The sequence below is a fragment of the Colias philodice genome, chromosome 2 (genome assembly GCF_061535455.1).
Source record: "Colias philodice isolate Cphi_HAF_F1 chromosome 2, ilColPhil1 Martin Lab GWU primary, whole genome shotgun sequence".
In the NCBI taxonomy this organism is placed as follows: domain Eukaryota; kingdom Metazoa; phylum Arthropoda; class Insecta; order Lepidoptera; family Pieridae; genus Colias; species Colias philodice.
In genome coordinates, this window is record NC_143087.1 from 10734487 (window position 1) to 10856382 (window position 121896).

Genomic DNA, 121896 nt, shown 5'->3' on the forward strand with positions numbered 1-121896 from the left:
TTTACTTTTTACTTTTTCGTATCTTGAAATTTCTGTAGACTGTGTGAAAGTAAATTCTATTGATTGTAGAATAAAATATGTTGGTTAACTAAACCTAAAGGTTTATACATAAGAAACACACATAAAAGGTATTGGAAAGATAAATTATTGTTGCACATATATGTACTTGGTCAAAGACAAGTAGTGCAACAAAAACCCCTTTTGTTCAATATGTGCTGTAATTGAAATTATTCACAAATACAAGTCCAAAAGTGCATTTCGTTATTTTTTCATTTATTGAATATACAAATACATTGAACATTACACAATTGTAGAATGACCTCATTGCATAAAAACATTTTTGATCCATATGCATGTTCCTTTAATTTAAATTTACAAACAAACTCATTATTAGTAACATTGTAACTCTATGACAACATATCCATATATACAGTTCTTCAAGTAAATGTACTATAAACACACAGTTATTTTTATTTTATTAAGGGCCGATTTTTCAATGCTTGGATAAAACTTATTCGTCGAATAATGTATAAAACTACCACTTTAAAAACGTAGGTATTCTAATTGCCCATATTTGACAGTTTACGTGACATTATAAAATTATTGTGTAATACTTTATTGGACGGATGAGTTTTATCCAAGCATTGAAAAATCGGCCCTAACTTACATATAAGATTTATACAATTTTCAGAGTAATAGATGTGGGGTCTGAATGGCGTACATTTAGCAACGAAAAGTCTGGCGTAGACCCGTCTCGTGTTGGTGGACCAGAAAACCCACTGCTATCTGGTGGTGACCTTTCCACGATCATCGGACCTGGTCGAGGAGATGCCTCCTTCGACAGTTTCGGGGTTTCCAAGTATCAGAACAGAAGGAACATCAGCAGCACGGACAGAGCACTTATTAATGCATTTAGAGAAATCAACACAATGGCAGATAGAATTAATCTGCCGAAGACTATTGTAGACAGAGCTAATAATTTGTTTAAACAGGTATTATATTACTTTTTGTTACTTGGAGTATTTATATCTTTGCATCATTTGTTTGTTAATCTCACATGATGTAACAATTTGGTGTGGGAAAATATGAATGTGAGTGCACTGTGCATTGTTTATTTTGAAAATAATTTTTTAATTTACTGAGATTATTATAGTGTTCACTTTCTTTATTTTAAAAATTGTGAAAATTTTGTTACATTCTTAGTAGCCTTCAATAGTTGTGCCATAATAATTGACAAAACTAAATTTATTCCTATCAGTTTTACTATTTTTTTTGTAACATATTACATTTAATTCGTATTTTATATTATTCAAATGCACGGCTAAAAGACAGAAGAGTAGATCACATGAAAATTATAACACACTTTTACATATTTCTAAGTAATACATTTAATTTCAGGTACATGACGGCAAAAATCTAAAAGGCAGAGCGAATGACGCTATAGCCTCCGCGTGTCTCTATATAGCGTGTCGACAAGAAGGTGTACCTCGTACCTTCAAAGAGATCTGCGCAGTTAGCAAAATCAGCAAAAAAGAAATCGGCAGATGCTTCAAATTAATCCTTAAAGCGCTTGAAACGTCTGTGGATCTCATCACAACGGCAGATTTCATGTCTCGATTCTGTTCGAACCTTGGTCTGCCAAACTCTGTGCAAAGAGCAGCGACACATATTGCGAGGAAAGCCGGGGAATTGGATATTGTATCGGGCAGGAGTCCTATATCAGTGGCTGCGGCTGCTATTTATATGGCGTCACAAGTAAGTAAATGCACACTTATTGTTTTCATAAGATTTAAGAGAAGTTAATAGTAATGGGCACTCGGATTTGCATACTTTAGTTGACTTGCTACAGAATCTATTAATCAAATTTTTTCATTGATGTATTATAAGTTTGTGAAGTTTAAACTCTATCTAATATTTTTCACTTGCTTTACTTTCACAAAAGTAATGCTCTTATCAAAGATACATAGATAAACATGCGTAAAAATAAACAATCAAGAAAATAAAGCCTTTATTTACATTACTTACACATGAAATTGTATTTGAAATTAATTTATTATCTTTCTAGATTACTGGCCCGGCCCGGCTTTGTCTAAAACCTAATAAATTATATACTTAAACCCTCCTGCTGAATCACTCTATCTATTAAAAAAAAAGCGCATCAAAATCGGTTGTGCAGTTTTAAAGATTTAAGCACACATAGGGACAGAGAAAGCGAAGCTTTGTTTTATAAGTGAAGTCCCATGTCCCCTAGTGGGGTAAGGGGCAGATGCATCTGTTTCACTGATCGGTTTTCTTTAGGGACAAGTAGGTGATCAGCCTTCTGTGTCCTACCAGACCGAGACATTTTTTTTTCTTCGTCTCCACCGGGAATCGAACCCAGGACCCGCCGGTTCTACGCTCACGCGTCAACTACTGTACCAAGGAGGCGGTCTGCTTTGTTTTATACTATGTAGTAATTCCTATTTATTACTTCCAGGCATCCGAAGACAAGCGCAGTCAAAAGGAAATCGGTGACATAGCGGGTGTGGCCGATGTGACAATCAGACAGTCGTACAAACTGATGTATCCGTTCGCGTCTAAACTGTTCCCAGAGGACTTCAAGTTCGCTACACCTATTGAATTCCTACCACAAATGTAATTTTGAGTGTTTATTCTTTATATTTACAGTTGGTTAGATAATGCTGGTTTTGTTTGAAGATTTAAATTAAAAATAAATAAATAAATATTTCAGGGCAATTTTCACAAAACGATCTGATCCCATACTAAGCTCTCGCTTGTGTTATGGAAACCAGATGGCTGATAAACATACATATATAATTTTAAATAAATACTTATATAGATATTTAACACTCAGACACAGAGCAAACATCTATGTTCATCACACCAATATCTGCTCCGGGTGGGAATCGAACCCCGTCCTCTGACTTAGAAGGCAGGGCTACTACCAACCCAGCCAACCCGTCAGCAGGTCAAAAAGTTTAAAAATATTGTATACTTTTTAGTTCAAATCTTTAATTTTTTACGAACCATGGAGAGGAAAATTTGATATTTCAGATCTCTTATACATAGCTCTAAATGAAACTAGATAGACTCAAACTCAAACATTTATTTATTCAATTAGATTTCTTTCAAAAGTGCATTTGAGAGAAAATATGGTCCTAGATGTAGTTGTCTCATCTGAAAATGAAGATAAACTGTAAAATAATTTTAGATTGTATGAATTGTTTCATTTAGTATGGCACTATTTCTATGATTTCTTAACCCAGAACACAGATATTTAACTGACTGTAAATTTAGAGATTATGTTTAATTTAACATTAAGTTTATTGATAATATGCATAAATTACAAAATGCTTTAATTTAATAAGATTTACTCGTAATTCTTACAGAAGTTCACAATATGTTGAATATTTGTTTGCATTTCACAAAAACTGTATCACATTATCACAAACTTATAAAATATTAAAATAATATCACAAAAAAGCTAATCGATCCCGTTTATTGTTTTTTATTGAATGGCGCGAGAATTAATATTTATTTTTAAATTAATTAAGCATATAAGTTCGTAAACATAGCAACATACACAGATTTTTCATTACATGTAATATATAAATAATAAATATATGATTGTGTGAGAGCTATAGTATTTTGTCGTGTTTATACTTATGATAGAAGCTATATATTCAATATATATTACAATTCTTTAGGGATTCGATTGTTACCGAATAAATACATAAAATACATAAATAAATACAATTACTGGTTATTTAAAAAATATAAATATATCACATAACGACTATAACAAAATGTGGAGATAAATAAACATTCTGTAGATATAAACATAATTTCTGTATCTATTATCAATACGTAACTATGTTTTTAATACGTTATTTGTCGGTATTATAACGTTTCTTTGTCGTTTAATTAATTTTGAGTGTGCTCAACAAGGTTTTTGTCATATTCTTCCAAGCGTTAAATTTGTGTGCGTGCGACGAAACAATTAAAGTAATCGTGGATTATAAAATAATGAGTGAAACAATAATTAGTTCAACAAAAGTCTGACCGAATAGTGATATTATTGTAACTAGCATTTTTTGTGAATTTTTTGTAATAATCGATCAATATGTTACCTACATTTTTATTACACTCGCTTGTACTAAATTAAAGTTATAGCTGTGCGGACGAAATTGTTGTTTTTTATATAGAAATAGTGATAAATAGTGCTTAAACCCAAAAATAAAACATATTGTATATTTATATGTGACAGGTCGTGTTAAGCCATTTAATTTTAAAGTGAAACTTTTATTACATCGTCTCAAACTGTTTGGTCTGTGTAGCGCATGTCGCGTGTATCGCGGCTGCCGAGTATATAGTAGGTATACCTACTCGGCAGCCGACCGCCACGCGACATGCGCTACACAAAGCAGTGTTCGGAACCGTTCGAACAGTTTCACTTTTACCGTGGTTTCATAAAACCACACAACATTTTTTTTATTATAAAGACATTTAAGTGTAATTGGCGGCAAATTTCTTTAGCGCTGGACTGAATCTGCGCAGAAGTAAAAAAAATAAGATATTTGAGTAAATGGTATGCGCAGTTACCCCATCCACATTTCATTCAGCGTTAAAGTTACCTGCCGCCTGTTATAACATATTTTTTATTACACTGTGATCTTAAAACTTTCAACGTATTGAAAAATAGTTCTGAAAACGACCGCTAGATGGCACTGCCTGTAACAGTGCATTTACATCAATCGAACATTGAGCAAGAGCATCCTTTCGTTATCTTATAGTGTGAACGAAAACTCGTATTCAGTGTTGTTTAGTATTAGAACATTGCATAGAATCTGTTCGAACGCACTAAGAACAAAAAGACGTGTGGCACTCGGGGACTGCCGCGGTAAAGCTATTGCATAGCATGCCTTCAAGCCACACATCCGAGCCTGTCGGAGTGGGGAGCGTGAGGTTTTTTCGTTACGGAATTTCTCGATTCGGTCCCCGCGCTCAAGGCCCGCGATAGAAACTATGCAATAGCTTAATACGCCTGTTTACACTATAATAAATTTGACATAGTGGGGTTAGAGTGAGCATTAGTTCGTCTGATGTAAATGCACCCTAAGACCAAACTTGTAAAATGACCTCTATCTTCCTTGATTTTAAAGCTAGATTTTTTCAACATTTTTCTACTAAGTTCTTTGGTTATGGTGATAAGACAATACATAAGGGTCAGAAATTCCAATTTTGCGATATTAAATGCTATGTTATTTAAATTAAAATAATTATTAGTACAATAATTTAAACCATTGTTATTTTTTGTTAGCATAATTTAATTTCTTAGCACACGTAGTTTATGTGATCTTTTTATGGATGACGTAATTTTATTTAAATTGTATATTATGTTAAAGTTTCATCAAACTTGGAATAGTTTTCCTTATTATTGACACAAGGATAGATATTATTTTATAACCCATAAATAATTGAACTTATATAATATCATACAATAAAATGTGTTATCATGTTTACGCAAATATTTTGAAGGACATTTGTTTCGAAATAAATGGTTTTGTGCCAAATTTTGTGTCACTTTGAAGCCGTTAAAATAATGATTTTGAAATATTTTGGTATTACGTTATCATGTATTATGTCTCAAATTATTGCGAATAATTATTATCAATAGAAATAAATAAATAAAACTTCATACTTCATAGTAAAATGTTCACGACCTTAGTATTACTTTATATTATCTTAGCTTGCAATAAGTTGTTTACTTCTGTAACTTGACCACTTTTTTAATTATAAGTTGTATATTAATTTGATAGAATAAGGATGATGAATAAAGATTTAAGAAATATTTATGAGTTTTTCATTGGTTAGTTTTTTCTTGTTTTAGGTCCAAGTTGAAAGACACATAATATGTGTACGGAAAAATTATTTTATTAAATCCTTTCAACTTGGACCTAAAAGTACCGTAACCGTACACATATTTATTTATTTTATTTATTTATTTATAATTCTTTATTGTGCAAAATATGATCAAACAATAGTATACAAAAGGAAGTAGTAATACAAAACATAATTTGCCCAAAAGGCGGCCTTATTGCTAAACAGCAATCTCTACCAGGCAACCTGGCGGGAAAGGAAATGCAAGAAGATTATGGGATAGTGCAAAAATACAAACAAATTATGTGTACGGAAAAATTATTTTATATTATTATTATTTGATATTATCAAGACTAAACGTCAAGTGTTAAAAATGATTTGATACTAATTTAATCATGTCAATTTAATTAAATTTTTCAATTAAATTAAAACTACCTCCAATAAAAAGTTTAACAAAAGAAAAAAATCAATTTTCTGAAAATAATAAGCTCCGGCATTTCCTGCCATAACAATTTCAAAGATGCAGCCGAATTATTTTGATTGAATTGTTATTTGTTATGCATGAGTGCATTCGGAATAAGCATGATAGCTGTTATGGTAATCCCTGAATCAATTTTAAAAATCTTTCGGCATTGGTATTTCAAGAATTCGAGTGATCAACGCGGTATATTTGATAACGCCGACAGTAGCCCGTTCGCAGGACTACGTGTGTGTTTTTTTTAATGTCGGCACTCATCTATGCGTCACAGTTATAATGCGTTTATCGTCTCTATGCCGTAGGTAAGTATGTATTGTATTATCTGTAGCCATACATACACGGAGCGCATCGTGACATAGATCTAATAAACGATGGAGTTTAACTGGGGGGGTTCTCGGTTCTTGTAAATATTTTGAAGTGCCGATTAGAGTTAGATATCTATTAAAGTATTGAAAGAAATTTGTATTTACATCATGCTGTTGACTTACACAAATACAAATAGGGTAATTGAAGGGATGAAATGTTAACATTAAAACTCTACGTATGCTACCTATTAAAAGTAGAGATCGAATGAAATTTTTAAAATTAGCTTTTATTTTTTTCGTTTTTTATTTTGAATCGCCCCATGTAGCTAAAATTACATATAAGCGAGTGAATATGCTATATTTAATTGAGCTATCTAGCTTAATGTGTGTGTTAGAATGCACTATTTAAAGCCCGCTATTTGATCCACTTTAAATTAGTTTCACGGGCAATCCTGTTAATTTTTTTTACCTTTACAGAATCGGTTCAATTTGTTCGGTGTTTTGAAACAACAATGTAAAAAAAATGAAACTTTAAATCAGTGCTGAAAATTAGTAAAATCAATTATTTTCGTGTACAAGATAATTACCCATTTCTGCCTGGAAATGTCCAATCTCTATTAACTCGTTCAAAATGGCACATTGCAATCATTGGCTACATTTAGTACCTACCTAGGGGTCACTGCGGACGTCTAATTGCTTCCTCCTACTGTTTTACAGATGGGTTAATTACGGAGATTGTTATTATAAGAACAAATATTAATTGATTGCTGTAAATGTATCAATTTTACAACAAGTAAAAAAAAAAAGAAAATTGTCGGTTTCAAAATGCGTTGATGAGGTTAATTAAAACTTAAAAGGATAATACAATTATAAAAATCATAAAACTAATGATTTTGTTTTGTAGTCGCCAGTCACGAGTATACGTTCACAACGCAAAAGATTTAGTAAAAGTGTATCGTTCATAATGCATAACTATGCAGCTTTATTGTTTGCACTATTTAACACTATAAAAATTCATAACAATGTTCAGACCACACAAGTCTTGCACACTTACCAGAAATTAGCTGCTTAAAACGATGATTTTAATGCATTCTTTAATGAAAGGCGCGTGTGTGGTCGCACCGTTATGACACAAAATACAACCGTCCTTAATTGATCGACCCTTTAGCCAACTTTGGAAGCGTACGTTGGGGTCAAACCTTTGAGTCCGAAAATTTCAAACGGTTGTCGTGTTCAAATATTTACTGTTATGTTAGGTTTGATGTGAGTTCATTTGTTTTACGAGTGTTGACGTAACGTTTTAATTAATAGAGAAATTAAGTGCATGTTGCGAAGCGCATCGCTATGGACTCTACTTATTAAATTTTATAAGAGTTTTACATGTACTTATTGTATTAACAGAATCTATATTGATTACTAAGTCAAAACTAGCTATTCTAGTATAAATAGATACAGCTTTTTGTGTTACTTTTTTTAAATGATGATTTCTCTAACTTAGTGACTCTACCACAAGCAAGATAATGTATCAAGTCAGTCCAGTGTATAGAAGTAGTGTACTAATTTGATAGTTACCACCAAGTCAATCAAATTACACAATGCATTAATTCAATGAAAATTCCGAAACTGAAAAATTCTTGAAACTACGATCAATGTGTAGCGGAATTTCCAAATGCTACGCGCTACGAGTGTAACTACGACTACGAGGCACGAACTGCGATGAGCGAACTATAAAAATTTCAAATTTAGTATTATTGTGGCGTTCGACGGGGGAGGTTGTGTCGCTGCCGCTCCAAACGGCGCGCGTATTCACGTACGTTACGTAAATCCAATATAAAATGCCAATGACTTAATCCGATCGTGTACTAAGTGTAGTGTTTACAGGAAAATTAAGTGCTGTTGTGTTGAAAATGTCCGTGAAGGATGTTATTTTGGAAAAATGTTGAAGACGCTTCGTTCGCGATGTTTGTTTTGTTTGCTGTGTATGGCTTTATATTTTTGTATAACTGATGGATTGATAGGTAAGTTATATTACTCCACTGTTATTTTATTTTTTCAATACGTTTCATATTTAGTTTTGATATTTCTATAGAAAATATGTTAAAATCTTTTTAGCTCTATGTTGCGTAGCCCGTTCTCCGTAGGCTCTAGCTAATTTTGAGTGCTACGCGCTTGCACTTGTTATCTAGTTAGTACTCTGGTAGGTACTTAAATCTTAAGCGCTTAATGTAATTATGATATGTATTAAGTTATAATCTAAACGGGTCAAGGTTGGTATTAAGAGCTCTATCTTATTTATTTTTTTAAAGGTTACATTCTTATTAAGTGTCATAATTTCATTGATATTGTTTTGTTACCTTTAAGCTTCAACGCAAGCGCATCATCTGAAAACGGATTTTAATATTTAAAGTAATGAAATTAATATTGTGGAATATAGAGCAGAATTCTCTGTTTCCTACCTACCTATAACTAGATATTTTGGGCCGATTTTTCAATCCTTGGATAAAAATTATTCGTCGAATAATGTATAAAACTACCATTTTAAAAACGTATTCTAATTGCCCGTATTTGACAGTTTACGTGACATTTTAATATTATCGTGTAATACTTTATTGGACGGATAAGTTTTAACCAAGCAATGAAAAATCGGCCTTTAATGGAATTATTTGAATGGTTTGCGTATAAAATGGTAATTGACACTTTATTATATTACTTTGTGTAATCGTTTCTTGTATTTAGAACCTGTGATTACCAAACTACAGGCCATTCATCTTCCCTGAAAATATGTTTTGAAAAAACTTGACACTGGGTCAACTGTTTTCATTCCAAATTTCATTCATATCGGTGCTGTAATTTGGCTGTGAAAGCGAAACAGACATAATTAGTCTGGAAAGGGTTGCAAAACTAACGGTCCATAGAAGGGATATTTGGAACAAGGGCTGATGATCTTTTCTACAATTTTCGAGTTTTATTTCCATGGTAACATTGATAGGTTGAGCTTTTTGGATTTGAATTGCTGCTGTATTGTTGGGTACACCTACGAATACATTTGTTCAATAAAATATTATAGAGTTTTTTCATTAACAGCGTTCTGTTAACTTTACAAAAATGTTAAGTACACATTACTATAAAAACATGCTTTTATTAAAGCAATATAGCTTTTTGTATTATGATATCACGTTTCCCCTGTAGTCTAGAATCCATGAACAAACACAACCCATGTCTTTTTTGCTTGCTCTATACCAAGTTTGTGCGGAGTTTATAAGTTTATTATTAGTAGTTTGTATAACATTTTAATTATTTATTTCAGTAACTAACACACATGACACAAATATTTCTCCGTATCATATTATCAAATTTATTCACGCCTGTAGGTACTGATATTTCATGCATACTTGGCCACAGCAGTGCCTACAAAGTTTATACTTTACAATAATTTCATGCGTTTTGCGGTTAGTTTGTTATTACATATGTCAGGCTGTCCACCTCGTGGTGTATTTCGATCGTAGGTTACACAATAGTTATTGTCGCAAGTAAGTTTATATGTATAAATAACTAGCTGATTTTAAACATACAAAGTAACTTGGATAGACACTTTTGTCTAGCTTTAAATTGGGCCGATTTTGCACAGGGGAAGGTACCACGCCTCCACAGAAGATAGGCTTGAAACAGTTCCATGTTATTGTTATTGTGTTTCATACAATGATTGGAAGTAACGAAGGTCCGTATGACGTATCCTTTTACCTACCCAGCTTTTCTTGGACATCCCATAGAACTTGGAACAGAAGTAGCAACGTTTCATCGGTTTCCGAAATAAGGAGATTTCAACACTATTAGCTTCGCAGCTCTATCATAGCTCTATATTAATATATTGTTATTCCTTGTTACATTTACACTTATATGAGTCCAATAATGTTGGCAAGCTCGCTTGTACATAACATAACGAATAAAAAATAATAAATTAATTATGAATATTCCACTCTATTGTGATTATTAACTGAAAAGAAATACTTTAGCAAATAACGTGGACAGTTTCAAAAGTCAAATATAACATTCACTAACTTTATATTAAAAAGTTTCTGCCACGTTCCGTCGTAACAGAATGTTGAGAAACATTCTTGAAGACAATATAAGGAAATTTGGAGAATATTCCTCGAGTTGTATCCAGTTATTTCCAGAACGAATTACGTCATAACTCATAACTCAGGATGCATAGTAATTAAATGGCTTCTAGCTTTGGAGTAACGTAAAACATTGGATTGTATAACGTTGAATTACTCCTGTAGATAGCGCATGCACAAACGTGGTTGGAGGACTTTCCCAGAAATAAGGAGAATATTCTCAAATTGTAGAGTCATTTCTTACTAGAAAATGCTTCAAAACTGGTCCAACTTTTATAAACTTGTATCAGTTTTTCTCTACACTCTCTATTTTTCGTCATCATCAAAATTCTCATGCTATTGACATTGAGATATACATATGGAGACGACACCGCCTACATCACTTATGTTCCGCTCAACATACGCCATAATTATGGCGAAACTGCACGCTCATTTTTTATTTGTTTTAAAGTGAAACGCATCAAATATGCCTTCGTGTGTGTTACGATATTGCACAAATAATACAAATAATACGGAAAATTGCAAAGGAATAACTTTCATCGGTAAGTACCTAAATAGATAATAATTTTTAAAACTTAGTTAGAGCAAAAAAATGGCGCACAGATTTTGTTCGTGGTGTCTCCTCCATACGTAGTAATATTATCTCAATGGCTATTGAAAATGCTATGGATTGTCTATTTTTTATACGATTATGGAAATATCGTTTGACCTTGACTGAAGCCGAGCCTCTAATTTGATAATTCTGATTGCCTTCCATTAATTAATCTCACTGATTGAGGCGTGTATTCCATAGACTCGTAAATTCCGGTGACACTTACGACTCTGTCGTACAAACAACGTCCACAGATAACGTAAATTACTGATGTCTGATATTGGCGCCCTTTTTGCATGAACATAATTCCCTGGCGAATTATTTTTACTTATATATTATATAATATACTTTTGAATTATAATTGTATTATGTATTCAGTAAATTGAATTGAAAAAGGATATTAATATTTTTTTAACTACATACGTTGCAATACACGTATTAAAAATACAATATGAATCAAAGGTTAAATATAATTCAATGCCTGTAATCATATAAACACACTTCAATTGAATATGACTCCACGGTAATTATTGGTTCCTAATATATAATTTTTATACAATAACAATTATATCACATTCTAATGTCATCTCTTCCAACCCCATAATGAAGAATGTTACTAGGTATGCCAAATCCCTTGAAATTGTGTCTCAGTAAAGCCTGTATGTATACAAATACACTAGTTTTTGTCGTAGTCAAAAATACCAAGTAGTTTTGATTTTATACGCATTCAAAGTTTCGAAAAATATCGAGTCCCGCTAATAGTCACGTGACCGCTTGTGACGTCACGTCACAACGCACCGCGCGGCCGCGCCCCCGCACGGTGTGTATAAAGCAAAATTACCAATCTTCTATTAGATGATACGTGTAATATTCAAGACCAAATCTAAAAAATAAAATATATATCAAACTAGATGATAATATGTTCAACGATTCTGTTTAACTTTTGGCGCTCTTTTTTTCTCGAGATAAACGTTTGGTTTTGTCAAGATAAAAGTGGTTTATCGCAGATAAAACCAAAACTAAAAGTAATTACTCAAAATGCTCGGACAAATATCTTGCAAATGTTTTAATATAATTGTTTATGAAAAAAAAAATCATAATAAGTATTACCATGTCAAGTAGAAAACGTAAAAGTGTGAAAATTAGAGCTAACTTGGTGATTTTTTTTTATCGAGTCAATTTTAATATTTTATGTTTTTGATTGAACAGAATCGTTGAACATATCATCTAGTTTGATATATATTTTATTTTTTAGATTTGGTCTTGAATATTACACGTATCATCTAATAGAAGATTGGTAATTTTGCTTTATACGCACCCTAGTATCAAGTCGGCAGCGCTGTAGTAGGTGTTATAGCTTGCGCAGTATTTTGATGGGTTTTCGTCCGCGAATTTCGTTAATAGTCCAATAATAGTAATTATTATTCGTTTAATAAAATAACAGTCATGCCAAAGTTTCATCTTTATTTAATAGTTTCTCAAAATATTCTATACGATTGCGTTTTTGCACTGCTGATCTCTGAGGTTTATCTTCATTTTCCTGTTGACATTTGAATTTGTGTGGAACTATACCCTGTTTTTGTTTAATTCTTCCCCCGACCAACTTATATTTTAGTATAGTTCTCCATATCATTCTCAACTTAAAACAAGAAAAAATCTTACTAGCCATCTACCTATACTTAGCCCATACGAGCAGAGCAGAAGCACAGTCTAGTATAGATTAAAACTTGTATAGAAAACAAAGGATAACGCAAAACAGCTGCAATGTTCTCAAAATATTATACATAATATGTAGCTTACGTCCTTTGCAACTATAAAAAACAACTTATCCGGCGAATTGGTAGTTGTATTTTTACATTTAGGAACAACACATGATTTTCTGGTATTTGGATTGGACATTTTTAAAAGTATTTAATTATAATTTCGACGGCACGGGCGCGCGATCGCTAGCGGACTGAGTGAGCCAGATTGAGCGTGTTGTGGTGTGACGTCACACCATCACCGGGCGTTTACAACTTGTTTTACTTCTAAATCGGAAACTAATTGACGTATCGAAGTAATTTTTTCACTAGTATTATTTATTTTTGACAGAGAATATGGAGTGCTAATAATCAAAATAAGTGAACATTCTCCATTGCACCCTTTGCCATTATAATTTGGAAACTGAATTGATGATTATTTCTCTAGAAAATATAAGGGATATTAAAGGTAGGGGTTTTTTTACGCGTTAGTAGCTCTAGGGTGGTTTCTATTTTGAATTGCATTTCGTCTATGCATTGCGAACGACATCGATTTATTAGATTTGAAGTTTCTAATTGTACTTCCCGAATATTTATTAGAAGGGCAATTATTATGCAATACAATAGCGGTTTAATACAAAAGAAATCATTTGTAAAAAATATTAAATTACTCTACTGAATGCTTCTTTTTTAGTGAAATATTAATTGATTTTCGTTAAACTTAAATTAATAATAATCAACATTTTACAAGAAATAAAATTTTCAACGTGTAGGAATATTTGAGGTCAAAATGCTAACCTATACCTAACTCATGCCTCTATACATTATATACTCTATACTTTCGGTCATAACCTTTTTGTAACTACGTTAAGTTATAGATTATAGCAAGGTATAGCTGCTATTTTGCCCTTACAGCCCTAAACTTTAAATTCCAAGTTTTGACCTGATTCTCTAAATGAATATTTATAACCCTTGACTGGATGCGACGTGGCTTCTCATATTTATACAGTTTAAATGGAAACTTATAAGAAAAGTCATTTTAAAAGTCTTCAGTACTGCCTTACAATGGTTATATGCAAATACTTTCGAACATGTAAAAAACGGCTGAACAGTTTTTATGAACTCTGCTTTATATATAAATTGAAATATAGAAAGAGATTCGTATAGATAAATGAGTCATTATAGTTCACGGCTAATGTACTGTGAAAACAACAAATGAGTTATTTCTTTGTTATTTTACTCTCAACACCTATTTTTATCTATGGGTGCATTTAAAAACAACTGTGGAACGAAGCCAAAATCTGCTTTGCGTGAAAATGAAACTGTTTTCGGAAAAATATTAATAGATATTCAAGTTTTAATATATAAATATATGTTTGTGTTTCCTCATGCGTTTTTCAGTTTGATATACTTTCGTACACACATATTACTTAATAAATGATGTGCTAACTCGTTTTAGTTCAATAGATATAGGTCTACCAGAATCTGATGGCATATTTATATTTAAGAAATAAAAGATTTTCATGTGGCAACTTATTTGACAACTATCAAATTCGTTGTCAAATTATTTGTCTTTTTTATAGTTGATGAATAATTTTTAGGATTTTGTCTAAAAAATCTTCGAAAATGTCGAAAAAGCCGCTGCCATCACAAGCAAGAGGTGTTGTTTATAATGTGTATAGAAAAATATTCGATGAAGAAGGGTCAAAAACATCACAATTTTCAATTTTGAAGATTTTATTGGTAAATTGGACTTACCCGTTTTGATACTTTAAATTAAAAAATATTATATGTAGGTAACTATAATATTGTTTGTTGATTAGAATATAATTTTATGAAAACTTATTACAGGAGTTTCCAATACGGCTATTCGTCAAGTCCAAGCTGTCCAAGTCAATTTTATAATGTGTGTATCTGTTAATACTTACGAAAATAAACATAGTTTTATTTTATTTTTATTTTATTTTATAAAAAATTATAAGCAGTCTAGTTTTGATCTTCATTATCATTATATCGATATTTTCACATGGCATACTGATAATAAACATACAAATATAGGTATGTGTAAATAATAATATGTATTACCTGTATAAAAGTAATAAGTATATTATACATGTAAGTATGTACCTACTACCTACTACATAATATTAAGTGGATATCTCTTTATTAAGTACAGTATTGTCCACTTATGTAATGTGACTAATGATATTGAGGACAAAATAAAAAATAAGCAGTATCAAGATCGTTCAGTCCATTTTCCCTAGTGTTGCACACTCCAAATTTTGATTTCCCTAATTGCCATCAGATTCTGGTTTACCTATAGCTTTTATTACTGAACTAGCTGCGCTCCGCGGTTTCACCTGCGTGTCTCCGCTTCTGTTGGTCTTAGCTAGGGCATGCAGAACCGGATCCGGTTCCAAGTTTTTGAAACCCGGTTCCAAATCGAGCGCAGAACCGGGTAGAACCGGGTTACCCGGTTCTTTTATAATACTTCGGAAAAAATACGAAATTAAACAAAAGTAACTGTAAAAGTACCTGATAGGCCTTTATTTTACGCGGCTTGTGTCTTATTTTATTAAATTAACAAAGAAACAAAATTTCAATACTTCTCTTTATTTATCAGTCTTATAAAAGTACCTTGGCCCTTAGTCAAACGTCAGTATCGCCGAGGAATAGAAATTGCTAACGCTAATTATTGACATAAGCATTAAGCTCATGATATTTTGGTAATGGTTCGGTCACACTACCAACGACGATGAAGACCACGACCAAAATTCAAATCTTGCCAAAATTTATTCAAAATAAAATATTTAAATCTCCCGTCATTACGGTACTCGGAAAAAAATTAATTCGAGGTCAATTAATAAAAAAATAGTTTTTTTTGCGATTTTCGCCGAGACGGTAAGTTTATCATACAATCACCAGGAACCAAAATTGTACATCATAAAATTATCTATAAAAAAGGTTAAATACATTTTTTTCTAGGAGCTACCGTTTCTACGAAAAACCTATTTTTTTTATCCATTGATCTCGAAAAAATTTTTTAATTGTGTTTTGCACAATTTATTTAATTTCGACTGGATGAAAATTTTGTTCGTGGTCGTCGTCGTCGTTGGTAGTGTGACCGAATCCTTAGGCAAAACATCATACGCTTATGTCAATTTGTATCGATAGCGTATTCTATTCCTTAGCGTTTTGACGGTTGTCTCGGCGCTCTTGTTATCATAATATGTTCTTATATATAAAAATGAATCGCAAAATGTGTTGGTAAGCGCATAACTCGAGAACGGCTGAACCGATTTCGATAATTCTTTTTTTATTATATTCCTTGAAGAACGAGGGTGGTTTTTATGTAGAAAAAACGTAAATATGTACCACGGGCGAAGCCGGGGCGGACCGCTAGTATCACATAAAAACATGAAAAGTACCCAGCTGTAGGTTTTGAGTCCCATGCGAATGTCGAAATTTTCGAAAATTTTCAGCATTTACGGCTGTATCTTTTGATGCGTTGGCTTGTGAGTTCGACTTTTTCACATAAAAGGGACCGAAGACTTGAGTATTCGATATAAATTTCAGCTTGATACCAAAAACAAAAACATGACTGGATCATTAAATATGAATCAGTAAAATTAACAGCTTTTCAAATTCACGAGAAATCTAATAAAAATATATCTGTAGCCTAATTTTTGTCATTTTTGAAGCCTATTTTTTTTGGTTATACAATCGTAGGAAACTTATAGCATCTAAGGACCAATCGGAGCCACGTTTGAGGTGTAGCACGAAAATTCGCGATGCACGTGAGTCTGACGTTGCCAGATACAATAAATTAATTGTTAAAATAATGCAGCAAAAAATAAATAATACTTTATATTTTAATATTTTGGTCGGAACCGGGAGAACCGGGTTTCATACTATTCAGACCCGGTTCTCAAGATCATCAAAAAACCCGGGTTTACCCGGGTTTTTCGGAACCGGGTAAACCCGGGTGCATGCCCTAGTCTTAGCGTGATGATAATATTATACAGTTTAAAACCTTCCTCGATAAATGGTCTATCTAACACCGAAATAATTTTTCAAATCGGTCCAGTAGTTCTTGAGATTAGCGCGTTCAAACAAACAAACGCTTCAGCTTTATAATATTATTAGTATAGATTTAACAATCATTAATTTAAATTCGAACTTAAGTTTATAATCTATAGATGTGGTTAAATCGATAGTTTACTAAAACAAGACGAAGCCATCGTCGATATTAATTGATAGGTAAGGCTTATTGGATCTGTTAAATTAATGGATAGAGTTACAAGATGTAATTATTATCAATTAATAATAGTGACATATCTGTCAAAGATAATTAAGTTACGAACCTTAGATTAAGGATTGGTCTCCGCGCGCGCGCTACGACTAGATACCGCCCCACCTAAAAACAATAGCTCTGTGAGTGCGGCAACTCATTTCTGTAGTGTGTGTTAGGCAATTTGTAAAGACGCTAGTGTGTGTGAAGAATTGGGCTGCCAGCTACATAAATTTTGCCTCATAAATGGGAAATCTGCCACCTTGGAAAGAAGTTTGAAAAATATTTTTTTTCATCCTGACCTGGCCGGGAATCGAATCCATGAACGATTTGAGTCGCATGACTCAAATCCACTTGCGACGCTACTATACTATAGTCACAAAGGTTGTTTAAAAGTAAAAAAGCGGAAATAAAAAAATAACATACTATATGAGTCAGTTAAACATGGTTAAACAGAAATAAATTATTGTTATTATACTTTTTTATACATGACCATGTGTTAGTAATAGTATTGAAAAAAAAAGTTCAAATTATTGCTAAAAGATTTCCTCAACCACGTGTATTTTTTTGGATATGCAGTACGGCAACACCGAATGGCGTCGTATTTTCGTAGAAAAAATTTTCGAAGTAAAGGAGAAATTTCGAATAATACGATACTTAGTGATGATACGTGATCCCTGTGTCTTTCTTATTTTTTGTTGTATTATTTTTAAATAGTTTTATGACACAAATAGGCATTTTACTTCAGATTTTGTTCAAAATCTTTATAAACTATCGGTTCGCCCTCTCCACACAATGCTTGTGACACGACTGGCTTGTGCCTGGCTTGGGTACGCCGAATTCGGCGTACTATTAGTTGCCGCATTTTTCAAGTACGCCGGCGGTATCTAGTCGTAGCGCGCGCGCGGAGACCAATCCTTAATCTAAGTTACGAACTATGAATTTGAGGTTATCTTCATTTAATTGTATTTGGCGCCAACCGCCATGTTGGTTTATTGTTTTAATTGAAACAGTTTCGGTTATTGGTGTAGAATTTTTTTATTATTTTTGTACTTATTTGGTTACCAAATCAGAGAAAAAAATAAAACGAGTGGAACTATTCAACAGAATGTTAACAATTTATTTTTCACAGGCCATAAAACGTCTCAGTCACTAAAGTTTGAATACGTTTAAGAGATAAAAGTAACAGCCGTTGTTGACAGACACTTGTATTATAAAATAATTTATCACAAGTCTAATTATCTTATATAAATAACCCGAATTGATTTGTCTATTTGCAGGATAATATATAAAGAAAATAGTAGGATAAGATTACTTAAATAAAAAAATACAATTATAAGGGAAACTTTGTTTTTTATGATAGAGCTAGCAAAATAATATAATATGTGCTACCACCGATTAATCATCTACTTCAAAAGCAAATAAATGATTTATTGTCTAATAGAATTCCAAGCCAGGCGAAGTCGGGGCGATAGTCTTGTCTGTTTTATTTGAATTGATTGTTGTACATCGTGTTGGCGGCTTCTATGAAAAGGATTAAGTCAACTTGTGAACTATTCTTGTCTACACAGTAGTTCTGTGTAACAATTAATCATACGAAATGATATTGGGAATTGGAATAGGGTTGAAACATATGAGAAATTGTTTAGTAGTATAATATTATTATTAATAATATTACTTCATAATTAAGCCTATCTGCATACATATTACATTTTTAATGAACACTTATTCTTAGAGCAATATGTATTTTAAATCTGTTTCTTTCATACATATATATTTTCGTGTCGGTAGTAAAATTCCTGAATAATTAATATTGTTATCCTTAAGTTATCGAGAGCAAACTCTACCATCGACAAAGCAAAGCAAAGCATCTTATAAAACCTCAACACAACCTTGTTAAAAGCCAGGAATATCGGGCATATCAAAATACCAGTAATGGATTACGAAAAGTGGGTTAAATCATTAATCATGTGTAACAGAATGGCGTTGTTAAGCCCCTTCGTAAGTCGGTCAATCCACGCGGCAAATGATTTATTAAAGTTTTACAAATTTTTAATATTAACACGTCACTGTCATGCAATTTGTTTTTTTTTGTCGGTAGCATAGGGTGGGTGCAATACTAAATTCTGTTTTTTTCCTGTTTGATTTGAAATTTGCAATTATATTGATTAGAGTCTGGGTACGAATATGTTCTACTGTTATGTAAAGTAGAGTGAAGAAAGTTTTATAAGTAGAGCAGTAATGAACACAATAATTATGTGCAACAGTAAATGAATAAATTAATTATGTAACTTACTAAATATTATCAAAAGTAACTGAGCATATACCTACACATATAATTGGGATACATTATACATAAGTAAACATAATTTATGCTATCACGAAAGCTAAATATACAATGTTCTTGCTTAACTAAACCTAACCATTACAAGCTCTGTTAAAATATTAATATTACAATTGTTTTCAAGAATTACAGCGTTCACCGAAATTCCCCGACGTTTCTAGAAACGTACATTAAAACGGTTCATCCCTTCGCTATGTTTTTTTAAACCCACCCTCTCCATGAGAGTGCTTATTATATATTAATCGGAATGTTGGCTGTAAATCTGCACCTTCGTAAATTATTAGCAACATCCATACAATTTTATGTTTATTTTTCGTATAACTTGTTGTTTGTTTCGTGAAAAAACAACGCAATAAACAAGTCAACGTTTTTCGGGAAGCACAATAAGTATAAAACAAGGTCATATTTAAATCATAGGTAAAAATACAGAGAACATAGAAGTTTTTATTTTATAAATATATAATGATATTTTTATAGATTGAGCTTTAAAATTATAATGAAACACTATGATATGTACAAGTACGATGTAAAACCACAAACACAAAAACGTTAAGAATTTTTCATGCACTCAGGGAAAGAATGATTTGCACTCATGGAATATTTTCAGCTGTCCTTTGTAATACCAGAGAATATAATACTATACTAGTATTACAATCTTGTTCGTTATCTCAAGTAAAATCAAAGGTTGACCATTGGCAGAAATTAAAGAGAGAACAAGTGAAACCTTGCATCTAAGTTCGTGCTTATCGGCCTTTTGGGAAGAAGTGGGTCGCGTCCTCTGCGCGACTCCGTTGTTTGATACGGCACGATAAATTCAAGTGTCATTATTTTTAAATCTTAAAGAATGGTGTGATTCTTTGAATGAATTGATTTTGGAATGCTATTATATTTTGAAGACATTTATTTTTTACAATATATTCGAAACTTAGGACATTGTAATGACAGAGTACTACCAACAAATAAAAAAACTACTTACTTAAAAAACTTATAATATATTCGGAATGTTGGATATCGTGATGAGTAGTTGAATTTACCAACCAACATATTGCCGCAGCCGTGGCATTTTATATAAATGCTACGGCAATCTAATTAACAGATTATTCAGATATGAATAATGCATTTTTACCTCTTTTAACTTAAAATTTACTTCTTAAAATAATACTATAAATCAATTCTTATATAACTCTTTACTTTATACTCTAAATCCAAAAAAGTTCAATCAAAAGATTAGGACCAATCTAACCAATCTGCTGGCTCTAATTGCTTTTTCTCTCTAATTACACCTCTTTTTTTAAAGCAATTAATCTCTGTAGCGGCTCGGCCAGTTAGCTGTGTTTTAGATGTTTTACAAAATAAATCTTATGCTGAATAGAAATTCTAACTTGTCAATAAATTTCTAGTTAAATAATTCAACTCTGCATTTTGATGTGCATTAAAATGTATATTGTGAAAATAATAGATATAAGTATAACATAATTTGTAGATAAAATTTACTCCTAAACAGTGTTTAAACTTAATGTTATTTTAGAAATAATATTATTGCCACTTTTTGATGGCCTTTACAACTTACATTTTAAAATCTTTGATGTCATATTGATCTTCAATTCTGTCCCTCGAAATTAGAAGAATAAGGCACAGTTACGTATGATGCATAATTAAATACATGAGAAAATGGAGCACATTATAAGCTCGATTTGAGTACTTATTTCTATCAAATAAATAAACACAAGTCTATTATTTCCTAGTTCAAGCAATGGAAACATCAGTGCATCAACCCTCATCCTAGGGTTGCACCCCTCAATACTGTACAGTTGCACGAAGAATTGATTTCGACTCCCTTCGCGAAATTTTGACAATGAAGGTTTTACAAAACAAGTGTTTGTCAAATGTAAAACGTCTTGATGGCGCTTGTGATGGATTGTCGATGCATGTGTGATTTTGCTTCTGCGTCTTGTATTTTTTGTTGGGTAGTGAACGTCATGATGTTATGGAAACAAGTCAATGACAAAAGACAGTTATGGTGTGTGCACTTTTAAATAGTAAATTAAAACGTATGTTGTATACATTTTTTCATACACCAGCAATAAGCAATTACGTGTTATCTCTTTTATTCATTTTTTACACTTACATAGTCAATGATTTGATTATTTTAACATAAATAATAGCTCTTCAAATATACAATAATAGCTCTACAAATATTGCTACGACAACATACGCAAAAGACTACGCTCTAAAACAGGAAAAATAATATTGTTATATTACTTCATTTAATTACTAATAAGTAATAACAAGTTGTAAATAATCATTACTATAACACGTCAAATTCAACTGTAATCCCAACCAAAAGATACCAACTCGGCTCAATCTACAAACAATGTATTGCTATACACATAGGTTGTTTGTATATTTGTGTTGACATTGATTGCACGAACATTTAACCATTCCTACCTCCGACGCCCCTCAAGGGTTGTCTAGTGTCTGGCTCAAACGTGGATTGCTATAAATACAACAGCTATTTTTATTTTTATAATTGTGAGTAGTTGTTTGGAATCGCAATTGGCTGTAATCCTAATTACGAGATGTGGAAATTGTTTTTCCCATGTTTCCATTTTAATAGGCTTTTATTGCGTAAGCTTTTAAGTAATAAAATAGACTAAATTAAACTTTTATCATCAATACAATAATCACGTAGTCTTGTAGCTTGTCTGATGTCATAAGTTCGTACATACGAAACTCTGAAATTCATATAAGTATTCTTTAGTTCGAGCTCTTTCGTCCGTTTTGGCTGTGTGTGATATTGAATACTTTCCTTTTCATGGAATAATAGAGCTATCGAAAATAATTACATTCATAAAACTTTCTTAAATACTGTGTTAGGTTTTCTCTAAAAAAGTTAAATTGATAAGAGCAATAATTCTGCCAGAATTAGATGAGTTTTTAATAAAATTTTCGTTAAAATCCAGGGATTTATGTAATGGATTCCATTAAGGCTGGATATAAAAGATGGCTACGGCAATTTAAATTGAATTAACACCATAGTATTACACTAATCTAACTCATCTGATGACGGTAGTAGACGAAAAAGTTTACTGTAGACATCCTTCATGCTATAGCTAGCAAATTGATGATTTTATTATATACTAGCTATCCGCCCGCGGCTTCACCCGCGTTTTCAAAGAAAAACCCGCATAGTTTCCATTCCCGTGGGATTTCCGGGATAAAACCTATCCTATGTCCCGGGGTAAAAAGTAGCCTATGTCCTTTCTTGGGTATCAAAATATCTCTATACCAAATTTCATGCAAATTGGTTCAGTAGTTAAGGCGTGATTGAGTAACAGACAGACAGACAGAGTTACTTTCGCATTTATAATATTAGTATGGATTGTGACTTGTTACAGTGATGAGCAAAGCTAAATGTACACGTGTGTTTAAATTATAAAATACATTGTAAAATATTAAAATAAGTTCAATGGATTAAAACATTTGCTTATAACATACATTTTATTGAAACTTGGAAGTTCATCTAAACACAACTTTTACTAGGAACTACAGCAAAACAACTCTAAATAATAAACACTTTATTGAAAGTTTAACTTATATTCAACATCATTAGGAACTATTGCAAAACCTTTTACAGTATTTAAAATGCGAGGTCACGTTTCAGTGAGACATCCAAGTCTTGGCACTGGCACTGCTTCCCACAAATTAGGGAGTTAATTTACTGGCAGCACTGGCACTGTTTCACGTTGCATAACATGTGCAAGGTTGTTTGGATCGTTGGAAATTGTTGCACACAATGTAGGAATTAAGTTGCAGTTGTGAACAAGCGAGTAAGAGAAGCTACGTATGCTTAAACTGTAATTATTCAGCTTTTGAAAAAGGAAGCTTAGTATGGTTAAACTTTAATAATAATCAAATAAATAAATAATTAAAATGTATGATAAAATAAACAGTGTGAAGAATTTGTTGCTCTTAGTTATAATTATTAATTACCTAGGTAAATATAAAGCAAACTTAGGTATAGGTATTATATTAATGCAAATGGCAATTGCAAAAATCAAGAGCTTGTTAAAATATTCCCCAAAATTTTCTTTCAATTATTTACAGTCACTTAACTCATACGTTTCATTCATTCAGTAAATATTATAATGCTATGCAAAACTGATTGAAATGTCGGAATACCCCCACAAGATTTCTTGACACCGACTATTAAAGCAAATTATCCCCTAAATCGTTCTTTTAGCCACTATTTTCTATTAATATTCTCTTGTTAATCTGGCCCGAGAGTAATCCAACCACTATTAATAGACCTCTCGAAAACGACTCAGTCCTATAAATTCGAAGGACGCAAGGGACCATTATGTGCTGGTGGTTTGGACAAATAGCGTTGTTTTGGATGGTTGCTATGGCAACGTTTGATCCGAATTGGAAATGCCTGAGGGTGAAGCTTGTGGAAGTGGAATGGAAATAGTGATTTCAGTGGGAGAGACAAGGACGAGATTGGCGAGCAATTTTGCAATGCACACTTGCTACAGCTAAATTGCATTAGTCTGCCATTTGGGTGACTGCTCCCAATCTGTACGATGCCTTACATAATGTGTGGGGTACCCTACCCTGTTATTGTCCACCACCTAATATATTTATTTATGATATGTGTATTTTTCTACATAAAAAATGGACCTCTGTGTCCATCAAAAGAAGAAGAGTTGAGTTTAATGCGTATTTTGTGCGATAGAGTAATTCGAAAATTTGTGATTTGCACTTGTGAAAAATTATAATATTAATTATAATAGTATTCGTGTTTAATACACCATTAACTCGCTAAGTAGAATTTAATATTATTGGAATTATTCCGTCATACGTTTAAAAATATTAAAGACATTTTTATCGTAATTCGTACCACGTAAGCATTAAGAAGGCTTCACTTTTTGGGTAAGGAACCATTACTTCCGTTGAATAATTATATTCTGTTCTACGAACGTTTTATTAATGTTATCTAATATCGAAGCGCGATCATTATAGCTCCTGTTTCGTTTAATTACATTGCTTTGTAGAAGCGGTGTCTGTATTCCAACAAATTCTGTTATAATTGAGTCTAACCTCGTAAGCTTTGTATGACCGAATCTTTTAAGCCCAAGGCCATTTAATTATTTCTTAAATCCGGGATTTGGGTTCATGTTAATGATGCCGAAATGGTTTAAGGATTCGAAAATGTTAGACCGTTAGCTAGACTATTTGTTATGTTGTGATGTAATTACAGTATTATTTTGGTGATAAAGGACAGCTTTTTTAATTTGTTAATAATGTAACTACATGTTGATAATTTTGGTAAAGTACCTACTTATTGTTTTTGGGTAAAAACGGCAGACAAAAAAGTAAATTTTGGATAAATACAAACACACACCTAATATCAATAGAGATGTAATAGTAATCTGTATCATCACTAGGTACATAGTACCTATAAAACAAAGTCGATTTCTTACGAAACAAAGGGATTCCCTTTGTTGATGAGGTTTCTTTTAAATAGTTAGAGTGATTCTCAAGGAAGGTTTTAGTATATAATTTATTAGGTTTTAGACTAAGCGAGCGAAACTGCGGGCGGAAAGCTAGTTACCTATAATTTGCACTTTGAATAATAATGCAGATTTTTTCTTTCATTAATTTATAGACACAATATAAATATCTGTGGATGTGATATACTACAAGAAACAATATTACAGTTCTTAAGTTTTTTCATCAGCTCAATGCTGAGTGCGGTTATTATGACCATTTCCAAGATAAATATTTATCTACGGAATGTTAGACAACATATCATTTCTAATGGTATATGGTTTCATAATATCGAGTTGCAAAGACTAGAGAAAGTAAAGCTAGGAATACAATTTATAATAATTATATTACTTAGGTATTTAATATTTTATAAACTTTCATGCAAGATATTATGTCAGTCATAATATATATTTATTAAAAATAAAAAATATATATAAATAATTGAAATGTAATGATGATGCAGTGCTTTGGACATGTAGAAAACACTTTATTGTACAATGCACACAAAAACAAAATTTACAAAAAACGATATTTAACTTAAAATAAATGTACAATTTGGCGGCCTTATCGCTTAAAAGCGATTTCTTCCAGGCAACCTTGGGGTATAGGAAAAATAAATCAGTAAAAAGGTAGATAGTGCATAAATACGTACATTATACAAGAAACTGTAATTATACATAGATTACATATACTTAAGAATCAAATAATATTATACAAAAACAAATGAGAAATGAGCAGTATAGGAATACAAATATTAGAAGAGAGGAAAATAAATTTACATAAATAGATAACTAAATCAGCAAAGAACATAGACAAACAGCATTAGAGAGATAGATAGTAGTTCTTAACAAGAGTTTTAAAACTATATAAAGATTGGGCTTGCCTGATCGTTGTTGGGAGAGAGTTCCACAATCTTACGGCTTGTACGGTAAAAGAGCAATCGTAGAATTTGGAAGTGTGAACAGGCATACAAAGCGTAAGATTGTCGGAGGAACGGAGATTGAGTTCATGAGAAGACCCCATAAACACAAATCTTTTTTTCAAGTAGGAAGGAGTTCTAGGATCAAAAAGGATGGAGTATAATAAGGAAAGGATATGCATATTCCGGCGAAGACGGATAGGAAGCCATCTGAGCTGTGAGCGGAAATCGGAGATATGGTCGAATTTACGTAAACCAAAGATAAATCTAATTGCAAAATTTTGAAGACGTTCCAATTTGTTAAGGTGCTCCTCAGTAAGGTCTAAATAGCTTGCATCAGCGTAGTCAAGGATAGAAAGAAGCAAAGACTGCGCGAGCAAAATTTTCGTGGGTTTTGGTAGAAAATTGCGCAGTCGTCTTAACATCGAACCAACCCCAAAGATCTTACGGCTTACCTGTTGTACGTGTTCTGTCCACGATAGAGTTTGGTCAAACCATATGCCGAGATTTTTAACCGTTGGACTGTAGTCAACATCAACACCATCGATAGTAATTGCAGGCAGGTCTTCAAAAGAAACCCTAGATATGAAGTGAGGACTGCCTATTACTATTACTTGCGTTTTCGTTGGGTTAATTTTGAGTCCATACTGATGAGCCCATGTCACAATAGCACGCAGATCATTATTGATACACTCAACAGCTTGTTCAAGATGCTCAAGACTTGCATGGGTGTAAATTTGTAAATCGTCTGCATATAGATGGTAGAGAGAAGATAATTTACAAGTTATTGAATTAATAAATACGCTAAAAAGGAGTGGTGACAACACGCCGCCTTGAGGTACACCAGCAGTGATATCGCACCAAGTTGAAAAATTATTATCAACACGAATACACTGCCGGCGACCATGTAGATAGCTACGAAACCAGTCGATCACTGCAGGAGATATATTAAGAGAACTCAGCAATGCCAACAATATATCGAAATCAACGGTGTTGAAAGCATTGGAAAAGTCTATAAGAGTAAGAATTGTTAGCTGTTTATTATCCATTGCCAGACGAATATCATCTGTAACCTTGACAAGCGCAGTGACCGTACTATGACCGGCTCTGAAACCGGATTGTAAAGGATCTAATAAGGAGTTTTTCGTTAGAAAAAGGCACAGCTGTTGCTGTACTAGTTTCTCGAGGATTTTTGAAAGGAAGGGCAGGATTGAAATGGGACGATAATCGGAAAAGCTGGAAGGGTTAATCTTTTTCGGGAGAGGAACTACATGAGCGTCCTTCCAACTATCGGGGAAGCTAGCGGTTGAAATAGAGAAATTGAGGATATGTGATATGATAGGAGTGACTATGTCAAGGATAGGTAGGATCATAGTACGGCCAATGCCATCACAGCCCAGAGCATTCGAAGCAATGGACAATATGTTCTTTTCAATATCACTGTCAGTGAACGATGTGAAATTGAACGGAGGAAAACTAGGGGTCGGCAAAGATGAAAGAAAGTTAATAGTATCGAACTTAGTATTGCTATCTAAAGGAGCAACCGAAGAAGTAAAGTGTTTATTTAATTGGTTTAGGTTGGTATTGAGAGGAATATTAGTATTAGATTTGCCAACTCCAAGGGATTTAAGAAATTTCCAGGTACTACTTGTGTTGCCGTTCTCAACAGATTTATGGAAGTGGCGTCGTTGCGCATCTCTACACATCGTATTGCAGCGATTACGAAGAACTTTATATTTCTCCCGGTTGAAGTCTGAGTTGTTCTGCTTGAACCTTGATTTAGCCAAATTCTTCTTGTGAACTAGCGATTTCAGCTCATCAGTAAGCCAAGGAGCCGGAGCATGTTTCATTCTAATAGCTCTAATGGGTGCATGGACGTCGTACAATTTTACAATAATAGTGTTGAAGACATCAACTTTAGTTGTCACTGTGTCGGCAGAGAAAACGGGAGACCAATCTATTTTTTGTGCATCTTCACATAGACGTTCTAAGTTCATATCACGAAAATTACGCTGCAGCAGAACCTTGTGCTTCTTTTTAGGAGGACGTAGGAGGTATGACAGGAAGATTAGGTCATGAAAGGAAAAGGCGTCGGCGGAACATTGCCCGTGTTTCGAAACATGGCTAGTGGAAGAAACAATAATTAAATCTAGGAAAGAAGGATTACAGCCAGGAGCAGAGTGGGAAGGATTAAGAGGAAGTATGTTTAAATCACAAGAGGAAACAACAGAGGAAAGTTTATGACTACGGGCATCATTTTTCAAGAGACAAGTATTGAAATCACCCATAATCAGTACGTGTTCATAAAGAGGTCGTAGGTTTTCAAGGATAGTTTCAAAGTTATGGAAATAATTGACAAGGAGAGAGGGAACATAGAAAACACCTAAAAGGATTTTTTTATTCGAAATATTTAATTCTAATAGGATATACTCGGCCGCATCATCTGGCGGTGGCTGAGGAGAAGTGCTGACGATAGAAAACGGTATGTCATTGCGTAAGTAAATAGCAACTCCACCCCCTCCACGGCCGGTGCGGTCGTTACGTATCAAATTAAAACCAGGAAGGGAATAGGTAACGGAAGAAAGGCAGGGTTTGAGCCATGTTTCAGAAATAAGAAGGGCATGGATGGGAGCATTGGAAAAAGATGCAAGCAAATCGTTGAAGTGGGCCGGAATACTTTGCGCATTTATATGGATAAGATTAAGGTTGTTAGGAACATTGGAAAAAGTGGAAGCAAGCGTTTTGTCGAGTGGTAAATACTCTGTGCTATGGAAACTATCATTGAAGCTGTTATTTGAGCTGGATAAAGTATGGTAGGAGTCACTGCAATCTGTGTCATTTAATAGAGCAATATTTGTAAATTATATTTAAGTATAATAAAGAAATAAAAGATAGATAAATATATGTATAATATACAGAAAGAGAAAAATATAAACGTAAATTTGAATAAAGAGAAAAAATATATATATATACAAGAGAAAAAAAAAAAATATAAATAATAAATTTTCCTATACCCGCCAGCAGCATTAGAAAGTAATACATAAATCACACAAAACATAATGGAACGTTAAAAAAAAATAAAATAATAATAATTCACAAATGGCAACAATAATTGAGTTGACAACATGGGTTGACAACTACTAACATCTTGTCTATATCTGACAGGTGACAGCTCACAATCACAACATTGAAATGACAATTGACATTTGACAAGTTAGTTTGGATTATGAGAGATACAAAAGTAAACAAAAGTAATTACATATTTATTAGAGGGTAAAAAGCTAAGAGGTAAAATACCACAGATAAAATAATTTTGAAGTGAATGAAATAAACAGATCGTGAACAAAAGAAGCAAGAATGAAATTAAAAGAAATATAATAAGTACCTAATGGGTGGTATAACCTCATAGATTTGAAATTTACTTTTACTTTTTAGGACGCCTCGTTCGAGAGCCGGTTGTCCCCTTGATATCTTTAGTGTTGTTGGATGTTGCAGCAGATAGCTCAGTATTATCACAAGCGATAAGATCAAGGTCCTCGGATGAAACAACTCTGTGGCGAACTCCATCAGAGGTCCGGATGATAATACTCCCCTCAAGCGTCCAACACCTTGGAATACCAAACTTCTTGCGTGCAGCCATAAAAGTGTCATGCCTGGCCTTTGTGAGATACTCAGAGATGGTAATACCCGTGTTCTTGAAGCAAGTTTTAGAGAACCAAACATGATCCCTCATTGGCAGACTTTTAAATTTGACTAAAATAGGCCGGGGCTTATCGGTATTGCCACGACCCAAACGATGACAGCGACTAAAGCTTTCGGGTACAACCTCAGGTTTTTGAAGCTGGTCAGCGAGCACTTTAGCGACCAGTGCAGCAGTATCTTCTTTTCTCTCCTCAGTAACTCCATGCACAAGTAGCATTTTGCGGCGAGATCGAGTTTCCTGCTGGTCGGATATTTTAAAAAGTAACTCAACTTGTGCATGCAAAGTCTTCAGCGAGGTCATCACAAAAGAACGGAATTCATAAAATTCAGAAGACACAACATTTGAATTAGGTGAAGTTGGTGCTGTCCCATGTAGGTTTTTTTCAAACTCTGCCATCTTTGAGGTGAATAATTCAGTCATCTCTGTCAGTGATTGCTTGATAGAGTCCATTGTGACTTAGTGGTTGAATATTTGAAAGTTGTGAATAGTTTATAAACTAAAGGAGATATGTTGCTGGTAGGTACAAGATCTTATTCAGCCATAAATTCACACTTATTAAACACTTTAAATATTAAAAATACAATTATTTTCGAGAGCACAGAAAAATACGTTAATCTAGGCACACACCTACCCTCGAAAAAATGTACTTCTTTATATAAATCGTAATGTGATGTTTTGTATTATGTATTAATTATTTGTATTTGATAATAATAGTCACTTGCACATGCTTACTATAATTACTATAAAAAAGTAGTCTGAAATCAGAATATGCTAAGCTAGTAAAAGCTCAATGTCGTCACTGCCCTATAGACAGCCCACAAAACATATATCTATAAGTCCAAAAATATCTCTCAAATTGGGTCAACTATCACTTACACCAATTATCATAAAAACCGATACAGCACACATTTGTTGGGAAACGTATAAAATAGCCATTAGCTGTTTTCTTTATGTTTAAATAAGTAACAATCGTAAAACGCAACTTGTTTTAGTTTTAAAGACCAGCCACGTACCATGATGTCTTATGCCGGCTACTCATGTACCTGCCGCAGGGGCGATATTAATACAATCTCGGTTGTTCGGCGGTCGGGGCAATTTCAGTTGTTGTCTAAATTGCCCCTGCTTGCCTATACACATCACAATTAAGGAGCCAATTAAGGGTCCAATTCCAATATTGCCCCTGCTGCAGTTACGTGAGTCCAACAGTATTATTTCCAGTGTGGAAAAGTGACAGCGCTATAGTGACAGGTCCACCGTCTAGACTATCACTTCCCTACGAAATAATACTTCTTGTCATCTTGGTAACCTTGCTTATTGTATAGCCTAAATTTTGAAAAAGGTTACAGGTTAACATCACGTCACGACGAAAATAGTCGAGTATAAGTATAGAGAGGGGGGTAAAACCGCGGGGCGAAGTTAATATGTATTAACGCTAATGTTCTGCGAGGGTGTGGTAATCTCCACATTCCGAGTAGCTCAATTTGTGAACGGGCTTCAATCTTATACGCCCTAAAAACTGGTCTTTCGATATATAAGTATATCCGTTTGCGATAAAAATATGATTCCAAATTCGCGGCATAATAAAATATACCGAGTGTTTGTAAACTGACGAAGCAGTTTGTAAACGGAAAAATTGTTTGCCTCTAACATACATATATGATACTATTACAAATATTATAGAGCAGAAACGATTGGTCCAAATTAATAAAATACGTTATATTTGATAAGACTATTTAAAGTGACTTTTTAACAGTAACTGCTATGACGAATCCGTATTCAATAACAAATTGATATAAAACAGACTATGTTCCAACGTCTGCCTGTCTGTCTGACTCTATCTCTGTAATAGACATTTTAAATTTCATTTGTAGATTCAAGTAGCGCTCTACTTTCTATTGCTTTTTAATAACAAATACTTAGTATTAGACAATTTATAAAAGGGCGTATAGTTAGCAAGTTTTTTTAGGTATGATATCATATAGTATATTGTATCTTATAGTATATAGGTAGTATCATTGGAGGATATCGAGTTAAAGTTAAAAAAGAAAGTGTGTGTAACTTTATTTTATACAATCTGATATCATTATTTGGGCATTTTATAGCCCTGTAGCAATACGTGAAGAGTATATTAGTGGGTGATTAATATTCATTAAGCATGTGGGTTACAGCAGGAAAGTCATACTAATCGATACTAAACACACCTTTGTTATCTGTATTATTAATTAATAAATTAAGGTGTATTATTTATATTTCGCTTTTGGAATTTGGATTAATGAAATAGGAGCTAAAAATACTTATTTAATAGTTTGTAGAAATTGTAACTATTTCGAGAATTTGAACAGTTTAATTCATTTGTTGATTAAATTCAGTGTATGGAAAATATGAATGCAAATAATTTACTGTAATTACAAATAGTTATAGCACAAAACAATGTAGAATGAGTGAGCTCAGTGGCATGTTCACTACTAGTTATTCTCGAAAGTGAAAAGAGTAGTAAAAAGTACTAAATAAACATCTAAAAATTTTGTAATGATATTAACATCGGTAATTTCATTTGTTTCAGAAATTGTTGAAGAACAACGATGCAATGATTTCGAGTTCAGACTGACCTGTCGAGACTTAGATTCGCATATAGCAGTACTGGAAGCGTGGTATACATCTACAGACGATTACCATCGCCTCTCTAACGAAACTCACGCCAGCTACACAATTAAAACGCAAAATGACACGGAACTCGACAAAGTGTACGTCTACACTAGTCCGAAACACAACGGCGTGTATGAGCTAACAAACCATTCTTTATATGAAAATTACACGAACATGAACACTTCGTTCGAATTTGATTCGAGACTAAATGATACATTTGTGAACGATACAATGGATAGTGTGGATATGTCAGTGGATTTTATGAATGTGAGTGAAGGGTGTGGTGTAATGCCGTATGCGCGTAGCTACGCAAGTTGGCGGGAAGGTGATAAGCGACGACGGTCGATGTCGAGAGAGTCTTCGATTAACCTGCGGGCTCCAGTGAGTTACAGGTGAGATTCGAACCAATGGTAAAAACAATTGCTTTTTAAATGTGCATGGAATGAATTTACAGTTTTCGGTCGTAATTGTGATTTATATACGATTTGTTTAGAAATTTAACGTATATGTAAAACAAGGTAAATAATTCCGTTTTACGCTGTAGTAACGGGCCCTCGACCGCAATACATGAATAAATAAGGAATCATATGCTGGAATTGTGTTAATAAAATAATTCGTTGTTTATTATCAAGTCTCGTTATTTGTTACGTAGAATTGTGACATTCGAACTTTTAATTGGATACGTTAAATTTTAATAGGAGTGAGATGTGTGTATGTTGTGTATTATTGAAGATACAGGAATAATAATATATTATCTACGTTCTATATATGGTGACTTAATTTTCAATGGCTTAGATTCTAATTATACGTACATAGTGTTAACAGTTATTATTAAATGTCCATATCTATCTTTTCATGATGTACCGATAGCATTAACCCCCAACCTCGAATTACTGGGTATGTCGATTTCTGCAAATCTAAACTTCCGTCAATTCATTGAATCCAAAGCCCAAGTAGCTGCCAAAAAGCTTGGCATATTAGCAAAAGTGAGACATTTCTTCACACCGGCACAGCTCCTTCAACTCTACCAAGCTCAAATTCGGTCGTGTGTGGAGTATTGTAGTCATCTTTGGGCGGGTTCCGCCAAAACTCACCTTGGTGCTTTGGAATCAATGGAGAGACGTGCTTGCAGAATCATTGGCGATCCCTCATTAATTCGTCGTGGCCTCCAAAGTCTAGACCATCGCCGGCAAGTAGCATGCCTATCGGTTTTCTACAGAATTCATTTTGGTGAATGTGCGAATGAACTCCACCACCTGGTTCCATCTTCCCCATTTCTTCACCGCACATCTAGACGGGGAATGGGATTCCATCCCTTCACAGTCGACATTCCTCATGTACGTACGCAGCGTTATGCAAATTCTTTTTTCATCCGAACTGCGAAGGAATGGAATTCTCTTCCATCGTCGGTGTTCCCCCTAGACTACAATATCCAGCTCTTCAAGTCCAGAGTGAATAGGCTTCTTCTGGGTAGACGTGCTCCCAAATAGATCGCATCACTGTTTTACATCAGGCAGGATAGCGGTCAAACGTCTACCTATTTACTATAAAAAAAAAAAAAAAAAAAATCTAAGTATTCGGTATTTTCTGATGTAACTCTATCGATTTAAATATACATTAATTTTGTAAGAAGTATTTTAATGCTGGCAGAAAAATCCTATTTTTGACTATCAATGTCCTTTTTCTCCATTACATTCTCCACTGAATATGATTCGATTCTCCAGGGTTTACCTTGTTAAAGCTCCTTAATGCCAGTTGTCAATTATTGTGAGTGTCGACTTTTGAAATGTATTAAAGGAGACAGAAAATGTTATTCTAAAAGACGTACAGCGATAACACAGTTATTGCAAATTGCACCAGTATTGTACTATCTCCCAGGGGATGGCTAGTAGCCGGCCTGACCTTGTGTCTTCTGACTGACTGTTGCTTTTCTTGAATATTAAAGATTTCGCTTGATTCTGCCTTGAAGTATCTTTGTGGATTTTAATGTTAGTATAAATAAATAAATAAATATAAATGTTTCAGGACAATTTCCACACACGGCACGATCCAATACTAAGCTTTCGTTTGTGTTATGGAAACTGGAACTGGAACTTATAACTAGTCCAGCACAGAAGGCGGCCTTATCACTTAATTTAGTTTGTATCAATATCAATTTATAGCAGTCTTCATTTGTTCCTGTGGGAGAAATATAAATCTTGTTAATCTATTATTTGTCTGTATACCAAGTACGAATTTTTATAAGTTTCTATCATTTTCAAGAAGCAAAAAAATGTAAGAATGCTAAAATCATTTTTCGATAGAGATAGCACCTTTTTGTAACGTAATCTTGTAATTTTGTTTTTAAGCAACAATTGGCAATTTGCTAATATTTTTGATGCGTCTCGATCCGGGCGGACATTGCTAGTTAGTAGTTAGTAAGACTGCAAAATTAGTCAAGTATGCGGATATCCAATTCATGCAGATAGGACGATGATATTGATTATCAAGATTACATTTTTAATGGATTGATGGTTTATAGTGTGTGGTTTATAGTAATATCTATTTTATATAGAGTCTGAATTGCAAGAATAAATTTCTCGTGAAATTTAATTTAAAAAAAATAAATCAAGATTTGTAGAGAATCTGAAGTTAGATTTCAAGTTCGAGAGCATAGAATAATTATTGTGTGGATCTGTTCGGTTTTGCTCTCAAAGAATAGTTGACTCATATTATATAACTAACATCTAAATAAATACCAACATTATTATTGGACCACAAACTTACACAAAATATGAAAACATAAAAACTGCAGTTACATAATGTAAAAAAGAAATGCTTTCTTTATATTGTATCATGAGTTATTCATCATAAATTAGATTAACGTCAAAGGTCCTACCTATTTTCTGATAAGGATATATCAGAAAATAGGTCGAGATAAAACGAACAAGGTGACAAAGACCGCGAAGATGAGTTTCTTGTTTTGACCTGGATTGTTCAATAATTCGAAATTCCCTAGTGTTGATATGACCAAGGAAATAATATGATAAAATAAAAGACAATTTTTATTAAACATCCTAGGTATGTAAGTAGGTAGATAATGTTTATCATCATCATCATAATGTTTACCAATACCACAGAAAATATAATAGTACCTACCTATCGACTATTGTATGTTTATAAGTTATAACTACAAAGTATATAAAAAAATAATAAATAAAATAATAAGTTACAAGTTACCCCCCCCAAGTTACAATATCCAACATAAGTATCTATGTTTTTTTTATATTCATCTTTGAAAAAGTTTGCTTCGCTTTTAATTTTAGCTTTCTGCTTGAAGCTTTTCTCGTATGTTAATGTTTTCTTCGTAATTATTTACTTACCTCCGACATGGTGTATACCGTGTAAGTAAAATAACTTACAGAGTGGTTACGTTGTTAAGAATAAGAATGAACTATAAAACTAACATTCTCATTTCATTTGGATAAATTTTCACATATACTTTGTATTTATCATGAATCTTTGTCAAACAACATTCTTATTTATCAGCAATAAGAAAAGGAGGACATTTAAATACATTTAAAATTATTTAGTTCTTTTCTTATAAAATTCGACTATTAAAGTTTCATCGATATCTTTCAATGGGGAATGTTAACAAGAATCCCTTTGATCTTGGACGATTTACGTTACGGTATGCGAAGCGTTAGTCATTTGTTTAAACCATAGAGAATAGAGATGTTTGGAATTTTATATTATCTGTACTAATTATATGTTCAAAACTGAATTAGTTTGTGATTTTTATTTTTTATAATGTTGGTTGTTCTTCGTTATAACTGGAACTTATCAACTACCTAAGTAAATTAGCAACTAGGTAGATAGGATAGGTTATTGTTGATATTTTTCTTTATTAATAGGTTTGTTTACTGTTTAAATTTTTATTTATGTGAAAAATAGTGTATGTTTTATTAATTTACCAATTTATGGAAAAGAAAAGTCAGGAAATCGGTTTTACAATAAATTAAGCAATTTTCAAATAAAACACATATTATCTTAGCTATGCAATTTAGAAAATTGGTCGAATTGAATAGATTTGTACACAGTAGGTACTCATACTTTTTAAGTATTATAATGAGAATGAACGGTAAAATCTCCTTCCTTCAATACTGATGAATAATAAGCTTCAAGCAAACAGTGGAAGATGGAGAATCAATGCGAAGGAACGTTCGTGCGCAAATATTTGTGCCAATCTGCCCTAATAAGTACCCTCCTCTATTTGAGATCGTGTCTATTTCTGTTCAATGTTTTATGAGAACCGAGTAATTACGTAAATCAAGTTATTCATGTTGCAAAAATATCGTATGTTATCATTCCGAGTAGATATTATTTACAATTGTTGTTAGTATGAAAACAAAATTTGGTTAATATATTGTTCAGAACTTTACAGAGATTTTAGGTCATAAACATGTGTGATTTCTATTATTAAGCTTTTCTTTCTTTGCTCTTGAATTCAAAATATATTGAAGTATTTAACCGTTCTGCAGGAATTTGTCATCTTGATAGATCAGGCATTGTATATGACGCAAACGTGTGTACCAAGTGTGTACGAACGCGAAGCCGCACGCAAAAGCTAGTTCAGTTTTGTTCGAGTAATTTAACATTACCACTAACGAATCGCAGGCTTTGTACTTATCAAACCGCTATTTAGAAAGCAATCATTCATGTATAATATAATACATTTATGCGAAATAACATCAGTCAGAACTCACAACTAACAGGAGCTTTCATACATATACTACAACGTTCACCGTGATTAACTAAACACAGTCTATTCCGTTACATTCTCTAATTAACGACCTAGTAATTGGATTAGAATTTTAGATACGAATCCTGATACCAATTATGTCTGAAACTTTATTAAAGACCGGTTCTCGGAGGGATTACGGACATTACATGTTGGAGAATTAATTGACGTCCATTTAGATCGAGTCCATGAATTTGTCAGTCCACTGGGGATTGAATTGCTTATAAGATTTTCTTAATATGTGCTTGTTAATTGATTCGTTACGAACAGATTTTTAAGGTTTCAGTTGTATATTGTTTGTTCGTATAAAGGCGTAAAAGTAAAATACGGTACATAATGTAAGTATTATGGTCATTAGTTGATACGATTCTGTTTTTAGAACTACGCCTCTATAAGTAACTCAATGTATCTTATTTAGTACAGATAAATCACAGCGCGAAATACAATATAGATTACCTATAACATGTTTTATACATGGTTATATTATACTGTATGTACTTAGTAGTATTTAGTATTATATTATCTGTACTGTACTTTTAGTTTATATACTTGCATTGCCGCAGTTAAACGCACTTCTATAATAATAGAGCGTCTACACGAGAAAGCTTGCTCATTTCGTATCTATTAGTTTGTGTCAAAATAAAGTGTTAAATTAAGGCGGTTCGGAAGCAAAGCCGTTAATCAAACAGGCTATTTATCATTAGTTACGACTTGTTTATGTTGTCATGTTGGCTTAGTATAAATTAAAATGTTATAAACATCAACAAATAACAGTAAAATAAACAGTAAAGTAATGTTGTTATTGAATTCGTAATAAACTAGACAATAAATATATTCTACGATGTATGAAATACATTATTAATTAATTAATTTAGAAGAAATATTTAAAATGTCACAGTCATAAATCATTGCGGGTTCAAAACCACTTTTGACTACAAAAATCAATCAAAAGTAGTTGTACCGAAGCTCGATTTTGTATTATTGAAGTCTTTACTCAGGAAGTCAGGAAGACCAAAGCTCCGTTGGTTGGATGGTGTGGAAAAGGACTTGGAAGCGATAAATGTGAAGAATTGGAGAGCCCGGGCAAGGGATCGAGGGGTCTGGAAGAAAGTACTGGACCAGGCCAGGGCCCACTCGCGGCTGTAGAGCCTCAGATAGGATAAGAAGTCTTTACTACTGTTTAAATCCACAAAGATAACAAGCTTATCTACAGACCGCACTCTTACTTTCAAAAAGGTTATTAAATAATAATGAATGCATTTAATATAAAAGCCTATCATTTGTTCAATTTCGAAACTCCACACGCACTCTGTATAAATTAACAGCATTTTATCGATAAATGCGTTCCGATTATCTACTAAATATGTAGTAGGTTACTGTTTTATAATCTCGTCAGGTAAGTTGTATATAGTTATAGCCGCGGAAGCTGTTGTATAGTTTGTAAACAGTTACACTTTTGTAATAAATACAGGAGCGAATTAACAATGTAAAGACTACCATCCCTTTGAAGCTTACTATCTTTGATTACTTACCTCACAGACTTACCTATATGTTTATTCGCAAATGTGACTTAGACTTTCGGAAATTGAACTTCGTGGACAAGGAATGTGTTAGATTATAACTGGCTATTAGTCCCAAGTCCGACCGGATTGATTGTATAATCGAAAAATAAACCTCTGCTTACATCTTAGCTTATTGTTGAAGTAATTTTTAAAATTGTTTTAAGTAGTGACGGAATTTATTCATTTATTAGGTAACAACAAAGACAAATAAATCCCCGCACTTAATAATTTTAATATGTAAATATAAAATCTAAATATCAATCCACATTTAGTATCTTACGCTAAATTACATGTACATACTAAACTATAACTAAATAGCGACTTGTAAACGCACGAAGTTATTCCAACATCAATCAATCGACGCCCATAACATACGCAATATAAATGTGAATAAAATAGTCCAGACACTCAGGTATAAGTTTTATTTCAAGCGCCGACTAAAATTGGATTAATGCACTCGCAGATGTGAGTACAATGTTCGGAAATGGATCTCTCTAGCCGATTTTCTAGGGCAAGGAATATACGGGTATAGATTGGGAACGTTAAAGATGCGTTTTGGGGAAATCATTTTATGGATAAAGATAGTCGTGTATTTTACAAAATGAGGAGGTTTTCGAACATATTTCTATTTTGAATTGATTCCTCCTTGCGAAACTATTGTGGGATTGGTAATAAATGGCAACGTAGTTACAATTTTCTAATGCCATTTTTCTGAAAACCATTATGTTTGTCGTGAAGTGGGCTTTTCCTGTTTTTTTTCCTTCTTTTCTTCCTTTAATGCCTACTTCAAAGTTTATTTTGGTACAACGCGCAATCAGTAAGTGAACAAATCAACATAGTTGCAAAAAGTGGGAACTATTTTAACTCTACAAAAAAACTATTCCGGAATAATAAACGTATGTTCACAAATATGAGATAAAAAGCTAACTACAAATTTCATTAAACTGTTACGTTCATTGGAGATCCAATTAAAATAGTTTTATTCAATCTAGAACACTTTAATTAGATTTGTTTTGCTTTATGATATTAAAGGATTTTATTGAAAAGAGAGAGTTATGAAAAGGTTTGAAATACTGAGATCAATCTGTACGTTTTATGGACATATTGTTTTTACTTTAAAAATTAAGGTGTCATGAGTTCCTTTTCAAATCGTCTTATTGGAGATTTTACAAGAAATAAAACAAATAAGACTATTTATTTAAATTCACTATAATAATCGAGTAGTTATTTTATAAATTTATATTATGAATTAGACAGTGTTAAGAAAGGTTCGAATATTAATTAAATAAGAACATTTTGTACACAATAATAAACATAAACTTATTTTATCTTAGATGGTATTTACTTGCAAATTATCTTTTATGAGAGCTCGTTAATTAGATAGTTAAGTGCGATGTCTAGTGTCAGACACCTGAGCACTGTCTAGAAACTAACCTTGAACTTTCGTTAGGTCATTTGATAAACATGTAGTGAGATTTTCTTCTCTAGACTCTGATTCATTTAATGGTTGTTGGTTAGATCATTTGATAAATAGAGAGATTTATTGATCTAGACTCTGTTTTATTTAAAGGTATTGATGGGTTCGCAATGAGGTCTATATTATTCAATTTTAGGGCCGATTTTTTAATGCTTGGATAAAATGTATCCGTCTAATAAAGTATTACACGATAATATTAAAATGTCACGTAAACTGTCAAATACGGGCAATCAGAATACGTTTTTAAAATGGTAATTTTATACATCATTCGACGAATTGAAAAATCTGCCCTTACGAGTTTTTAAGGAGACATATTGGTTAATTCAAAACCATACTTGAATTACTGAAACTTTTAGAATATTCTTTACTACATATTCTCTAGCCCCGAGATCAAAATGTAATGTAAAGCAAATAAAACTTATTTCTTTATTTAATTTAAACAGCAACTGTGCCTTTCATAATTAAGAATGACTGATGAAGACTATAAAATGCGTAATAAAGCTGACTTAACTGTGAATAGCGTGTTCTACGATAAATATATTTTTATAATATGTATTTGCTTATATTATACACTAAACAAAACAATTAACAAGAAACATTTTCAGCTGCCTTCGAAAACTCGACGCAATTTCGGAAAATATTATTGATATATTCCAGATAATTTATATGTTTGACTATCATTATTTTTTTATCTGTTTTCAATATGGAGACTTTTGTTTAAAGAAGGAGATCAGTCTCGTCAAACCTTTATTTTTTGGTTAAAATTTTAAGAGAAAGAAAAACTATCCAGTTCAAAACTCCCTCAATATAAATTGAAACACATTATATACATCTGTAATATGTATATACACCATAAAGCATTTCAAAGCAGGTTGTGGACAAGCTAATACACAAATAACTAGCAACTAGCAAGTTTGATTAAGCGCTTACTTAGCTATGCAACTTGTTAAAGTTGTGGATACGTCGTTATACGGTCATCGATGAAGTTATACAGCTTATATGCTTCTTCAATATAATATGGGATTTTAAATAGAGTACCATTTTGTTGCTTTTGTTTAAAATTCCCATATTATAACGTGCTAGGACATCAGCTCTTGCAATAATTTGTAAGGTAGAACAACAGTCAAAATATTTTTATGTATGTAGAAAATATGTTAAAATTAGATATTTTAATGTGATAAAACTTAGTTAAAAAGCATAATAAAAATTGATAATAGTTAAATTAATGACGAGATCATTATATGCCTCTATATGATCAATAATTATTAAGTAATTACAATTTACAATAGTATATATTTAATTCATAATGTAAATTAATTGTTAACCTGTAAAAATATTCTTAATCATTTTCCTGGGGTTAACAAACTGCAGGCATGAAAGGACTAGTCGATAGATGCTTCTTCGTTAATACTTGAGTCTTGAGGTCTCTCTTAAAGCTTGTCGCAGTTTTGACGAGCAAAAGCACTGATATGCACCTAGAATCACAAAATAAACGACATGAACAGCGTAAGTGTAAACTGGTTAAAATTATTATTGAATTATATTATTCAACAGAGCTATAAGAGAAGATTTTATTAAATCATTATTTAATTATTAGATTAACAAATAATTTCAATATTTATTACGATGTTATGATAAAGATTTCAATATTGCACGCCTCATAAGCGAAGCGTTGAGGTGGGTACTACTGTCACTTCGCGCAAAACATCTGATTTTTCAAACTTAAAATGTCTTTATGTATCATACATTGCACTTGTAAGATAATACATACACACACATATTAAGAAAAAACACTATTTTTAACGTTCATGATATTTTTGATGTCATTTTTGTTATTTAAACTAGTTAAAAAACAGTTTAAAAAAGTTCTGTCTTGGACGTCCGTGTGTCTGTATGTGCGGATCCTTTTTCTTGTTAACACGATAGCGACCGAAATACTTTACTAATCGAGTCTTTTTTTTTCTCTTACGCTTGAGTATGCTCAGGAATAGAACCCTTTCATTTTTCAGGGTCTGATTCGATGTGGTTTAATTGTTATTAAATAAACAAAAATAATAATTAATAAATATTTATTAAAAAAAATTATGAGGCATGCACTTTTGGTTTTTCCAAATTATTTTATAAAAACGTATAACAATTATTTAAGTAAACAAAACTCTAATACATATAACATTCTACACTAAATAAAAATTGTCACGTTCAATTCAAAACTGAAGATAGAAATTTCTATACATATTTGAAGACATCTTAAAATATATTCTTTGTCACGACAATGCTCGAATAGAAATCACGAAATATTCTGACAATAGCGTAAAATAAATTCAAGGGAACATTCTATACAGGATTTTTATCACAAGTGAGGTTCTTGTCTCTAGAATGAAGGGACTTTATTTTGACCTAGAACCTATGCCGTCATAGCAGAAAGGGAGCGAAAACAAACATTATTATGTATAGGAAAAAAAGTGCTTTGAAAGGCATATTAGAGAAAGTGTCGTTGCTTTTTTCTTGGTAAACTATACAACCAATTATCTATATAAATATATTTATAAATTTATATTCATAATTTGTTTTTTGTAGAGATATTTACTTAAATAACTATTCATAATATATTGATGAACTGTTTGTTGGATCAAGATAGCCTTGGTGGACGAGAAAGCGCGTATTCTGCATAAGCAATTTAAAAAGTTACAACAACAAACGAGGTAAAAAAGCTATTATTCGTTCAATAAATTTACGATTATTCATGTTTTTTATCGCTTGCTTTGCGAAAACTATCGTCCTTAGGCTTCATTGAGTAAGCTGCTTACAGCGGCTTAGAAGGCTGACGTGTTGGCAAGTATAGTTTTTGTTCCTACGATGTTTATTAATAGGCGTTTTAATCATGCAGAAAGTGGAGTAGGCGCCGTGGAGTTTAAAGCGTTTTCTTTTAAAGTTAAATAAGAATAGTTTATAGTACGGATACTTATACATATATACGTATTATAAATGTAGGTTATTCTGGTCTTTTAGCTGATAATTAAAGGATGCGTAAAAACATTGATTCAAGATCTTCGCTATTGTGGCCAAGTTAGCGAACTGTGCAGGTGATATACATTTCTAAAGTATGCGTTTATTGTATTCAAAGTAATTGCTCTCATAACACTCAAAATATGTTTAACAATTCAACAAACTATTTGTCACAAACTCGAAGGATGAACTTAGGATATGGTTATGGGAAAGGGCTTTATCACAATTTCATAAATAGCACGCTGCAGCAGCACGAGCAACTCTAAATACTTAAAGCTAGTTTCTCATAATTTCCTTCATACTACTATTACGTCTAGATCGATCAATTTTTCTACGATACGGCTATAATAGCTTGGAGTAAGTAATATTAACAATAGCGTCTCTATGGCCGAGCATAATCCGTACTCAATAGCTCCAATTTCATTCAATATGCCGATTCTTTTATTACATTCCATTCAATCCTTTGGTTTGGCTCTCCCGCATTTACTTGTATCTTATTACAAAGACATAGAGCTTAAAACTGCACACTTGTCTTCATTTTTGTCAAGACAAATTACTTTTTAGCCTTTGTACTGTAAAACAAACCTTAATGCAGGGTTCTAAAGTAGTATCTCATTTGCGTTTACAACATGTTTCAGTAAACACTAGTTTCTTATTGCCAGACATAGAAAAAGAACGTTGCTGTATGAATTTCCTTTCAAGTACTGCATATTTATAGTACACTAGCGACCCGCCCCGGCTTCGCACGGGTGCAATGTTGATACTAAATACACTACAGAAAAACTGCGAACGTTGTATATAAAAACATAGCGGCCCGCTCCGGCTTCGCACGGGTATAAAATAGATAGTCGGGCGGCCGGCCGGTACCGCCCCGCCGCAAACGCTATGTCCCGCAATTTTTAAATCTGTAATATCTTCGAAAATATTCACTTAAATCATACGGTGTAAAGGGCCATATAGATTTCTTGGGTGAGCGTTCGCTTCGTGTTGTGATCGATGGTTGTGCGTCTGATCTACTACCCATTAACGCTGGAGTTCCTCAAGGATCAGTACTGTCTGCTACTTTATTTCTGCTTCATATAAATGATCTGTTAGGTCCGAGCATATATGGTTATGCTGATGACAGCACAGTTGTAGACAGTTACATATCCGAAGCGCAGACGAGCAATAATGTTTTGGCGGCACAAAGAGAGGCTATGGTTGAACGGTTGAACCTTACTCTAAAATCAGTGGCCGAATGGGGCGATGCCAACTTGGTTAAGTTTAACTCTTCGAAAACACAGGCCTGCCTGTTTACAGCTAAACGCACCGATTTAAATTTAAATTTAACACCTAGTTTTCAGGATGTGTCCTTGGAATTGTCCAATGAACTGGAGCTTCTAGGCCTAAAGCTCTCCTCTAACCTCAACTTCAAAACCTTCATTGAGTCCAAGGTGCAAGTTGCCGCCAAGAAGCTGGGAATTCTCTCCAAAGTGGCGCAATTCTTCACACCGGAACAGCTTCTAAACCTTTATAAAGCTCAAGTTCGGTCGGGTGTGGAGTATTGTTCTCACCTTTGGGCTGGTGCAGCAAAATACCAACTTAGCGCCTTGGACTCGATTGAAAAACGAGCGATAAGGCTTATCGGGAATGAGGCCCTCACGACCTCGAAATTGCACAGCTTGGAACATCGTCGAAAAGTGGCTAGTTTGGCAGTCTTCTACAGGATCTATCATGGTGAATGTGCTGAAGAACTGCACAACCTGATACCTGCTTCTCCTTTTCACCACCGGTCGAGTCGACGCGGTGCTGGTCTCCACCCCTATGTCATCGACATTCCACCTATACGCACTAAGCGTCACGCTTCTTCCTTTCTCGTGCGTACCAGTAGGGAATGGAACAATCTTCCGGCCTGCGTGTTTCCTGATAATTACAATCTGGACTTATTCAAAAGAAAAGTGAATAGGCATCTATTAGGTCAGCATGCTCCATCCTAGACCATGCTTATCGCTTTCCATCAGGCGAAGCGATGGTCAAATGCTTGCCTAATCTCTAATAAAAAAAAAAAAAAAAAAAAAAAAATATTAAATGAACAATCTATTCAAGGTATTTAATTGGTTAAGGATTAATGCTGTATTGGTTAAAATCGCATCGAAAATCAGCCATTATTTGTCGTAAAAAGTAAATGAAAAAAAAAAAAGTTATTGTGGGTTATCCATAAGAGATAGACATATACCATCGCGGACTTTTCTGTAGACCTTTTCAATGTGTATAATACTTAGTACATTATTTTGATAAAACTCGTAGGGTTCAGCCTGCGTTTGCAATGTAAGCGGAAAAAATGTAATTTTTTACGACATCACATTAGAAACCTCAAAAATAACAGTACTTCTCCACTATTTAATGGATGTTATTATACATATAAACCTTCCTCTTGAATCACTCTATCTATTAAAAAAAACCGCATCAAAATCCGTTGCGTAGTTTCAAAGATTTAAGCGTACAAAGGGACATAGGGACATAAGGACATAGGGACAGGGAAAGCGACTTTGTTTTATACTATGTAGTGAAGATGATTTATGACTGCGGTGACTTTAGTAATTTCTTGAAACCCATAAAAGTATTGAATTTTTTATGTCTTTCTTGTAATAAAAATATTCGGAGTATTTTCTTTTTAATTAGCGTTTAAGTGTATAGTTTTCATTGAAGATTGTTCTTGTTTTTAATTAAACCGAGATTGCTTAAGCCTTTCTGGCTAGGATTAAAGAACACAGCTAAGATTAAACTCGTCAAAAAAAAAATCTAAATTAACCAAAATTAAAATAACAGTATATTATTGTATAATTATTTTACTTTAATACTATTACAAATTGAAATATCTTTGATATCAGTACTTACAAAACAATCATTCGTCATCATTTATCATCATTTAAAATTGAATATTTTATGAATAAAAACAGAGAGGATAAAATAGGAGCTAGGAGCTAACTATATTTAAAAAATCGTTAACAATACAAAAAAAAATCACTTTCAGTTCTTACTATCTTAGGAGCGTGGGTCGCTCGCTCTAATTTGTAAAATATTTTAAGTGGAATAAATGATTTATTAATTTATATTTACTTTATCCTAACGACACCCTAGTCCCTAGACCGCTAGACTACTTACAGCCCCGCCCTAACAATCCAGTATATTCTACACATTCCATTACTATTAGGACATTTCATGATACATATAATTTTTTGCTGTGTACAAAAAATTTCGTAAAAATACTGCATAACTATTATAATACTATTTAAACATAACTAAATAACCACGCAAATGTCGTATATACTGCAACAATTCATAAAAATCGGTCAAGCCGTTTCCGAAGTCTACAAACAAGAAAATGTTTTATTTACTCACAGTTAAATTTCAAAATTTCATATAAACGCTTTAAAAATCCTACAATATTAGTTTACCTTGCAATCGAAACCAGCTAAATCTCAACCAATGACCATCGATTTACTTCATATGGCTTCCACAACTGAAACCAAGTGGTGATTACATTTGAAATTGGCACGGCTTTACCGCATTCTAGCACTTTTATGTAACTTCGTCGAATTGCTAGAGTATGTGTTATTATGAAAGAAATATCGTTATATGGATAATAATCATAGAATAAATACATAAATCGCCCATATGTTCATGATGCATGAATCTGTTTAGGGCGATAGTTTTTAATAAGGATATTATTTTTGAAGAAATTAGCCAAAACAACGCGAGGAAGTTAAATAAAAATATTTTAAGTTATATATACAGTGGTGGACGTTTAATTAGAAACACGTAATACGATGAAGGAGTCATCAAATTCATTTAACATTTATGTATTAACGTATTAGAGATTAAGCATTATTTCATATTATGTAATAGAACACCCGTTTATCTAGTTTTATAAGAAATTGCTTAATTTTAATCAAACGCTACGCAAAATTAATAAAATTCAACAACATTAAGTGAAATCTGATTTCCGAGTATTTTCAGTCTGGACAACAAATTAGAAACAGCATGGTTCGAGTGTTCCAATGTCAAAACCTGTTGAAATGCTGACAATATTTTTTTCTTCTACAAATAATTGCACCGTTTTTTAAACATTGCATCTAAAAGTTTCTGAAAATTAATTTGCTTTGCAGTATAAATGGGTAAAAGTAAGCTTTGTGACCCATCAACAAGAAAAATAATTTTAAGTTTACATTTTGACAAAAACTGGAGTTACAGGAAAATTGCAAATCATTTACAGTGTTCGATAAAAAGATATTCAATGCTACAGTTTATTTAAAAGAGCGTGGTACTTCCGATCAAGTGCCTAGAAAAGCTCGACCATGAAAAACCACTGCACGCGAGGATAGGCAAATGATTCTTTTGGCAAAGATGGATCCATTTAAAAGTTCAAATTCTATTATAAAATTAGTTTTTTCCGAAGATGAACCTCGCAATGTGTCGATCAGATCGGTTCGCAGGCAATAAGTCGAGGCAAAATTTTTTGGGAGAGACGCCAGGAAAGTACAACTTCTTACTAGGCAGTTCAGGGAACAAAGACTTTCATTCCGCCAGTGAAAAAGTTTGATTTTGTGATGAAACTAAAATTAATTTAATCAATTATGATGGCTAAGGATATGCACGTCGTTCAATTAACCAGGCCTTAGATAATAAATAAATAGTTCAGCATGGCGGAGGAAACATTATAGTATGGGCACGTATGGGGTTGTTTTTAGACTGTTATAATCTTTATAGACAACAACGGCTTTACAATTTCGTGGCTTAGATTGTATGAGATTTTAACACGTTTGCAAAAAAATATTTTCTAATAGAATTGGAACCTTTAAATGGATCCATCTTTGCGAAAAGAATTATTTGCCTTTGCTCGCGAGCAGTGGTTTTTCATGGTCGAGCTTTTTTAGGCACTTAATCAGAAGTACCATGCTCTTTTAAATAAACTGTAGCATTGAATATCTTTTTATCGAACACTCTAAATGATTTGCAATTTTCCTGTAACTCCAGTTTTTGTCAAAATGTAAACTTAAAATTATTTTTCTTGTTGATGGGTCACAAAGCTTACTTTTACCCATTTATACTGCAAAGCAAATTAATTTTCAGAAACTTTTAGATGGAATGTTTAAAAAACGGTGCAGTTATTTTTAGAAGAAAAAAATATTGTCAGCATTTCAACAGGTTTTGACATTGGAACACTCGAACCATGCTGTTTCTAATTTGTTGTCCAGACTGAAAATACTCGGAAATCAGATTTCACTTAAAGTTGTTGAATTTTATTAATTTTGCGTAGCGTTTGATTAAAATTAAGCAATCTATACTATAAAAATGAGTCGCAAAATGTGTTGGTAAGCGCATAACTCGAGAACGGGTGGACCGATTTCGATAATTCTTTTTTTATTATATTCCTTGAAGTACCAGGATGGTTCTTATGTAGAGAAAACATAAATATGTACCATGGGCGAAGCCGGGGCGGACTGCTAGTTTCTTATAAAACTAGATAAACGGGTGTTCTATTACATATGAAATAATGCTTAATCTCTAATACGTTAATACACAAAAGTAAAAAAAATTGATGACTACTTCATCCTGTTACGTGTTTCTAATTAAACGTCCACCACTGTATATCAAAGTAAGTTGAAGTATCTTGAAGTGTGTGATAAGAAAAAATATGAAATTAAATTAATTATTGGCGTGATATTGCACCCTAGGTTTATTAAATTTCTAAAAGACCTCATGTTGTTTTTTTTTTTATAAAAATAGCAAACCAAACACAACTACGCATCGTACGTTTTTTTTAATTTTAAACATCGCAAATCATATGAACTTTTTATATGTATTGTCTCGACAGCGTACCAAATATTCAGAACTCTTTAATTAGGAGTACTTTACTCTGTGCGAAATAAAACCACAGCTATAAAGGAAAATCGTGAACTCCTACATAACACTTGAATAAAAATCTCGATTTTCAGAACGGTTGATATTACTATTTTTATTATTGTATTTTGACGGATCACAACAATCACCATTGTAACAAAATATATTTACATAAACTAAATTGGGTTTCTTATTTTGTGTTCGAGTGGCTTGGAATATAAATGTGTTCAGTGTTTGAACAATGCTTCTCTACTCTGATTTAGAATTTACATACTTTATCAGTCTTTGTTTTGTTATATTAGAAAATCTGTATCGGCTGTTCAATGAAAAGCCTAGCGTCTTAATTAAATGGCAACGTACAATTTACCTCAGTTTACTCTCATATAATATAAGAAAGTCTCTGAAAATTATAATTTCAGCTGGCACATAATTTTTATAAACACCTAACATTATTCACAAAGCCTTTTATCAATAAGAAATTGGAACGTAAATAACAGATACCCGAAAAACAAATTGTATTTATTTGTCGAGCATCTGAAACAATAAAGTTTTGTTAATTTCTTTTCCTGCTATAAAACGAGTTTTATGTCATAACTTTTTCTCTAGTGGGCAATTCTTAATTGAAATAGTAAATATCACTTCCATGTAAATACGTCTTGTAATCTTATTACTTCCCGCGATTATTTTCAAAGTCAATAAGTATTACCGAATGTACATTTTCCTAGTTTTACGATGCGTGAACAATTCTTCCACTAAAGATACCATATAACAGTCGGTAGAAAAGTTAGGTCATATACGCATATTTATATAAGTCTTGATTATGCAAGCTTTATGGAGAAGGAATCTATGAATCACTTAGAAAAGTTAGTAATATTATTACACGTTTGAGACAAGCATGTATATTTTTTTTTTTTTTTTTTTTTTTTTTTTTTTTTTATTGGTCTACAAAACTGGTTACAAATGTTTGTGATTTATTCTATTAATTATGTACTATCATGCAGTTGATTCATAACCTTCTGGATGTAGACACAGCATGCAAATTTACAAATTTTGATTGGATACCTTATCTATGTATAACAATAATTATAATAACTATTTATTTGATGAAATTTAATAATTTATTCCTAATTGAGACCAGAGAACCACTAAATATGTCTATTTCTGATCGGATACTATTTGCATAGGTACACATTCGAAACAAAGGTGCATGTTGACCAAGATTAGTTTTACTTGAAGCTGGCAGAAAACATAATCTGTTATGTAAACGAGTAGTGATACGCGGAACTGAAAGACAAATGCGCTCCAAGACATCAGGACAATCTGCTTCCCCATGTAGAACCTTATAAAGAAATAAGATATCTGCTACTTTCCTGCGTGTATGTAAACCACTCAAGTTAAAGTACGATAGACGCTGGTCATAGGAAGTTAAAACCCTACATTTATGGTCTGAGTAACTAAGATAATACAAAAAACGTTTCTGGACTCTTTCAATTCTATCGGAATGGACTTGGTAACTAGGGCTCCAGACAGCTGAACAATACTCTAGTATTCCACGAACGAGGGTGCTATAAATTAAAATGGTAAGTTGAGGTTGTTTCAGGAATCTCATTTGTCTCGTGACGAAGCCGGATAATTGTGAAGCTTTTTTAACAATATGATCGTAATGGTTTCTAAAACTTAAAGAACTATCCATGATCACGCCTAGGTCACGGATAAAGCTCACTTCCGTGAGTGGTAAATTATTGATAAGGTAAGTTACGGGTGTTCGAATTTTCTTTCTAGAGAATGTAATGTGATGGCATTTATTAATATTTAAGCACATCTGATTATTTGTACACCATTTTTGTATATTATTTAAGTCTGATTGAAGTATATTAACATCTGTTTTATCCTTAATCGTTCTATAAACTTTTAAATCATCAGCGTACATTCTATAGTTTGATTGTATTACACGGGGGAGGTCGTTGATAAATATTAAAAAGAAGAGAGGACCGAGATGGGAGCCCTGCGGTATTCCCGATGGAATAGTATAGGGGGTAGATTTAAAACCTCGGATTGAGACAAGCTGGGAGCGGTTGCGTAAATATGACTCGCACCATCTTAATAAGGATCCGTGTATCCCCATATTTGAGAGCTTATGTAATAGAAGATCATGATTTACTAAGTCGAACGCCTTTCTGAAATCGGTGTACACGGCATGCACCTCGAGATTCTTATCAAGTGCTTCAGCTATATCAGATACATAACCTACAAGATTTGTGTTTGTTGATTTACGGGGCAGAAACCCGTGCTGGTTTTGATCAATTTTACATTTAATGTGGGCCAAAAGTTTAGTATTTACTATGTCTTCTAGAACTTTTCCAGGTGTACTTAGAATTGAGATAGGTCGGTACTGGGTAATCTCGTTTAATGAGCCTGCTTTGTGAATCGGAGTTAAGTGTGCGAGTTTCCAAGTAGATGGGAAGACGCTAAATTTTAATGATTCGTTAAAGATTAGAGTAAGTGGTACATATAGGCTTTTGGCACAATTTTTATAGAATATTGGTGGTATTGCATCGGGTCCTGGGCCTTTATTGGCATCTAAAAGTTTTAAGCGATTTAACACTTCTTTTTCAGATATCACCAACGTGCTAAAAGGGGCGACACCACTGTCTGTATCTGCATCATGCATATTTTTGGATAAAGTCGTTGAATTCGATGAATAAAAATATACTGATTGGAAAAAATCAGAGAAAGCATTACATATTTCTTGACCACCTTTAACAACCGTATTATTAAAAACCATTTCATGTGGTAAATTTGTGCAGTTGCTCATTTTATCTTTAAAAAATTTCCAAAAATGCTTAGGACGATGACGTAAATGATCATATCTAGAATATATAGATCGTATATAGAAAGAATGTAAAAGAACTTGGAAAACTAACATCTATTTGAGGCATAGAATTGCAAATACATCGATTATTTATTCGTAGAGTTCCATTTCTAATATTATAAGATCTTTATTTTCATGCTGGTCTAACTTGTATAAGTAAAATTCAAAAGATCGCGAAAAACAGTCAACATGTGGTAATATTTCTTCGGACCTCGGCTGAAACACGTCCACACTGACCGAGCTGCTTCACGCGAGCAATTGCTTCGCGAGGATGCTCGCTCTGTGTCTCTTGAGTTTTGAATAAGTTATGTCAAAATACAAGAGATTTCACCGTTAAATGGAGGTGAATTCACCTTATTACCTGTCTTTCTGAGGTTGACCCACTTCATGTTAAAGTGGCTGGACTAATAAGTCCAACATGTATAGTTTAAGTTATGTAGGTTGCTTTAATTAACACAAGGCTATTTGGTTGTTTGAATGCAGGGTTAATTCGAAAAAAAAACAAGGTGAAAATATAAACAGCTCAATCTTTTCGACTGCTAAATTGAAAATTCTCTATTGCATTCATATCATAAATTTTATTACGAAGTATACGTATTTATAAATATTCTCAATGGAATATTCGAGAAACTAAGGTCAGGTGGGGTAAGAGGGTCACTGGGGGAAGAGGGCCTAGAGACCATAACTAGTAAACCGAAGCGTTTATGACTATGTACTCTCCGTCGATAAAAAAGTGAAGGCGAATTAGTTTGAGCGGTTTTGAGTAGATGTCGCTACGTAGCACAGACATCACAAAAAATGTAAACAAATTTGACAGTTGCGAATTCGGCTAACACCAAGTTGGCTCGTTTTTTTGCGAACCCATATTTTAGTGATAAAAGTGTGCTAGAAATATTTTAAATATACTGATACACGGAGAAAACTGTAAGTATTTCTTTTATTAATCATTTTAGTTAAGAAACAACTAAATATTGTGAGTTTCTTTCGCTTGAAAATCCTTGACTTCAAAAACAATAGCTGGGGTAAGAGGCTCACTATTGACGGTGAAAGAGGAACATATGTTTCTCTTCCCCCGTGTGAGGGGTGACCAACATTTTGATTAATTTATAATTATATGTGGATAAAATGAAAAGAAGTGACTGACTGTTCTGTACCTATTACAATTTTAAATTATAACTAAAAATTTCTCGCTCATGTGTTTTTTTTATATTTTTTTTTATTTAATAGGTGGGCAAACGAGCATACGGATCACCTGATGTTAAGCGATTTCCGCCGCCCATGGACATTCGCAACTCCAGAGGAGTCACAAGTGCGTTGCCGGCCTAAAGGATTATGCCTCCTGAGTCCTGTGCCAGTAATTACTTCAGGGCCTCATCTCACCACCAAACCGGAACACAGTGATGCAAGCACCACTATTCGCCAAGTTTCGCTAAGTTCGCCTGTCTCAAAATTCCAGAAATTCCAAAGAATTTCTTTTGGATCAAGAAGATCATTTATATTTTTAACTGACTTCTTAAAAAGGAGAAGGTTCTTAATAGATGAATTAAAATACTGATTCGCAATATTGATCTCATCACATAGTGCCATTGTTATTTTTAAAGAGTAACTAACTAGGAAAACTAGTTAGGGACAGACTGTTTACCATTACTATGTATGATTAAATAAAAATAGAATTATAACTAGTCGACTTCTTTTTAGTTTGCCACCTCTGATCGAACCTGTATGTCCCTCTTACCCCGAATTGATGTATTCTTGTTTTTTATTCCAAATTATACCTTATTTCATCGACATTAAGATCTAATATTGACCAAAGACATTCTATCTACAAATTAACGAACATTTAGCAACGAATATTTTAATTCAAACTCCAATCTTAGGAAATACAATGACTGTCCCTCTTACCCCTTGTAAGGGGGAAGAGGAACGATTACTCAATCTTGACATTAATGTCAATATCTTCGTAAGAACTGTTATTAGAGTAATGACATTTAGCCTACGGGAAGCTAATACATAAAGGTAAGTTCTGTGTGTTTCAAACATCTTAAAAAGCTATAAATGTTGTTCCTAGCAGTCAAAATATTTTACTGAAAATGAAATATGTTCCTCTTACCCCACCTGACCTTATATCGGAATTATTTCAGCAGTGAGTCAAATAAATCGTTCGATCATGGTCTGTATGTGTTTTTTCTTATTTTTATGACTGTAATTTCAGTCAATAATCGTATATATGTTACAGTTAAATTCAGAACTGGGAATTTTTTAAAGTGCCTAAATCGTCTTAGAAGGACTTATGGATTGATTGTGCGTTGTTTTGGCGTAGGTACGTTTGAACTAATATGTAGGTTAGTCGGGGCAAGCAATCGTACAAGCAGTGTTTCTTTATTTAAGAGCTAATAATATCTTTTATACGGAGAAAAGTGGAAATCATCGATGACTTTTTAAAATATTAGATGGAGCTTTTATAATTCCAACTGGACTTTTACCATCTACTTAGCGTAAATTAGTCTGATTTAACGACTTCCTTATCAATTAATTTATGTTTCCTTACCAGCTAACTGCAATCGCATTTTAATAGGCGAATTGTATTCTGCCTGATTACAAAAAGTCCAGCAACATATATAGTTATGTTGTCTCACGTTGTAAAGATAATACATTGCTGGCATTTTGCCAATAGTCGGGATTTTTGTAGCTATTTGGCGGTCAAATGTTACCATAGCGGGATTAACAATGACCTATAAATACCATTTGTAATGATTTATTTATATCATGCGTTAAGTGCTATTTAAAAGCTTCAAGATTAATAGAGTTAGATCTGTTTTATACACAATGTTCAATTTTAATTTAGCGGGCGAATGGTACTGAAGTAAACATTTAGATGAGATTAATTACCTTGTAAGAGCACACGCTCGTAGAAATAGTTCGAATTTATATAATTACTAGCGGTCCGCCCCGGCTTCGCCCGTGGTACATATGAAAAATAGATGTTGGCCGATTCTCAGACTTACCCGATATGCACAGAAAATTTCATGAGAATCGGTCCACCCGTTTCGGAGGAGTATGCAGACTAACATTGTGACACGAGAATTTTATATATAAGATTTAAGAGTCTATTCCAGGGCTATTTAGAGTTCGTTATAAAATTTAGGCCAACATGGTTATCAATTTCATATATGTATTATATACAATGTTGTATGTATTGCCTTTAAAGTATAAGCTCGAAGAAAATTAATTTCAGTAGACATTTCTTCTTCAGTGCTTTAAGTCAAACAAGTAAGTACCTACTAAATTAAAGAATTGCTGTTGATTTGAGCACTGAAGCGTAACAATATTAAATCGATCTATATTGAAGTGACTTGGGACCGCAATCATGAACTGTATTTTGATCAAATAATATTATTGGACGGAGAAATTAGAAATCTATACGAGTGATTACGTCTTTATCGATGAAACGAAAAAGCATTTTATAAGATTGTTTATTTCTTCTTATGATTCTTTGATTGTGTGGGTTTAAAAGTTGATTGTGACCAAAATACAGTCTTGAAGATTACTATAAAAGTATATAGAGAAACATATACATATGTATGTAACTATATTGTATAATTCTGCGCGGCTTCAGTTAAATGTTTTACTTTATCTTCATCTTCTTTTGTTTTCAATATAATGTGACCTATGCCCTTCTCCGAGGTTCCATTTATAGACGGTTTATCTCAATTTGTAAAGCGGTTTATGTGTGAGCTTTCAAGAAGCTTTTCATGGACCGCTCTTATTTAATTAAAATGGTTACGTGTGTATGTGTTTTTATGGATTTTATTTGGTTCATATTTATTAGGATCGAAACTTTATTTTAATTTTTAGAATCATTAACTACTGGAACTTGCAGTGAATTAACATGCGACCCAACGTTATAAACAAAAATATTTTCAAAGGAGAGCAAGCAAAAACTTTCGTTTAAGTACATTAAAATTTAAAGTAATAAGAATAGCATTAACTGCTATTCTTATTACTTTAAATTTTAATTAACTTACATAAACGTTAAAGCGCAGTCTTGTGAAAAGATAAGAAAATGCAATTGTGTCCTAATTTCGACTTTGGTAACTGATAAAGTTGAATGTTCTAGAATTTTCCTTTGTGTGTGCCGAAAATTGTAATTGAAAATTCTGTACATAGGTAGATAATGTACTTTTTTAAGTTTACCATATATTTGTATGTGAATATGTGTTTTGATAAAGATAAATCAGTTTTACAGTTGATTATTTTGTGTACAAGCTTTCCTCATTTTAATCAGTATTAATAATAATTACTCGCAAACAACAAAAAGTCCTGGGATGGAATAAACAAGAGTGGATCTATTTTCTATCTCTATGATATAACTAAGGTATTTTAGCGGATGATTTTTCTGACATAAATGTAATTTCATACAAACAAAGCTCTCAAAAACCTAGTGACATATTCTGTGCGTCATTATTTTTGCATTAATGAATGACCCGTTTAATTACAATGAAAACCCGAGCTTTTATGATAATGATATTCGACAACAGCAGCGAAATTATGGTCGTAACGAGCGTATTTTCATTTATAAAAAAAATTGTGTTTTAAAATTCATTTTTTTGGGTATTTTGGCTGTTGGCTGTTGTAGGTAATGTAGGGATACGTGGCATATTTCTGTTTATTATTTTTTACCTGGAAAACATGCAGTTAAATGTTTTAAAAAGTTTGAACTTACTAACTGAATAATTGATTAATACCAACGGTAATTCATTTAAGTGTAGACACATACAGTAAGATAAGAATAATTTGTTGCCAGTTATAGTCGACAAACTATACAATATACACGTCATATATATATAAATCTCGTGTCACAATGTTTGTCCTCAATGGACTCCTAAAGTCCTAAACCACTTAACCGATTATAATAAAATTCGCACACCATGTGCAGTTCGATCCAACTTGAGAGATAGGATAGTTTAAAACATGTAGGTACCACAGGCGAAGCCGGGGCGGACCGCTAGTACACATATAATTTTCATACAAAATGCGTATTGAAACGCTGTACAGTGTTACATAGATCGTCTATTATTCTGTAAGCCAATTACTTAGCAGTGGACAGTGAAAGATTATGCGTACAAATCAGGTTTCCCATCGCAGATATTGTGTTGCCTGTAGCAATAATATTTCGTATTTACACCATGTAAGCTTGTTGACTGACCTACACTACTAGTACAGATAATATAACATACTAGCTTTCCATCCGTGACTTCGCCCGTTTTCAAAGAATAACCCGCATAGTTCCCGTTCCCGTGGGATTTCCGGGATAACATATCCTATGTGTTAATCCTAGTTATATATGTGTTCTAAATTTCATTATAATCGGTTCAGTGGTATTTGCGTGAAAAAGTAACACACATACATACATCCATCCTCACAAACTTTTGCGTTTATTAGTAGGATTATATTATCTGTGCCTACACTGACAATTGCATTGTGGAGTGTTTTTTTTTATTTAGGTCATCAAAGGAGGTCCCATAAAACATAACGATGTCTTTGTGGATAACGAGTGTTGTTTGAAGAGGAGACGGGTTTAATTATAGTATGTCTGTCGTCAAATATTGAAGAATTACCGCAGACGTGTTTTCAGTACAAGATTTTTAGGTTAAAATGAGTGTTCTATGGCCTAAAATTGTTATATTTGTCTATCCAATGCTATTATCATCATTAATCACCAATATTTTTCAATCGGTTATTAATGGTTATTGCAAAAGATAATATATAAAGTGTACAAACTTCATCGCTATATATCATTAAAATCACAACGATCGTCTACGAAATTTAATACGGGAAAAATATAGCGACGCTTCGAACAAAGAGTTTTAATGAATAGTACCGACAATGTTTGCGCATCGTATATCATTTTTAAAACCTAGGTAGGTATATTTTTGTGCTTTTTAAAAATGTAAAAATGTATTAATTAATCAGGTTAAATTAATTAAAGTAATGTTAGTAAATAAAAATGAAATAATCAGTATTTAATATTTATTTTAGGGTTTAAAAGCGCTCTCGGCTCTACCTATTAGAAAGTCTCCTACTATCAGGAATAAAAAATTGAGGAATGCGATCAAAAATTAAACCTAGGTACTCTCCTAGCTTAAAAATAACAACAATATACATATTATCACGTACCTACTCAAATAGCTCGAATAATGTTTTCTTCCACTGGAAGCAATAAAATGGTTTCAATAAGACGTATCGACTGCGTGCAATAAATAAAGCTGATCTCAGTGTGGGAACTCGTAGGGCAATGTAGGGCAATGGGACCTTTGTTCCCCAATCCACGTGGCTTTCTACGCAGTTTGGTTTTTACATCATTCGATTTGATGGCAATGTTGGTGACAGATAAAAAAAAGCTTAAAACGTTCTTTGTTCCTTTTTTGAAAAGTTATAATTCTAACCTCCTTGGATAAAAAAAATAAAAAGGAAAGTATTTTTTTTCTTTGGATTATTTGTGGTCTGTGAAGAAAATCTATTGTCTATACTCGAACTTTGATGTTTGTGTTCTTCTCTGATATCGCATTACCACTTCTATATTTGAAATTGGTGTTTTAGGTACAAAACTGACGTTTCGGTATTTTTGGGAACATGTCACTGTTAGTCATTTCCCTGATTGTTTGACAGTCATAATTAGGGTCGGCGATTTTGGCGGCAAGCCAAAGTTAGTGTCAGTTTTGGTCATGTCGTGCTACTTAGTGCATTTCCTGTGCTACAGGTTACCTAAATACCGAGCTACATAAACTGTTTTTATTGGACAACTGAATTTAAAGGTTTACTGCCTCATGCCTGTACTGCGAGGTTTATTATTGCAATATGAGTGTCTGGATTTTTGAAGGAAAGATTAGGAGGCAGATGCGTTGCAAGGAAGAAAATAAACATTTTTGAATTAATACAACTGTAATAATAGTACCTAATTCGTATTCTTCAATATAACGAAGCAAGAGAACTTTATTTTTAAATCTTTGTAAACATAGTTAATGTTATTTTTTTTTGTTAACCAACTTATTATAGCAATTGGGGTCTCTGCAAGAGTTTCTTTTATACTATACTAATTTTCCGAATTTCCGCCCGCGGCTTCGCCCGCTTTGTCTAAAACCTAATAAATTATACACTAAAACCTTCCTCTTAAATCACTCTATCTATTAAAAAAAACCGCATCAAAATCCGTTGCGTAGTTTCAAAGATTTAAGCATACATATGAACATAGAGACAGAGAAAGCGACTTTGTCTTGATACATGTCTGTGGTCTTATACTATGTAGTGATGTTACATATGATTGGGTAAAACTCCATCAAACATATCAAAAACACTAGATCACAAAGGAAATTTTAAAAGGCAAAGATACACATTCGACATTCGCTTTTCAATTGGAATTGCTTTCAAAACTATGTACTACATAATAGCAGCTAGGGTTCGCTTTTATGCATGTCTTTTACAATTTGAAGCTAAACATTTTCAATTTAAGCTAAAAATACTAAAACAAATCGAATTTATTGAGCGTTTAGTATCTATTACATGAAACAAGAAACTTGTTAATAAAAATAATGAAAATGTGTTGTTGACAAATTGAATTACCTATTTTTGTTTATTTTGTTACCGTAACGTTTTTTTATCGACATTTTGTCATTATTTTGAACCTTAATGTTACCGCGCACCCACAAACAGATTTATCCTGTAAAATTAAAACGTCCTGTAATAAACACGTCATACATCATTAGAATAATGATTAAAGGCGCTCCTTAATTTGGTGGGATTATCACGCTCGTAAATCATCATTACTAATTAACACATGACACCACAGATAATAAAAAGGGTTAGAGACAAATTGTCCATGGAATAGAGTATGACTATGATTTAAGGAATAGTTACGTCGTTGAATGTTTAATGTTCTTTTAATGTTAAATCTTTTGATGAATGTTTTATTTAATTGAAATTATTACGTTTTTAAGTTGTTACAATAACTTGCAAAGGCCGGAATTTAAGGATTTTTTGTTATCATTCCGCGATGTTTTCCTATAATAGTTTCTATGTTATTTTCTAACACACGCACAGGTAGACAAAATGAGTATAATTGTTGAAAGTTTCATGATCGTCCAGAATTTCATGAATGCATTTTAGAATTAAAATTTCCATGGTACGTACAGAATTCATCCATACACTTATATAATAGTTAGTATTATATAGGTCAAGAACATGTAACAACATTATAGAAATGCGCGCTCGTTTCTATTCGATTTTTCGATAAACATCATTTTCGCGGCTTATACATTGCCATAAATAAATTTCCATCGAAAAAGCGCTATAAATTGCGGATAAAATATCGTTTGAGTGCTTCATACAAAACACTAATCTATATTTACGTTTCGATGTAGCGCTTGAAACGACAATTTGTTTTATGAATGTATTGCGTTATATTTTTTTTAAATACACTTAACATATTTTACTCTCTAAAATACAGTCTCTAATTGAAGTCTAGATCGCTTTAGTTTAGCATTTTTTTGTTTCATTACATGATAGAGCTGTAGCTTGTCATCAAAATTTTTTAGTAGATATTTTAATTCATTAATTATGCTAAACTATAGAGGAAAGTAAAAAAGCTTAGCCTTTTTTGCATGCGGTTAACTAAATTAAAAATGTAATTTATAATTATTTTAATCAACTTGTTTCCCGGCAGACTGTTGTTCTGCCCCTTTTTTTTCTCTCAATACGTACCTTCCTTGTTCTCGAATTTTACTAAACAACACATTTGGCGATTCATTTAGAAGTATACTTCGTTAGTTTGTTTAAAATAGTAATAATAAAATAATTATTAGTATTAACCATGTAATTAGTTCTTATCAAACGCGAATGAAATGCAAGATATCAGAATAATTGAACAATTTCTTTCACAACGATCGCGTGATATTACTTAATAATCCTATATTTTAGTGCTTTCTGGGCCAAGGCTAGGTGGTAAATATTTAGGGCAAAGGTTACAAGGTACTATGTGCATATTCGAGGTTATATAAGACCTTTTACACTGTTTAAGGTAAGAGTTTCGTAATGAAATAGAAATTAAAGCATTTAGGAATTAAAGGCGAATATATGTGAATACTAAAATTACCGTTTTCACTGAACGATCGTCTGTGATATATGTGTAAAGTCTTTAAATTCCAATAATTATTCCTAATACAAAATAGAAGCGTTATTTACTAATGGCTTATGGATCGATTTCTTATATTAATTAAATTAAGGACTAAAACCTTTGAGAACATCTTCATTTTCATAGAAATTAGAGCAATTATTTATTATAAAGTTATTACCATATCTCTTTAGGGTTAGTGATAAGTATGTAAATGTTATTTCCTTATGCACCCGTTAGGTTTAGGTTTAGATAAATTTATTTCAAAGGCTACCTACGCAATGCGATAACTTCAAATTAGTATAAGATCATCTAATTTCCATTCACATGCAATTCATACCTTAACTTCGCTTTGAATTTGACACCACTAACCTTAAATAACGTAGTAACTAGGTATTTAGTAATCTGTGGTAAACCTTTCAACGACATATCCCCATAGAAATTTGGAACGCGTTACATATTCACAGGTAACCTAGGTATACAAATATACATATAGGTATGCTATCTTGTACTCGACACACTTCGCCAGTGTATACAGACCTTAATGAATTCCGAAGGTTGGAACTTGGGTATGAAAACGGTTGACGTCTTTACAATTTACAAGGCTTTTCTGAAGCGTTTCTTTGTAATTTTTTGAATGACTGTGTTGTTCCACAGATGTATACGTAAAGTTTATGTTGTTTACGGTTCGTTATTGTTACAAAATAATAAAGAAATCAATTACATTTGCGTAATAATTTTTATTTAAAGCATATTTTATATGATAAAATATTATTGAAAATTGTCATTGCGACATTATGTAGAGAAGAAATGTTCGCATTTATTATTAACCTTTCGAATGTTTTACAAGGAACTTTTACAGAGTATTTTGCGGGCTCGTCTCAGTACGAATATTCCGGTAAATATTAAATTATCTATTTCGACGGTTCAAACGTGCTTCTGTAGGAAGTCTTGTTTGTGTTTCAGTTTGCTATAAAGATAGTTTATATGAATATTCGATTCCTTTATGAATTAATTCTAAAGTACAGTAGAACACCGATTATCCGAATTAATTGGAACCGGGGATAAACAGACATAGATACTAGTGTTCTTCCCTCAAGCTTTCCAGCGATTTCCAACTCGTTACAACTAAAGAAAACAAAGATTACATGGGTTTAATTTTTTATATTACGCTAAGGACCGATTTGGATAATTGCCGATTTTGTTGATCGGCGTTCGTATAAACGGCGCTCTACTATATTCAATTAAACATATATCACCAATCTTCAAAAAAATTTACACTACAAAAACAACGGTTAACTAAATACTAACGACCATAGATTATATCACAAAATCCCCCTTATGTTCCCGTCACTTTAAATGCTCGATTAAAGGACAGACAAACAAATCGCGAACCACTTTATACGTCAGCACGCCATTACGCAGGTGGGGTGGGACAGACAGACATTCTGTTGTAATTTTAGATACGGTAAGTTTTCCTTGTTTAAATTTTGTGTTTAACTATTCAACTTAATTTAAGCTGAGATATTCATAGTTATTGTTTTATTTAAAAATAAATAATAAATAAATAAATATTATAGGACATTCTTACACAAATCGACCTAGTCCCACAGTAAGCTCAATTAAGGCTTGTGTTGTGGGTACTTGGCGACGATAAATATAATATTTAATAAATACATATATAGATAATAACACCCAGACTCAAGAACAAATAATTGAGTTCATCTCACAAATATTTGCCCTGACCGGGGATCGAACCCGGGACCGTCGCGTCGGCTCAGTAGGCAGTTACTTTACCACTGCGCCAACCGCGTCGTCATGTACAAAAATGTACTTAATTATAATTCGTTTTGTTTTCATTATCTTTTAGATATCGGATTAATATTAGAGTAGCAATTCGTTTTCCTTGTCTTTTCATATTTTATTATAATATTGTAAACCCTAAATATTGTATAAAAGATGTTTGTTGTTCTTCTACAAATAAACGTTGCTTGTATTCGGTAAATAGATTTACTGAGGCAATAAACGTCAATATTCTTTATCAAACCACTGTCACCTGATTTCATACAAAAACGTAACAAAAAATCACAACAAATAAAAATATACTTTTGTCTTGTGCCTCACTTACCTTACATACCTATTCTCATTTGACTTTGTATGTATGTATGTATGTTGACGATGGATGTACCCAACTTTCAAACAGGATAGACTAACCATTAGAGATAAAAGCTTCCTACTACCGACATCATGATTAATGATCGTAACTCCTAGCTCTTACACTATCTTCCTATTTATTAACAATATGGTTAATGATTCGACTCTTACACTATACTATTGGCTCTAACACACGCTCTTAGACTACAAAACGGCACGATTTTGCTCACCAGAAGCAAATTCTTATTTACTTACACCATGATTAATGATTGGACTCTTACACTTAACCCAAAAGCACTTACTCACAAGCTATTAGACTATAAACTATTTACAGGCACCATACCTATACCGATTCGACTTAACTCCTAGAATCCAAAAAACTCTTACACTATACCCACAAGCTCTTATTCATATATAGTCACACAATGATTAATGATTTGACTCCTATACTATACCCTACAACTTAAAGCTCTTATACTTTACGCCCAAGCTCTTACACTACAAAGCGGCACGATTCCGATCGCCGGAAGCGCCATCATGTCATGTTCCGTTCGTCACGCGCGTGCGCACTTTGATAGCCAATTTATACCTACTATGTAACTATCGATGAATAAACATTAATTTTATGGCCAAATAAATCGATCATTATGCGGTTATAACTATTAAAATTTACTTTTAGCGATGCTTATTTCGTGGTTATTGCAAGTGGTTATGTATTAAGTTTTAAGCGTAGAGTGAACGGATACTTAGTTTTGCTGTTTACTACCTACTAGGGAAGCGCGTACCATCTTCGCAGATTCTCAGACCGCACATCCTTAGCTTTACATCAGGCGAGGTTGTGGTCAAGCGCTTCGCTATCTACAATAAAAAAAATGTTTTAATATACCACGAAAAATCGTCCAAGATGTAAGTAAGTATTAAAAATCGATAAAAATCAAAGCCCTATAAAAGCTCTCAAAAGACACTCCAACTCCAGTTTCCTGCGTAGACGTGCGTAGAATATTACAACTTTGGCCAAAAATCTTTTGCTTATCGCGTAAAAACATTATTGTTTTCACTTTTCATTACTAGTTTGTAGCTTCGGCATCTCTCACTTTTTCGTTGGGCTGTTAATAAGTAGGTACCTAGAGTAACATATGAATACTAACTTTTTAATGTTATCTATGGTAATATTATAAAACTCTAGAGTTTGTTTGTTTGTTTGAACGCGCTAATCTCGGGAACTACTGGTTCGATTTGAAAAATTCTTTCGGTGTTAGTTAGATAGCCCATTTATCGAGGAAGGCTATAGGATATAATATATCATCACGCTAAGACAAACAGGAGCGAAGCACTGCGGGTAAAACCGCGGGGAACAGCTAGTCTGTAATAAAAAGTTGGTACAATTACTTACCCACATAAGTAAAGTGCTTAAATATGATTTAACGCATACAAAATATTTGAGCGAGTCATTTCCTATTTGATGGTTCTACCCTAAGGAAAGAGGAAATTAAAAGATTTTATCTTTTTTCGGTGCATAATGCACTAAAAGTATCCGTTACGATTACTTTTTAATATGATTTATGATGCCTATAATAATCGAAAACGATTAAAAAATTATCATTTTTGATGACCAGTATGTAGTTAGGTATGTAATTTACATACATAGGTAGTTTTTACATTTGAAAATATGTATTTTGATCATAAAATTTATTGTTGAATAAATATTTTTAATTCTTGATAAATTCTATTTCTATTCGTAGTTACAGATTAATGTTTCCTACGTTAAGTTAAGAATTTAATATAATATGAATTTAAGTTAAGAATTAATTTGTAATAATTTTCTAAATAACATCAAAGAGAAAATTCACATTGAGTTATGTTTTCAATTTGTAACTTAAGTATAATTAATCTCCCGGGACTGTTAAAAGCTGTCATTAAATATTTAAGGGAACATTAAACTTTGACGACTAGAGATAAGATTCTAGAGAATAAACGAATACTACATAGACAACAGTTTGATGAACTTAATAATATGTATTACCTACGTATATATATTTACTAGCGGTCCGCCCCGGCTTCGCCCGTGGTACATATGAAAAATAGATGTTGGCCGATTCTCAGACTTACCCGATATGCACAGAAAATTTCATGAGAATCGGTCCACCCGTTTCGGAGGAGTATGCAGACTAACATTGTGACACGAGAATTTTATATATAAGATTAGTTATTATTATTTTATTTTTCGCATAAATATATAATATTCCTACTATTATTATAATAGAAAATCGGTACAGGTACCTTCTAGGGAAGCGCGTACCATCTTAGACCACATCTCAGCTTAACATCAGGCGAGATTGTGGTCAAGCTCTTCCCTATCGACAATAAAAAAAAATCAATCTAAATGTTACTGACATAATGAAAAATATAATAGAAAAAAAATTGTTGTGGTTTGCTTGCGTTGCTTTTAAATTCGTTTGTCATTTTATTCATTGAGAACCTGTGTTGAGAACTGAGTGTTTTTTAATGGATACTTGTATAGTATGTTTCTATATCGTTTATTATGTAAAGTATTTCATTTTCCTCTCCAAACCGTGTTCTGATCTTCCTGTGTAGAGATAGAGTTAAGAGTAGGTCATAAAATTCAACGTAATTAAAGACAAGCCTAATTAACTTAAAAATGCATTAAAATAGCAAAACAACGTAAAATTTTCCCATTTATTCATTTAATCGATATTGTAAGCTTTTCATATCTGTAAACATGCAAGCTGTTCCAAGCCAAATGGCTCACGCGTCAGTTCAGAAGTTGGACGGAACGATTTATCTGGCTTCCAGTGTGAAATAGTTGGAAAACTCATATTGTATTGGACATAAAACGAATCTGTATCTACGTTTACAGAAAGTGGAGCATCGTATATTTTAAATTTCATTTTGAACTGTTATATTACTGAAATTAAATAAGAAAATTATGAACTGCTAAAGGTGCATTGTTTGCAAAGATAAATAATAGAATTCTCTTGAAAATTTCATTTTAAAAATTACTTTATTTAATACTAGCTTTCCGCCCGCGGCTTCGCCCGCGTTTTCAGAGAAAAACCCGTTCCCGTAGGATTTCCGGGATAAAACCTATCCTATGTCCTTTCTCGGGTATCAAAATATATCTATACCAAATTTAATGCAAATTGGTTCAGTAGTTCAGGCGTGATTGAGTAACAGACAGACAGACAAAAGTTACTTTCGCATATACATATAATATTAGTATGGATTATCAGTGTGAATGTAATATTCTTTAATGTTTAACAAAAAAATTCCGAACGAAAAATACACATAATACGTACGATTGTTTCTATTGTTTCGCTGTTTTAAAAAATATACTAAAGAAGACGATGAAGAGAAGGTCATCTGTTTTGATAAAACGAAGAAAATAGTTACATAGCGGTTTCTTGTAAATAAATAAATTAAATAGTTAATACTAGCGGTCCGCCACGGCTTCGCCCGTGGTACATATTTACGTTTTCTTGTAGATATTGATCCATTCTATAATACCGTAGAACATTCTTTTGTTCTATCTTCAATAGATTCCGCAGCGCACGCGATGTCAGAATTTTTATTAAGGAATTTTTTACACATTGGGTTACATTCCTTTTTACACATTGGGTTACTTCCATTTTTGGTAAGGATCTCTAATTTTTTTGAAAATGCAATATAGCCTATGTTGCTCAGTGAAGATGCAGCTTTCTAATGGTGAAAGAATATTTGAAATCAGTCCAGTAGTTTATGCGTGAAAAACATACATACATACATACATAATTACAAACCTTTCCTCTTTATAATATTATATATAGTATTTAGAAGTAAAGATTATATTAATGCTTTGATACTCGATCCCTTGACTATAAACTTGTTAATTATGAACTAAGAAATATTAGTTGAGCGACTAATGTAAAGAGACGATGAAGAAAATGTAGCTTAATTAAGATCTTAGTTTACTTAAACTAAATATAACTTAATTGGAGTTTTAATTAGAACTTGAGTGGGAGCTGTAAGTTTTTGTTTAATGAGGTACAAAAGTAATTTTATGGATATTGACTGAAACATAAATTGTCTCTATCTATTTGCCTGTGACTTTGAAAATTTAGTTTTTGTCTCGAGGTACAACCAGCTTTTTGTTATTTAAGATTAACGAGTCTTAACATATACATATTATCATCACTCTACATTGTTAAAGTTTCAAACGCCTGTTGAAACATTATATCATTTTTGCACTTCTGTCACTAATTAGAGCTCGTCGAATGTGATGACAATGACAGTGTGCAAAGTGATAGTTTTTTTTAATACTCTGTAATTGTGTATTTATTCACTACTAGCGGTCTGCCCCGGCTTCGCCCGTGGTACATATTTCGCAATAAAAAGTAGCCTATATCCTTTCTCGGGTATCAAAATATCACCATACCAAATTTCATGCAAATTGGTTCAGTAGTTTAGGCGTGATTGAGTAACAGACAGACAGACAGAGTTACTTTCGCATTTATAATATTAGTATGGATATAGATATTTATTCGAAATGAAGAGTGCCGATTCTAATACCGGTAAATCTCATTCGTACGAATATGCAAAGCACCTGTATAGGACAACATTTGCATTTCTTTCTGCTTGAGTTTGCAAACATTCGTAGTTTGTACGAATGTTCGATACCGAGTTTGCCAGCATGATTTATCAGCATTTGAATGATTTTTTGTTTCTTTGTCGCGTTTAAAAGATAACTAAAAAAAACAGTAAAAATATGTGTTCTGAGATATCGAACAATGAGGAATAAACTTAATGTTTTTGAATATTTTTTTTATTCAATTATAAAATTATTTGATATTTTGCAGATGTACAGGAGTGAACCACTGCAGCTTCGTGCTGGCAGAAGATTTCCCGCCTTCAAAGAAATGGGCACCAGGTGTCGTGTTCATCAAATACGCTTGTTTTGATGGTAAGACCTTTTGTTTATTGTTTTAAGGGCCGATTTTCAATGCTTGGATAAAACTTATTCGTCGAATAATGTATAAAACTAACCATTTTTAAAACGTATTCTAATTGGCCGTATTTGACAGTTTACGTGACATTTTAATATTATCGTGTAATACTTTATTGGACGGATAAGTTTTGTCCAAGCATTGAAAAATCGGCCCTTAATAGATAATACTTTGGATCAATGCAATGGCGCAATATATAATCGAAAAAAGCTTGTAATTTGATAAAGGATCTTCTCACATTTCCTTTCCTACCAGGTTGCCTGGCAGAGGTTGCTGTGTAGCAATAAGGCTGCGTATTGTTCAAAATTTTTGTACCTTATTAGATTGTACTACATTTCCTTCATTGTTAAAATAAATAAATAAATAATGAGGGGGCCTAGGCTTACATAAAATGCGGTAATAGGAGTTTTATATAAAATGCGGTAACAGGCGTATTTATAATTTTTTTAAGAAATATTTAACGCAACTGTGAAATGAGATTAATAAAGTCTGACGTCTGTCTAGCCGTCAACTGTTGGATATTATAATTTACAGCGAATCTTATAACGAATATATAAAAATGAATCGCAAAATGTGTTGGTAAGCGCATAACTCGAGAACGGCTGAACCGATTTCGATAATTCTTTTTTTATTGTATTCCTTGAAGTACGAGGATGGTTTTTATGTAGAGAAAACGTAAATATTATGTACCACGGGCGAAGCCGGGGCGGACCGCTAGTAACGAATAATAATTATTACACTGTGTAATAAAAGACGCGGGTTGGATTCGCTTTATGATTTAATGTGTTCTAGTTTGTTACATTTTTTAAAATCATTTCGATAGAAATGACTTTTCGACTCTTATCAAGCTGTGGATTTATATTTTGAGTTTCTCATACGCCGAATTATCCATTATAAACAGTCAAGAAGAAAAGAAATCATAATCATATTGCTGCTGTCAATTATTTACTTAACCTGCCCACGCTACCACGGTTCAAGACAAGACATTAGTCTTTGGTTAGATTACATATGATAATAGAATGCAAAACAATAACATAAACAAAAACGTTTTATTAGTTATCAAAAATACATAAATTCACTTGATTACCAATATAATTTGTCACTTTCTATTAAAGTTATAAGCATTCTCTATATTAGAGACTCTCCATACCATGTAGACATTAAAGTACACTTAAAATTTTAGGAGCTTTATAAGCTACGTATCGAAGAAACTACGCTATGTTGTAAAGTAACACGTAGGTACATAATCTTATATATAAAATTCTCGTGTCACAATGTTAGTCTGCATACTCCTCCGAAACGGGTGGACCGATTCTCATGAAATTTTCTGTGCATATCGGGTAAGTCTGAGAATCGGCCAACATCTATTTTTCATATGTACCACGGGCGAAGCCGGGGCGGACCGCTAGTACATATATATTTTACACTATGAACCCTCAAAACCATAACACTACTTTTCGGCTACTCCTATGTCGCTTGGGTCACTAAGATCCGTGGAACTGAAGCGTGAAATCGATTCGTCTATCAATATTAGACAGATGCGATATATTTGTGACGTCACGCCTATCTAAACCGCGCCATGTGTCGGTTATTCGTATAGAAATCAATTGTTGTTTTTAATGGAACACCCCCTATTTATAATGCGTGAAATGCCCTTATTATGTTTATTATCATAGCAAAGTGAACGATGTGAATCATTTAAATTTCGATAATGGCTATGATTATTACGTTCGATCCAGTGTATGCTGTTATTATGGTTTACAGTTATAGAGAAAATTGTTGTGCTGTGAGCGTGGATTCATTTTCATTACTCAGTAATTACAATACACAATGGCTCTTCTATATATTATACCTACATCTATTATGCTCTACATTATCAACGGTTTATTTTCTATTCCAGTGTAGGGAAATATTGACCTTCTTGTTTTTATTGAAAACTAATTGGTACTACAATCGTTGAGCCCAAACGAAAAGTATTACTGAAACGAATCAAAGAAAACTATCGGTCGCATTTATCTGACAATATTTCCTAAAAAGCGGGATCATACAAATTGATTTACCCAGCCTTTGTTCCGAGTTCCTCCTTATCCACTGCGTCACATCCCTGGAGATTTCCTCAATGGGCCGCAAACGGACACGTGTCTGAATCCTTCGTTAGGGGCCAGTTTGAGCCGCGCGCAGTGGAGGGTTAAGACGAGTTTATTCACTCGTTGGCTTACAACGTGTTGTAATTAGGTTAAAACTGATGATTGTTTTTGGATAATAAGGCATTTTATAAATGGACGATAGTTATTACATATAAGAAGAAGTTACGTACCTACGTGCTCTACAATAAAATAATAAAAAATATGTTTTATTTACATTTGACACAGGATTTTATGTAACTGAAATATTATTAATTTTATAGATTTATAGCGTTGTCCTTATATTTTTTATACCTACTGATTTTTCAGGCATTTATTCTTTAGTTAGGCAGGTATTCTTTTATTAAAAATTAAAAATAAATCCCGTTGCTTATCCGGTTCAAAATTATATTTACATAATATGTTGAACAATAGTAATTTAAAATTTTATTTGTCAACACCATTAACACGAACAAATCAATAAACTATTAACAATTACACCCTGAAGAATACTTTTAATTTAATTGTATCTAACATTTTGCACACGTATCGTGTTTCAAGGGAATAAAGGGCACTTTAAAAACAAATGTACAACTGCAGTGGGTCATTGCAATGAAAATAAAAGCTATATTCCTTTGGGAATTGCACGTATCGTTTCAACATCGATCCACCAGCGTAAAGAGAGCTCTCGTATTCAATGCAGTGCGAATTATTTATGGGAGATCTAGATGTTGGTATGAAGAGGGAGGTCAAGTTAAAATGGTTATCGATATATGGTATTTTACCCCAAAATACTTTATTTAGGGTGTTGATGTGACACTATTGTGATCGACACGTGCATGTCGTTACAATGGAAATCACGATTTTGTGTGAAATCGCAAGTTTGGTGCAGTTTTGCTTCAATGGGTAGTGGTCTTTTGTATTTATGTTTGTTTGTTTCTATATTTTTGGATTATCCGGGGCTTATGTCATGGAAGAATATATATTATTGTGCTTTCGTGCTTATGCAATATTAAAAAGAACTATACAGTATGAGTTACATTGTTAAAATGAGTGTAAAAATATTGGTATTGCCATGCTGTTTTATCTTACATTTTAATGCGTTTGTTTTCAGATTTAAGTCGCAATTCGATTTATTTATCATTTAAATATTGGAAGCCCTCATTTATTTACTCCGAGTACTCGATCACACATTCATAATATAATTAACAATAGGTACATTACTCCAGTCACAAATATTATCTCTCTTCACTTGCAGTTTTCCCATAAAACTATCCTATTGCAAGTCGCTATCTAAAATAGGATCTATACAATTGTTATTAACTTTTCGGTATATCTTTAATACTCCGTTGGGAAGCGTTTAGATATCGACGTTTAAGCGGATTAAATTATCTGCGGTTATGTATCGGTATTAGTAAATGGATGTTAGTCAAAGCGAATTTAGCCTTGGATCTAGTTGTGGGGCTTTAAACGACACATTAATTATTATAATAATGTATTCATATTTCGTACTAAAGCGGAACAAGTAAAGGATTATATTCTTCATTGCTTACTAAAAATTTAGTTCACATAATATGTTTATATATGTTAATTTAATAATAATGAATCAAGACAAAACCTCTTCTTCTAAACTATTTAAACATCATCTAAATTTCTATTGAAATGTTATGGATTGAGAATAGTATAAATTTTCCCAATTGTATGATCCCTTCAATGCTGAAACGAAAGAAATTACCTATTTGAAAGCCCAAAGATAAATCCGCACACGATAATAGCCTTTGTAAAACCTTACCTTCATTCATTCAATATTTTCAACAAAAACAATTTTCCTTTTCAATAATCCGAATATTTTTCACAAAGAAATAATTTCACGCTTCACTTTGATAGAATGAAAATTGCTGTTAACTTTCAATTCAGCTGATTCTAACAAGTTCTTAACTCCTTTATCATTCTGCTAAAGGTAAGTGGATATTGCTCTGCGGTCGTTGACCCCGCCTGAAATAATAAAGGCCCTTATTTAAGGGTCAATGTTAGTATAACGCGAATTCGTGTTTGATTTTCAATGTTCCCTTAAGTACCTATCGCGTTTACACAGGTCGTTGAAAGATAACATAAAATATTAATGCTATAATATAGCAAGGTTTTCATATTTTGAATAGTACAGAATCATGTAAAAACAATTAAAGAGTAGGCTTTCTATGTACATTAACACGAAAGTCAGCAATGCCTCCGAGCTTCATTTTCGCGCCAAATCTTAATATATATAAATCTCGTGTTTGTCCTCAATGGACTCCTAAACCACTTAACCGATTATAATAAAATTCGCACACCACGTGCAGTTCGATCCAACTTGAGAGATAGGATAGTTTAAAACATGTAGGTACCACGGGCGAAGCCGGGGCGGACCACTAGTTGTGGTATATATTTTTTTCAACACTAATTTTTCTTTTGCTAAATTTGTTTTTACTCTTCTGTGTTTGCAACTTAGGGCAATCCTGATCTAATAATTTTTGTTTCTATAAATCCTTAGAAATTCTAACACGTTTGGCTGAGCATAATTATTTTATACCTGAAGAGAACGTCTTCAAGAGATAAATACGTAATACCACAGACTAAGTAATACAAAATATTGCAATAAGGCTCAAGTCGGTGAAATATTTTCCCGTGTTTCAGTAACTAGAGATTTATAATCCTAATCCTTCCAAAATTGCATTAGATACGCCGCGTGTGTGTCGTTTAACCTAGAAAACGCGTAAACCCATTTGCCAAATGCGTACCTGAGTTGTAAAGAAAATTGAATGCTGGTTTAAATTCATCGTTTAAAATTTAAATGGTGAAGTTTGTATAAAATTATAGTTTGTTTAGTTTAATTCAATTTGGAACTAATTTGGTTTGATTTCATTTGATTTTGTAACGATGTTGTAAATGCTTTTCTGTGTTTTCTCGTTGGTTTTCTGATGATATTAAATGTAGAGTTTTTTTTTTATAATAATAAATAAAAAATTGCTGCATTGTACATTTTTAACTGTAAAAATAAGCAGACATGAAACCCTTTTACTCTATTACGTTGTTTTTTAAGGAAAGAGTTTTAAGAAAATTTATATACCTACGAAGAAAGTAGTTTTTTTATAAATCCAAGGGCGTTAAAAGGTCACGGTTATTCGGATAATGATATCATGAAATACTTGATTGCGTGGTATGATGAAAACTCGGTGAAAGCTGCGGGAAAACATTTTCGTGTTTCGTTCAAAAAATAAATGGTTGTGTTTAAAACGCAAAAGCTATATTGCAGCTTATTTTTCGTAAGTAATTTTCATATTTTTCAACATCTTTTATTAATTTTCGTTCTAGTTACTTATGTCGAAGATGATATTATAAGTATGTAGGTACTTATGTAGTACCTACTGCTTATGTTTAACTTTTGGTATTTATTCTAACTATTAGTGTATATTGTCAGTGGCTTATTTACATTGTTAAATATTTACTGTAAAATAAGCTGTAAGATACCTTTTAAATATAGGTAAAATAAACAGATCTTATTTTGTACAGAATGAGAAAAATTTAACGTAAACAATCTTGCGACATGCTATTGGTTGAAAACTTAAATAGCTCAAAAATTCGAATCACGCGTGTCTCATAACACACTGTGCATTTTATAAGAACCACGACAAATTTCTTCGGCATTTATAAACAAACACCGACCGATTAATTTGTATTGAAAGGGAGTTTTCTAACATAACTGTGACTTGCATAGATAAGGAGGGCTTTAAAAAGTAATTTAAATTTTGTCTGTTTGTCCGAGCTAAACTCAAAAAGTACTGCATGGATTTACTTCAAATTTTGCATATAATATATTACTAACAGGTCGGGTCATCATAAAGGCTTTACTATACCATCATGCTAAGACCAATAGGAGCAATGCTGGCAAACCGCGGGGCACAGCTAGTATTACTTGGAGGTTACCATTACACGTTGTTGTTACTCACTGAGCTACTTATTTTACAGTATTCTCGCCACGTATCTCTACGATGCATTCGTTGCATTGCCGATTATGTATGTTAGAACACGAAACGTGTAGTGGAATATTAGTGACCACTGGGTGATCCTATTCGATATAAAGATGTTGCATTAGGAATGTTGAATGACGTTCCATTACCTACCTCTAACTAATCAACCAAAATACCTTTAAAACTACGATTTTTTCCTATAAAATAGATCTTATTTCTGATTTTACAGATATCACAGCATAATATAGTGAAACCTTGGTGAAACAAAATAGTTTCCTTGTCATCAATCTGTCTATTATTCCCTTACACATGCATAGATCTTTAAAACATAGCTACGGATTTTTGTTAATAGGTAGGTACGTCTTATTTTAGTTTTAAAAGACGCGGTCAAAGCCTCCGGTAACAAGCTAGTAGTACTAAGTTACTTATGTAGTAATAATTTAAATCCTTTCTTTTCAGATTCGCTCACAGTCCACTACTGCAACCGCGAAGTGTTTGTATCCGAACGGGGTGCAGACAGCGAGGGGTACATCCGCACCCCAGGGTACCCGCACTTCTATGTGGGGGACGAGTGCAGGTGGAGGCTGCGGGTTCATCCGGAGCAGAGGATACGGGTCACTCTGCTGGATGTGAGCTTGAGAAGTATGTATACAGTATAGTATTATTACGGTAGTATATTATCTATCCAATCGCGGTGCAGACAGCGAGGGGTACATCCGGACCCCGGGGACATCCCCCACTTCGTATACATATACAATTTAAAAAAAACGAAACAAAAAAAAATAGAAAAAGAAGAATAAATGTAATGTTCTCTAAAAAGGCTCAGCATAAATTGATTAGTTTGACCTTTAACAAATGAATTAAGTAACGCATCTTAAACCTATTTAATTCTGATCATTTCAATAGAGAATCCAAACGTATTTATTCTTGTCTCGCAGGTGTCGGTCCGTTCGAATCAAACTGCACAGATTACGTAGCTGTAAAAGATTCGAATGGTGACTCTCTATACACCAGCTGTGACCAAGTTGACACACCGCTCCGGCTGCTCTCCACCACAGATACCGTAGAAGTATTAGTTGAAGCTAAGTCTAAAGGCGCCTTTCCTAAAAGAGGCGTGTTGTTACATTATAAAAGTAAGTTGAATTTTCTTATAAACCATTTCAAGAAAAATATATAATGAGTGTATGTAGCGCCATCTATTGTACATATTCGGTCGGTTAAATTTTATTTATACTTTAAAAAGTGACATCTATGAACGTATCCAACAAGAGTTATTTTATTACAGCGCCATCTATGAATATAATAAACAACTATTGTTTTAATACAACGCCATCTATGATCCGTTAAGTAAAACTATTTCTTTTTTTCAGGTATAAATTGTGTTACGTTACAAGCGCCATCTAACGGCTACATCGTGTACAGAAATGAAGACGTAGCCCACTATATGTGCAACGTTAATTATGTTTTTGTTGATACGCGACAGAGGGCGCGGATGTTATGGTGCTATGATGATAATAGATGGAATGATACGGTACCGTCTTGTATTGGTAAGTTTATTTTTTAAAGTTAGTATATCCGATAAAGTTAGGGAATTTATCACAGCGTTTGAACAAAGTATTCATAAAATACGGTTAAACAATTTGTTTACTACAAAAATAATCATGTAGAGTTTAGCTAACTAATTCAACAACAATAAATCCTATTAATATTTTCTTATTTAGTAAATTGAATAATAGGAAGCGCTTTTTCAACTTTAATTATAATTTTTTTCATTTAATTTACATAAAAAGTTCTTTGTGTTTTACTTTCAACGCGTCTCTACGCTCTATTATTCGCTTTTCTATTCAAAGAATGCACATGCGCGAGTCCTGTCTAATCTCTCATTCTTTCTCACTACTGTCCCTATGAATGAATGCAATAGCAATATGTTCCCGTGTTCAATGTGATTATTTACAAATAACCATTCATTAGAGAATTCGGTACTTTGGTACAACGGATTAAGGGCTATTTTCGTAGCGGCTTCGTTATTTTCATGGTTCAGACGGATTGTAGACTGTAGTGTTTCTTCAGACAGTTCGGTAAATACGCGGTATTCACTGTTCAGCGGTTGGACTCGGTAGTGGTCGTATCCCGATATATTGTCAGGAGTGTGTCAACACAACACGTGGTTACAAAAGTGAGTTTATATTTTTTCATAGGTTATTACTTATATTTTGCGTGTATTTCACTGTGATATTTTTCGTTGTGCTTCTACATATTTTCGGGTTTGTCAAAGTGAATATTTTATGAAGTTTACTTCAGTTTTTTCGTGAGCTTTCCATGATATTTTTGTTGCGTGACGAAGTTTGGTTAAGCTTTATTTTTAATACCGAATACGATGGTGTTATATCAAATATAGATAATGTAAAATATTGGGACAAACAGGTATATTAAATTAAGTTATGTTAATGCATTTATAAAATACACTTTTCTTTTGAATTTTAACGGTTGTTGCAACTGCATCTATGCATTAGTCATTTGCATTGTTCTAACAACACAAAAGAGGCACAATTATTTTTAGTACAGAGTTCATTCCTTATCTAAAGCGATACGTAATTGACGAGAATTGTTATCAAATTCTCAATAATGCATTATTATTAAAACCGTGTAAGGACGCATTGAATGATGATAAATATTTTAACTCTATTCCTGCTAATTTATATTTTTGGAGAGCTTGTGAGTTTTGTAAAGGAATGTTTTATAAACCTAATGATACTCTTCTCGGTAAAAGTAAGAAGTTAGAAAAATAAAAGCTCATTAATATTATTATGATCCAGGTAACTAGGTAGGTATTCTGCAAAATATGTTTTTAAACGATAATGACGAACCGTTGTAGAGCTAAGCAAGGTGCTATTATTTTATAATAACAATAATTTAGAGGGTTATTACGTTATTAAATAGAAGTAGGTATTTAATATGTATCTATCTGGAAAAAATAGGTATTAATAGCTGATACATATATGTATTTTAACCTTGTTAAATATGATAAGTATGTTTTATCGGGTTTTGTCTAAGGTCTATCTTCGTACGTTGATCGAAATTTGTTTTTGATGGATAACTACTGTACCTAGTAAATTAAAGAATAGTTTGCTTTTTCTTAATTAATGCCATATAATAATACGGTTTAAAATTGTATACAAAAATTATTTATACAGTTTCACAATGTGTTGAAACAGATTGCTTAAATATTCTCCACAGGTAAACTAAATACAATATTTAGCCAAAAGGGTTCACCATTAATAGAAATTCGTAATGAAATAGCTTTTGTAAATAATTAATAGTTATTTGTGAGTCTCCTGAGTTTAGTTACAATAGAACTCATAGTTTGTGCTGTTATTAGAAACTCGATAATAAATGAAAAATAAATGAAATTATTCAAGTGTTTACGAAATATCCAAATTGTGGTGATTTTATCGTGCTTGCTTATTTAGTTTGGAAGTTTCTGTTTGCTATTCGTTGGTATTTCATTGAAATTAGCTATTGCCAGATTTCTACTGATAAGCAAGGATTCCTTTCAATTTAAAACACAGTATTTATAAGGTAGATTATGCTTTAGTAGTTTTACATATCATGATATACCTATCATTCTAAATAAATATGTTATGCCGATTCAAAAGTGCTTCTATGAAGTCTAATTGAATAAATAAATGTTTTTCATATGAAGATAGGTACATGTAATATGTACATAACCTTTACACGGATCCGTCAAAGCATTAAACATTATCCCCGTACCTGCGTATTTCTGACATCCGACAGATTAACGTAAATCACAGGAAAACACGTTTTATGCTGTCTGTGCTTTATTTCGAACGTAAAAGTCGCATTATTATGTAGTCCCTAGACGATAATGCAGCATGACATGCGTTAGGTGGTGTCATGCATGCATGCTCGTTTAAATCGATGATTGAAATGACATGCAAACTGCGTGCTGGCACCTGATTGGTAGAGCTTTCTATTTCCTATCCTGCAAGTTAGAATGACGTGCAGCATGATCGTCACATCGGTTGCTGTCATGCAAAAGCTTAAAGAGATTCATGTAGGTCATTCATCACTATACTTATGCTGGACGCTAACTATGAAAAAAAGAGCGTGCGTACACGTGTCAGAAGTGAAACTTCTTTGGCAAGATTCAAAATCGTCGTCTTGCTCCATGAAGTGACGGTATTGTCATGACTAGAGAATCCAATCCCGCATCAAAATCGCGATCCCGCAAGCCTGCGGGATTAAGATCATCAATCCCGCGGACCCCGCGGGATTTGCGGGATTGATTTTAATTATTATTATTTTTGTTTCATGTAATTTAAAGAAAGAAAATACACACAAATGTTTTTAATTATTCTTATCAACATGAAGCAAAGTTATCACTTGTATTATAAATTAAATATAATGATGTTTAAGACAATACAATATTCACAATATTTCACGTTTCATATTTAGATTTTTATTTGAAATATGTAGAACATATTCATTGGTTTTAGAGGCATTTAAAATCAGCTTTTTTTTTTTTTAAATACTTTCGAAGAAATGATAAAGAATCTTACGTTTCATCTTTTAGATTTGATCTTATCTTGTTGCATAAATAGCCAGCGGCGGAAATAGCACGCTCGGCTTCCAAGTTCCACACTTGTAGGCGGAATTGACTTTACATAAGTATAAACAGCTTCAAAATACTTCCCCCTATTCCCTCCACATTCAAAAAGTGTCAATATCAAATCAGTTGAATTATCTCGAGTGGGTACACGCACAGCAGCTCTAGACTCTGCCACCCATTCAGTACGCGCAAAGTTAAATCCCCGTGCGCTGTAGGGGAATCCCCAGTCATAGAGTACTGGAACTGACATTGATTACGTTCTGTTCCGTCCGATAATAGTTCCGATCATCGTCTGAGCCTATTTTTCTTACTTTTTTCAAACCCGCGAACGTGCGGGATCCCGCATGAGTAATCCCGCATTTTTGATCCCGCAAAAAAGGTGCGGAATCCTGCATTAGCGGGATCCCGCGTTTGCGGGATTGGATTCCCTAGTCATGACGCGACCTTTAAATGTTACTATCAAAGCTCCTAAAGAATTTCACTTCAAAATGCATGATTTGATATTTTTAGACGCTCATGCAGCATGACAACTCGTGCATGTCATGCTAGCAATACTGTCTAGGGACTACTTTACAATAGACGAGCCAAGACGTCGCTCACCTTGCGTAAGTCATAACTCTGTTACAGATTAATTAAAATTCGCTTCAGTGTTGCCATATGTGTAAAAGCGTTTTGATGTTATGTCTCTGGGGTAATAAAACTCATTTATAATTTCATTACGTTCGGTTTGATTGCAGAATGGCGCGTTTATGTTGGTACCTTTTGTGATGATTTTAGTATGCGCCAGGCAAAGGTTTAGTTTATTTCTTAGTATATTTGAAGGGTTGTAAATTGTCAGTTATAACGCCCAAACGAATACGATTATAGTGCGATTATTAATTCTAATTGAATGTCTTATTTACCAGTTACCACTATATAGGTACTTTATTATGTGTTTATTAAACAGCAAGAGTAACTATAAGGGTGCACTCACACACATCAGTCACCGTCACGGCACGTCACCGGACAGGATTAAAAAAAAATATGTATCAATAGTTCTAGTATGACTCTGTTCCCACACGACAGTCGCCGGCACGAAATCTATCAGTGACGTCACCGGTCAGGCACGTCAAATAATCTTTCCATACATGTATCATACTTTTATCCCCACTCACCCGGTGCCGTCACGTCTCAGTTCAGTCAGCGTCGTGCTACCGTCAATAATTGCTACATGTTCTCTAGCGTGACACGCGTCTAATCACTGACTAACCTGATGTATGTGTTCAATGATTCAGTCAAACCGGCGACGTGACTGACGGACAACATGACGGTGACTGGTGTTTGTGGATACGTACACGAACCGTCACCGATCAGTCATCGGTGACTTGACGGTGACTGATGTGTGTGAGTGCACCCTAACAAGGCTCTTCCGTGTTTTAGAAGGCATGTAATAGTCCCATAATAACAATCATTTAGCATGTCAAAGACTCAATTAACTTTCAAGGAACAAAACCCCTTTCTCACTGTATGTTTTACATATAAAATATATTTGTTGAGGGTTGTCACATGGACCTAGACCTTTGAAGTAATCTAAATGGAATCTCGAATGTAATAACATATTGTGAAGTAGGTTATGACGAAGGCTAAAACTAAAGGGTAATGTGAATATGAATTCAGGTCTTGTCAGTCTTTAAACTTATATTTAAAAAATGTAAACTAATAATATGAAGAGGAAAGATTTAATTAAATTATTTTAGCATTAGACGACACTATTACTCAGTAATTTAGAAGATATGTTTATTATGAATGCCTCAGGGAAATTACCAAAAAAATTGTCAAATTCAATCACTTTGGTACGAGCATCTTAAATCATAACAAGCTATTACATAATACATATATAATTTCAATCTCAAACTAAATAATATTCTATCATACGTTTGCAATAGTCGGTAATATAAAGAATAAATGGTTATTGGCCATATAACGACAATTGCAATAAATTAGAAACTGCAATTTTCTTGATAAATGGCCAAATAAGCGCTGCGATAAGTAATAGAGGTGTGAGGCGGAGAATTAACGGCCATCCACTGTTTTTGCTATCCTCGCAGAACTATCTGATCTCATATAAGATATTAGTATTGTTTTTTTTGGAATAAAAGTGTAATATTCTGGTAATATATGATGTTTTTCTGTATGGAAATGCAGACCTGGCCATGTTGCTTTGGGAAATGTTATTAAATTTACTAAAAAATTGACGGTCATCCACTTTTTTTGCTATCTTAGAACTATCTGATCTAATATAAGATATTAGTACCTACTGTTTTTATGGAAGAATAGTTTATCTAATATTCTGGTTATAATATAATATGGTGTTTTTCTGTATGAAAATGCAGACCTGGGCATGTTGGGATTTGTTATTCTTTTAAGTTATTGAGGTTAAGCTGGACTAAGATAGTTTGTTGTTTATCTCTGTTGCTCTATGAAAGATTTTAATACCGTTAGATTATACACGAAAATAAATTAACATTATTTTATATTTTATTCGGTACTAGTGGTCCGCCCCGGCTTCGCCCGTGGTACATAATTCGCAATAAAAGGTAGCCTATGTCCTTTCTCGGGTATCAAAATATCTCCATATAAAATTTCATGCAAATTGGTTCAGTAGTTTAGGCGTGATTGAGTAACAGACAGACAGACAGACAGAGTTACTTTCGCATTTATAATATAAGTATGGATTTTCGCGAGCATTCAATAAAAATCATATTTTTGAAATTCAACTTTTTTAGGCTCATTGAAAGAAAAATTTCAAGGTCGCGTCATTGCAATACCGTCACGTCATGAAGTAAGGCAACAATTTTGGTATATTTGAATATTGTCAAAGAAGTTTCACTTCTGACACGCATGGTCGGCAGACACGCTATTTTTAATACCAGTTAAGCACTATATGCATAAAGAATATTAGGTAAATGAATCTTGAGCTTTTAGCATATTTCAGTAGTTTATATATAATGAGGAGAATTTCGTTAATTGTTTGTTATTTTTAGCAACTACACAAAAGAACTTTAGAAATGGGCTGTGCCTTTATTTTTCTTGGCAAACGCGAAAATATTTCAAAGTAACTGCCGTCCGTGAACTGGCATCTGAAATTCGTTTTAATTAATAAGGCGAATTAACAAACCGTATAATATTGTCGCTTTTTATAAAATGGGGGCTTTTTGATAATGATCAATTTGTGTAGGTCATGGATGGGAATGCATTGCTTTGACTGGCTGTGCTTTTCTTTTTGGTTGGTTATGAAATTAAGGAAGTTGGATGAAACAGCTTTCAGATTTTCATGGTAGTTACTCAATGAATTTATGAAGGAAAAAAATATGTGAATTGTGGAGGAAAGATATAAATTTTTAAAAGGAAGATAATTCGATCTCTTTGTTCTCACGTCTTTTGGATGTAAATATTTTGTACGTGGTTAAAAAATTCTATTGTAGTTAAACAGCTTTTATTTGCTGTTACGAATTTTTGAAAGTGGTTTTCGATCGATGGTCCGCTATTCCAACCTATTCGCCACTTCAATATGAGGTTGAAAATTTATCAAAAATTTAGCTGAAATTTTACACGAGAAATTCACTAGCTATGGATTTTCTTCCATTTGAAAGTCAATTTTTGTGTGTTAGTTTTTGATGCTTTATCCGTAGATTTGATTTTTTTAATACGTGTGATCTTTGATGACTGTCATCAGGATCTTTTTACCATGCAAACCTTGGAAATAGAGTAGGTAACAATTGTATCGTATCCATCTTTTTTATATGGAAATTATGATAATAATTTATAAATAGGTACTGAGAATGGCTGTGTTGGTATTATATATATAAAACGGCTATCTCCGCATAAAATAAATTGAATCTGAATAAGCAACTATTAAATTTTCATAATCCCAGTCGTAATATAATTGGCCCTAACTTGAACTGAACAATTGTAAAGCACGACTGTAATACTGTGCAATATTTTGTATTCATTGTAAATTAGCTGCGCTGTACAAAACAATACAAATGCGTGGAAATATAGATTATTTGTATTCTTTTATGAATTGTTCTTTTTAATGCTCGTGGTGGTAATTAGTTTTGGATACAATTTATAGCTTCGATAGCATATTTTATAATTAATTTTATAGCTAAGTGCCTACTTAATTAATACTATAGTATTTGTTAATAAGAGTCTTGAGTTTTTGTTCGGTATAGATACTATGTGATGATCGTGGGTTCGTCTTTGTTAATTGAGAATTTTTTGTGGACAGCCCTAATTTTGTTTCAAAGAGTAAAGCAGCCTTAGAAAAGCTCGGCAAGAGGTCACCAGATAGGCGAAAAGACAAACAATTTTTGGTAATGTTATTAGATTGTTTGATATAAATGCTTTTTTTATTGAAAAATAAATCCCAATTATTCGATATTACAAACATCCTCAATTTTATATAATTTGTAAAGCCTATCTTTATCATGAATTGAGCATAATACATAAAGATAACATTAGACTTGTCGGAAGGATGCTTTCATAAACAAGCTTTGCTCTACCTAATAATATTATTCAGTCTATCAAAAATATTTCATTTGTATTATAAATGGTAATTTTCCGTTTCCCTATTTCCTGTGTACAAAGTAGCCTTTACGGTATCTATCCCTTTTCCGATTTAGAAAAGGCTTAGCGGTTTTTACATGAGAAAGTAACAAATATCCGGCTTCAAAAATATTTGCTTTTATTATCGGTTATACCGGTTTATATTTTGTACCTTGAATTTTGGTAAAACGTTTCATTGAGATAAGTTTAATCTTTTTGAGGTTATACTGTATATAGATGTAGTTCTGTGACGGTGCTATTTATTTTATAAATCGCCTGTAGATTGGCAAAAGTGATCTTAAGTTCAGGTATTAGGTAAATTTATTTACGTTCGATTAATGATCAAAGTTATCTGCGAGCAATTAGGTATGTAATTGGTCTTTTGAGTGTTACCAGAGCGATATCTTTAAAATCGTCTCCATCGGGAACAGAACCCGAAATCTCTTTTATCGTAATCTTCATCTGGCTGTTTGATAAATATGATAAAAGTGAAAAACCTACTTCCACCATAAAGCCGGCAATACGATCGCATTGTTCCTACCACCAAGTGAGTCGCCTGCTATAGAGCAGCAAGCCTACCAGTAGCAGCCAACCTAGCAATAGTGCTAGGGTTAGGTATTATAAAAAAATCAGCCCATCAAAAGGTGATTTTTTGTGGTTTGACAAGGAATTTAAATCAACTCATATAATTTTCAGCACATTTTAGTATCTGTTTGTTTATCACATAAATAATAAATCGTAACGTGAAATGAGTTAATCTCTCGGATTCCTCGACTGGATCCTAACATGGCCGGAACCCGACACCTAAAGAGAGTCAAAGAACACATTGAGCTGTCAGACCGTGGAAACGTTATACGTTGAACAATTGAGCGTATTTAAAAGTGGAATAAAATTTTGTACAAATGAGTTAAAAACATTGTGAAAATCACAAACAGCTTGTTGTTTATATTTTATTATTGGGGCAAACAAAGCAGATCTTCAATACCTGTATATTGAATGATTTTAACGGAACTTAGTCCTAAACTAACCAAACCTTTACCCTAAAATGAAAACTTAACAAAAAATACATATCTTTTCCTACAAAAAATACACACACTGACTTGTTATTTTTCCAAGAGACGTTATTTTTCATGTGGTACTTGAAAGAATCGCAAGACCTAACAAAATCTTAGTTTAAATCGATTGTCTTATTTTTATCTGTGTGTATTCGAGTGGTAATTCAGGCTTGATTTAGGGTTGACAGTTAAAAGCTAGCGTGAGGGAATGCTTAATTTTTAGCCCTTTATTAACACGAGATACAGCCCTCGTAGGGTCGGCTTATCTGTAATTGTGACCATGTTTCACGCGGTTTTGCAATATTTTGTTAATTATGAAGCATATTCATTGGGATATCTTTGTCAAGCGAGTTTGGTGCAACTTGTTTGAGTCAATAATATAGAGTTGGGTCATCGCTTTAGCTCATGTTACCTATCCATGTATTATCATTTATCGTACAGCTTTGAACAAATACATTTCCTTGATGTTTCTGTATGTTTCGAAGCTTTCTTAATATTTTAACTATACGTACTGTTTATTTATAGGTTCACAGGCACTTTACAATAATTGTAGGTATTTCTTTATAAGAATGACATAACAACTTATTTATTTACATGTAAAGCAAGCTTACTGTTAACTACATACAATATGAAGAATCAACGCTGCGAATGACATTCTGTTTTAGTACCCTTTGCTTTTTAATGGCGTGCAATTAGACCTAGCACAATGTCTCAATAGAATAGGGCTGACACGAATAATAAATGTTACACTATTGATATACCTAAATTGCCGAAAAACTCGATTATAGTTCTTCATTTGGTACAGTTTTCATAAACGTTACTTATTCAGGCATGAGACAAGTAAAACTAACAAACTATACATTTTCTTGTAAAATGAAGGAATATCCTTCTTTTATATTAATCTAATTATAATACAATAGTTTTCCGTTCGCGTCCGCTTCGCCTAAAACTTTATAAATTAAATAGTAAAGCCTTTCTGGACAACCACTTTATCTATTTAAGAAAACTACATCAAAATCCGTTGCGAATTTTTAAAGAGATATAGGTACAGACAGACAGCGAGAAATCGTACACTCTACACTACCCTTATTAAACCTTACTACCTTACCTTAGAATTGCTAGAAGTTGAGACGCTGTTTAAAATCAGGGTTTATTTTCACACCAGAGCGTGTGGCAACCCTAGAATAGTGGGACGTCTTTTAATTACATCGTAATTATGAGTCGTGTGTAGTCGTGAGGGGAACTTTCTGGAATGATTAAAGGCTTAAAAACTTCACTTTGTCATGTCGAATGTGTGAAGGTGTTATTGTCGCCGAGTTGCAATGTGGACTTGGAGTTAGGAGAATAGATTTTAGAAAATAATTCGAATCTAGTTTTGCAAAATAATGATGGAAATGGAATGGGAAATTCACAGGAAAATAACGAGTCAATGACATGATTCAGTAAAAACTACAAATCATTTCGAATATGGAGGGGTTTAATAAAATGTAACGGCAAACTTCTAAATGGACTTTTAGTTTAAAACGCAACAGACAGTTAGGGCGTTTGTCCACTACAAGGAATTTTACGGTCCGGCATTCCGATTTTTTACGGTCCGGTATGGCACGCCATTAATCTATATATACTAGCTTGTGCACTATACGTAATTTTACTGTCCGACATTTTACTTTTCCCTATTCCGGATGGTTTTTTGTGTCTACGAGTCGCTGTAGGTATAATTGTTTTCGAATGCCCACTTGCTTAGATTTTACTGTTTTTACTGCATATGCCAATTGAAAGCAAGCTCTTGTTTTACTTTCTTTTAGTTGGCAATGAGATTTGAGAAGTCGGTATTGTTATTTTATATACATTGACCAAGCATTGACCTATAATTATTATTATCTAAGTAAGTGTTGGTAAGTTAAAGTTCAAGTGGGAATAGCTTTAGCTCCTCTTCACCGATTAAAATAAATAAGTGAAACACGCATTTTAAATCTCTTACGGAACTTTACTTTTTATTATAACGAAATAATATAATATTTCACCTTCTATATTTTTTACTCGTTTAAACAATCATTTATGATAGCATTATACCGCCAAACTTCCGCACTGATCCGAGTTTTTTTTTTTTTTTGTGTGGTGTCTCTCAATGTTAGCCAGAAGGGCTTCTACATTTTAACGCGGACGCGACTGATCCGAGTAAAGACGGACAGGTGCACAAGCAATTCATCGGTTTTTTCATGCCACACCGGACCGTAAAAAATCGGAATGCCGGACAGTAAAATTCCTTGTAGTGCACAAGCGCCCTTACATTTGAATAAAAATACAGCTAAAGCTAATCATTGGTAAAATATAACGAATGTTCATATTTAAAACACTCTCTACTCGTTTACTTATGATCATTTTAATAGAAGATTATACGTAATTATCTGAAAATAATTCATTAATATACTGGCTAGATGTTGTTACTGAAATTATATCTTCGTGTAATTATTTACGAAGTTACACAGTTTGTGAACAACGATTTTATACGCGTTGGTTAATTTAATAACCTGAAGATGGGAAGGATCCGAAATATATATTGTGTATTACTTGTAAGAAACACGATTTTGTAGGAAATATCTATATAGCTTAGTGTCTACTAGAATATAAGCTGTAGGATTTATCAAGTTGTTTTATAAATGTGTTTATATATTGTTTAATACCAATATCATTATGAAATTAAATGCGTACCAGAGAAGAGGAAAATACAAATAACATAATTGAAATTTTATATTAAGGATATTAATTAAGCAATTATTACTAACTAGCTTTCCACCCGCGGCTTCGTCCGCGCAGTCAAAGAAAAACCCGCATAGTTCCCGTTCCAGTGGGATTTCCGGGATAAAACCTATCCTATGTCCCGGGGTAAAAAGTAGCCTATGTCCTTTCTCGGGTATCAAAATATCTCTATATCAAATTTCATGCAAATTGGTTCAGTAGTTAAGGCGTGATTGAGTAACAGACAGACAGACAGACAGAGTTACTTTCGCATTTATAATATTAGTATCCAGGATTGATGATATTTAAAATGTACCTACTCTGATATTATGAATTGTTTCCGACAAAATGTTAAAGGCAATTAACTCGATTTCACAAAATATCCGCTATTTCCATTAAAAGTTAAAACAGACGAATCATGTATGTAATAATTTATGAGCAAGTGTGATAGTCGATTTTAATACATATTTTTTTCATAAGAAAAATTTTTTTGTTACTATTATATCTATATTATATATTATACTAGCGGTCCGCCCCGGCTTCGCCCGTGGTACATATGAAAAATAGATGTTGGCCGATTCTCAGACTTACCCGATATGCACAGAAAATTTCATGAGAATCGGTCCACCCGTTTCGGAGGAGTATGCAGACTAACATTGTGACACGAGAATTTTATATATAAGAAGAAGAAGAAAGATATTATATCTATTATAGAAAAATATCATGAGGATTGAGTGCTACGATCAGCTTTATCATATAAATTCAAAACTGTAATTATTTGATGAGAATCATTTCCTTTGTATTTATTTCTATAGAGCATTTTTATGAAACCTTTTTCTACTCTACTGCGTTCTGAATTCTGATAAAAATACAATCCGAGAAGGGTATGTGTGAGTATATTTTACAATGCTTCGTAGCGAAACAGCTTGATGGTTTTTAGCTTGAAATATGCTGTTAGATTTTAATTATGAGAGTAATACTGGCTAGATTAAAATAATAAGAAACTATTATATGAAAATCTGTGTCTACTAATATTTTTTCCTTCAAACTTATCGCTTGAGGTATCTAAATTAAGGATTTTAAAAGGTGATAAAAAAAAATTCCGCTCGTCAGATTTTTGTTGATTTTACTTTTTCAAGAATAATTTGTTATTTAAGTATGGCACATGTGAACTTTGTGCTAGTTTTTAAGTTCGAAGGCATGATAAGTGTTTTGACATGTTCCGTATTAGGTCAGCTCTCAGGCACGTTTGTTGGCAAGTGACGTTATTGGTATAGTGGATAGTGTCCTAGCTTGTGGTAGGTGCGGGTTCAATCTGTAGTATTCAAGATTTTGAAATATGTACATAGATATTGTAATTTGTTTGGAGTAAATTGAATGATTGATATGATGTATTTGGAGGTAAATATTTTATTTATTTATTTACCTCCAAACAATTTACATCAAACATGAAATCTATTTCAGTAAGATATAGGTACATAGCAAATATTACAAATAAACATAAGGTACTTCTCTCCGTGCTAGTCGCTGACGCCACTGTGTTACAGCAGGGAAGTTTATTTTATTTTTACACGCTTTATATTAGCTTCACCTGTATGTTTGTAACCGACTTCTTTGGGCGCGATTTTGACCCACTTTAAACGGCCAGATTTCGTTCAAACTTTGTAGATTTATTTAGGACCGATGACAATACCCTAATTTGATAAAATAAATAATAGTTAAAAAATAAATGAAAAACACGAGTTTTATAGAAAACCGAACTAAAAGCGTGTTTTTTAGTTTTTTTAAACTAGGGTTGATGTACCAATAGTTGACCATTTAAGCGGTTTTATCTTTAGCTACATATAAAAAACGGGTTATTTGTTTTACGTTCAATGTTATTTTTGGGACACAGATAATTGAATACTCACTGCAACTATTGTTCTTAATATCAATTTGATAACCTTTAAAGGTTTTATGAAAACTACTCTGAAAGTTACTTCTGCTAAAAACACCATTACTTGACCACTGATCACCAATATCTGACCATCATTGCTCTAAAAGTTGACCATTTTCAAAATGAACAAAATGTCCTTCTTCGAACATTAGTTTTGTTTAATAAATAAATATATTATTTAATAAATAAAAATAGGTTGATGAAATCAAACCACTTGGTCACGGAAATCAAGTGGACAACTCAAGGTTAATAATATTCTCGGCCCCGAAACCTGACCAACTAAGTTCGGTATAAAAATCTTACGGTGGTCAGCTTTTGGAAATATGTAACATAAAGCTATGACTTAACTACGGCTTAAATGGTTTGTTAAATTAGGTAGGTATAAGCACAAAACAAAGCAAGTCTTTCTTAGCAAAATATAAAGAACCAAGAGCTGACCATACTGGTCAACAATAGGCGAAAAATTGTTTTTGTTGCTCCAAAAGATAACCAGGCCGCTAAAAATCATGAAAAACTGTTCATGCCAAAAATGAAGCCGAAAGTCTATAACAGAATGGTTCAACTTTATGCCTATAACAAGACATATAAAGAGTAATCGATTGCATTCAAGATAAATTAAGATTTCTCAATCAACTCCCGATAAAAAACTCTTAGTAAAAAATGTGATTACTTACGGGGCACCTACTTAATGACATCTTCGTGTTGAAAAAATGTCAATATTTCTGACCATTGGCAGCAAGGTTTGTTTTTATTTTATAGATGATGTTGCTTTATAGAAAAAACAATAAACTATCATCTGGGGCTGCCGTATTTTCTTAATTGGCGCGTATATTTGAATTTCGGTCATGCATTGGCGCTTGGTCAGCTAGTGGTACATTGACCCTATTATTATTATTTATTCATTTTTTGCAAAGTTTACACTATGGTTTCAAAATATAAAACTTATGAGGCTAAACATAATTAGGTTTTAGATTTTGGTGAGGTGATAACCATTATCCACAAGCTGCAGATTATGATAACATTGTAAATTGTAATTCATCTGACTGATACGCTATCACGTCTAAAACATAGCACCGATTTGGATAACATTAGGAATGAAAACTAGCCATTGTCAAATATAGCATTTTTTTTATACCACTGGAAGATACTTGTTCCCAAGACACAGGGAATCCTAGTGTGGGAGCAAGGGTTTTCAATTTCTATGCATCTTATATTTTTTGGAAATAAAGTTTATTGTTTATTGTTATTAAATCAAACGATACACGTGGCTTTGTCCTCGGGAGAAACCACGGGACGGAGCCAGTTATTCATATGGCGAATATACTCAGTACAGTATTATGAATGTTTCTCAGTTTAGTTCCACAATAGTTGTTGATTAGTTTGCAACTAATTTGGGTTCCGTGAAATGCGTAGGTGTTTTAATTTCTCTCAATTTTCACCAATTAAATTAAATAGCATTCTAATATCAATACAGATTGAAAAAGCAATAATTCTATAATCCTTAATGAGAAATATCATTACGGACGAATGATAATTAAATCTATTGGAATCGGAATTTGGGGTGGAGACGTAATGAAATTTCTAATCCATGAATTGATTTTAAATTTTTGATGAATTTTCATCCGATTACGTGGAAACATAATAGAGATAATACGACAGTGGAATAATTTTTTATTTTGATTTGTAGTCAAATAATCGAGATACCAATTTGGACGATAATTTTGTAAATTTTCTTTATCTTAAATTATGAAATTCTATATTGAATTCAATTATTTCATATCTCTGTAGAATTTTCTATTATTCTCTGGAGATTTTGAATTGTTTATTTCGGACTCATATTAATTGGACTTAATCAAAACTCCTTAAGGTAGCTTCCAGTAACAATAATAGATAATAATTAAATATTATATGAGCAGTGGTGGCTCAGTGGTGAGACCTCGGACTTCGAATCGATAAGTCCGGGGTTTGAGACCGGGCGAGCGCGCAGGAAATAAATTGATTTTTCAATTTATCTGCGCATGTTGTAACATCACCACTGCTCGAAAGGTGAAGGAAAACATCGTGAGGAAACCGACATGTCGAAGAATCAAAAGTTCGACGACATGTGTCGCGCCAACCCGCACTTGGCCAGCGTGGTGGACTATGGCCTGTACCCTCATAGGAGGCCCGTGTCCCAGCAGTGGAAACGTAGGTATATGGGCTGATGATGATGATGAAATATTATATTAGATATTTTATTTGTTCTACTACTGTTAATGTTTTTATCAATATTAGATAATGCTTTATGACTGAATAAAGTTATTCTTTCTTTAAAGATAAATAAATACAAAAGCTCGATGTAGGATTAATTGATACATCATTTTTATCGGTATTATATTATATTGATATGATATACTCAATAATGAGTACGATTATAATATGTTCGAGTTAATTAGCGTCAGTGAAATGAGCTTATTGGATCGTCAGTTAATCATTTTCATATTTAATTGATAAGTCAGAAGTACCGGATTATATAAAATCTGTACATACGTAAAATTTGCATACATTTCATTTTGTTTTTTAATTATGCTTTGTCTTATTATCTAGATTAACTTAGATGAATGCGTTTTAAAGAAGTATCTGCATATTATATTAAACCCTCTCTTTATGTATGTTTCAACAAAGTAAATCTTGTACAGAGCACACACACCTTACTTGACCCTCATTCAAGGAATAGGGTTGACCGATTTCTGTAATCGGTAATAATACCTACTTATTTAGCCTAACAGTTTTTGTGTTATCAACGCAACTTATAGATATTGAGATTTATCTTCACTTTCTGAAAGAGTACCCTTTCCCTGAAAGAAAATCTATCCATAGCCCATAGTACAAAACCATTCAAGTGGGGAAAAGATATCCAACTAAATACGAAAATTTGTGAGGATGAATGTATGTATGTTTGTTAATCTTTTACGAAAAAATATCTAGTAGGGTAGATGAGAATAACACCTGAGCTATAGAAATAGCTACTTGATTTTATACGCGGGTTAAACATCGGTTGAAACCGCGCGGCATAGCCAGTAATCTTATAAATATATTCATGGTTAGCAACCCTAAACTAGCACGTAAGTCAATAAAGTAAGATTCACTTGTTAAGAACTATTGTTGTAAACTTGCGATCTAATTAACAAAGGGACGCAGTTAATACATAAAGGGTCGAGAATGTTCTAGAAGCATATACAAAGATGGCCGCTCAGCTTGTATTTTGTGTCTATTAATGACATCGCTTCCTTCTTTAAATTGAACTTGTCAATTTTGTTTACGTTATTAATGGCTATGTTCAGAATTTTAATGAGATTTTTAAATGTTTTCGTAAATTAAAGATTTCTATTCACATAAATCATAAGATATATCCATTAACGATTTCAAGTTTCTAGTATATATCTTCCTATTTCTCATGTTTTTTCAAAATTGGTTTCACATAAAGTGTTACATTTCACGAGAAACTGGAAATGTATCAAGATTGCAAATGAAATGGCTAAGTACTATTTATATTTCTAGCTTGAAAGCGTTGAAAAAGAAACACGATGAAGGAAATAAATCTAGATGGATTTGAAATGAAGATTTGATTTGAGCTCTCGTCGGATTTGCTGCAATTTTTCATTTAATGTTTAATTTTTTCGTATTAGGTAGGATCGAGGTTTGACTTAGAATGTCTGGTTAGGATTATTTGCTGCTCACTTTTAACTTGTGTTTTTGAACACTCTATTTTTTATAAAAGTTCTGTCTTTATGTTTTGAAGTCAATAGAAACATTTGGTTTAGTCTCCTATAAAATAATATGTTATCAATTCCTCTTATCTGGAATTTCTTTATTCAATTTTTCCTTCTCCTTGTCCATGTTTCAAAGATTTCTTATAATATTCGAAATATCTCTTCTCAATAGATAACATCAGTTATGAATGGACTCAAGTAGGCAACATTAAGATAGCAAAAATATAGATCCTATAAAGTGCGGGTAAAATATCACCAGTTTACGATCCTGGCTTGACAAGCCAGAGGTTAGTTATGAGTCCCCGGGGCTCACAATGTTCCAAGGAGACCCAAGGTCGATGCCGTTTTCATGTTAATTATAAGTTTGATTAACTTCTTGATGTGCTGTGATTAGTTTTCCAATGTCGTTGTGTGTTTATCTTCAGGAAAAATATATAATACAGAAACAGATTTAAATGTACTGGTATCTAATTGGTAACAGCAGTGTAACTATGTAGTTCTTTCTCAAATTCATAAGGGAATCCTCGGTTATGGATATCTTTATCAGAAAAGAAAGTTGTTTGAAGTTTATGAAGTTTATTAATTGTTATAAACGTGCTTGATACGGATGCTGATCTCTATCTCCTATTGATATTAAGTTGGTAAAAGCCAAATATTTTTTAAACAATAGTCAAGAGACGTATGGTTTTTCTTCTTGTTATCATCATCATTTTTTCTTACAGTTTCAGATATTTAAAATTATATTAATTATTATATTGTCATCACAACTTACAACTGAGAATAATACACAAAGAGCGAAAGACGAACAACATCCCATTAAAATTAATCCAATAAGACTACGGAAACGAATTGATAATAATCATCGTACAATACAATATTTATTAACAATTTATATTATAATAACAGAACGGTATTTCCCCTGGGCTACCCGTAAAATTGTTTCAGAGGTAAACCACGGCAGTGGTCCCTCGAGTGCCAAAATACAAAATGATATTGTCCAAAGTTACTTTTAGTACTCCCCAATGTGTTTTAACTGAGGTATTGATCTTAGGGTCTTATTGGCCGTTGATACCTGTAATGGCTGATGGTAATATATTCAGTGTTTTGGAGCAAATTGCTCATAATTTTATTTCTTGTCTTTCGTTCACGATTCTACGTCTCTTATACCTTCATAGCTACAAAAATTGTTGATAACAAATTGCTTATAAGGTTGTTTCTTCTTTTTTTCATTAGGATTCTGAGTCTATAATACCTTTATAGCTACAAAAGTCGTTGATGGATTGACTTAATTTATTTACACGATTTTGCATTTATATAAAAGAGAATTTTTACGTAATTTTTTACCCAGACGCTCTCGTGGGAGTGAAACTCCAAGAGTTTGGCTTTGTAATTAATATCAGATTGAGTAACCGTGTAATATGGACGGATTTTGCCTGTTAAAAAGTTGTATCGTATTTTGAAATCATGAATTGAGAAATTAAAGATTTTTTAACGGATTTTAAACGGATGTTATAAAGTCTTTAATTTATAAATGTATAATACTCACGTAAAATCAAACACTAGAAAATATCGTGAATTGAATCATTAATTTTTCTAATGAATTTGGGCGACATTGTGATTTCTACATAACAAACACATTCTTATGATTCTAGCAATCAGATTGGTTCCCTTCGACTTTAATAATTAAATATTAAATTTAGGCAGTCTCCGAATCTTTACTTTGCGAATTTAGATATCAATTATAGAAATACTAGCGGTCCACCCCGGCTTCGCCCGTGGTACCTAGGTTTAAACTATCCTATCTCTCAAGTTGGATCGAACTGCACATGGTGTGCGAATTTTATTATAATCGGTTAAGTGGTTTAGGAGTTCGTTGAGGACAAACATTGTGACACGAGATTTAAATATATTAAGATATCAGTTTCATTATCAATAGACGAACAGACAAATAATTATTATTCAGAGCTACCCAATTCTTTATCAATAAATCCAAAACAAAATATGGCATGATTCCAAATTAGTACCAACATCATCAATACACATAGAAACTTAATTTATAATACTGTGTAAGTGCAAAGGTATTCGAAGGCGAAAAGACTATAGCAAACACTTTCACAAAGAACAGGAACTCCAAATGACTTTAAAGCTGTATATAAATTGATTGCATCAATTGTTGCAGAGGAGACGACACCCAGCGTAGTCGTCGCGAACAATTCTTCACAGGAAGCCGTCGATAAAGATACAAAGCTGCCGCACAACGAGGGAAACATGATAGTCGGTGAGTCAATGCCCTTATTGCGTGATTATATTTCATTGTCCAATTTGTTACTACAAAATAAACAGCTACTGTTATGACTGAGACTTAACTCGCGCGTGTAGAGATGAAAATACATAAATTAGTCCAAATAAATTATAGCTTAGCTTACCGAGGAGCAATGGCTCTATAACAAAACAAGTTTCATAGTTTTTGCGTGAAAGTCGGACAACAGATAAAAAATTATTTATTTTAAATTTGTGTTACTTACCCTATAAGCTACGAGGACCTATATTATCGTATTTTATCATATATTTTTTTTAGTTTTCATTCAACGTACAGAATTGAACTCTCCCATTTTATTATAATATATGTTTTGTATGAGTAAACCCCTGTACAGACGGTCGATGCTTGTAAGTATAACCCCTGTTTACACGATCGAAGTGTCGGTAGACGGGTATCATGTTATACAGGAGAGATTTTAAACGCATTGCCTGGTTCTAAGGCAATCCTATTTGCTGGATATATGATACCGTTTGGCCAAAGTGACTGGTGTGAAAGGAATGGGGATTTTAAAAATAAGATGTTATATTATAAGGATTCAGAAATCATCCATGTTAAGCTATGTGTAATATAATTGGCAATTTAAAAAATGCATGGGATGATATAATTGATGACTTTATTAAAGCTGAGAATCCGTTTAATATATTTTTGATCTGAACTAAAATATCATTAGTACAATATTTGATAACGTTTTTTGATGAAGTATTTCATTCCAACCGTTAAATATGAGAGTTAATCAAATGAATAGGAATGGAGAGCTATTGCGCCTGAGATTGAATTTCAAAAAAATCATGCAAGAGCATTTAATAGAGCAATCGAGCTAAAACTCGAATTAAAAAAAAAGAACAAAACAATCTTATACGAGAATTGGTATTTTCCTCCAACGTCCATAAATCCTCTACAAGAAATAATAGCTGTAACAATCCACTTTAAAACTATTTGACGACAAGTTAGAGCTATTTTATACCCAACCGAACACGGTGGATCCACTTAACCATTTTATAGACAATTTACAATTTGAGTCGTAGCATTTAACCGCTTAAGCGTCGATTAACTTTTCCCTTTCTGATATTTGTGCGGTATTTATATTAAATAGCGGGGATTTCAATTTTCAATACAATTGTTTCGATGTTTCTCAGAAACAAACTGTATTTAACTGGCTCATAAGCAATTTGAAAGTTGGCGTGTTATAAATTTGTAACTAACAAATTTGAACAGAACTGTTGAAAGGATTACAGCTTAATTTAGTTTTTAGTTGAAAAATCACATCAACATCATTTTCGGGTAAGTAACTTTCTAATTTTGTGGTAAATTTTACTCTATAATTTATTTCTGGCAATATTGAGCGAACAACGATTCTATTAAGGATTCTATAATTTATTTCTGACATAATGTGCGAACAATTATATTATAGATAGGTTAGTTTTGCATTAAATGTTTCGTACGTAGTCAACAAAAATCTTTTGAGTATCATTTGCTCCATTTGCTTAGTCTAGACACCATTTCAATTCGAACACAATTAACATTATATTGACTGACGCTCCCTCGAAATTCTGTATAGAAATGACGACTAGGCCCAACCACGGGTTGCAATTAGGGAGTTATGCAAATCTAACTGCACCAGACCGCTGAACTAAAGTTGGTAACTTTGGTAACAATTGTCAATGCTCTCAGTGTGATGGACGTTCCAGAGTATCTTATTCAAGAATTGCTCTAGAATGTTCTATTGCATATTTAAACAAGTTTGTAACGTGAGAATGTATCTGATTATGCAGTGTGTTAATTGCAGAAGACATTAGTTTCATAATTTATGTCAATGGTTTCTTAAAGGTGAGGTTATCTTTAATACTTTAGATAAATTAAAAGAACAACTGAAATACTGATTATACATTACCCCACGTTTAATGAGGTTTCTAATATTAGTGTTTACTAACCGCGAACTTTATTATTAGGTACGTTTATTAGTTTCTCTGGTTTCCAGAACTTCTCCGTACCACTACTCACAATAATTAATATAAATTCCTCTATCGGTTTTCACTTCAACAGTTGCATCTCAAACAGTAATATCGTGATAGTTATCAGTCTGTAGAACTTCATCGATTGAGATACGGCTTCTGAACTTTGACCTCCCCTTCTGCGAACTGTTGGTAACTTGTTGCTATGTTTTCTATGACAAATGTATAGTGGAGTGGAGTTTGTCTCGATCGATATTTCGAGAACTTTCGAGAAACTGTAGAACACTATAATAGGGTGTAAGTTCTTCTTCTTCTTTTTTGTCTATGGCCTTCCCAATAGGGTGTAAGTTGAACTGTATAGTAGATAATATTGTGAAGATTATCGTTATTTTTGGTGTGAGGATCGTGGCGCCTTTTTATTCCTAAAAAGATTTGATATCTTTACTTTTATAGAATATCATTTAAATAAAAGTAGATGGATACTAGAGTATGTTTATCTATATCTTTATTGATTCTACGTTAATTTTCTTGACATGAATGCGAAAATATCACTCGTGGATCTGCAAAGAAAACATGACCTATTTCATGTCGTCGATGTTCATAACATCGCAAAGAACACGTTATAAATATGATAATATGAAATGTTTGAAAATGTAGCACAAATTTAAGCCTGTCTACGAGGTCTTTACAAGTAATATATCTTTTGAAAACATTATTAGGCTTATCATTATAAGGGTCGAAGAATATGTTGAAAGCGATGTAAAGGAGAATCATAGGACCGCGAGCTCTGTTGACCAGCTTATTGAAAGATACCATTCAATTACTGCTGTAAACAGGGATGGAGCTATACAAATTGTATCATGCATCCTTGTCTTGTATTGTATAGCATATAATAGGATGTATTAGATGGCCAATACTAGGAAGTCAGCCTTTGGCAGAAGTGAGCACTATAAATAATTTCTGCAATGTGAAATAAATATGTTAGTGGCTCGTTAGTGACAGGAATATCTTTTCTATGTTATATTTCTAAAACTGAATTTATTCTACACACTAGACCTTGTCTCTATCCCGTACGAGAGGCTAGGTGATACGGGATACAAAAAAATACAGCCTGGATAAATTTTGGCAAAACTGTTATAATCTTTAAAGCTGTCAATGTCCCTAATTTATCTTTAGACACAAAACTAATTTACCTTAGAAACTGGTTCAGTCACTTCAGACTAGAGGTGGCAAAGATTTAGTACTCCTGTTAATCTTATTGATTATCCTTTCATAATTTGAGATGTTGCCTTGCTAACCTTTATTTTTATTTTGATGGTAAATTGTTCAGAAAATTATGGATATTTCTGGAATTAATAGATGTTTTTTTTGTTCGCAGACATCGTCATCCCGTCGCTTCTAATAGCTGCGCTATTCATCGGCAACGCATTCATTGTGCTTATAATATACAAATATAGGAAACGGTATGTATTATTATTTATTACTTTTTTATTACAGACTAGCTTGCGGCCCGAGGCTCTGTCCGCGTCTTTAAAGGAAGTTCCTATAGAACGAGATATTTCATAACCTGGTAAAAAGGAACCAATATCCAGAGATGGACTCATTCGCTCCGTAACATTGTAACGTGAAAAACACAGAAACGCAGTTTCGTATTTATAATATACATTGCTGTATTTTTTGGAATTTTCTGACTAGTATTTTACGGAAGTATGTGTCAGTATTTTGAAAACTGTTTACAAACCTACTTAAGATTTAACCACAACCAATAACCCTACCCTTGTTTATTACCATTAAAATTAAGGGGTTTCATCACTTACCGTTGAGTAATGGCGTAAAGCTCATAACATCCATGACGTCAACGTCAAATTTTACTAATTGTTAGCAAAACAAATCGTTTTACAATGTTGGCAGTATGAAATATATAATAAGGATACACAATTACACAGGGTTAACTGCTATTTGTATTTGTAATTTTGTAGTACTATATGAATTTTTAACCGACTTCAAAAAGGTGGAGGTTCTCAATTCGAATGTATTTATTGTGTTCGTTACTTCTAAACTTTCGATTGGGTGAATGGATTCCGACAATTTTTTTTTATTTGAAAGCTAATGTTTGCTAATGCCTTCCAATTTGTTTCCTTTAAAAATTTGTCAAGTTCTGACGATTTGAAGATGGTATAGTTAAAAATAATTATTAATAAAGTTATTTCTATTTTCTACATTCAGAAGTGTATTAGATGCTGTATGACATTAGACTCCACGAACTACTGTTTACTTTCATTTGTAGAGCGTGTTGACTCACACTAGATAAATTGATTTCAGTGCAAGTAATTTATTTATGTCCAGTAACGAACTTCATTAGGATTCTGCGAGTTTTTCTTTCTGTGCAAGTTGAGAATGTTAAATGTGTGTAGCTTTTTTTTAATTATACTCAGTCTTGTTCGTTCATTACATATGTTTATTAAACAATCTGCAGATGGTTATTAAAAAAAGTCGAAGATGACGTTTATTAGTGCTAGAACGAGATGGGGCATAAGGGCTGTTAGAGGTAACCCTTACAGAAGATCGCATGGGTGTTATAGTTAGTGTAATTATAGTATGTAGTTGCTCTGAATGAGCGAGGGGTCTGGACAAACATATTTCTTATGGTATAAGCATAGTTCCCAATTTTCGTAGCGGAATATTTTTTTTAATATAATTAAACGCGGAGTATTCGTTCGCCAAATGTTACCAAATATTTTATTAAATACAATAAAAATGTTACACTCGAAAGTAGCGTATTTAAATATGCATTTTCATCTGCCTTTCGGAAAGAAATAATTATTAAAATTGTGAGGAATTATATTTCATCAAATAATTATTTATCTTTATTTATGTTCTACTGTTATAGCACCATCCTAAATATTCCATTGAATCTTTTATGAAGAGACAATTGAAAAAGAACGAGTATTTCGTGGTTTTCTTTCTATTACTTAAATACCTTATATAACAAACTACTTTAATCTTTAAATAATAGCAGTTAGAGTTCCTTTTTCTGTAATAAAAAGGGCAAATGAAAGCTGATTACCTCAAAGTTCTAACAATTGAATTCCAATTGAGCGTGTTTGAAACGATAACTTTACAAAGGAGACTATTTTTTGTGGGCCCACCAAGACTCGGTAACGTATAGTAATAAAAAAAAACGTGTAAAAATATAAAATTATATTATGAATTTTGAAGCTTCGTTGTTTTACAAACGAAACCGGAATCATGAAATCGAATTAAAAAGCTTTATTTTGATATCATCCCTGCTGTAGTGCTGTCTAGAAACCAAGAACAATGGCCAACATTAAAAATAACTGGAACGAAACGTTTTTATCGATAGAATGAAAATAAAACCAAAAAGCGAAAAAAACTGCCTAAAACAAATCACTTTAGAAACTGTTTTTATTCCTATTTATATGGAAGAATGTGATTGAAAGCGATTTTAAATCCTGTAATTAATCAAATAAAACAATTTGTTTCTACTAAGCTAAAAAAATCCGTGTAATGAAACGTTACATCTATTGGCTGCTTTGATAGACGTCAGATTCTTCCTGTCGTAGTTGTAATGTTTTTAACATAAACAATGTTTTTATTTCATAATTTAAAATGTAATTGCTACAACTTAAGAACGTTTAATATTACAATAGTGAATAGAACATGAATAATAGCATAGCTGTGCAAATGGCTACCTATCCTAATATTATGTATCTACTCCTAGTCATAAATCACGTACCTACCTACCTACTTAACTAATAATTTCTTATTTAATCAGTTTTCCCATTCGCTAAAATTTCATAAGGTCCAGAAACTTGAGGTACACACACTTATATCACTTATTTTCTATACTATTTATAACCAAATCGGGTCTCTGTGTTTGTGGTAACTTCGCTGTTTCCGATTTCCGAGCTTGGAATCGTGACAATGTATGTGATGTTTTCTAATATTTATTTATTCATTCATTTAAATATATTGTACCCAATGATTCGGATGGGTCACACAAGACAAATCGCTCATTATCAGTTAGTTTTTATGTAGTAATGAGGTGAATGTTTGCACATTGTGTTTCTAAAGATTCCGGTTAAAACATGTAAAAGTAATGTCACCTCTGTAATCTGGGGACTTCAAGGAACAAATTAACACAAATTTCATTAATATACGCTAGGAAATTGAGGTGGGCCTATTCTCCAAACAAAAAAAATCGTCTCCTTTCTTATAACCATCTTTCTAAAATGTACTCTGAGAAATTATTATACCTATGTTTATTCATAAAAAAATAATATGTAATGAGGAAATTATTGACTGGCAATTGATTGGATTAAAAAAATGCAATTGAAGAAAACGTCCTCGGAAAAATATACAATTTTAAGAAATAACAATGTCCAAGATTTATTTTATTTTCAGAATACAGCCAAACACGTAACATTTCTCTCAGATGTATTTGATAATATTTTGTGGACTTGGGGAATCATAGTCTCGGTTACGTCTATTATAAGTTATAACTGCACTCTACAGAGTACCTAATGAATGTCTTAATACTGCAAAAGTAACTCAATTATTTAACAAATAAATGCGTGTTAATTATCATTTGATTTCTTAAATTTATTTCTTAACGCAGCTCATCATTGTTTCTGTTTTAAAAACGTTCCAAACTCTTCTAAGATAATCTTCCAAAAATATACACAAAATGCAGGTTTTCATTCCATTTTAACGTTTCATTTGGCCTTTAACATATCACAGTAAAAACGGAATATTTAATACGCGAAGTACTCTTAAGTACCGCACTTCTCAAGTCGCAACAAAATTGGGTTGTCGCTCGAAAGTCGTCCAATTATATGTCAAAGAAGCATTTCTATTCACGAAACGTCTTTGTTTAGTCCAGGCTGTTCCTTGGAAATACCAGGAAATAGTTTCTTGTCCGTCTTTGTCGCTTGTACACTAATTTTCTTTGTCTTGTAGCTACTTTATAGCGTTTATATGGTTATATCTCTTTGTACTTTGACTTGATGAATTGCGCAAAACGAAGCATGTTTTTACGCTTAAAGAAAAGTTTTGTAGGACAGAAAAATTGAGTTACTGTATTGATGTTTGAATGGATGGGTAACTCGGTTAAATATTCTCTGATGTTTATAATAATCAAGTGGTTCTAAATTGAGTTTTTTGACGTAAAATTCGGAATGAAAATGACTAGTTTTTTTTCTTTGTTAGGATTTATGATACTAGATAATCGTTATATTCCTAAGGTTAATAATCTGGTCTACTAAAACGCATTTGGCTTGTTTCAAAAAGCTGAAAGGACAGTTACTCAAAGATTTATGGATACTTAAAATATATAGCATTTATTATAATATTTATGTCATTTCTATGTCCAGAGCTTACCAAGGCGAGCAGAATGGTGGCAAGAAAATATAGAATATGTCATTGCAGCATCTTTATTTGTATGTAATTAAATTACGTTTTTGTACTGCGCTAGATTATTGAGTAAGGGTATTTTGTCGTTTGAAGGTATTTGTAGTAGCTAGAAACAAAATGTATTGGTGCTAAGTTATCGATAGACAGTTGTATTTCGGTATATTTTTGCTTACCTTTTAACATGGAAAAATATAAGCGAAGCCTTTTCCTCTAGCTTGCTAACCGACCTAAAGCATTTTTTCTGTATTTTCGTTTTACTTTAATTTTAATAAATGGGAAGCTCCCAGCAGTCTAAAGAACAAATGGAATATATTTATCACGTCTCTGTCCAGGTTATTTCGAGGTAATAGCGAGGTACATAATTTATCCCGACTTCATCTGGGGTAGTCAGTCTCGGCTTAATTACAACGGTCTTAAAGGATTTTTGGGGATTAACTCAAAGAGATTGTCATTTCATTACGTGGAGATATAATTTGCGTGGGAATATCGTTATTGCGAGTCCCAGAAGATGGCCAGGGTATTAAGAAGAACCAATTTTGAACTATAGTAGTTTAGGCGTGCGGCTTGTAGCACGAAAATTTAGGCAAAATGATAACTTTTTAAAGTTTTGTACTTGTTAAAATAGATAAATTTAGTAATATTGTACTTGAAGTAGAATTACTGAAATATCTATTATATGTATTATGTATACTGTTCCAGACTATAAATAACATTATAGTCTGGAAGTTGGTTTGCAACGTAAACGTATAATAGCTAGAAATATAGAATTTTTACTTGCTGTTGTTAAAATGAAACGCTAGCTAGAGTAGTGTAGTTAAATTAATGTAATAAAGAAGTACGTCACATTTTAAAGGGAACGAGAGTGGACATAAAATGGTTTAGTGAACATAATGCATACTACATTTTAAGGGTACGCAATACTATAGTAATACATAGTAAAATTTTGAAGATTATCGCCATTTAAACATACAATATAAAAAAGCTTTCAAGGTTATATGACTGGATCTGAAGTTGATATCCGTAGAGCATAACAAAACAGTCTTTAGCATAGAACGTTTCTATCTTCTTTACCTTAACTAAATCTAACGAAATAGATTCATCTGTCCCATACTTAATGAGCCCTCTTCACAATCGAAAGCGTTGTCCCAACAAACGATCGTCGATGATTGCCGCCATAACGGCGATTATAAATAAACATCTACAATGACGGTTAATCGATTTAAACTATCGTGATTGCCTCTACTCGCCCAACGCTGTCCATTGTAAAGAGGGCCCATAAGTTTATTGAACTCCTCTCAACATAAAAATGAACTTTCTAACCATACTTTTGTTACAGGAAAACCGATGATTTGGAAGACGAATTCAACACAATACCACTGAACGTGAACGGCAACGTGCACAGCGCGGGCAACGCGGTCTAGTCCTCCTTGCCTACTGGTTACACTCGATAATGCTCAAACCACACGGAGCCAACGAACAACCAAAGATACTTCCACACACAGAGCTTGTTAATGACGCACGGTCTACACGGAGCCAATATACAAATGCAGCAGTATGTTTAAGCAGAGCTGATGAACAAGCAATGGTATGTCCACGCAGAGCTGATGACTCATTAGTCATTGTGTATTCACGCAGGGGTGATGAACGAGTAACGGATAGGATCACAGTGTTACGTTTATACGATGATATCGTCAAGGTTTTAGTGCGTTTTTAGGGTTCCGTAGCCAAAATGGCAAAAACGGAACCCTTATAGTTTCGTCATGTCCGTCTGTCCGTCTGTCCGTCTGTCCGTCTGTCACAGCCGATTTACTCGGAAACTATAAGTACTACAGTGATGAAATTTGATGGGAATATGTGTTGTATGAACCGCTACAAAAATATGACACTAAATAGTAAAAAAAAGAATTGGGGGTGGGGCCCCCCATACATGTAACTGAGGGATGAAATTTTTTTTTTCGATGTACATACCCGTGTGGGGTATCAATGGAAAGGTCTTTTAAAATGATATAAAGTTTTCTAAAAAACATTTTTCTTAAAGTGAACGGTTTTTGAGATATCAGCTCTCAAAGTCGTAAAAAGTATGTCCCCCCCCCTCTATTTTTATAACTACGGGGTATAAAATTCTAAAAAAAATAGAGGTGATGCATGCTAATTAACTCTTTCAACGATTTTTGGTTTGATCAAAGTATCTCTTATAGTTTTTGAGATAGGTTGATTTAACTGTAATTTATTATATTTGCTGCTACGGAACCCTTTGTGCGCGAGCCCGACTCGCACTTGGCCGGTTTTTTATTTTCGTTCAAGTCTCCAAGATCGTGGATCGGTGTGTTACTGTTAGAGCGTATTCGATGCAATAAAAATTCTTCATCACAGTTTAATTTTAAGATATGTCAAATGCGCAGATCTAAATGCTCTTTTCAAGCTCTGTTTGGACGTAGCGTTATGTTTTACTTAAATCTAGCAGTGGTGCCTAAAGCTAAAAGTTTTATTATTTAGCGTCAAATAAGGCTTTTCGAGAACTTCTAAAAATAAAAGTCTTGCTCTAATTAATCTTGTTGGCCTTTGAAAATTGTCCGCTGGGTGAATGTAGATAAAAACGGGCACTTAATATAAATTTCTTTTATTCTGAAAATATATACAACTGCGTTGTTGTTTTTGTGGCAAATCTTCAATAAACGCGTGTCGTCTGTTCAAGAGTTTTGACAATAAATTTCCTGAAACTCCCTGTTTTTGTCTTAATGCAAAAATGTTCGATGAAAAATTGTTTGTAAACGCTGAATTTGTATCCGATTAAATAAACATTATTCTCGTGCTCTGAGGTTTTTGATCTCGATCAAAAATACACCGCTCAGGGTGTATTATGAATTATTGATGTGCCTGAAAACGTGGAAATGCCTACTCGTGAATTGTATTACATTCGAGTGTAACCTTTATCCGAAGTCGGGTAGGCTGTGGAGGATCGATCACGTGGTCGCTCGTGCATAGCCGGCCTTAACTTAGTTACATTATTTATTTATTAGATACCTCATAGTAGATCATCGTCCAATGTTTGATGGGAATCACATTTAGATCTATTTATTTATTTAAAGCCACAAATATGTTTGGTATTCAACAAAGTTGGATCAAAGCGAGGTACGCGAACATCGAAAATTGTTTTAATATTTACCTGAAATAGTTTTGAAACTTTCATACGAATAATTTAGATATACATGTTTGTAATTTTCAGACAGTTACCATTACTTAGTTAGTATTACAATCAAAATGTGATTCACATGAAACGAATCCCTTTAGCATTTAAGTAAGGACTGATATTATTAATACTCAGCTACAAATTGTCTACAGAACGAACCCTTATTGCCTTTCGGTCATAATGCTGTGTAGGTACACACGAAATCAACGAAGGTCAGTGTACACTAGGATAGGTATGATAGGGGTGTTACACACGAAATATCTAGAAATATTGCTTGCCAATAGCTAAAGAAGTTATCACTTAGATAAAAAAGGAAGAAAATACTCTTATGAAGGCGTCTACGATACTTTGTTTACGATCAAATGGCATTGAGACTTGTCGAATTGTATCTTTTAAGTTTATTGAATAAACAAACATACATTTATATCTGTTGATTTTATGGGGGATTGAAAATTATGGGGGACATGTGAGAAAAAATTCAGCTACATTTTTAGTCGGAAAAAGCTCCCATTATCAGTAATGTGAGCTGTGTGAGCTTATTTGCCTTTAAAGAAAATCGATAGGATAGCAACGTTCATAAGAGTGAGACTCTATTGTTTTACGTGACATTGTGATCAGCTAGCTTTAACGCGCAGTTTTGCTTGCGTGATGCTTCGCTAAAACGGCTTTATGACACGCTAGCCAATAACCTATCTACATGTTAATTTTACCAAAATGGATTTCTTTTGTTTTTGCGTTAAACAAACATTATATAAATTAAAACGTCTTAAAATACAAACTCATTATTTCATTACATTTAAAAAATTATATCCAAGTTTTTAAAGCCGAAATAAGTGAAGCACGTCTCTGCAGGCAAAAAATCCAGGAAGAGGCGACTATCTTTGTTATTTTCGCGTATACAAGCCAAAGGGGTTCGTTTTGCTATAAATTTGAAGCCTCAAAGCATGATTCACACTACACCGTGCCGGGGACGAGCCGGGAAACAAATGAAATATCCATACACATTTCAACGCCGTGCCCCGTACGGGTGAGCTGCATGAATCAATTCATACAAAAAGTATTTTTTTTATTGTATAATAGGGAAGCGCTTGACCACGATCTCGCCTGATGGTAAGCTGAGATGTGGCCTAAGATGGAGTGCGCTTCTCTAGAACCTGTTCACTCTTTTCTTGAAGACCTCCATATTGTACTCGTCGAGGAACATAGTATAAAGTATAAATTATGTTTGATAGAGCCACGGACAGGGCACGGCCCGGTCACGACACGGTGTAGCGTCAACGCTCAAAGCTGTTTCTTTGGTTCGCACACTGCCTTTAATTTTCACCGTCAATTATGTATGGCTTCATAGTGATTCATGTTGTACCTTTTTTCTCCAAATTGTTGATGTATTTATATTCGGCGGAGTATGTAAGTATGTGTAATTAATAAAGCACTATCTTTAATTCATTTGTTTTATTGAATACAATCCTTTCTGAATTCCTGAAATGACTAAAAATTATTAATACTTTTTTTCTTCTCTCAATAAAAGTTAGATAAGTTTGTTATATTATAAAGAATGAAAATGTAAATTCTTTTCGTAAAATTTTCGTACGCTTTTATTTCAAAAAATCCTGAATGGAGTTTTAACCACATTTACATTATCACCGAGAATATCTAGATTCTTCGAAACAAAAAGCCACAGAAACAAACATTTTGTCTTGAAATGCCTACAAAAACTTACATTTATAGAAAATTGGACAAGGAACAGTATTTAGAAAAGCTACAGAATAATTTGAAATGGAACATCACCACAGATATATTTAACTATGCCATCCTCACCATTTTCATTCATTCATTTTATAGCATAAATAAACAATTCATGAAATACCCACTTCTAAATTAAACGGTGATATTCCAGCTACATTTGTTGCCAAGCGTCCACTGTCTGCGGACAGAATTAAATATTCAAATACTATGCAGAGAGAACTATTTTCATTTTACGAACAATTTTAGTATAGAAAGAATGAGGAACTGCTGTTAAGTGGATTCACATACTGGATAGCATTTAGGAGTCTTAAATAACGAGAGAGTGCGTTCATATTTCCACTTATCATATTTAATTTTGTACCTAACTAGTATGTTCTGCGCCATTCATTTATTAAGATTAAAAAACCTTTTCTATTGCTAGATAGGCTATATAATATAGCCGATTCTGATGATACAATCCAATTTATGAAAACCTTTTGAACATTGAATGTGGCATCACGGCCTGACATATTAAAATATTCAAACCCTTTTGAAAACATGTAGGATTTAATTAAATAATTCGTCGATTCCATCTTTAAAGGTTAAACCACATTTACGATAGAATAATCCAACTATATTTCTACCCGTAAAGTCAAATTCTAAAATGTCGCAGGATTTAATTTCGTGAAATCGAATCAAGTAACACGTTTTAGCAGCTAGGTTTAAGAACTTCAATATTTGCTCAAAGACGAAAGACGGAATAAAGCGCCAAACATCGATAATCCATTTAAAATTGGATTTTGCCCTTCCGTTAGCACGTAGCTATCCTTTCTTCATATTGATTTCAATTAAAACTTAAGCTCTTTGTTTCAAGATACTCTCAGAACTCTGTCTGTTATTTGTTTCTGTGTAAAAGATTAAGAGAAAAAGTTATGGCGTTTTTTCATTTTAATGTTGCCTGTAAGCATTCAAATCGTTGGTTTAGGCACCTAACTTTGAAAAATCAAAATGATTCAGTGTAAACGTTGGTTGGCGATTATTTGGCAGTATAATTTTATTTATTAGAAGTTCGTCCCGACCTAGAAGAAAGATTAAATCTATAAGTTACAATAAGACCTTTTACTCACGACCTTATCCTAGGTACTGTAAAGAGGGTTTGTTAAGTCTTAAATAAAAATAAATACAGACTTAAGTTGATGAAACTATAAAAGAGATCGTCCTCACGTAAAACAATAGCACAGAGTCCCACTGGACTTGCCGAGACGTATAGAGACGTGTCAATTTCAAAGCCACTTCAATTCCAGTGAAATTTTATTCGAATAAGATTTAAGTATTATGTATCCTTTGAAGTGACAACAGGGTACCAATCTACATGTATGCATAATACTATAGTTTTTTTAAATCATTATTTTAAAGAGCTTATTCACAAAATGACTTTGCGCTCAGGTATACACATACTTATAACTATTATACAAGCTAATACATAAAATACTATAATTTAATACAGGTATCTACAATTTTAAGGAAACTGATGACTGATCCAAGGTGAAAAGTATATTATAAAATATAACGATATGTATATTTCATGCGTATGGGGGTTAGACAAAATAATATTAATATAACTTAATATAGCAGTATTTCCTGTGTCGAAAAGTGATGGCGCTAGATGACCTATATAGCGCTATCATTTTTCCACGCTGGATATAATACTACTATAGACATCATGGTACAGGAGCAGGAGTATCAGATTTGTATTTATTTACAGATTTAAGAAGATTGCCTACAAAACCGCATGCGCGTCAAATGGTGCGTAATGAGACCATCACCGTACGATGTTCTGTCGTTTAGATAGACATCTCACCCTTATTTATATCTCCATTTAGCTCTTACATTATCTTTATGGGCTTTACTAATAGATTTCATTTGTTCGATGTCCCTGTTTACGCGTTTTGGGTCTATTTGTATTGTCTTGTATTCATGGTACGCGTTGTCATGAGCCATGCTATAAGCTATTGTTAAGGAAGTATAGTTTGATGGTAATCTTTGCTAATATTATAAAGCTGCAGAGTATGTTTCTTTGAACGCGTTAATCTCAGGAACTAATGGTCCGATTTCAAAAATTCTTTCGGTGTTAGATAGTCCATTTATCAATGAAGGAATAGACCATCATGCTTAGGTAGACCAACAGGAGCGCGAGCGGAGCAATGCAGCGGAGCATAGCTAGTTAATAAATGGTCTCAATTACATATTGCACATTCCTACAAACCTTTATCACTTAAATGGTAGTTACTCAATTAACGTAGTTCTATTTCTAGGAGATTAGTTTTTATAGAAGTAAAATGGTAAAGAATATTCATACCGTAGCTGTAGGAACGAGATCCCTAATCCGCATTCCATTACGGATTACATTTTTAATTTGCATTATCCGTAGAAACTTTTATTTGTTCTGTCAGATTATGAAGAGCGAGCGTTTCCTATGTCCGTACGTAATAAAAGATCCTGTAAAAAGTAATAAAATATAGTTATCTATTCTAAACTAACATACGTTTACGTGAAGTTTTATAACTCTAAAACATAGGTAATACACAGACAAGTAAAACAACTCGAAGAGAAGTCGTCATTTATCATCAAAATAAACATAAAAAAGCGATATTGACGAACTCCGATAAATAATATTTCGCAATACCTTTCAACCTTTTGAAATAAAACGTCCGAACCGAATTTATGTCCCAAAAGAGGTACGGAATATGACTTGCCATAGTGGAATACGCTGATAAGAGCAACAGAAATACTATTAAGTTCCTTTTATACAGAATTTAATTAATAAAAGCCCTGGACAGGCGTCCGCATTTGTACAGCGAAATTGAATTGATGAATCCATTTCAAAGCAACAGTTGTTATTTTGTTGGAATATTTTCACATCTTTTGTCTTGTGCTATTTGAAACTTGGACTAATTAAATTATATTTTTTGTCTTCTGTTAAAATTATTACTTTTGTCAAAGATGTCTAGCGTAAAATAGAAGAGGCTCAAATTCGTCTTTAAATAAACCTTATGAAGTAAAATTTTTGAATTTATCTTTCACCATTTCGTAAGAAATGGCGGCAGCGTATTATTATATTATAGATTCGATCACTAAAAATGTATATCTATAATACTTCTCTATCGTAATATTATATTAACTTGGTTTCTTTCTTCTTTCTCATATAATAAATGTAAATGTTTATCTGTTTCGATTTTCTGTAACTCAATACCGTCCAAAGTACGACTTTTGAGAAAAATTCGTATTGTTTGAACTCAAATATCAGAATAATACAAGCTGCAGAAATACTAGCATTTGCACTAGGCTTCGTGTCATAAGGTGTAGCTGACAACGTTAAATTCTCCCTTATTTAGTCTCCATACCTACAGCCCTTCAGCCCTTCACATAGACTTACATGAATTTTTCATACTCAAAAATATGAATAAACATTTCCACATACTGACGTCATAAGCTAACACGAGCGTAGTCAGAATCATACATGTTGTTATTAATATTTAATTAACAAAGTTTAATATTACGAAGATGTTTTACAAGATAATTATGCAAACTTATCGTGTAATCTGTTCGCTTTAGTTTAATTACAAACAAATTATTTGTACTATTTTAGTACGGGATTAACCTCGGAAATACGAAGACTTTCATTACGTAGATCCAGAATTTACCTACTTCTTGGATTAGGTAGTCTTTGTTCTGTCTGTATAGAATTTATTCGAACACTTACTGAATTAATCTAGTAAATTCAAGCATCTAGCTAAATGCACGGATAATATAATACTATCTAGATGAAAAAAAAAGGTTGAATATAAATATATTTAACGCGGCCAGCAATTTAGAGCTTTCGTTTTTAAATTAATTTTCAGGATAAAAACCAATACCTCCATAAATTCGTTCGTCTATGATTCGTACGTATATTTAAAACAAAATCTCACGAAAAATAAAAACTAAACGTTATTTAGTTTATTTTATAGTGAAATAATCAAATTCACTTAAAACTTCTCGCCGCCAATGGATTTTCCTTGCAACATAAAGTTTCAGTAATATTTAGTTTTGCCGCAGTTAAGGGTGCACTCACACACATCAGTCACCGTCACGGCACGTCACCGGACAGGATTAAAAAAAAATATGTATCAATAGTTCTAGTATGACTCTGTTCCCACACGACAGTCGCCGGCACGAAATCTATCAGTGACGTCCCCGGTCAGGCACGTCAAATAATCTTTCCATACATGTACCATACTTTTATCCCCACTCACCCGGTGCCGTCACGTCTCAGTTCAGTCAGCGTCGTGCTACCGTCAATTGCTACATGTTCTCTAGCGTGACACACGTCTAATCACTGACTAACCTGATGTATGTGTTCAATGATTCAGTCAAACCGGCGACGTGACTGACGGACAACATGACGGTGACTGGTGTTTGTGGATACGTACACAAACCGTCACCGATCAGTCATCGGTGACTTGACGGTGACTGATGTGTGTGAGTGCACCCTTAAGGCTTTGTCAGACAGGACGCGTACTTAGCGCGCGTCAGAGCGTTAAGTTGACGCCGCGATATGACGCTAAGATGTGTTCTACTACCATCGTAGAATACCGTCAAACAGAGCGCCGGCGCTAGCAGTACGCAACGCTCTGTCGCGGCGTTAGGACGCTTTAACGTCGGGTGTTGTATTTTTTTACAAATTTTATTTTAGCGTCTGAGTTAATAGGCGTAAAATAATAATAAAATACTGCATAATGACCGAAAATTTGATAGAATTGGTTAGAAAATATCCATGCTTATATAATACGAAGGATAGTTCGTATAAACTATAAAGATATATCAATGAAGTCAAAATTGTGGGCACAAATCGGAGAAGAAATTAATGAAACTGGTAAGTAAAAAATTCTTCCGACTCCGGAGTTAATATCGCTGTACCTTGTTTTGTTCGTAAGTAATAATTATGTAAACAACATGCATCTTTTATAATATCAATTTCTGTGTCCTAACGCGCGCTAAAGCGTTCTGTTTGACGAAGCCTCGCGCGACGTTAAAACAGGACGCTGCGCGCTGTAGCGCTACTACGCAGCGCTAAAATACGCGTCCTATCTGACAAAGCCTTTAATGTCAATTTTATTCTGTTTGTTTTCTCTGAGGATGTTCTAAGAAAATGTTTTGAATATTGGTGCTATAAAATACTATATCGAAAAAGATTTCTTCTGTAATAATATACCTAAAAATTTAAATGAAAAATTATATAAGAAACGAACTAATTAATAGTGGCAAATCAGTAATCATGATAAGGAGAAGTTTCTATTGGAAATTGAGAAGAGATGTTGACTGTTAATGCTAAACACGAGCTTTTACTAATACTAGGTTTTGAAATGTTTATAACATAATTTTGATACATTTGATCAATTATATAATAATTTGGGATGTGTTTAACTCAGTTTATTCGAGGTTTATTTATTGAAGTGAGGGTAAAATTTCAAGTTCGTTTCATGGCAATACCGTCACGTCATGGAGTAAGGCGACGGTTTTGGTATCTTCGAATTTTGCCAAAGAAGTTTCACTTTTTAATTTATAGTTATTGCCTAGGGACGTGACTAGCCTTTTCTAGCCTATCAAATTGGGTGTGTATAACCTGTTCTGAATAATTCACATAGGATTCCATGATTCCATAACAAACGCAGTTATCAAAGTGTAGTGCTTTATCTATGGGAAAAAGAGAGGGTCTTAAGTATTTTCGCCGCGACAAACCGGGAAGGGGTAAAAGGGATAAGAGATTTGTAAAATGGTGTCATTAACGTTTAGTGCACTCAAGCGAAGCCACAGGTGCTAGCTAGTATTTATTACTGTAATTATGAAGACATTATGACGTATTCTGAATGGCTACAATATACTATAAATATATTTTACCATGACTATGTTCAATAAATTTTAATATAGATTATTAATATTTTAAGTCTTAAATTAATCTTGAGATATTGAGTAAAATACTTATTGAAACGGATTTATTCTAGTTATAAAACAAGAAATATTACAGCAAATTGCATTATTTTCCTATAGATTGCCCTTGAATACAATTACTAATTAGGTTAGTTAATTCAAATAAGTGATTTACCTACTTATAGATATATTGTATTGGAATAATTTTTCTATCATTATAAATGCTATTTTTTTAAGTATTTATTAAATTTATCTCATAATATTCCAGTGTTTAGTAGTTTATTATTTCAAAATGAATAGCAAAAGCTTGTTGAGAATTTTAGCTAAAAGAAAGAGCAATGATATTGGATGATCATTGCTCTTTCTTTTAGCTAAAATTCTCTTTCTTTTAGCTTTAATAATGATTTCAATTGCATGGGTAATAGGTAAAACTATTTCCCATGCAATTGAAATCATCCTATAAGACCGATCACAGAATATAAAGATCATATCTGAAACATATAACAGAATACTGATTCGTATAGGTTACGTAACGGTGTGATACGCGACGTAGCAATGGTTACGATGTATTCGAGTAACCACGTGCTTTTTGATGTAAATGTTTTGTAAAAGGAGCTTTTGCGGACTGTCCATTTCTATCTAGGGATTGATTTACGTTTTTGTAAGTGAATTGGGTTGATTTCATTAAACACAGTATGGTATTTAAATTATTTTTACCTATGTCAATGTGGGGTGCTTTTAGGTTAAAGTGTTTGGAGAAGTAATGTTTTGTGATTTGACCCATCGTGCTAAAACGAATAAATATGTGAAAAATGTTTGCGTAGGTTTTCAAGTTTGGAAGATCGCTTGTTAGTGATAAGACTGACTCTTAATACTAATTGTATTTGTTTGTTTTCTTTAAAAAAAATCTTATTTCTTTTGTTGGTGGTGTAAATATAAGTACAATATTTAATGATAATGTGGTCATAAAGTACCGACCAATTTTTAACTATATATGTATCTAGCTATTATAGATATGAACGTTTAAGCATTTAGATTTAGTTTTAAGCAAAAATAAATGTATCTTAACTTCGTAATAAATTAAATATCGAAATCAAAAGGAAAACTTAAGTGGATACAAAGTAAATGAGATGACCTCGGGATAGGCCACTTACATGGCTTTCATAATAGTCAAAGAGCTTTTGAAGTTAAAAGCACTTTTTGACACTAGAAAATGTATTTATTTTTATCAAACTCTAGTCTGAAAAAGTTAACGTTAAAATATATTTTTGAATATTTGATTTTATTATTAAATTCAGTAGTAAGTACCTAGTTTATGTAAATAAAATCTTCTTCTTCTTCTTCCTCCATATAATTTATTACCAAATCTTTAATTATTACTCAATAATCTTGAAATAAATTCAACACAACGAAGCAGAATAAAAAATAGATTTCCATCTATCAATTCAAATTATAAAACAAAGTCCTTCACTGCATCTGTTTGTCTGTCTGTTTACGATAAACTAGAAAACGACTGCACCGATTAGTAAGTAATTTGTTGAGTTGACAACATAGGCAAAACCATGGATTAAAAGCTAGTATATTTTTATAATCATTATATAATGGTAATAAAGCATAATAGATTGTTATGATTGTTATATTATTCCCCAAATGAGGAATGTTATTTCACAAACCATTTTTATTAATAAAATATATTTGAAACAAAAAATAAACATTACGGACTCAAATAACCTTTCACGTTACGTTAAAATTTATGTCCAACATCACGTGATTAACTTTAAAAGCAATTAAATGGATCTCATTAAAATATTGGTTTTGTCTGACTTTATCGGATTCACAATTTAATTATTTATGTTTGTCATTATGTCATTAATAGTTATTTGTTTTTATTCAACAACAAAATTTTTCAGTCAACCCATCTTTAATAGATTTTTTAATAGACTACATTTATTATAAAATTGGTCTCATTCTATTATCACGCCGGTGAAGGTCGACCTATATTCGGATCTTAGACCACTAGATACAATTTGCTTTATTTATTTATTTATTTATTTATTTATACATCTTTGACTTACAGTACAAAACATACCAAAACGCACAAAGATAACAATTATTACAAAGTCTGACTTAAAAATAAGGTACAATTAGAGACAAACGATACAATATTAACATTAAATAGGTCCACTTCAGATTTAGCACGTAAAAATTTATTTAACAAATTGAGTGCATGATGGGTGGGTGCACTCCAAGCGGCTCGCGTCCGGAGCAGGCTCTCCGCGAACAGCGGACGCGAGCGCCACTGCACGGAGCAGCTCGGTGCCCACACACCACAGGCCCCCAGTGCCACGGGATTGTCAATTTTGCTATTTAACAGCAGATAATAATGAACCATAAGCGCGCGCTCGCGTCGTAGCTCGAGTGTATCCATTCCAACCATCCCCGTAACGTACAAGGATGGATATAAGTAGGGATAATATCCATACATCTTCCGGAAAAGGCATCTTGAGAACTTACGTTGAATTTTTTCAATCATTAACGTGTAAATTTTTTCATGCGGGCTCCACACGATAGCGTTATATTCAAGCTTACTACGTACAAACGCATAATAAAGGCTAGTGATAACAGTTTTGTCATTAAAACGAGCAGTCTGCCTAAAAATAAATCCAAGGGCTTTATATGCATTATGGCATAATTAGGTGTGATCTTTATATCATCACACCTAATTACTTTTAAACCCGCCCTTCTACTGCACGTTTAAAATAATAAAATAATAGAATTAGTACTTGATAACTAGGTATTTTATTTCTGATATTACTTTATAAATCTCAGTGTGAATTCACCTGTGCTTTCGCAGGAACGCTAAATTTCCTCGTTGTGATCTGTGCTATCCAATACACTGGATTATTTGAATTTTAAACGCACGACCAGTATTTTTCGGAAATTTAATATATATATCGTATTGCATTTTATATTTTTAAATTTTTTAAGTATGTATTTCCATATATTTTTTAAGTTTTTAAACGAAAAGTTTATTTTAATTCTATCAGCTCTATATTAATTTTATATGGTACACACAAATAATTATAAGACAAATAGCATAAAAAACAGCTCAATATAAATGTATTTGTAAGTAAAGTAAAGTAAAGAAAGTATGACTATAATCCTCTATAGGTAAGAAAATGGTTCCTAAATGCTTTAATAAGGTTATTTATACTTCCGGATGTATGGAAATTAGTTTCTGATTGTTAACTGATTAATAATTTGATTGATTAATTATTATGTTTGGAACAATCTGCACGCGACTGCGTTCACAACAAACTTTTCGAAATGTCGACTTATTTAGTGTTATTATTTTTTATATTTGTAATTGTATTAAATCTAAAAATATGTAAATTATAATACTTACTCTTAAATCTAACAAAACATTATTTTCCGACATTTTACAAAAGGAATATATTCTATATTTATTGATTTTAATAGGTAATTTAACCTATTAAAAATGCGCCATGCATTTCACAAATGACTCTACCACCACGTTTGAGTCCTAATTGTATATCTAAATCCACTGGGGATACGTAAAAATATTAAAACAGCGGAAATAACTGCATTTTTGCAAAAAGGACTTTATAACCCTACATTTAAGTCGAAATTAACTTAATCCAATAAAATGGTTTGCGTAAAAAATATTCCAATTTAATACATTACTGGTGTTCGAGAAGTGTGAATGTAGAATGTGTGTATGAAATTTCTGAGGTCTCGGCATTTTTATAAAGATTTTTCCTGTGAAAGCGCGAAATATTAATATAATTTATTAAATGTACATATCATATTTTTAATATGAATTTCATATGTTTTGGAGTTAACGCGTCTTTTTGCATGTTTATTTTTTTATATTCGATTTTGTATGTTACTAAGAAGATCTTGTTTATTTAAGGCTATGTACTTAATTTTCATTAATTATTAAAATTAATAATAATACCTAAGTTCAACTTCTATGGATACTCCAGAATCGGTATAGAAAACCACATTATTAAGATATTGATGTTTTCTATTAAAAATAGTTTCTTTTATCTGCCTTGTATTCAATCTTATGAAGTCACTTATAAACAGTTAAATATAAAGACTTGTAAACATTATTCTTTAAAAGAGCATGAAATTATTTTTGTTTTGGGACGTATCTTATTAATTTTCCCCATCCGATGTGAAACTTTTAACCTTTTACTTGAAAGAAACAAGTTGTTTCCCCTTCGGCTGTAAAGTTAATGTTTGTAGATTATTTAAGAAATAAGTATGTGTTCACCCAACTTCGGAGAAAGGAAGAGGTGCTCTGGAAGATTTGCATGAAATTTGGTATAGAGATATTTTGATACCCGAGAAAGGACATAGGATAGGTTTTATCCCGGAAATCCTACGGGAACGTTTTTCTTTGAAAACGCGGGCGAAGCCGCGGGCGGAAAGCTAGCATTATATAAACGTAAAACATGAAATATGAACTCGTATAATATGAAGTTTCAGTTTGATGAAGTTTATGAGATTGCTATAATAATTTGTTAAGTATATTCAGTTTTTACAATTCCCCTTTTGGATTTGATAAAGTGAAGCTGCCTGTAAAAGATAATGCGCAAACTTTTATAAACCCTGTATAATAGTGTATGAAAATTATAAAAGTGCATTAACTCTAACTCTAATAGCTATAACTGTATTGCAATGTTCCCATTGTTCGGAAACAAACAAAAATTTTTTTCACATAATCAAATCCACCGAAATTCATTCACAAATGGATTCTATTCAAAACTTGCTTTATAGTGAAAAACCAAAAAGCGCCTATGAATGTATCATAAATGGATTAGCGATTGCTGACGCTACAAGTCAATCGCTTCGTCAATAGCTTTATGCAAAACACCCCACGCAGTACAAAATGTAATCCCCTCGTAACAAAGTCACATACAATTTTTGCCAAATTGATATTTTTACATATTTTCCGGCTCTGCTAAATCTAAAAGCTTGGAGTTATGAGGATCAGAATATGAATATAATTATTTATGGATCATAGAAATTGAATCTGCGAATTTATTTGAGAATAGAGGTAAAAGTTCGATTCGTTGAACTCAAAAAATGTTAGTCATTCCATTTACATAGAAAATAAAATCGATGACCCATATAATTTTATATTCTTGAAATTCGCTTGAAAAAAAAACCTATTCAATACATAATCATAAACGTCAATTTTATTGCACAGAAAACGCAATTAAAAATGACATTTGAAGTGAGAATTCTACCATAGATAAAAAAGGGACACGACACTGACATCGACAGATTAAAAATGATCCCGTCAACATGGCGGCAAAAAAATAAATCATTTCGAAAAAGGAATCTGCGACAACGCGCGTTCGAATGTCTGCCCGCGCAATAAGCGAACAATAGACGACTGAACGTTTTATTGCGGAAAATTCTTCTCTATTGTGCGCGTCGAGGCTAGGTTTAGCAAAAGCGAAATAATTTATCTGTGCACTAAGGTTATGCCAGGTGTACACTGACACGCTATTTTTATATTTCTTGTATTTTGTTTGAGTTGATAACAAATATACCTAGTTACATAAATGTCGCGTAGATCCCTTTCTTCAAGTAACAATTTCTATCATTATTTATACAATAAGTACGCATATATTTTTTAATCACATGAGGAATGTCTGCGAACTATGTTTATTTAACATGTAATAATAATAGTATGTACCTATTGAAATACTCCTTACTTAAGTAAAATATTATTAATATTTTGTAAATGCCAATATGAATCAATTTAATTCAATATTCATTGTATCTGTCTATCAATGTCTATTGTCTATAATACCACTATATGTATATATTTTGCTTGTGCTCTTTGTATTACCAATATTCACAAATGGTAAAAAATTATCTCATAGAAATATTGATATTATCTATTCATTAAATATTTTAAACCAAGTGATTTTTAAAACAGTATTCGTGCCAAATATTGTAAACTCTACATAAAGTTAAATACTATTTTACGACTATTTCCTCAGTATATTTAGCACTAGCTGGTTCGCCAGACTGCACATAGCTCACAGGATTATGAGATAAGTGTTGTTTGACAGCGGCACTGCCAGGTTTCGTATTAACGTGTTTTGTTCCGTTTTCAAACGTTCATAGCCTTTTTATTTTGCCGGGTTTTATTTTTCATTGACTGGTTAAAATGAGATATATTATTGACTGGGTAATACTTAATTTTTAAATTGCACTATAAAGAAATAATGAAAGTTTATTTATTGTAAACTAGATTTCCGCCCGCGGCTTCGCCCGCGTTTTCAAAGGAAAACCCATAGTTCCCGTTCCCGTGGGATTTCCGGGATAAAACCTATCCTATGTGTTAATCCAAGTTACCCTCTATATGTGTGCTAAATTTCATTGTAATCGGTTCAGTAGTTTTTACGTGAAAGAGTAACAAACATCCATACATCCATACATCCATACATCTATACATCCATACATCCATACAAACTTTCGCCTTTATAATAGTATTAAGATTAAGATTAAGATTAAGATAAGATTTCTATTTGTTAGATGTTACTCACCCTATTTCAAAAAAGGTGTAGGTTCTCAATTCAACTGTTTTTTTTGGTCGTTCAGAACTTAAGACTGGGTGAAAGGATCTTAAAAAAATTGCTTTTTTCTGACAATTTGAAGACAGTTTAGTTCTTTGTTAAAAATAATTAATTTACACATCTATTACATTGAATTTATTGAGTCCTGTAGGTAGTTAGTTAGTTACTGAATTTAGTATATCCACTAAAATATTTACAGCACTCAACGATGAAATTGTTGATTAGATTAAACAGTCAATTAGTACAGAGTAATGCACAAACAGACAATTAAGCTATAATTGAGCGTAATTTACGCGTAACGCGATGCTTAACAAGCGAAACCAGTTGTTCCAGCATGCTCTGTGCTAACTAGCTTCATTACAGCTGATTAACGTGCCTTCGAATTAAACATTTATATATAAATAATACTGTTTCAGAATACCTGGTGCATGGCAAAATTAGGAGCTTTTTTTGCAGGCAAACTATAGGAAAAAGCGTTTAAATACCCTACCACCAAAATCATTGAGAGCATTTCGAGAAAGATTAATTACGGAAAAATTATAGCAATTGTTTTATCTACAATATAAAAATAAGTCGGGTTTTCCTTGCTGACGCTATAACTCCAGAACGCATGAACCGATTTCCACGGTTTTGCATTCGTTGGAAAGGTCTCGGGCTCCGTGAGGTCAAAGAAAAGGTGTCTCTGGTGGCGAAACGGAGTTCGCCGGGTTTGCTAGTTTATTTATATAAAACCTTCGATTTGTGAACGTGATTAAAACTATGTGTCTCTCTCTCACATAATGACAGATAATAATTAATTTATCGGAAATTGATGAACTATGGCAATGAGATAGATTATATTAGATACTTTTAGTGCATAGAATATATAGCATTATATTATGCAAGTGCCACATGTAAAACCACGGCTGAAGTTAGTATCTTAATAGCATAATAAAAATACGCATAAGTATTTAAAGAAAAGACAATCGGCTTTTATATCAGCCAAAAAGCCATCTTATCTAAAAGCTCTGCCATAAAACTGGATGGAACAGTACATAATATTATGATATGACACGTTTGTTATAATAAGGGCGGCTATAAACTGCGTTTGTCGTAAAAAATTCATGAAGTGGTCTAATTTTGCGGGAACGACCTCGAATTAGAGGTCTGTATCTTTAGAGTACCTGTATATGTTTTTATATAATAAAAAGATATGAATGTATTTTAATGTACTGTAATTTAAAATTCACAAAAAATAGACATATGTGCGATTTGGCTATTCTTCGATTGTTTTAAAAGATTTTTCGATAGTAGACTTTTTAGAAACCCTCTATTTCCCACTCATTCTAGAGAAAAGATACAAAATTTTTTAACTAACTAATTGGTCTTGAAAATAAGTTTTGTTTAAAA

General features: G+C 32.8%; 4 protein-coding genes across 6 annotated transcripts in view; 2 read left to right on the forward strand and 2 right to left on the reverse strand.

Moving 5' to 3' along the window:
- Positions 1-5851, forward strand: part of TfIIB (transcription factor IIB) — a 6202-nt gene extending 351 nt beyond the window's left edge. For both annotated transcript variants that reach the window (XM_089708250.1, XM_089708260.1), the window contains exons 3-5: positions 692-992; positions 1399-1755; positions 2477-5851. In XM_089708250.1, coding sequence (XP_089564376.1) covers positions 692-992; positions 1399-1755; positions 2477-2638 — 820 coding nt within the window. In that variant the 3' untranslated portion in view covers positions 2639-5851. The remainder of the gene's footprint in view (positions 1-691; positions 993-1398; positions 1756-2476) is intronic.
- A 2576-nt stretch (positions 5852-8427) lies between these two features.
- LOC149490767 (uncharacterized) lies at positions 8428-107631 on the forward strand. 2 transcript variants are annotated; one of them, XR_016317304.1, is made up of 10 exons: positions 8428-8681; positions 32483-32957; positions 68319-68422; positions 75055-75237; positions 75534-75728; positions 75966-76142; positions 95474-95572; positions 98945-99029; positions 104336-104584; positions 107270-107631. XR_016317304.1 is itself a non-coding variant. In XM_089708347.1 (9 exons), the coding sequence occupies exons 1-9, from the start codon at positions 8600-8602 to the stop codon at positions 104418-104420; spliced, it is 1485 nt and encodes a 494-aa protein (XP_089564473.1). In that variant the 5' UTR covers positions 8428-8599; the 3' UTR covers positions 104421-104905. The 2 variants fall into 2 exon arrangements, 1 of the variants encoding a protein (XP_089564473.1); XM_089708347.1 differs by lacking the exon at positions 107270-107631 and having other exon boundaries at positions 104336-104905.
- LOC149490768 (uncharacterized) lies at positions 29349-30559 on the reverse strand. The gene has a single exon (XM_089708423.1). It carries the CDS (start codon positions 30367-30369, stop codon positions 29641-29643), a length of 729 nt encoding a protein of 242 aa, XP_089564549.1. The 5' UTR covers positions 30370-30559; the 3' UTR covers positions 29349-29640.
- Positions 107632-115923: 8292 nt separating the features above from the next.
- Positions 115924-116570, reverse strand: LOC149490769 (uncharacterized; the record flags this gene model as incomplete). The annotated part of the gene is made up of 1 exon (XM_089711224.1): positions 115924-116570. A coding segment is annotated over one exon (573 nt), but the record flags the coding sequence as incomplete, so codon positions are not given.
- Positions 116571-121896: the final 5326 nt, after the last annotated feature.

Coding starts and splice junctions, on each gene's coding strand:
- LOC149490768 (XM_089708423.1), bottom strand. CDS start 30,369: ATGGACTCTATCAAGCAATCACTGACAGAGATGACTGAATTATTCACC.
- LOC149490767 (XM_089708347.1), top strand. CDS start 8,600: ATGTTGAAGACGCTTCGTTCGCGATGTTTGTTTTGTTTGCTGTGTATG. Junction 32,958..68,318: donor CGGGCTCCAGTGAGTTACAG/GTGAGATTCGAA, acceptor GATATTTTGCAG/ATGTACAGGAGTGAACCACT. Junction 75,238..75,533: donor GCTGGATGTGAGCTTGAGAA/GTATGTATACAG, acceptor CTTGTCTCGCAG/GTGTCGGTCCGTTCGAATCA.